This window comes from Sciurus carolinensis, chromosome 3 (genome assembly GCF_902686445.1).
Source record: "Sciurus carolinensis chromosome 3, mSciCar1.2, whole genome shotgun sequence".
In the NCBI taxonomy this organism is placed as follows: domain Eukaryota; kingdom Metazoa; phylum Chordata; class Mammalia; order Rodentia; family Sciuridae; genus Sciurus; species Sciurus carolinensis.
The window spans coordinates 19,330,061-19,473,005 of NC_062215.1; the positions used below are offsets into that span (position 1 = coordinate 19,330,061).

Below are 142,945 nucleotides of genomic sequence, written 5' to 3' on the forward strand. Positions count from 1 at the left end.
CCCGGCCCTATGCTTATTGCATTATTTCCTAAATGTGGAATATGGAGTCATCTATCTGGGTTCAAATCCCAAATTACAACTCTGCTACTAACCAGTCTAATGACAGTGAGCAAGGTTTAGACCTTTTCTGTACCTCTGCTTCCTTAACTGACAACTGGGGATAATAATGGCACTGCCATCAGAAAAGACAGTTCAATTTCTGATGTTCTATAAGGAAAATATGGTGACTGATAATGTGCTACATATTTCACAATAGCTAAGAGAATTTTTAACGTTCCCAACACAAAGAAATAATAAATGTGTGATGTGATGGAGGTGCCAATTACCCTGACCTCATCATTTCATATTGTATAGATGTATTGAAGATGTCACGTAGTACTCCACAAATATGAATGACGACTGTGTCAATTAAAAATAAAAACATGGGGCTGGGGAGATAGCTCAGTCAGTAGAGTGCTTGCCTTGCAAGCACAAAGCCCTGGGTTTGATCCCCAGCACCGCAAAAAAAATAAATAAATAAAATAAAATAAAAATATGTATTTTTAAAATGCCACTTTGCTCTCACAGGTGAGTGAGGCAGACATGCCAATCCATTCTGCCTGGGATTTTCTTCCAGCCAAGAGCAAGTACATGGGATTTAAAAATCAAATGAATAAACCCCACAGGACAGTTTCATGGTTTACTGGACAATGTGAAATGAGAGAGCCAGGGAAGACGACCAGCAGATGGAACTGAGCACAAGGTACACCAGGCAGATGCCTTACAACAAATGACAGTATTCCATGGTGAGGAGAGTGTGATACATGAAATGAACCCCCAACATCCCCGGGGCCCCGGCTGGCTGTCTCTGGTCAATATTTTAGGAGGAACTACTCTGTGCTAAAAACCATGGAGACAGCCACGAATGGGGACATACTCTGTACTGAAGAGGAGCCTGTGGTCTAGCAAGGGCCATAGGTGAGACTAGAGGGGAGGAAAGTCCAGACTGAGCAATGCTGCCAGAGAAGCCAAGTCCAAGGGCCTTCAGGGGCCCAAGAGAGGGTACCTCGCTGAGATTCGGGGCTAGCTGAGGCTAGAAGTCATGTTCAAGTCCACAGAACTGAATGATGGCTACTCACTCACTGTTTTTCAGTCCCTGAGATCCTGAACTGTTTGACTTGGGGCCTTGCTGCGCACCCAGGAGGGGCCCAAAGCTCCCAAGCATGCTCGCCCTCATACCTAGTTAAGCAGGTTGAAGAACCAACTCAGTCACTTCCCCTCTGGGAAGGTGTGACCTGAGCATATCACCTTACCTCTTTCAGCCTGGATTTCCTGGTCAGGACATGTGATGGCATGACACAGTACCTGGCCTATCACAGGAACTCAAAAAAGGGTAATTCCACCCCCTAACTACCACTTTGTACTTTGAAACTTTTTTTTTCCCTTTTTTTTTTTTACTTTATCTTTTGTAGTACTGGATGGCGCTTTACCACTGAGCTATATACCCATGCCTTATTGTTATTATTATCATTATTATTATTTTAAATGTTTGAGACAGGGTCTCAGTTGCTGAATCCAGTCTCAAACTTGCAATCTTCCTGCCTCAACCTCCTAAGTAGCTGGGATCACAGGCATGCACCACCACACCCAGCTAAAAATTGAATCCTATTTTTAAAAAAAAGCTAAGAGCTTGCTATTTAAATAGTTTCTGCCAAGATTGGGTAAGAATTGCATCAATAATCATTCCTGAACTGCAAAGACCTGAAAGTCCAAATGGCAGAAAATCAGAGGCTCTTAGAGTTGGAAGTACACAAATCAATCCAGCCTGCCATCCAAACCAGAACCTTCTCCACCACTTGCCTGACAGGGCGTTAGCTTCTGCTTAAATAAAACCAGTGACAGGGAGCTCACTATCTACCCAGGGAGTCCTTTTCATTATTGGGCAGTTCTAAGGGACATTCCAGCTGAATGGCCTCCCTGCCATTTTCCACACATGCGTTTCCCCTCTGATGCAGCTAGCACACTCTTCAGCATACACCCCTTCTTAATGAAGGGTCAGTCAATGCCCTCTCTTCACCTCCCACCTCAAATGCTCTTCTGCCGGCTGGGGTAGGCAGCCTCTATGAGAGGAGCTCCATCTGCTATGCCCACATCCTTGTATAATCCCTACTCCCTTTGAGTGTGAGCTAAACCTCGGGGATCACTTCTAAAAAATGGAACAGGGCTGCTGGGTACAGGGCAGTCGGTCAGCAGCTGGGGAGGCTGACACAGGAGGACCACAAATTCAAGGCCAGCCTTGGCAACTTAGCAAGACCCTAAGCAACTTAGCGAGACCCTGTCTTAAAATAAAAAATAAAACAGGTTGGGGATGTGGCTCTGGGTTCAATCCGGGGTATGTATATACATACATACATACATACATACATAAATAGAACAGGGCAAAAGTGATGGGATGTCATTTCCATTTTAGCTTTCCAAAAGACAGTGATTTCCATTCATCTCTCACTCTTCCTGTCTCTCTGAGCTCACATCTTGGGAGAAGTCAGTTGTCCTGTTGTGAACTGACCTATGGAGAGGCCCACAGGGCAGGGATCTGATGGCCAACCGCCATGAGAGTGGACTTCAAGGTGGATCCTCCTCCCTGGTCAAGTCGAGATGATCACAGGCTTGTACAACACCACATTGCAGCCCTGGAAGATCCTGAGCAAAGGATCCAGCTAAGCCACACCCAGATTCTAGATCCACAGGAACCAGGAGATAACAAGTGTCTGGGGTTTTATTTAAGCCTAAGTTTGGGGATAATTTGTTACCTACCAATTAATAACTAATATATGGCCCAACATCTTTCTTCTTTCAGCCTCCACTTATCTCCAGACCCTTCCCCCCTTCTCTGTCTATGCTCTAATAGATCAATGTCCCTCCTATAATATGGTGCCTAGAATGGATCATAACCCTCTAGATGTGGTCATGCAACAGAACTATTTCCTCCTGAGTGATGGACACTGCCCATTATTCCCTCTCAAGATGCCATTAGCATTTTAATGGACACATCTCACAGATGATTCATCCTGACCTTGTGTTTGACTAAAACTCTTCTACGTACTATGAACTACAAGGAAAACCTATTTGCCCACTATTGTGGACTTGCGCCAGTGATTTTTAAGTCATATATAGGATTTTAGAGTAGCTCTAGAAAATAGTCTTGGCCAGGTGAGGACCCTGCAGACTTGATTCCTTTATACTCCCAACTCTGGGCCACCTGTGTCCATGGTCAAGCATCCACCCATTCCTGAACCATCTTGTTACACAAAACAATGAACAAATACAGAAGCTGCTGTCAAGAGTCTTGAAAGGAATACAGGAAACCCACATTGATTGAGACTTACATGCTGCTCGCTTTGCCCATTGTTCTTACTAGGATATCTCATCTTGTTCTTAGCACAATCCTACAAAATAGTGACCGCAGATAAAGAAACTGAGGTTCAGAGTGGAGAAATCATTTTGATTTATTCTAAGGGAAATAATGCTTAAAAAGAAAAAAGACATGGAGCTGGGGTTGTGGCTCCATGGTAGAGCACTTGCCTAGCACGTGTGAGGCACTGGGTTCAATTCTCAGCACCACATATAAAAAATAATAAAATAAAGGTCCATCAACATCTAAAATAATATTTTAAAAAGAAAAGAAAAGAAGTAAGACTCCTTGCTTTGTTATTATAATTATAATAACAAACTTTCAGACAAAATCTAAAAGTACATCTGTGACTCCGAACAAATAACTTATGCACTCTGAGCCTCAGTTTCCCTGTCTTTAAAATAATGTCCATCTCACAGAGTTTGGAGAAGCATAATATGTGCACATATTTATACATCTGTAGCATGCCTAGCACAGTACCTGCACATAGTAAGCCAGCAATCAGTAATCAGTGACGGGCATTCTTCAGAAATGGGAATTTAGCTGGGTGGTCAGGCTTAACACCCCACCCTTGAGACCCTGTCACTGACCAAAAAAAAAAAAAAAAAAAAGGTATTTTTAGCAAAGTAAGGAGGCAAGGGATAAAATCAAGTGGAAGGAATATCCCCAAAAAGGTGTAGTCAAAAGACTTCAGGTTCAAAGTCTAGCTCTGCCTCATTTTATAAACTAACCAGCTCCCAGAGTAATTGTGAGGGACAGGAAAGAAAGGTGAAAAGCAGGGCAAATGTTGATTATTCTCATTATTAGACTTCTAGGTTGAGGCTGATCTGTGTCACTATCATACCACAAGACAATGTCTTGCCTGTAATGCTTTTCTTCTTTTGAATTTTTTCCTTGGGACAAATTCAAAATCCTTTCTCCAACTTTCTGTAGTTGTCAGATCCAACAAAAGCAGGTAGCAATAAATCCCGCAGGAGCTGAGGCCTAGGACAGAGCGGGGGCAGCTCCCCCGGCTAGAGCTGCCTGCAGCGGGTGCTCCTTCCAGCGGAGACCCATGTGCCAGAGGTTACATCATTGGGAGGAACATGTCCTCAGGCGTGGAAAGGGAGAGGCGGGGGTGGCAGTAGACTTTTACTCTCTTGGGGCAGCTACCTAGTCCTGAGGGGGACCAGAACTCGTCCAAATGCTGGATGCCAAGCTTACCCCATAGTCAGAACAGCCCAGAAAGTTCCCATGGGAATGTCCGGATCACGTCTCAGAGTGAGCTAGAGGAGCCTGTGTGTTAGGGGTGGGGGCCTCAGTCGTGGAATCTTCTGTGTGAGAAAAAATGACACAAATAAGATTTGGGGGCGGGGGCAGGAGGTGGAAGGAGTGCAAAGCAGAGACAGCTTTAGGCATGGAAGACATAGGGAAGAGATGACCTAAGTCTGGGTCAGGCCAGAGCCAAACACTGGCAGTAGCTGCAGGACAGGGACAGTGAGCCCTTTTCTTATACAGATCACCAACTTAGCATCAAGAGGACCACAATTCTCCCAGTTCTGCTCCCACCTTCATTCCCAGCCCTGGGGCCCATGGTCTCATTGAATCATATTCTCAAGGACGGTTTCTTTCCCAAAAGGGATCCTGATACTCAAATGGTTACATTGTTATAGTATGTACACAAGTGAAGCCTGCCTAATCCAAAAATCTGAAGTCCAAATACTCCAAATCCAAACTTTTTTTTTTTTGGTGTTGGGGATTGAACCCAGGGCCTCGTGCTTGCAAGACAAGCACTCTACCAACTGAGCTATCTCCCCAGCCCCAAATCCAAATTTTTTTAACATACAAGGTATCTGTAAGCACGGGGGCAGGCGGCCGAAGCAAGCTTTATTGGAATTTGGCTCTCAGGCGAAATTCCCAGCCTCCCCTCTCCCCCCCGCCCACCCCACAGGTCAGAGTAGGGAGCCAGAGAAAATCGCACATGGCCCGGGCTGCCCAGGGTGTTTATAGGCCGGAATGGGTGGGAGTCCTGCTGAGTGACAGGTGGAGGTATGGGTCAGTGGAGTTTTCCTGCCCGTGTGATTGGTTGCTGTGTGGTGCGCCACCCTGTGCCTCAGTTGCTCTGCTCTCCCTCATATATGTGCCCCAATTCCGACCTAACAGTATCTATAAACATAAATGCATTCATATTTAGACTTGGGTTCCATTCCCAAGATATCTCGTTCCATATACACAACTATTCCAAAATGGGGAAAAAAATCCAAAACACCTCTGGTCCCAAACATTTCAGATAAGACATACTCAATCACTATATATTTTTTCCTATGTATATTTTCCAAGAAGAGGATTGCTAGCTTCCATCAAATTTTCAAAAGAGTTGCATGACTCAGAAAACAGAATAAAAGCAAAGCGATGGTAGTGGGAGGGGCTGAGGTCCTCCTGCACCAGAGCGAGGCGTGGGCTGCCAGATGGAAGCCAGGGCCAGACGCTAAAGGGCAGATCACAGACTGTTCCAGTCAGAAAGGTCCTCAGAGGCTTCGGGCATTTTCAGCCTCAGCACCCTTTGTTCAAACAAAACCTTACAGGAAAACCCAACTTGTGAAACAGACAAAAGGAAGCAAGGAAGCGGGCAGGAGGAGGGGAACCTTGACCCTCAGAGACCCCTGGGAGGACCTGAGATTCTTAAGACTTCTCAATGTGCACTTAGAAAAATCTCTGACTTAACCTCCTCAACTCATTTTACAGATGGGAAAACTGAGACCCAAAGAAAAGTGAGTTGTTCATGTGGCCGAGCTAGTTGTGACATCATGGGAATCACAATGCAATTGCTCCAAGTCTCCTGTGTGTGCACTGTCTCTCTCTCTCTCTCTCTCTCTTTCTCTCTCTCTCTCTCTCTCTCTCTCTCTCTCGCTCTCTTTCTTCCTGGGAAAAGGTGAAAACTGTACTTTCATCCTCCAAATCCCAGGATACTCAGTTCCTCCCAGAGCCCACATGCAGGGACCTGCCTCCAGTCCCATAAAACGGCCCCCAATCTAGCCCCATGATCCTCCTGGCCTTTCTGAACAGGACCCTGGGGATCTGCTTCACCCCAGAGAGAGTTCACAGAAGTCGGAAGAAGCCTCCTCACTCAGCCATCAGGGACCAAGGAGGAGCCAGTGTGAACCTGGAGCCCCAAAGAGGAAGATCTGCTCGGGGCAGAGTCCCAAGATGTCTCACTTTACAAGGATGGAATTTCACGACTTGTGTATTTTAATTAAATTTTTATTTTTATGGAATCTTAGCAAAAGTTCCCCCCACTCCTACAGCTCGCTCCTTGTTATTAAAAACCATGACAAGATGAGGAAAAAAACGCTGTCCAAGTGGCCAAAATGAGGCCATATTTTAGAAAAGATCTGACCACATTGCACACTGGAAACCCACTCCCTACATTTGGATGCCGATTCCACCCCCGTGACTTTACAGATCAGATTTTAAGTCCATGGCTTATTGCTTTCTGAGCCTCCTGGGGCTTATAGGATTATTCTGGATTTAATCCTTTAATAATTTTTCCTCCCTCCTGTCTGAGGTCTGGGTTTTTAGCTGAAACCAGCCTGGGTGAAATGCATGCTTCCAGCCCTGATGGACTCCCCTTGCAGACTGCTGTCCTGTGTTATTGTCAGAAAATTAGGAGGGGTTCTATGGAGAGCTGACCACTCCTGGAACCTGCAGAGATAGCACAAAGTTCTGATTCTGAAGTTCTAGTTAGAGGAGGAAGCCATGTGCCCGAAGCCTGGCCTATGTTACCCTCTTCCTTCCTCCCCACAGCCTTGGAAGTGAGGGTTACTATCCCCATTTTGCAAAAGAAGAAATCAAGGTTCAATGACAACAAATAACTTGCCCAAGTTGACACAGGTGGTAAGAAGAGAATTGGGCTTTGAACCCTCTCCGACTGGACTCTGGAGTCCCTGCTGTCTAATCTGAGGCAGCTGCCTGGCTCTTCCCTGCTCTTCCCCAGCCTGTTACCCCTTTCAGCTAAGCATGTGGCTAGACAGGGACATCCCAGGAATGGGATGTCAGCTCAGCTCAGCCAAGCAACCCTGGAAGTTAAAGGGTGAGCAAAGCCCCAACCTGATCCCCCTCACCAACATAGTCTCCAAGAAAAATGAGCAGGAGCCATCTAATTCAAGATGCCCTCCCTGAGCCTCGCACTAGAGGCTGGAGAAAGAAATGAACAAGATGTCCCATCTGGTGCAGGAAACAAACCCACGGGAGTGAAGTTGTTTCCACCTAAGAGCCCAAGAAGCAGACAAGCCTCTGTGACCAGCCCAGAGGTGGCCACACGTGAACTTGGTCCTAAATGGATGAGTTGGACCAGCAAAAAAGAACCGGGGGAGCACTAAGCAGAGGAAGCAGAGGAAGCAGAGAGGCATGGAGGCGTGAAAGATGCAGAGACACTATAGGAAGCACTGCTCTCAGTGTGGCAAGGTGGCTACAAAGACAAAGAAGACATGGGGTCAAAGGACAAAATTGCAACAAATTTAGTTGCAAATCGAATTGGCTTTTATTCACGATTCATTAAGAGGATTCACCTCCATTCTACAAAATAGAATGAGTTCTCACTGGACAGCAATGAGTTTGGTAAGATAGGAACAAGGAAAGAGAATGATTTTAAAAAAATGACTAACATCAGCTGACTTCACGTTACTTTTTTGTTAGGGTTAAAGCAGAGGGACTTCCTTATTACATTGACTTAGATATAAACTCATGTTTTCAGCAAAACTGATCTGTTTTGGAATGTCTGCTTCCTTAAAGCTTCAGTTAGCATAAGTGACTCCATTTTGGTCTGTTCTGGTCAGTTGGAGCCCAATGCAGGAGCTCAGCTCAAACAAAAGCCTCCCATACTTTTTGTTTAAAAGATGCATCCTCAGAGCTGGGGCTGGGGCTGGGTGGCAAGAGTGCTCACCTAGTACATGTGAGACCCTGAGTTTGATCCTCAGCACCACATAAAAATAAAATAAAATAAAGGTATTGTGTCTACCTACAACTAAAATATATATATATATATATATATATATATATATATATATATATATACACACACACACACACACACACATAATGCATCCTCAAGGAGTTCACCGTCGGGATAGAGGATAAGTTCTCACCCAACAGTGTGGCTAGAGCATAGGGTGTCAGGAAAGAGGGTTAGAATGCTAATTCAAGGGAAGGGCTGGGTCTCCAGGCTCTTTAATCATCCAGCATTTCTCAGAAGGAGAAAATCAAGCTGAACTCCTGAGTCCCCCTTCCTCCTTCTGGCTTGCAACTGAATTAGTAGCCCTCCTATTTCAGTTTTCTGGGAGACCTGTCCAGAGCAGTTTTACTCTCATTCACCTTGTTTAGGGAGATCCCCACACATTGAATATCAATGGGCAGTCGTAAACACCGGAACCACACTTGGAGGCTAACCCGTAGACATATTAATGAGCACCACTTCAAATGTAAAGCCCTATTTCAAATGTAGAAGACCTTGAGGTTCACCTGTGGGAACACCTCCAGCCAACTCCTTTGTCCCAGAGGTGGAAAACGGAAGGTGGGGGTGAACCCAGATGGAAATTATAGGAAGGAAGATGGGGGTGAACCCACAATAGCCTTGATACTTTTTCAGAGCCTGTTAACATAGCTTTTGCTCCCCACTCTACCCAGAACCATATATATAAGCTGGCACACCATAATGGGTTTTCCTGTGTCAGGCCCCTCCCGCATGTTGGAAGTTCTATCTCTTCTCACTTAGATAAAGCCTACTGTTTACCTTTCCCTTCCGTGATGACGTGTGGATTTTATTCTTCAAAATTTGAGAGATAGGGGAAAATTTTTTTTTTTTTTTTTTTTTTTGTTTTTTGTTTTGAGAGATAGGAACCCAGACGAAATAGGGAAAGTGAGGAATCTAGTCTCAAATCAAAACTCCGGATTTAACACGATTCCAAAACCAGCCCTCCCGCCCAGCAGTCCTGCTCTGGAAGACAGCAATTGCCCTCTTCCCCTGAACTGAGTTCTGTAACCAGTCAGTCTCTTCTAGAAGGTTTCCTGGAGGAGGAAAACCCTGCAGTGGACAAGGAGCCAGATGAAGAGGTAACACCAGGTTTCAGGGAGATGAAGATGTTTGCAAGAAGACACGGAGAGAATTTCAAAGAACTACAGGAATGGGGCTGGAGAGATAGCTTAGTTGGTAGAGTGCTTATCTTGCAAGCACAAGGCCCTGGGTTCCATCCCCAGCACCGCAAAAAAAAAAAAAAAAAAAATACCGAGGTGGTGGGGTGGCCCCTGTCCAGAGAGTGGATTCCAGAGATGAGGAGAAGGACTGGGGAAAGAAAAAGGAACCAAAGGTTGCAGGATTTCTGAGGAAGGAAGGCAAGAGAGTGCAGGTGCGCAGCAGACGCCACTGCAGTAAACACCCCTGCCTGAGCCATGCAGGACAGCTACCCCAGCCTCCCAGGGACCTGGAAGCCCCCAAGTCTCAGCAACTCCTTGGGTTGGTTAACCAAAGCAGCATGACCTCATGTGTTATGGCTGCAAAGGCGCGGGGGAGGCCAAATCCGGTGTTTGTATTGAAATTAATTGGGGGCTCTGCGGATGATGGAGGCTTTGAGGAATGCACAGGCCCCCCATGTGATCCCTCAAACAATGGTGTCACTTACGACCACCATGGCCCCCAGCGGCCCGCATCAGCACGTTCACGGGAACTTCTGGATGAAATAATAATCACAGATACGAATATTTAAAATACGAAACAGATAGCAGCAATGTGGAGGACTCTGGCAAGCCCCCCGCCCCCAGCTATTTTTAGCCCAGGAAGCAGAGCCCCATTTTACCAGGGCAGCAGCTTGTCAATCAAAAAAATCCCACTGCTCACCCCCAGCCCTGATTTATGGTGATTCAGAGGGGAGATGCTGCCAGGAACGGTCCAGGGCCAGGAAAATTTCATCTGTCTGGAATCCGACAGGAAAAAAGAGGCCTGGAAATTTCAGAGGAAGCTGGGATCTGCGCCGGTCACAGCGCCTCTGTTTGTGTTCGCTCAGCTGGCTCCTGTTAGCAGTTAAGGGTCCGCTGAGGAAAAGCGTCAGGCCAGGTTTTTCCATCCCTCCAGAACCTTGAGCTTGATCCCCAGGCAGCAGCTGCTCCTGTGACCTCCGACCCTAAACAACAGGAGCCCTCACCAGGTGTCCCCAACCCCCCAGCCCCGGGTTGTATCTTAAATCAACATCTTTGTTTTTTTTGGTTTTTTTTTTTTCTCTTTTCTCTTACTACGGAAAATGATAGCAAAGTGATTCTTTTTGGTTGTTTGTTTAATCAGACATTTAGCACAGTCAAGAAGCAGAGTTCAATATGAAAACTAATTAATTCAATTTACTTTTAATTTCCTTCCCTGGAATGGCCCAGCTTTCCCAAGGTGGCCTACTCACCCACCCTCCCTGTTGCTGAAGCACCAGGAATCCTTCACCTCCAAACCTGAGGCTGTGAGTTCTGAAATGAGGACAGGGATTAGGGATCTGCTCAAAATTCTGCTGTATGGCAAATCCTGAAGGAGTGTACAAGAGAGTGACAGAGTTCAGGGCCATTACCCCAAAATCTGGCCCCTTGACGCTAAAGAAAATAGTAGAAGCAAGATCTCTCTGCCCGTCTCCTGCCATTCTCCCTTGAAGCTGGTCATAAAAGAATTTTCTGATCATTTTCTCAAGCAGGTCCCGAGACCTTTATTGCAGATGGTTTCTGTACCTGGAGGAGAGGAATAAAGACAGATGCCTGAAGTGACACGCTGCCTCCAGGTTATCACATCTGCTTTCATCACACCCCTTGTCCAGTCTTGCTTCCGCATGACCCTCTTCATCTAGCCTCAGCACAAATATCCAGTTTCCCGTTTCTTTGGGTCTTCATTTCACTTATGAAACCTCCCATGTCATGGAAAACATAGTAACAACACTTACATGCTTTTTTCTTGTGAATCTGTCTTTTGTTATAAGGATCTCAAACCATGAACCTTGCGATGAGCGAGGAAAGGATTGTTTCTTCTCCCCTCCAACGTGTCCTTTCCGGCCCACAAGCCATTCATTCACTCATTCACTCAGTTTCTATTTTGTGCCAGGCCCTCTACTGGGGTGTGGGAATGTGGGGGAAGGGGGTACAAAATGAACATGACCCCTTAAGGAACTCACAGTGTGGTGGGGGACACAGATCTGTAAATAAATAACTATAATTCAGAGAAGCCAGCGAAATCACGTGGGTCAGCAGAGAAGAGTCACAAAGCACAGAGCAGACTCTGAGATGTAAGAGCAGAGAGAGAGAAGCAGAAAAGAAAAACTGCCTCAACCACAAGGGGTCTGGTGAGGCTGCAGCAGAGACTCCAAAGGCTGGGCCGGCTTAGGAAGCCCACTTGTTGTGTTAAAGAAAAAAAGTATTCATAACACTTGTTAAAGATGGTACGGAAGCCCAGGTGCAGTGGCCCATAATCCCAGCGACTTGGGAGACTGAGGCAGGAGGATCACAAGTTCAAAGATCGCCTCAGTAGGAAAGACAGTAGAATGAATTGGACAGAACTTTCCCATGTTCATATACGAACACACAACCAGTGTAAATTCCACGTCTTGTTTAGCCACAAGAATGGGAAGTTATATTCCATGTATGTGTAATGTAAAAATACACTCTACTGTCATGCATCTTTAAAAAGAACAACAACAACAGAAAAGGCCAGGTTCAGCAATTTAGCTAGGTCTTATCTCAAAAAGGGCTGGGGATATGACTCAAAGGTTAAGTACCCCTGGTTCAATCCCTGGTACCAAGAGAAAAAAAAAAAAAAAAAAGATGTAAGGAAGCCTATATTAGAGGGGACTATTCCATCAGGACTTTGCACTGGGGTAAACAGATGGGACTCAACCCAAATGTAAGGATAGAAGAGATTTATAGCAAAGGACCAGGGTGGGGTCAGTGGATGAAAAATTACTAATGCCAAGGGAAGGGGATTCTTGCTGAAGATAGGTCAAGTTAAGATAAAACTGCAGAGGATGAGGAATTGATCAGATATTAAGTGTGTGTGTGGAGTGGGGGGCGGGTTGCTAAATTGGCCTGGCAGGGTTTTTGCTACAACCAGGCTAAATGATCCTAGGACAGAGCCCAAAGTCAAGGTTTCAATAAAGAGAACCTGACGCAAATGTGCACTTTATCCAGGTGCCCTGATTGGGTGCAAAGGGATGAGGCTGGAGGCAGGGAGACCACTCAAAAGAGAGAGCAGGGCTGCTAAGCACAGCAGTGGGGATGGGGAGGAGGACAGGTTCACATGACATTCAGAACCCAGCCTGTTACCTCTGGTGGCCGGCTCATGGCCACCAGTGTGAGAGGGGAGACTTAACTTTCTAATGAAACCAAACTAAAACCTCATGCTACAATCCCTGAAGGACACAATGCCAAGCTAGCAGCTCCTAATCTAGGCTACCTGGGTGGTGGTCAGCCAGGGATCCAGGGAAAGTGGGCCCTAGGGACCTCATCCTGACCTGCAACTGCCCAACTTGGGTTCCCAGGACACTGAGGGCAGGTCCTAAAAGAGCAGTGAGGGGCTTTTCTCAGTTACATAACTTAAGAGTGTGCCCCAAAACTCAGACACCAAGATGGATAATATCTTAATGCAATTGTTTTTAAGAATTCAAAATGAATGCAAAAGACCATGATGAAGCTAGATGTGGTGGCACACCCCTGTATTCCTAGCAGCTCAGAAGGCTGAGGCAGGAGGATTTCGAGTTCCAAGCCAGCCTCAGCAATGGCGAGGCGCTAAGCAACTCAATGAGACCCTGTCTCTAAATAAAATACAAAATAGGCCTGGGGATGCGACTCAGTAGTTGAGTGCCTCTGAGTTTAATCCCTGGTACTCCCCCCGCAAAAAAAAGAGACTACAATGTGTAAAATATCAATCTCAAAGTCAAGATCCTACCCTGCTCTCAATACCCTGCCTCATCCATCTCCCTTTAATCCCAGCACTTGGTCCAATAAAACTTTATTTTTAAAAATAGCCAGCTGGCCCATGAGTAGTTTTACCATTTTTTAAAAATACGTTAAGTTTTTCTGAGTTTTTCAGTGTCCCTTACATTTTAGACCTTTGGAGAGTGACTCACTCCCCTCACCGTTAATCAGGATCTGTCACAGAGGTCCCTTCTTGGAATACAAACTCCAGTGAGGAGGTCAACAGCCTGCCCAGAACAACACGCTCCTAGGAGGTCAGTTGGTGATATGAGGTTCCCATGTATGCTGAACGCTCCATGCTGGTAAGCAACCCCTAACCAAGGGACCCTGCAGAAACTGGTGCCCTGTCCCTTGGAATATCTGATGCACCTGGGAAGAGGTATCTAACCTTTCCAAGCTCAGTTGCTTCATCTGTTACATGAAGAGAGAAATGTTTATTTGATGCTTTTTATTCCAAAGAAATCTAAGTTTGGCCTGCATCCAAGGACCTTTGCACAACCAATTTACCAACACTGAGTTCCTACTATGTGCCAGGCACTATGCTGGGAAAATACTGGTAAACAGGATGTGAGAAGTGTCTATCTACCATTGCAGCTTACACTCACATGAGAAAGAGTTAAGCCCAAGGACCAAAATGTTTCATTCATTTGCATATTCATTTATTCCTCCAATAATAGGGGTCCATTGGCTACCTATACATGCCAGGTACAGCCAGGCATCAGTCAAGTCAGACATGATCCTTGAGCTCAAGATATTTACAGATGTGGAAAAATAATTGCAATATAGAGTGATGTGTGTGTGTTCTTTAGAGATGAAAGAATGCAGGAATTTGGAGAGGACAAACTTTTTTTTTTTTTTGGTACCAGGAATTGAATGCAGGGGCACTCAAACACTGAGTCACATCCCCGGTCCTTTTATATTTTTTATTTAGAGACTGGGTCTCACTGAGTTGCTTAGGGCCTCACTAAGTTGCTGAGGCTGGCTTTGAACTCGAGATCCTCCTGCCTCAGCCTGCAGAGCCACTGGGATTACAGGCGTGTGCACCTGACAAAGTTTCACTGAAACTGGATGGAGGTGTTGCAGAGTAGAGTCTTGAATGCCATGCAAATAGAATTGTGCCAGACAGAGGGACTAGCAGTTTAGATAAGGACCTGGGCGACTAAGGCAGAGTATGAAAGAGAGCAGCTAGAAGAGGCCAGAAGGCTGAGCAAACTGTACAGCAGGAGCAGGAGGGGAGGACGGCTCAGCACGGTCTACCAAAGGCCTCCCTTGGTAAGATAAAAATTTGGATTTTATTCCCTTGGCAATGGTGAGACTCTGGAAACTGTCAGGCAAAAATGCCATGTTTTGATCTGTTTTTAGAAAGACAACACTAGCAGCCATGAAGAGGAGGGGCTGGAGCTGGAAGGGTCTGGGGGTAAAAAGTCAGTTGGGGTATTTTGCAATCATCCCAGAAGAAATGACAAAGACCTGAACCAAAGGACAGAGGGCAGGGATGGAGTTCAAAGAGATTTCTGACAAGAAACTGTACGACCTGGTGATGAGGTACAGATGGAGGGTGAGGGAAATGGAGGAGCCTAGGCTGATGCCCGGGGGTTCAGGTTTGGGCAATTGTGCGTCATGGTAACAGCAAGTCTGTAGGCAAACAGAGGAAGAGGGGAAGTTGGGAGCAGAGGATGTGCTCAACTGGGAACTTGTCGACTCAGGGTGCCTGGAAGATTGTTCAGATGATGTGACCAGATGATAAATGACAGGCTCGGGGCTCAGGAAGGGCTCAGGCTGGAGATAATGAAGCATGAGAGAGGGCACCTGGGCCCCAGGAGCTGTCCGGGCTGGAGAGTGGAGCATGAGAAGAGAGCTGAGGGAGAAAGGCCAGCAGAAGACACAGATGAGGGACCCTGGAGAACAGCCAGGGGATCTGGACAAGGAAGAGCAGAGCAGGTGCCATCCAGGAGGCCCAGAGAGCAGGTATACTAGGGGAGGAAGGGTCAGGCTGGGCAGGAAAGGCTTGAAGACAAGAACCAATTGTAGTTTTTTCTTTTTTTTTGTTCTTTGTTTTCTTTTGGGGCATGTGTGTGTGTGTGTGTGTGTGTGTGTGTGTGTGTGCACGCACGTGCTAGGGATTGAACCCAGGAGTGCTCTACCACTGAGCTATATTCCCAGTCTTTTGTTGGAGGCAGGATCTCCAGAAGTTCCTTAGGGCCTCTGTAAATTGCTGAAGCTGGCCCCGAGCCTGAGATCCTCCTGTCTCAGTCTCTTGAGTTGCTGGATCAGAGATATGTACCACTGCATTCAACTCCCAGTTAGAGTTTAAAGACAAGTTGGCCATTGGTGACTTTAGCAAAAACAATTTCAAAACTGACCCAAATCTACATTTCCATTAAACCACATGCTATGGTTTGAATTTCATGTTGAAATTTAATCCCCATTTGACGTATTAAGAGATGGGACCAGGTGGGACCCTGAAGAGGTAATTAGGTCATGAGGTAGAGGTCTCATGAATGGATTAATCCACTCATGAGTTAATGGGTTTATCTCAAGAATGGGTATGTTTTATTTATTTATTTGGTACTAGGGATTGAACCAAGTTATATTCCCAGCCAGCCCTTCATATTGTTTTATTTTTCTTTATTTTTATATTTTTTTAGATAAATATTTTTGGGTACTGGGGATTCAGCTCAGGGACACTCAACCATTGAGCCACATCCCCAGCCCTATTTTGTATTTTATTTAGAGACAGGGTCTCACTGAGTGGCTTAGTGCCTCACTATCACTGAGGCTGGCTTTAAACTCATGATCCTCCTGCCTCAGCCTCCCGAGCTACTGGGCTTACAGTCATGTGCCACCATGTCTGGCTTGTATTTTTTTTTTTTTTTTTTTTTTTTTTTTTTTTTTTGCGGTACTGGGGATCAGAACTCAGGGCCTTGTGATTGCGAGGCAAGCACTCTACTAGCTGACCTATCTCCCCAGCCCTGTATTTTTATTTTGAGACAAGGACTCAAAAGTTACTGAAGTTCTGCTAAAATGCTGAGACTGGTCTGAACTTGTGATTCTCCTGTCCCAGCGTCCTGTGTCACTGGGATTACAGGCATGCACCACTGTTCCTAGTTCAAGAATGAGTTTGTTTAAAAAGCCAATTTGGGGCTGGGGAAATAGCTCAGTTGGTAGAGTGCTTGCCGTGCAAGCACAAGGCCCTGGGTTCAATCCCCAGCACAGAAAACAACAACAACAACAACAACAAAACAATTTGGTTCTGTCTCTTGTGTGAGCCCCTCTGCCCATGTAATGCCCAGCACTATCAATGCCCAGCACTATCTAGTGACAACACAGAGTCCTGACCAGCAAGAAGATTCGTCCCTTGATCTTGGACTTCCCAGCCTCCAGAACCATGAACTGAATGTCTTATCCTTTGTAAATTGCCCCGTTAGTGGTATCCAGTTATAGCAACAGGAAGCAGACTAAGACAACATGCACTACCACAACCGCTCCCAAGGCATGGTGGGAAGAGAGTCAAGGAGTCCCTGTGAGGGGAGGAAGTAGAGGCAGTGGATGTGAACAGCTCCTTCAGGAAGTTCTGGAGAGGGAGGGAGGTGACAGCATGTGGACCAGGCAGAGGCCAGAGACGGTGAGAAAGATATCAGAGAGAGAGAGACTCGAGTAGGGTTTCACGATGGAAAGAAAAAGACAATGAAGGGGAACTGGAGATTCTAAGTGGGCTCCCCAGAAGCACCAGTTCAGCCCCTGCCCAGAGGGCCTTGGCTCACCAGGTTTCCAATTCAACCAATGCTGCTGAGGTTTCCCAAACAGATTCTAAACCCATGATGCACCCAAAGCATAACACGAATTGTGCATGGGAAATCCATTCCTCCTTCCTTCACAAGGATCTAAAGCTCAGTTCGCCATGCTAAGGGTGGGAACTGGGTCTTGCACTCTGTTTTCTTCAGCTGCCTCCTAACTGGCTTGCATAAGGTTCTTGCTTCTCTCCTCAAACTCACAGAATCCCCTTCCATTACCACCCCATGAACCCAGCCTGTTACCCGTTTGACAGTCTTGGGCTTGAGGGAAGTGCAAATAGGCCACCCCAAGACATACTTCTTTAGAACTGGGCACCATCGAGCTCACCTGGAACCCCAGCAACTCAGGAGGTCGAGGCAATGGATCTCAAGTTTTTTTGTTTTTTGCGGTACTAGGGATTGAACCCAGGGCCTTGTGCTTATGAGGCAAGCATTCTACCAACTGAGCTGGTATCTCAGCCCTGGATCTCAAGTTTGAGGGTAGCTCCAGCAATTTAGTAAGACCCTGTCTCAAAATATAAAAATTAAAATGGCTGGGGATGTAGCTCAGTATCAAAGCACCCTTGAGTTCAATCCACAGTACCGAAAAAAAAAAAGCATATATATATACACACACACACACACATATACACACCCTCTTTTAAAGCATATTTCTAATGTTAGTGCTAATGTTCTAAGGGGCTGCAGACACAGAAGTAGTTGTGAAAATCTGGTTTTCCCTGGGATTTGCACCTACTGTAGATCCATCTACAATAGATGCAAACAGCCTTTCTTTGACGCCTCCCCATCTGTCTGTCTAGGGAAGATCTTGTCACAGGAAAAAGAGACTGGAGGTCTGACACCTGGCCTAGAGAGAACCACAGGTGGTCTAATAACTGCTACCTGGGAGCCTTTGTCTACATAATCAGACAACCTTTGCTTTGGTTACCTACCCCCAAGAGCCTCAAGAGCCCATTTCTTTCCGTAACTTAAAATGCTATTTAAGCCTCAACCCCCTGGCCTGGAGTCTCACAATTTGTGTGTGGCTCCTGGGTTTCTCCTGGTTTTGTGTGTCGAATCTATTGTTCATCCTTCTTTTTTTTTTTTTTTTTTTTTTCTTTTGGTACCTGGGATTGAACTCAGGGACACTCAACTGCTAAGTCACATCCCCACCTATTTTGTATTTTATTTAGAGACAGGGTCTCTCACTGAGTTACTCAGTGCCTCACTTTTGCTGAGGCTGGCTTTTTACTCGAGATCCTCCTGCCTCAGCCTCCCAAGCTGATGGGATTATAGGCATGCACCACCACACCTGGCTCTATTGCCCATTTATTTCACAGACTAACTTTATCAAACCTTCAGAGGAAAAAGTGAAAAATTTTAAATTTCCCTACGAGATCAGGTGCCCACCCTGCTCCCAACATTGGTGTAAGCACAAAAGGTCAGGAAGCAGACCTCAACGGATTCAAAGAAACCTTTATTCCTTCAACCTGGGAGCCCATTTTCCGGATGGGGGGAAATGGTGGTCAGTTACCAAGGGAATTTTGGTTTTATAGGGTACCATGAGGGTGATGTAAAAATTGGAAGCAGCATCCACACAGTTTTGACCTTCCTGGGCTAGTTGTAAAGGTTAAAACCAGACCCCGAGGGATGAGTACTCAAATCTTGTCCATTGTCATTTAGGACTAATTTATCATGGGGGAAGGTCAAGGTTTAGGACCAGGTTTTCGGTATTGGCCCCTTTTCCCCCAGGGTCGATTGTTATCCGAATGCACTGGGAGAGGTTTAATGTTTGGCTAATTTCCCCTCCCTTCTCCTGAGCCACACAGTCCTTCCATTTTTCTTGGGGAGCTGTCTTATAGGAATATTATTTTTCCATGACCCTTCAATTGGGAGCAGTGAGTAGGGACCTAGGAATTCAGGAGAACACCACTACTCTTCGCCCAGCACCTCCTACAGAGGTTGGAATGTGGGTGCTCAGGCAGGTATCCCAAAACTTGTCTACCATGATAAACCTGTGATCCTTTCTAAACCAACTGCCTGATGGATATAGTGTGAATTGGGGGAACAATTGGGGACTTCGAATGATGAGGTTTCAAATACCATTCAAGGGCTCCTGAGGCAGTGACCACCCACTATGGACCTTTGAGATCATCACAATGACCAGGAAGTGAATTTGTACCAGAGAATTATAAAAAGTGATGGTAGGTACCCCAAGCTATTGCTCCCTGATTACAGTGGTTCCTGTGGTCTTTACTGTACCCCATGCCCCCTACTGAGCTGATCTCTGCAGGCCTCTCCCCTGGGGAGAACTGGGCTTGAAAGTCCAGGGTAGGTCCTGGACCTCTGTCCTCAGGTCTACTCAACTGGGCGTCCTGTTCCCAGCAGGGTGGGAAGAGCACATGGGCTCCTCTAATCTCAGTTGGGTCTCCCTCTCTTCCCACCATCAGCCCAGCCCCTCACCCAAACACATAGCCAGCGGAGGACTCTTGCCCAGAAGTCCCTGGCTATCCTTCCAAAAGTAATTCCAAATTCCAAATTCCAAATGCCTTCCCTTCCACATCCCCGCACTGTCCTCCTCCTGCGCCTCCTCCCCACCTCCCCACCTCCTCACCTCCCCACCCGCCCACCACTCAGAGCAGAGAGTTAGAAAGCAACAAGGCTAGAGGATGACATCAGCAGACATTGTTCCAAGACCTGTAAACCAGAAAGGAGCCAAGTCTGCAGAGGTCAAAGAGCAGGGGCCCTAACTGAGCCCTCACCCCACCTGCATTCAGGCTTCTTTCTCCTCCAGTCCTTTCAGCCTCCAAAGACAGCTCCACAGGAGGATCCTGCCTTCCTTAAAGTAGAGTGGGATGTTTGCCTAGATTATTAACAGACACCCGAAAACATTTTAATTGAAAATTCAACTGTATTTCAGTTTACCAGGAATGTGAGCAAAAGATCAACTGTGATGCTGCAAAGAGCTGCATGTGGAAAGATGGAGAGGAGGTAGAGAGGGACAAAGGCGGGATCAATGAATGGGGGAGCCCAGAACATTTATCCCACTCACAGCTCAAACACCATGTCTCTGCCTCCCAGGGACTCCCAGACTTCTACCTGGACCCCCACCCAGGTCTTCCCCAAACACCCTCTCTCTGCTTTTCGAAACCCTCCCCTGACCCAGGGTTCCCTGTTTCTTGCTCACATCGAACTTGCATTCAGCAGATTATATTATAATGCTGGGAATACAGAAGATGACGTTCGACTTTCAGTCCCCAAAAGGCATGGGGGAGTGTGCAAGAGAGTCTGAGAAGCGACAAGAAATAAACATGTAGGGGCTGGGGGGATAGCTCAGTCAGTAGAGTGCTTGCCTTGTAAGCACAAGGCCCTGGGTTCGATCCCCAGCACCAAAAAAAAAAAAAAAGAAAAGAAAGAAACATGTAACTAGATAAACACAGAGACCATATTCGATCAGACTATGAAACCTTTATTCTTACACAAAAATGACTCAGATTGGTTATTTGGGAGAATGTAATGCTAGAATGATTTTTGTTGGTTTGGGGATACAGGTCAGTTGGTAGAGTGCTTGCCTTGCATGCATAAGGCCCTGCGTTCAATCCCCAGCACCAAAAAAAAAAAAAAAAAAAGAATGATTTTTGTTTCCTTTTTGTGGTGCTGGGTATTGAACCCAGGTTCCCATATAGACCAGGCAAGTGCACTACCACTGAGCTGCACTCACAGCTCCATGCATGGATTTTTAAATAAAACACCATCTTGTGCTGGGTGCAGTGGCACACACCTGTAATCCCAGTGACTGGGGAGACTGAGGCCGGAGGATGGCAAGTTCAAAGTCAGCCTCAGCAATTTTGCAAGATACCCTGTCTCAAAATAAAAAGTAAAAAGGACTAGGGATGTGACTCAGTTGTTAAGCGCCCCTGGGTTCAAATGCAGACTGAAGTTTAATTACTAGTAATGTAGAGTTCTCAGTGTAATGTACAAAGCTGCTCCCCCGCCCTTTCCGGTGCAGCCATTTTCCCCGCCTCCCAACCACTTGTCAATCTGTGAACATCCTAGCTAGCTATTGGTTCATCAGTCAGCTTGCAAGTATCCTTCTCCGTTATTGGTCCCCTGTTAGCCCGGCAGGATTCAATTGCTTTACTGTAGCTTCCCCCCATCTTTTCTCATGCTTCTCTCTCTCCTACTCACTTTCTCTATCCTCCTGACTTTCACACTTTCTTGCGCGCGCCCTTTCTGGTTCCCTTTCCTTTCCTCTCATTTTCTCTCTTACCCTGCAGGAGACACTCTATTTGCTTAATAAACTCCCTTATGTGATTTCCCGTGTCTGGCATGGTTTCCGTGGGATTCCTTACACTCAGTTTTGACAAGTACCAAGTAGCATGGTTGTGGAAGGCAGTAATATGGGGAAACTGGGTAAAGGGTACGATGTATTATCATTGCAAGTTTTCTATGCTTATAAACTTATTTCAAAACTAATAGTCATGTGACTGCTTCTGGCTTCCTGGGCCTCGCCCTACCTTTCCACTCCCCTGTGGCACAAGATTTTGATAATCTCCATCAGAATGCCTTAGGTGGGGATCACTGGGAGCCCCACAAAGACAAGCTGGGACCAGAGGCAGGGCGTGTGGTCCTAGGCAGGTGTGAGCCTGCTCAAACACAAGGGAATCAGCCTTCAGAACCACAGACAGCACAGACCAAAGCCCTGGAACGCTAAACCATTCCAGATCTATAGGTCGTTTGTTCCTTTAATAAGCATTTATCATAACACATGCCAAGCAGCATAACCTGAGAAAAGCTATGTTCGAAAGAGCGTTGCAGGTTCAAAGACACACAAGAGGGGCTGGGGTGTGGCTCGGGGGTACAGCACTTGCCTTCCAGGTGCAAGGTCCTGGGTCCCCTCCCCAGCACCGCAAAACACGACAGAGTAAAACCCAACTGGACATGGTAATACACACCTGAAATCCCAGGGGCTCCAGAGGCTGGGACAGGAAGATCGCATGTTCAAGTACAGCCTCAGCAATTTAGCGAGGCCCTGAGCAACTTGGTGAGACCCTGTCTCAAAAGAAAAAAGAAAAAGGGCTGAGGGGGCAGGGGTTGTGGCTCAGTGGTAGAACGCTTGCCTGGCAAGTGTGAGGCCCTGATTCTCAGCACCACGTATAAATAGATGAATAAAATAAAGGTATGTCAATATCTAAAAAAGATATTAAAAAGAAAAGAAAAAGGGCTGGGGATATGGTTAAGGGCCTCTGGGTTCAATCCCCAGTACCCCACTTCCTCCCCGCAAAAAGAAGCATAAGACCCAGAGAAACAGTTCCCTCCCTTAAGGAAGCAATGAGGTGGACACTAATAGTGGTCCACTTCACCTTTTGAATACAGCCATTAATGCTTATTTTTTTGGGCCATGTTTTTCTTTCCCTCTTCTCTCCCCCCCACCCACGTCCCTAACCTGGGGGCGGGTGGGGAACAAGATTACCTTGTGTTATCTGTTCTCCACAGGAAGGAGAGATCACCCAAGAACTAGGAAGTGACTCTCTCCCAAATTAACAAGTGAATTTCAACACACCATGGGGTGGGGGGGCGGACGCACCTGGGACCCCCTGCCAGGACACACCTGGAATGTAGCCTTTGAATAGCTTCTTTAACAGCCCTCTGTTTCCCATGATGGCAGAACCACAGCCTCTGGGACTGGAGCCCCCTGTGCATCTCCTTTGCTAGCGAAGCAATAAACCTTTTTCTCAAAACTGTGTCCTCGTTATTGGATTGGCATCAGGGACAAGGACCGAGCTTTCTGTAACAGACAGATAAAAACCTCTCACATGACAAGACCTGGCAGGGACTGGGGGAAAAGGTCCAGCCAAAGCCTGCCAAGGGTGATCAGGGGAGGCTTCACAGAGGAGGGGGGCATCAGCACCAGCAAAGATAGCCCCGTTGTTCTTTGTGACCCAAAGCTAGCTGCACCTGTGCCTTCCTCTGGCTCAGGAAGTTGACAGAAGGAACAGAAACGAGGAGGGGCATGTGCTCAGCAAATATCAAGTGCAGTAGACACCATAAAATCATCATCGTCACCATGAGATCCAGGTGACCCGGTGGGAGGCAGGGGTCTGGAGGAGCCCAGGGTGAGGGGAGAACAGCCTGCAGAAGGCGATGGCTAGGCCAGCCCGAGGCTGCTTCCTCCTACCTGCAGCCCACAGGCCACTGGGACAGGGGCGTGTTGACACAGCTGGGGAAGAAAGGCTTTGTCCCCGCCTCATTAATCACTGCAGCACAGGAGCTCTCCAAGGGAGGGGCGCCCCAGGGGCACTGGGCCAGCCCTCATGGGGGCACCTGGGGTGGACAGGAATCCTGGCCTCAGGACTAGGAGCCAGCCAAAGGTCTGAAGAGGGCAGGGTGACATGGAGGGAGGCTGCCCAGGCCCTGGGGACCCACAGGCTGGGGGATTTCCCAGCCAGGATGTTTGTCACAGAGCGGCAGCCTTCCTGCCCAGAGGTTAAGACGCTTCCAGTGGCTGCTGGTAACCCCCTAACAGGCAGATCCCAGGAGAGCCATTTTTTCTTTCTTTCTCATTTGACCAAACCAGGGTCAGCTGCTCGCCATGCAGTTCTTGACCCTCCCTAAACCCTGCCCAATGTGTGTGTGTGTGTGTGTCCCAGGAGGATGATCTGAGGGCATCAGGGGTCACCAGTCTTCCCTGAGAAGAACCATTCAAACCAGATGACTTTGTTCTGAAGGGAGGTGAGGAAGCAGCGGTACTGTTTCTTCATCACAGTTCGTCATTCCCGCCACAGACACGGCGCAGTAGGCGCCTACTGCGCATGTGCTTGTAGCGCTCTAGTTGCCTGGGACAGAGTGAAGAGCAAACAGAAAGTCTGCTTTCCTGGAACTCACCTGGGATGGCCGGGCGGGGGGTGCAAAGGAGGGAAAATAATCCATTCCAGAGTGGCCAGGAAGGTCAATGCCCTGAGCCCAGCCGTTTCCGGAACAGCCCTCCCTGGGCGTCCTCTTCCCCTCTGCTGGCCCTCCCAGAGGCCCCTTCTCAAATCTGGAGACCCAAGGGTGGGCAGCAGCTGGGGAAGGCTGAGAGCAGGCAGGCAGTTATGGGCAGCCCATGTCCACTTTGATCTGGAATCCTCTATCCTTGCAGATGGGCACATGCCCCAGGTGTTCTCTGCCCTCTCTATCACCTGGGGAGTGGGACACCCTCTTGCCTTTCCCTCTGATTTTCTCACTCATTTCTCTTTCCCTCTCTTTATTTCTCTTTATTTTTTCTCCTCCTTTCTTCCTTCTCCTCCCTCCTCCCCCTCCCCATCCCCTGTTCTCTCTCCTACTCCCCCCTCCCCTTCTTCCTGTCTCGCATTTTCCTGCCCAAGAATCAGACCCCAGACAGTACCTAGGAAGTCTGCGGCCTTGCCTAATAGAACCGTAATAGTCCTTAGGGAGGCGCGATAATGACATCCTCCTTAAATAAAAGGACTTAATGGAGATTTCCCAAATTTGAAAACCACATTTCCACTAGCAACCTATTCAGTGAGTGACTGCTCTGGAAAGGAACTCATGGGAAGCTGCAGAGAGGAGGGGGCAAGGCGGGAGGAGGCCCTGCGCCTGTGCAAAGAATGTTCTGTTCAGCAGGGACTCTCCTGGAAGGACAAAGGACCTGGTGAGAGGATCCGAACCATAAAGGTGGGCCACCTCAGTCCTCTCCCACCCAACTGGGCCAGCTCCCAAAGAGCAGAAGCTATATTCCCAGTGACTCTGGGAGACTGAGACAGGAGGATCGTAAGTTCGAGACCAACCTGGTCAACTTAGTGAGACCCTGTATCAACAAAATACAAAAAGAACTGGGGATGCAGGTCAATGGCAGAGCGCCTCTGGGTTCACTCCCAGTTGCGGATGGGAGCAGAAGCTTAGTCAGTGAATGTTGGGTGACCCCGGGCAATTCACTTTGTGTTTTAGAGCCTCTGCCTCAACAAATACAGCAAGACAGGAGACTTTCTAATCCTGTGGAAGAGCAACACTGGCCCAGAACAGACTAGCCCAGACTAGGCTAGCCCATCCATTCTCCCTGGATTTAATAAAATACCAGATTATTGCTGAGAGGAGGAGGGAGTTTGTCATGGCTTTCTTATTACCTCTGTGACTAGGATACTAATAAACCATCAGCGAGGTGAAGGATATATAGTTCAGATCTTGGGGACTCTGGGATCACACTATCTTGGGTGATCATATAAAACTTTGTAGGTCCCATAGGCTCCTCTGAAAATAATGATGCTAAAACTGAACCAAGGGGTCTCAAGTCCCCTTGTCATTCCCCAAACCCAACCCCAACCCCAAGCTGAAGGATGAGATGTTGGAACGCACAGGAGGAAATACTGTGTTGCAAGAAGGAACCTGCAGGAGTCTTGGGGAGCAGACCCTAAACACAGCTTGGTCGCCAACTACCTGTGATCTGACTCCATCTCTGAAGTGTCTCCCGAGGTTTAGATTGATTAGATGGTCTTATTCAAAATAGGAATAAGCCTTCGCATTCAAAATAACAATTTAAACTGTAGTTTATTTCTTCAGACTTGGTCTGCTCAGTGGGCGAGGTGCAGTGTGTTTGCCAACACCGCCACCCTGTGGCAGAAACTCGCAACTCCGGACTCAGGGTCCAAAGTCCACTGGGGTCCTCGAGGTTCATTCACTCCATCCACCACACCCATTCTAGAACAGAAAAGCATTCCTATCAGCAGTATGATTCTTTTTAAAAATTCACTCTAGCCGGGCAAGGTGGTGCATACCTGTAATCCCAGAGGCTTGGGAGACTGAGGTAGGAGGATCACAATTTCAAAGCCAGCCTCAGTAACTTAGCTAGGCCCTAAGAAACTTAGCAAGCCCCTGTCTCAAAATGAAAAATAAAAAGGGCTGGGGATGTGGGTCAGGGGTTAAGCGTCCCCGGGTTAAATCTCCAATATAAAAAAATGAAAAAGAAAAAAGAAGTGAAGAGCTACCCCTTCCAAATTCCTTCTTTGGGGCTTGGGAGATAGCTCAGCTGGTAGAGTGCTTGCCTCACAAGCACAAGGCCCTGAGTTCGATTCCTACTTTGTGTCAATTGTTGTGGTAAATACGTTATTTTGTACATTCATTGCTTTGTTTAATCCTAAAAATGACCCTGTAAAGGAGATATTTTTAGGCCTTATTTTATAGATTAGAAGACTATGGCTCAGAGAGGTGAAGTAACTTGCCCAACATCACACAGTTAGAGTGAGGAGATTAATCTGAAACACTGAGCATGCCCCGCCACCCGACTTCAAAGCTCAGGCTGCCTTCCTTGGAATGAGTTCTTCATTTTTCTCAGCCGTGTCGGATTCCATCTTCACAGGTGTTTTGAGTTAAGAAGGGCCACTGAGTTGAAGGGGATGAGAGAAAGAGGGGTCTCTAAGAAACACTCCTGCCCTGCTCCTGGGATGGAACTGGATGGAGCCCTTCCTGGGGCTCTGCCAGATTCACTGCACATTAGAAACTTCCTGAATGTTCCCCTGAAATGCCAAAGAGAAACCACCAGATCCTTAAAAAAGCATGATTCCATGATTCAGAGAAACCAGAAACTTGACTCACATATCCGTGGTGTTTTGTCAATCCATTCTGTCATTACTAACCTCCCAGAAGCCAGGACCAACTGAAAGCGGCAAATGAAGACAGAGGCCCATCCAGCTCTCAGGCTCAGGAGAAGTGATTCTCATCCTCATGAATTTATGTGCCATGGCAACAGGACATGCCCAGATCCCAAAAAGTATATTTTTTATAAAGTTGCCAATATATTACCTCCACAAATGCTGTAGAACATCTTTATTTGGAGGGTGGGGGTGGGGTATGGGAATTGAACTCAGGGGCACCCAACCACTGATCCACATCCCCAGCCCTATTTTGTAATTTTTATTTAGAGACAGGGAGAATCTCACTGAGTTGCTTAGTGCCTCACTTTTGCTGATGCTGGCTTTGAACTCGCGATCCTCCTGCCTCAGCCTCCCAAGATGCTGGGATTACCAGCATGTGTCACTGCGCCTGGCTGTAGAACATCTTTGACAATCCCCGCCAAATTCCACCACTCTCCTGACATCCCATAAGCAATGGGGTTTGTCAGGCAGGAAAAAGAGTGCATTGAGGGGGACCTCCCCCCAGTCTGGGGATATTTGTCCCTGATGATCTCATCCAGTAATCTCATCTCATTCTTTTGGGCTTTTTGGCCTCTTAAGGCATAAACACCCAGCCAGGAGGTCCTGGAAAGGTTCCACAAGAACCAGAAAATTGCCAATATCTCCCCTGTGCCCCCCACCCCCACATGGGGATGGCAAAAATCCTATGACACCATGACTCTATCCATTCCAAAAGGCAACTGTAGCCAGGCACCGTAATGTACAGCTGGGGAGGCTGAGTCAGGAGGATTAAAAGTTCAAAGCCAGCCTCAGCAACTCAGTGAGGCCCTAAGCAATTTAGCAAGATCCTGTCTCTAAATAAAAGAAAAAGAAAAAGAAAAGCTAGGGATGCAGTTCAATTGTTAAGTGCCCCTGGGTTCAATCCCTTGTACCAAAAAAATAAAAAGGTGTAAAACTCAAAGATCAAACAATAGCAATAACAGTAACACGTAAAGGATGCATGTAGTCACTGATGGGGGGTTAACCAGCAAACGATTGTGTCCAGAGGTAAACAGAAGGGGCTGGGTGCAGCTCAGTGGTAGAGCACTTACCTAGCCCTGGGTCCATCCTAAGAGCCGCCTAAAAAAATGCTTTAAAAAAAAGCAAATGAAAGGTGGCCCAGCCCAGGTCTTGTTCCCTGCAGCCCTCTGCCCCAGGCCGGTCCCTGTCTGGCTCACTGATTCCGTGTAAACGTGTCTCCTTTGCAACTTACCCAATGCTTTCGCGTCCTCACAGCAGCACGTCCAAATGTCCTTCACTGAAGACACTGTGGAACATTAGGAGGGTGCCATTCTTTAACTGCAACCTCAACTCTGTGAGGCACCCTCAGCAACAGCTGGCACTCAGATGCCACCCGTGCAACCTGGCAGTGGTGGTGACAGCAGATGTGGCGTGAGGGGCTGATAGTAGGCCGTGCAGCATTCCCAGGATCAGCTCCCAGAGCTGCTCTCTATCCATGTGCTGCTGAATTTTTCTAGGTTCAACGCAGGTTAAATACAGTTTACAAGGAAACCTGCCACCCCACTACGATGTCCCTCATCTGCCAGTTTTACTGAATGACGGTGAGCTTTAAGTGCTGCCAGAGCATGCGCAAGCCAAGTGAGCTGCATGCCATTACTCTTTCCCTTAGCCTCAGTTTCTTGGGGACAGATTTCCTTTCCTATCAACTCCAGCAGAAGGAAGCCCTGCTAGCTGACAAGGTGAAGTCAGGAGGCCTGGTCTAGAGCCAGGCATTGACCTCTGGCTCCCAATTCCCAGGTCAGAGCAGTTGGAAGAGCAGAGACCTCCCGATTCTTTCCCCTGGGCCAGAGGTGTCATCTCTAGGCAGTGCCCCAAGCAGAGCCTCAGAATCCCCACCTGCTGACCACCTAGCAAAGAGCACATGCATCCCAAAATGCCAGTTTGAACTGGTAAACAGCACAAAAGAATCAACACAGTGTGGGCTCCTCACTACCATTTGGGGAGACTTGGGCTGAGCCAAGCTGCAGAGGCTGTAGGCTCCACTGGCATCTGAGTTGGGACAGAGGCGACTCTGGTCCTCGAGAGGGTTAAAAACCGGCTCTTGGTTCCATGGCTCTGTTCCAAAGGGTCTCCGTTAACACCAGAGGTCTCCTGATATCTCACTCTCTTTAATAGATTTTTCCCATTGACGTCTCAGTTTATTGACTATCATTTCCTTTTCTGCAGGGGAGCTATTTTCTGGGTCACTGATCCAACCAACTTAAAAGGGGCTGCATTGATTAAGTTTTATTGGTGGTGACTTGCACAGAGATGGGCCCACTTGCTCCTACCTGCTAACAGCTCCTTTATTTCCCCCTCCCCACCCCAAACCCACTCTGTTGATTTAGGGGAAGGACAAAGTTGGAGCACTTAGGTGGTGGCCTTTTATGGAGTGGTGGGGAACTTCTGGCTGCATTGCCTCAAGCTCTCTGCAGCATTTGGGTAAAGTCAAGGAAAAAAAGAAAAAGAAAGGAAACCAGGAGAATTGATGTCAGCGGAGCTCGAGTAAAGATGTAAGCAATTCCAGAAAGTTTCCCATTTAGTGATCATTTCTTGAGCACCTATTATGTGACATCATCATAAATAACACCTTAGTAATATTTACAAGTAGCAACACTTTTAAATGTTATTATCACCTGGATGCTCACACCTCCAAGTGACAGATATGATGCTTATTATCCCTACTTCATGAACGAGGGAACTGAGGCTAAGAGAAGCCTGCCCTGAAACACACAATTAATTAGTGGCGAACAAAAAAATTAAAAATCCAGAGTCTTCATTTCTTTTATGCTGAGAGCTCAGAGATATGAAGCAAAATTCACTTTTAATGTAAACAGGATTGTTTATGTGTGTGCCATACACGTGCCAAAATAGACAAAGAAAGGAAGCGAAAGAACTGAAGAGACCCCAGAAGCACCTAGATCAGATCCTCCCTCCCCCGGCCATTTGTAGGTGAGAAAAAATGAGTCTCGAAGATGAAAAATATTGTGCCCAAGGTCATGCAGCATTCAAACCCATGGATTCATTCCTTCAACCTGCCAGATACTTGTACTCATTCTCACTAGAGCTTAAATGGGGAGTGTTCAAAATAGCCCGTTGCCTGCAGGAACACTCATCCTTACGTATGGAGATAGCATCTGTCCTAGCAGCTTTGATCCTTCTCTAATCTGGGTCACTGATCTGATTTTTTCCTCCCCCACCCTCCCACCCTAGCCTATGACTACATGCCAAGCCGAGCAGCCCATCTCCAGCCAGAAACCTGAAGTATCAAGCCCTCCCTGCCTCAACTTGGTCCACATTGGAATGGCATCTCCATGGCCAACAAATATACGAAAATAATGTTCAACATCTTTAGCAATTAGGGAAATGTGATCAAACTACACTGAAGGGCTGGGGGTGTGGCTCAGCGGTAGAGCGCTTGCCTGGCACATGTGAGGCACTGGGTTTGATCCTCAGCACACGTAAAAATAATAAGTAAATAAAATAGAGATATTATGTCTGTCTACAACTAAAAAAAAAAAAAAAAAAAAAAAAACTATCCTGAAGTCGGACATAATGGCGCATGCCTGTAACCCAGTGGCTCAGGAGGCTGAAGTAGGAGGATTGCAGGTTCAAAGCCAGCCTCAGCAACAGGGAGGCGCTAAGCAACTCAGTGAGACCCTGTCTCTAAATAAAATACAAAATAGTACTGGGGATGTGGCTCAGTGGTTGAGTGCTCCTGAGTTCGATCCTGGCACCTCCCCCTCAAAAAAAAATCTGGCCAATGAGACCAGCTGTTTTATTTGTTCTGGTATTGGGGATTGAACCTAGGGGTGTTTAACCACTGAGATACACCCCCAGGCCTTATTTTTTATTTTAAAGAAGAGTCTTACTAAATTGCTGAGGCTGGCTTTGATTTTATGATCCTTCTGCCTCAGCCTCCTGAGTTGCTAGGATTACAGACGTGTGCCATTGTACCTGCCTCAAGACCAGCTGTTTTTCACAGATCCCCACAGACAGACCCTTATCCTTTGGGCCTCCAAAACTCTAGACCCAAGTGTAAGATGCACTTGAGAAGCTCCCCCCCCAGCAATAGAGAAATTGCCACACTTCAATCTTCTCCATCCCTCTCTCTCCCTCAGTCTGTCAGGCCCCTGTAATGCAAAATCTGTGTTTTGTGCCCTCTAAATGAGAGAATTAAATCATCCAGATTAAATAAATTAAATGAATGTCTTCTCCTGGACAGGAAGCTTGGCACATTTCAGAGAGAATTCCAGCAAACCCTTCAGAAACAAATAGAGGGTCTAAGATCCACCCAAATGAACAATGGCTAAAAGGGTCGGGCAGTTACCAGAACCCATTTTCTCTGCATAAATCTGCAGCAATCAAGGGAGTTGCACTGAAGAAACACATAAAGGCAAAAAGCGCAGTGAACATCAGCCAGGTCCTGGTGCCAGAGAGACGAGTCCCGGCACTGCCGTACCACACCTCCGCCTGTGTGCCCACTCGGACCTGCAAAGTCCAAATCCAAATTCCAAAGGGAGAGACAGGGGCTGGGGAGATAGCTCAGTAGAGTGCTTGCCTTGTAAGCACAAGGCCCTGGGTTCGATCCCCAGCACCCAAAAAAAAAAAAAAAAAAAAAAAAACCAAGGGAGAGGCAACTCTCTGAGTTTCACACAATCTGGTTCTCACACAATCACAGCCACGTGTACATACACACCTCCGACCTGACACACATACATACACACATACATACCACCACCCACACACAGGCACACATGCACTCACACACACTCACACTTCTCACACTCTCAAACACAATCACAATTGCTCGTACCTACACATATCTCACACACACTCAAAAATACAGCCACGGAACTGGGGGTGTAACTCGGTGGCAGAGTGCCTGCCTAGCACGTATGAAGCCCTGGGTTCCATCCTCAGCACCACATAAAGATAAATAAATAAAATAAAGGTATCGTGCCCAACTACAACTAAAATAAATATTTAAAAAAATACAGTCACACACACACAAATACACCCACTCATACATACACAAGCATCTCTCGCACACACACACATATCTCAAATGCACCACACATACACACTCTCACACACTCACACATATATACTCATACATCTTTTGTACTCCAGGGAAGCAAATTGAGCACCTTCTATGTTAAAGTGAAAGTTCCCATCTCTTCTGTAGGGCTTTTCAGTAGGGTCTGTTTCTGCTCAGCCAAGGAATAGGGATTGGAGTGACATTAGCTTTGCCTTCCTGTCCTAGAAACTGAACTCACCAAAAGTTTATTTTTTCCCAAGAAATTTTCTATTCTTTTTTTCTATCTTGTGTGTGTGTGTACGAGTGTGTGTGTGTATGTGCACACTAAGGATGTAACCCAGGACCTTGAGCATTCTAGGCAAGCACTTTATCACTGAACACTCCCTAGCCTCTGGAACTTTATTAGAAAAATTCAAAAAAAAAAAATATATATATATATATACACACACGTATATGTATGTGTATACCTTTATTTTATTTATTTATTTTTATATGGTGCAGAGGATCAAACCCAGTGCCTCACCCATGCTAGACAAGCGCTCTGCCACTGAGCCACAACCCTAGCCCCGGAGCTATTTTTTTTGTTAACTATATATATATATATATATGTGTGTATATATATATATATATATATATATATATATATACACATATTTTTAGTTATAGATGGACACAATACTTTATTTTATTTATTTATTTATATGTGTTGTGCCAAGGATCAAACCCAGTGTCTCCCACATGCTAGGCAAGTGCTCTACCATTGAGCTACAGCCCCAGTCCCCTGGAGCTATTTTTAATTGGCAGTTTATTGGAATAGAACATGTGTCCAGACTTGTGTACCTTGTAGTTCTGATGTCTTTTCACAGAGACCATTTTCAAATAGAAGCAGAAGTTTTCATCAATCCACCATGTGCCTCCTTCCTGAAATAACCATTTTCCTGGCTTCTAAGTGTAGATTTGTTTTGTCTGGTTTTGAATTTTGTGTAAATAGAACCAGAAGTTCACTCTGATTCCCCATAAAGAAATCCACATCGAGAAATTCATCACACAGAGCCTGACACGGTGGCACATATCTGTAATCCCAGTGACTTAGGAGACAGTATGATTGCAAGCTTGAGGCAAGCCTCAGCAATTTAGCAAGATCTTCTCCCAAAATAAAAAATAAGAAGAGCTCGGTGGCAAAGTGCCCCTGGGTTAAAATCCCCAGTACCAAAAAGGAAAGAGAAAGAGAGAAAGAAAGAAGAAAGAGAGAAAGAAGAGAAAGAAAGAAAGAAAGAAAGAAAGAAAGAAAGAAAGAAAGAAAGAAAGAAAGAAAGAAAGAAAGAAAGGCAGGCTAGGAATATAGCTCAGTTGCTAGAGTGCTTGCCTTACAAGCACCAGACCCTGTGTTCAATCCCCAGCACTGAAAAAAAAAAAAAAAAAAAAAAAAAAGGGAGGAAGGAAGGAAAGAGAGAAAGGAAGAGAAGAAAAAATAAATTTGACTGAGTGCAGTGACTCATGCCTGTAATCCCAACAAATTGGGAGGCTGAGGTAGGAGGATCAAGAGTTCAAAGCCAGCCTCAGCAAAAGCTAGGCGCTAAGCAACTCAGTGAGACTCTGTCTCTAAATAAAATACAAAATAGGGCTAGAAATGTGGCTCAGTGGCCGAGTATCCCTGAGTTCAATCAGTGGTACCAAAAAAGAGAGAGGAAGGAAAGAAAGAAATTAATTCATCACAGCAATGTTGTGGGACAAAAGGAGACTGGAAATCAGTGGTGTAGAGAGGCCTTTGTCACTCTGTATAGACCAAGGATGAGAAAGGGCTTTGAAGAGTAACAATCCACTCCACTGGGGAGAGCAGTTCTCTGATTAATCCCGCAAAATTAATCGCCCAGAGTGAAGCCAGACTTCTTACTGAAGTGTATGGACCCTGGAAAAGGGGACACCATGGACAACCAGTCGCTTCCCTCCCTGTGCATTTGTACTTAGTGCTAAATCCAGACTTGGGAGATCTGGGTTAGAGCCCCAGTTCCGTTGCAAATTGCCCAGTGACCCTGGGTAAGCCACCTCATCACCCCTCTTCACCTGTGCCTCCTCATCTGCACAGTGGGCTTTGAAGGTTATGGAAAATAATACTCCTATAAGACATCCCCCCATGAAAAATGGAGGGACAGCGTGGCTCGGAGGAGGGAGGGAAAACTGGCCAAACATTAAACCTCTCCCAGGGGTCCTTTCCTGATAACAATGAGCCCTGGGGGAAAGGGGCAGATTCGGAATGCTGGACTCTAAACCTTGACCTTCCCCCATGTCAAATTAGTCCCGAATGACAATGGGCAAGATTTGGGTACTCATCCCTCGGGCTCTGGTTTTAACCTGCACAACTAGCCCCAGAGGGTCAAAACTGCAGGAACACGGCTTCCAATGATTACATCATCCTCATTGTACCCTATAAAACCAGAATCCCCTCTGTAACTGCGGGTCATTTTTCCATCCGGAAAGTGGACCCAAATGGCACCCAAGTCCTCGAAGGAATAAAGGCTTCTCTGAATCCGTGGAGGCCTGCTTCCGTCCTTTTGCGCTTACAGGCTTGGGTGATCACAGTACTACCAGACTCGTTTAATTCTCCAGACCAGGGACAGCAAACTCTGGCCCCCACCTGTTTGCACACAGCCTGCAAGCTAAGTATCATTCTTTATTAAAAATATTTTTATTAGTTGTTGATGAACCTTTATTTATTTATTTGTAGGCGGTGCTGAGGATGGAACCCAGTGTCTCACACATGCTAGGCAAGCGCTGTACCCCTGGGCCACAACCCCAGCCCTAAGCATCATTCTTAACACTTTTTAACAGCCTGAAAATATTGGAAGAGTAATGCCTTGTAACACATGAAAATGATCTGAAATTCAAATGTCAGTGTCCATAAATAAAGTTTTGTTGGAATACAGCCATGTTCCTTCACTTATGTCCATGGCAGCTTCTGGAATAGCTGTGACGGAGGCCTGACGGCCCAAAGCCTAAAATATTTACTTCCCAGCCCTTTCCAGAAAGTTTGCCAATCCCTGATCTAAATTGTGCTCTACTACACAACACACACACCCCAGGCACTCGATTGTCCTCACAGTTGGGATGCAGAGAGAATAACAAAACTGCCAGGAAGGAAGACCCAACTAGAAGTGGTAGCAGCAGGCTAGCTCAGGCCCACCCTGGGGAACTGCTCCCCTTGGAAGCTCTTCAGGCAGTGGGCGTGGCATCCATTTGCAAACGCAGGGAAGTTTGCTACTGTGAGCTAGGTTCATCCCTTACCTCCAGGCAGGTATCAGTGACTGAATCTACATTCATCCCTCAGATCAAAATGCCCCAGCTGCCCACACGCACCACACCCAGTCCAAAGACCTCTTGAGGGGATTAGTGATTTTTTTCTATAAACTTCTACCTGGACACAGAGGATGGAGTTGACCAGACTCTCTATTCATGGACTGTTACCATGATTGATAGGTTAGTGCGAGCTCTGCTCTTGATTTTATAGATGTTCATTCATTCCCTTTTATCCCCACACCCTATTTCTATTTGATAATGTCTATTACTTTTGTTTGCTGAATTCTTATAGAATGGGTAATTATTTCACGTACACTGAGGGTTTTATTTCAACAATGGCACTGTGTCCCGTAACTCCTCGTTTCCTATTTTTACCCTCCACCTGTTTTTGGCTCTTTATTTATCCACCAGGGTATGACATGCATACAGAAAAATAACATGCCCTGACCTTCAGGATAAAACGCGATGATTTTTACCTGTATACCTATAAATATGGCCCTTTGTAACTGTGGGTTTCATATCTGAAGATTCAACCAATGGCAGAATGAAAATACTTCAATGGTGTCTGTATTGAACACGTACAGACTTTTTTTTCTTGTCATTATTCCCTGAACAATAACTATCCACATAGAATTTACATTGTACCAGATGTCCAAAGTAATCTAGAGATGCTTTAAAGTATACAGGTTGTGTCTAGGTTCTATGCCAATGTTCTTCCATTTGACATAAGGAACTTGAACATCCATGGATTTCCATATCTTCAGGGGGTCCTGAAGCTAATCCTAAGGGACAACTGTATACACCTGTGTAATCACCACCCAGATAAAAGAGAGCATTTCTAGCACCGCTGTAGGTTCCTTGAGCCCCTTCCTAGTCATTAAACTCCCTGCTTCCGCTGCCAGCAGTAACCACCACTCGGTTTCTGTCACCACCCCTTAGTTGAGTTTGTTCTTGAACTTCATGAACACAGCAAGGTTCTTGTTCATGTCTTGCTTCTTTCACTCAACTTGTCTGGGAGATTCCTCCACGCGCTTGGGAGTAGCAGCAGTTGGCTCTTCTGTGCTGCTGTGATGCACCAAGTTTTTAAGATCTATCTTTGTGGCTCCGCATGCATCCTATTTGACCTAGCCACTTTCCTGGGGAGGGATACCCAGGTGCCTCTTATACTGCAGTGGTCACCCTCATCCGTGACACCATATGGAACTCTCTTTCACTGGGATGAATGCTGGGGCACAGGAGTGGGCAAGTTGACACCCACTAACTCTCTCCCAGGTCTACCAAAACAGAAGGAGTGGGAAGAAGGGAACAGCGCGCTGGGGTGATCTGGCCCTGACCCTGCTCTCCTCTTTGCTTCCCCCTCCTGGAAAACCTTTCAACTCCTCCTCCTGTCCTCTCGCAGGACCCAGCTAAGGCTTAGCTTCCTGAATGTGGCTGCCTCCGTAGCAGCCCCTGCTGCATTATAACAAGAGGATAATCAATGAACTGCTAACTCTATTGCAATAAAGGAGCGAGCCCAACCTTATATAATTCTTTTTAATTGTTTTCTCACATTACAAGGGTTTTTTTTTTTTTTTTTTTTTTTTGCTAAACTTATTCCGCCATAAGTTATGTCGTTTAATTTTTCAAAGTGCTAATAATTTAATTGCTTCCTTCCTGCAGACAAAGTGCCTGTACAGCCCTCCCTCCCGACATGGAGATTATAAAACGGAGTTGGCAAGAATACCTAAGAGGGGTGGCTCTTGGGCGGCATGATTTGATGGGAAGCAGCTTTCTCAGAAGTCAGTATGTGGGACTGGGAACCTAGCTTGGGACTTCAAAGGGGCATGAGGCCCCCCTGAACCTGCCCACTAGCTCAAGGGGGTTTATGGTAATCACAGGGGAAAGGGGGAAGGGAAAAGTTAGATCAGAGAGTCTGGATGAGGTAAGAGAGCCTGGAATATGGAGCTTCCCCTCCTGAAAGGCTGTCAGGGAAGCTGGGATTCATCTGCAGCATGAGGGATTTAGATCAGACTCCAGTCAGAACTCTGAGATGACATCTGATAATAATAACTAGCATTCGTTGAACCCTTACTAACAGTCCGTGCTCCCCTAAAGCATCTCATTTTATCTTCATACCCAACTCTCTGAGGTAGGTACCATTATTGCTATTTTAACAGATGAGGAAACGAGCAAAAAAAGCTTATCTTGTTCAAGTCCAAAGCATGTTGGTGACAGAACAAGAATTTAAGTCTGGGGAGTTAGACTTCAGAGTCCATGTTCTCATCTGCCACACAGTAAATGCCTCTGCCATCTGTCTGGGCTGAATAATGGCATCAAATCTTATGTGGCAACAAGGGGAGAATATAGGGATATGGGACAGGATCAGGGATGGACTATTCTTTTATTTATTCATTCATTCATTTTTTATTCTTTTTGTCCTAGACATTGAACTCAGCTCTACCCCTGAGCTACACTCCAGCCCTTTTGTTTTGTTTTGTTTTGTTTTGTTTTTTGAGACAGGGTCTTGCTAAATTGCTGAGGCTGGCCTTGAATTTATAATCCTCCTGCCTCAGCCTCCACAGTTGCTGAGATTACAGGCCTGCATCACTGTGCCTGGCAGATGAGCTACTCTTGAACTTCCCAAGGCAGTGGCCTGCTCCCTCCTGCCCAGGGACTGATGCCATCAGAACTGCTTTAACAGAACCCCCCGACCCCCACCCAGTGACTCCTCAATGTCTAAAAGAGACAGATCAAGCTCTTAAGCACACTATTCAAAATGCTCATTCTCCCCAGCCCACCCTCCAGCCCCCACAGCCCCCCTCTCACATGGAGTCCCTCTGGCAAATCTCCCAGGACATTCAGCACATGCCTCTCAGAGACAGCAGGGCTTCGGTATGGCTGGAGTATGCTCACTCCTCCTGCTGCTTACTAGCTCTGTGACTTTGGGGAAATTATTTAGCTTCTCTGAATAACACATACAGAACATTGAGCCTGGGATATGGTGAGCGGTGAAAGAAAATTTTGCTGTAGTTTTGGCGATGCTTTCCATCTCCTAACAGCACCTGGCATGTAGAAGTTGCCCGGTAAACGAAATAAATGGATAAAATAGTTAATTACCTCCTACCTCCTTCCCTAATCCCAGTCCCAGGAATGCTGCTGTTGGTCCAAGTTAGGACTTCAGATACAGTGCCTATTGGCTGTTTGCAATACTCTGGTATTTTCTCTGGAAGGCCAGGCCCCACCATTCTATATAAATTAACACCCTATCCCCATTCCTACCTCAACGGAGGGGGCGGAAGCAGAGGGCACTCTGAACCCACAGCTAGCAGGCATGCAGTGCACCTTTGACCCGGATGTCCTGCCTCCAGATACAGAGGAGCAGAACTGGGCCACCAAGTGTGCCTTTCTTCTTCATGGTTCTCTCTCAGGCTCTGGTTACCTTCTTTAATTGGCAACCCAGAGTCCTGAGTAGGACTAGGTGTCCTTCCTTGCCCTGTTCCTCTGGATGGGGGTGTCTGAGAGAGATGTCAGATCTATTCTCAGGCCACAGAGTTGATACAATGACTAGAGCACAAGACAGAGAATCAGGGTGTTCAGGCTGCAAATGCCATTCCTGTCTGTGTGACCTTAGGCGAGTCACTTAACCTTTCTGAGCCTCCAGGTTGTGGTATAATAATAGAGGGGGCTAGAGGAGCCCCCAATGATGTCAAATTGCACACAGACTATTCCGACCGATGGGCTCTCGTCCCTGAGATGGCTGCCTGCCCTAGGATATCTTCTCAGGAGAGGGGCAGGGCAGAGTAGGAACTGAATGTCTTGGGGATTTTAGCATTAGAAATCCTGAGGGGACCAGGAAAGAGAAGTGAACTACAGAGCCACCAGCAGTGGCCTGGCCATGCAAACGTGGAGGCATGGAGGGCGTGAGCACACCCCCTCCTATCCTGGGACAAGGCCCCTTGAGGGTGGCTTGGTGATGCCGAGTTGCACCACACACCGCACACGTAGCTGCCGAAATTGGGTTCAAGCAAAGAACACAACACACTCGTCCAGTCCTGTCTAAGCAGAAAGAGAAAGCTTCATTACTCTGTAGGGGGCCCAGGAGGACCTGAGTCACCAAGACCCCCTCTTTCCACCTCAGGGAAACCCTTAGAGCCAGCAGAACACACACACATCAGTGGCCCCTCTGTGTGAAGCCTTGGTCTGAAGTGTCTGTCCTCACTGGGATCGAGGGAGGGGCTAACACAACTTGAGCTCAGAGCCTCCTCTGAGAGTGGCCTCCCTGTTAACATACACCTCCCCCAGTTTGCCTCTAGTGCCTCAAACTTGAGTTATGAAAAAAGGTATTAATAAACATTATATTGCCACTTCCCACCCACCTCTCCGACTAAACAGGAAGCACCTGGCAGGTAGAGGCCTGTTTTACACCCTGTGAACAACCCCCTCCCCCACACCCACTCTCTTGTTCCTTCATTCACAAATATTTATTAAACACTGATGCAGGTGCCAGGGACCAAGATTGAAGGCCTGAGGCTCATCCCTTTGGGGCATCAGCTACTAAAACCTCCTAATTGAGCCTCTGACTGATCTACTGGGTTCCCAAAGGTGAAATTCCCCTACTGGATCCCAGGAGGGGGTAGCGGGTGCCTGTCCTGGAAAGAAGAAGCCATAAGATGCATATTTAATTCCCCCTTCTTCTTTCCCTCAGTACTCCGGGTGTGTGGAGCCCACGGAAAATTCACAGGCAGGACCAAGAATCTCCACGGAGAAGCCAGCCCAGGCTCCATTCAAGGGAATCCCTGCCACCCAGACTGGACCTGTGGCCTGGGAGACTCATCCAAGGCCACCGATGTGAACAGGACTGGGCAAGCGGAGTTGCCCACCAACTAGAGCCTCTCTCTCTCAGATTGGTCTGGAATGTCTCTCAGCTTTCTGGACAACTGACAAAGACATCAGGCTGGGGCCACAGAGCCAAGATTCCAAAGAGAAAATTCCAAGGCAAGTCTCTCAAGGGTTTCCAAGATTTGTTTCCTCACTTCCCCAACTCCCATCTGCTCTACGCTGGAGTCTTCCCCTTCCTTCAATCTAATTTCATGCTTCCCAGACTCCTGCCTTTGGTCCTGACATCCCCTAGGCCTGGAATACCCTGTTCCCAGCACCTACTCAAATCCTACCCACCCGGTTCCAATGCTGCCTCCTCCAGGAAGTCGTCCCATCTCTCTCTCTCTCTCTTCCTCCCTCCCTCCCTCTCTGTCCCTCCATATATATATCTTTGAACACCCAAGTTCAGATCTTCCCTGGGCTATATTCAGGGCTTTGGCTTCAGAAGCGAGACAAGCCTGGTTGGGTTCATAACTGGCTCTCCCTTTTCCATCTGGAGGACGTTAGGCAGGGTCCCCTCCTGCTTCCTGCTGGACTGCCCTTGCTCCTGCCCTGACCAAAGACTGGACCTTCTCCCTTGGGCAGTCCAAACTTCATATGAATTTCTCTTATCTTAATTAGGTCTCTGCCTATACTTCAGAGGAAGTCTCAGCGAACTTTTTCTGTTAAGGACCAGAGATTAAATATCTTAGAATTATCAGGGAAATGCAAGTTAATACTACATTGAAGTCAGATCAGTGGTATACACCTGTAACCCTAGCTCAGGAGACTGAGGCAGAAGGATCCCAAGTTCAAGGCCAGCCTGGGCAACCCAATGAGACCCCCTTCTCAAAAAACAAAATAGTAACAGCAGCAGCAACAACAAAAAAATACAATAAAAAATATAATCCCACTCCAGGTAAAATGACTTTTTTTCTTCTCCTTCTCTTCTTCCTCTTCTTCTTTTTCTTCCTCTTCCTCCTCTCCCACTCTCTTAGCTTTCTTCTTTTTTTGGTCCTGGGGATTGAACCCAGAGGAGCTTTACTACTGAGCTATGTCCCCAGCCCTTTTTATTTTTTGTTTTGAGACAGGTTCTCACTAAATTGCTCAAGCTGGTCTTGAACTTGGGATCCCACTGCCTCAGCCTCCCAAGCAGCTGGGATTATAAGCATGCACACCACACCCAGCTTAGAATGATTATTATTAAAAAATAAAATAAAATAAAATAAAATAAAATAAGGGCTGGTGATGCAGTGCAGTGATAGAGCACTTGCCTAGTATGTGCAAGACCCAGGGTTGGGTCCCCAGCACTACAAAAGAAAAGCATCATGCTATGTTTATTGGGCCAGAGATGTGGCTCAGTGGGAGAGCACTTGTCCAGTGTGAGGCCCTGGATCTGATCCTCAGCACCACCAAAAAAAAAAATCTAACACATGCTGGCAAAGACATAGAGAAAAAACAACCCTTATACATGGTTGGCAGGAATGTAAATTAGTACTGCCCCTATGGGAAACAGTATGAAGTTTTCTCAAAAAAACTAAAAATAGAGCTATCATCGATTCAGCTATACCTTTTAGGGTGTACATTCAAAGGAAATTAAATCAGCTCATAAAAGAGACACCTGCATACCCATATTTACAGAGGCATTATTCACAATAGCCAAGATATGAAATCTGCCTAGGTGCCCACCAACACCTGAATGAACTTAGAAAATAGGGTATATTCTGTAGCACACATCTGTAATAATCTCAGCCGCTCAGGAGGCTAAGGCAGGAGGATTGCAAGTTCGAGGCTGTCCTCAGCAACTCAGCGAGGCCTGGAGCAACTTAGTGAGATCCTGCATCAAAAGAAAAAAGAAACAAGGGCTAGGGATGTGGCTCAGTGTTTAAGTGCTTCTGGGTTCAGTCCCCAGGACTAAAAAGAAAAAGAAAAGAAAATATGGTATATATACACAATGGAGTATTATTCAGCCATAAAAGAAGAATGAAATTCTGTCATTTGCAGGAAAATGGATAGAACTGAAGGACATGATTTGAGTGAAGTAAGTCAGACCCAGAACAACACAAACATGGCATGTTTTCTCTCAGATGCGGAAACTAAAAAAAATATTAAAAAGATAACCTGAAAGCAGAAGAGGGAGTGGGAAGGAGGTCAGAGGACCTGTGGGGAGAGAGGGGAGAAGGGAGAGTGGACATGATCAACACACAGTATGTACATATGTAGAAATGTCACAATGAAACCCATTAATTTGTACAATTAATATCTTTAATAAAAATAATCACACAAAAAGAATTTTAAGACTTTTTGGGCCAAACCGTCTTTTTTACAACTACTCAACTCTGCCATTATAGCACAGAGCAAGCAAATACAACAGAGAAGCATGGCTTGCATCCCAGTTAAACTATTTTGGGACACTAAAATTGAACGCAGGAGCACTCTACTACTGAGAAACATCCCCAACCCTTTTTTATTTTCACACAGGGTCTTGCTAAGTGACTTGGGCTGACCTCGAACTTTTTTATCCCCCAGAGTAACAAGCATGAGTTTATTAGAAAGGATAGGAAAGGGGTAAAGGGTTCACTCTCAACAGAGAGAGAGAGAGAGTGGATCCTCTCTAGAGAGGAGAAGAACCTGGCCTCTAACTTTGGATCCTCCTGCCTCAGACTCCTGAGTAGCTGGGATTACAGGTGTGTGCCACAACATCCAGCACTATTCTTATTTTGATATTTTTTTTCTCAATCATGGAAAAATATGAGAACCCTCCATAGTTTACTGACCATGGGATAACAGGCACTCGACTAGGCTAGGCCCATGGGCCACAGTTTCCTGAGTCTCACTTTCGAGACCTGTCCAGTCCTTCCATGTCTTCCCCAAGAGCATCCTCTGGCCTAAACTTGGTTCTGGGGCCTGTGATTCAGCCTCAGCAGTCAGTTTGCAAAGCCCCGATGGTTCCAGGGGTCAACCTGGGTGCCAGGGGTACAGAAAGGAGTGACACAGCCAGCCTGCTCTCAAGGAATTTCTAATCCACTGGGAAGATGGGGGATTCTAGTAAAGGTTGAGGAAGATCAGCCTCGTGAGATAGACCTTACCTTTCCCAATGAATAAACAGTTTCTGTACGATTTGCCTTGAGAATGTTGAAGGAGAACAGTGGCACCCTAGGAGAAGAAAGGTGCTGGAAAAGATTTCAGGGAAGAAATGGCATTAAAGGTGGACTTAAAGGAATAGGAGGGGCTGGGGAGATAGCTCAGTCGGTAGAGTGCTTGCCTTGTAAGCACAAGGCCCTGGGTTCGATCCCCAGCACCCAAAAAAAAAAAAAAAAAAAAAAAAAATAGGAACTTCAGAACTGAACTTGTGTCCTTCATTGTTTCTTCCAGTGAAAGGGGCCCCTCTGGCTTTGGTACAAAAACCTTGAGGGGTCAGGCATCCTGGCACATGCCTATAATCCCAGTGGCTGGGGAGGCTGAGGAAGGAGGATTGTGAGTTCAAAGCTAAGGGGCTGGGGAGATAGCTCAGTTGGTAGAGTGCTTGCCTGTCAAGCACAAGGCCCAGGGTTCAATCCCCAGCACCGAGTGGGGGCAGAGAAAAGAGCTAGCCTCAGCAATTTAGTGAGGCCCAAAGCAACTCAGCAAGACCCTGTAAATAAAAAATAAAATATATAAAAGGGAATGTGGCTTAGTAGTTAAGTGCCCTTGGGTTCAATCCCCATAACCAAAAAAAAAAAACCTTGAGGACTGACTGAGGCTGGGGGTGTGGGCGTGTGGCGGTGTGGCTCAGTGGTAGAGTGCTTGCCTAGCATTCATGAGACCCTGGGTCCCATCCCCAGCACCACAAAAAGAAAAGAAAAAAGAAAAAAAATCACCAAAACCTTAAAGTCTGATAGCTCTACCCCACCCCCACACACCCAAGATGGTGAGCTCCTGGGGACAGGGACAGATCCTTAGCACACAAATTGTATTTTGATAATTGCTTGCAGAGACTAAATTGAAGATGGGATCAGGGAAGAGGATGACAAAAACTTCTGAAGGAAATTGATCCACATAGATCAGGTAGTTCCTTCTTTTTTATCCAGCTCCTCTGGCCGCAGAACACTTCCCAAGGGGTGTGCCGGCCTCTTGGGCAGCCCTTCAGAGGGGAGGCCTCATTCTGGAGGAATGTTGCTGCCTTCTGACTTCCTGGAAATGGTAAAGCAGGGACTATTATAACAGGCCACTGAGCGCGTGGGCGCGCACAATCCTCCCTCCTTTGACAGTTACTTCCTGCCTCTTCACTGGGTCCCTCACTTCCCTGCTGAGAAAGATGGGGGGCCCCTTGCACTTGGAAGCTGGGCATCCCAAGAGCCACTGCCTCTAAGCGGGCACACTCAGAACCTTGGCTAAGCAGTCACTGATGCTTCCCTAAGACAGCCTCATGCAGAAGTGGGAGAGGGTGTTGGTACAGTCAGGATGGCTGGAAGGGGCTCCCCACCTCACCCCACCCCACCTGCTTTGTCCTTCTGTCTCCAGCAGTCAGGCCAGACTGGTCTACCTGAGGGGAGTTCCCAGCTTACTGGAGCTCAGCCCCGCCCTCCTCCTCCCATCAACAGCCTTCCTTGTTGAATGTGGATGTCTTTGACCCTGAAGATGGCCCAGCACTGCCCAGCACACCCAACTCACATCCAAACCTCAGCCCATATACTGGGAGCCAGAGGTCGCAAGTGAAAGAGGTAAGACAAGGAGGGTGTGGGGGGATGTCCAGTCACAAAGGCCTTGCACCAGCCCGTGAGGATACACACAGAGACCCAAAAGGCACTGGATAAGCCAGGTGCAGTGGCACAGACCAGACCTGTAGCTACTCAGAAAGCTGATGTGGAAGGATCACTTGATCTGAGGAGTTCAAGGTCAGTCTGGGCAACATAGAAAGGAGCTTGTGCCTGTTAACTCAGCATTTAGTACACATTAGTCCCAATCCCCTCGTTCCTTCAAGGTAGATTATTATCCCCATTGTACCAATGAGGAAGCTGAGACTTAGACTTAGATTAACTGATTTACTCAGGTCCAAAGCCAGTCAGGAGCACAAACAGAATTTGAACCTGGGATCTGTCTGTGTACAAACCCATCCCAGGTGATCCAAGAGTTAGACTTAGGTTATGTCAGGGCTTTATTAACAATTTCTTTGAAATACCAGGATAAAAGTCAAATCTTGCCTAAACCTCCTCTTATTTATGTAGTGTATGTTCTTTTGACTTTTAATTGTATGAGGGATGAACACAATAATCTAACAATACATAGAACAACCTCTAGAAATTCTAATGCAGGGCTGGAAACAACTCAGTGGTAAAGTATTTCCCCAGTATACACAAGGGCCCAAGTGCCCTGGGTTCAGTCCCCAGATCCCCGGTACCACAGGGAGAGAGAGAGAGAGAGAGAGAGAGAGAGAGAGAGAGAGGTTCTAAGCCAATTTCATACATTGCTTCTTTTTTTCCTTTTAACTCTTTATCTTTGTTATATATACTACACACACATACACAATCATATACCTCTAGTATATTTTGCAACAAAATTTTGAACCAAACATTTACAATTCTGCAATGTGAATATACCTGGATGTCTTTGATTGTTTATAAACACCATACATTGTTTTTTTTGTGTGTGTGTGCAGTGCTGGGGGATTGAACCCAGGGCCTTGTGCTTGCAAGGCAAGCACTCTATCAACTGAGCTATATCTCCAGCCCCCATATACTTTTTTTGTGTTTTCTTTTTTGTGTGTGTGCTGGGAATCAAACCCAGGGCCTTGTGCTTGTAGGGCAAGCACTCTACTGCCTGAGCTATCTCCCCAGCCATACACTGTTTCTTAAAGTGCTTGTTCTCTGGGACATGCCAGGATGAAGTTTCTTTGGGTCTTGATATATTCAGTGCTCATATTTGTGTAAACAAATGTGAAGGAATTAATGTACATGCAGAAGGGCTGTAGTAGCCTGTCTATATGAATACGTACTATCTCACCCAGGATGCACAAGAAACAACATCTTGGCTTTCCCCAGGAAGGCACAATGTTTTCCAGGGGACAGAGATATGAGAGAGATCATAAAATATCACTGGGGCTAGGGATGTAGCTCAGTCTTAGAGCACTTGCCTAGCAAGCCTGAGGCCCCACATTCCATCCCCAGAACCAGAAAGGAAAAAAGAAAAGAAAAAATCCCCAAATCCCCAGCATTGCAGATTAAAAAATAAAAAATTAATAAAATTTCATTATAGAGCATTATGACTGTGTTTGTTTATCTGGGGCTTTTGGTACTGGGGATTGAACCCAGGGGTGCTTTATCACTGAGTTGTATCCCCAGTCCTTTCTATTTTTATTGTTTTTATTTTGAAACAGGGCCTCCCTAAGTTGCCCAGGCTGGCCGTGAACTGGTGATCCTTCTACTGCAACTCCTGAGTAGCTGGAATTCCAGAAGTGCACCACCAAGCCAAGTTGATGTTTGAATTTAGTACCACGTGGATACCCATTCAATAAACAAATAAACGTTTTATATTCCCAACCTGGTTTTAAGTCGAAGTGATATAAAACATGAATTTAATAGCTTTTATTTTCAACTCTGCAGACCAAGCTCAGACAAGAAAAACAAAGGTCTGGTTACCAGAAGGACGGTGAAAAAACAAAAGACCCAAATACAGTGTGGTCACCAAATGACCACAGAATAAGGATGAAGCCTGCAAAGCCACAAGGGATCAGAAAAGCTGGGGATGGAACTGAGAGAAAGTAATAGATACACTGGGGTGGTGAGGGATAGGGGCCCCCAGAGACCCAGGCCCCTCCACAGGAGTTGCTTGACTGGGCCAGGATATCTAAAAGGAGAGGAGGGGAGTCTGGGATTCCCTGCCCTGTGAGGCACCAAGAAGTCAAAAGAGAAGAGAGAAGGTGGCACAATGGAGAACAATCTCCACCCGCCTCTGACTGGGCCTCAGTACTCACAATCCCTATTATGTTAGGGTCACCTCCCCAACCTGATCCTGTTTCTTGGTCTATAAAATGAAGGGTTTGGCCCAGACAGATCTATAAGTGCCTCACAGTTCAATTTTCTTGGATTTGATGGCGGCAGCCTTCTGAAAACATGCATAAAATAGATTAGTTTTAGTAGTAGTAAAAACCAAACTGAAAATCAGATTTATCATTTTAATTAAATATACTTTACATTCTCAATTTCTAGGGAGCAAAATGCTTCCCCCACCCCATCAGTTTTCTCTTTGTGGGAGACATTCATGTCTGATGAGCAATTTAAGAAAATGTGGAACCACCCCCTAAGAAGATACACAATTAACAAGACCTTAACAGGTACTTCCTAACAGAAGAGTGAGACTGACTCATAGGAGGTAAAGAGAAACATAGAGAGGAAATATCAAGGAGGAGAGGGTGGGATGGGGTCAGAAAATTTGAGGACTGGGAATCAGGTTGATAAGAACAACTGGTAACCAGGTGGATTGTGCCTGCCCTGCCTGTAGTCCCAGCTACTTGGGAGGCTGAACTTGACCCCAGGAGTTCAAGCCAGCCTAGGCAACATAGCAAGACTCTGTCTCTAAACATATTCAAAATACATTAATTTATTTTAATACATTTAATAATTTAAAAATTTTATTTAAAAAATAAATTTATTTTTAAAACAAATTATTTATTTTAAGAATAAACACTTTAAAAAATAAGATAAAAATAAAAGATAGAAGAAAATAAAAGAACAATTTGCTACTGTCTCTCTACTCACCTCAGAAGCCGCTACCCCTGGAGCTGGTAGAAACTTGGACTCGGAATCTAGAAGTGGGAGCTTGGTGTCCTTATGACTTGGGCTGTCATAAAGCTAACTGCTCTCTGAACTCTACAGTGCTCAACTATAAAGTGGAACTACCCATGCCCACTTTGGGGAATGCTGGGGATATGCAGTAAGATAAGGTATCTGAAAAGGCTTAGGGAAACAATGAATTATAAGCTCCTGTGCAAACATCGTGTTTTGGAATCTCAAATTGGGATTCAGAATGCCTGGTCCCCTTCCGATTAGGTATTGTATCCTCCCAGCATGTGTCCCTGTAATGAGCTTCCTTTCTGCCACCTTCTTCTCCCCCCAGGTCCCTATGGACCAGGAGCATCATTTTCTGGGCTCTGGGCTCTGTGGCCCCAGATTGTAAATTAAACAGTGACTGTACACTTGAGGTTGCCAGCAGGATACATGGGAATGAACAGAAGAAATAAATCTATAAGAGCAATTCTAAATTACAGGAATGTCCCAAGTCTCTGGGGCAACCAGGGGCTAGAATGATAGAAAAAAGAGTGAAAGAGTTCTGGGTTGTTTCGTTGAAGGTGGGGGAACCTCAGAAACAAAACCAGGAATCGCCCAACATCACCACCATTTCTCCAAAAAGATTCCGGAAAGAGTCAAGTCCCCAGGCTCCTGCCAGCCGTAGGGTTCCCTGTCTTTGCCTGAGCAAGCTGAGTGTCCACTAGGTTGCTCATTATTTCTGATGACAAGAGCAAATATAGACACTCTCGAAGAGCTTAGGAGAGACTAAGTGGAATAAATGACATTTAATCTTTAAAGAGAGAAATTGCCTTCCCTCCACAGAGCCCCGCCCAGCAGGAACTGCAGCCCTTCATAATTCAAGTCCGCACTTAATTAAAAAGGGGAGCATCCTGGACTCTGCCCAACTGGCTCAGACTCCATTCTAATTCTTCAAACTGTTGACATTTGTCTGTTTGTCTCTCTTTGACAGAAAGGGAAAAAAATCAAAAGGAAAAAAATTCTTATATCCTGCAGCTTTCAAAGAAGGCCTGTCTTTGAGCTGTGGTACTTCTTCTAGAAGAGAGGGCTGAAATCTAAACTAACAGAGAGACGCAAAAGGACAAAAAAAGGCTTTGCATTTTCAGGGGAGTCCTTAGCTACTGCAGGCAGTAAATGTGAAAAGCTAAAGTCACTGGCACCTTCTAAAAATAAAAACTGCTTTCTGCAGGGCACCCATGGCCTCTGGCCTCCCAGAGTTAGGCTTACCCTTTCCTCTTGAGATAATATTCCAGATGAAAGGAGGACACATTTATTCAGCCTTGTTTAAAAATATTAACGTGTATCACATTAGGTGGGTGTCTTTTTTTTGGTGGAGGGTACTGGGGATTGAACTTAGGAGTACTCAGTCACTGAGTCACATCCCAGTCCTATTTTGTATTTTATTTATAGACGGGGTCTCATTGAGTTGCTTAGCGCCTAACTTTTGCTGAGGCCGGCTTTGAACTTGAGATCCTCCTGCCTCAGCCTCCCGAGCCGCTGGGTTTACAGGCCTGCACCACCACACCTGGTTCCACATTAGGTTTTTAACAAGTTTCAATTATAGCTCCCCAAAAGGTTACACTACCTCCCCCTGAAGAAAAGAATCCTAAAATCAGCCCTTCCGAGGCTGGGGATATAGCTCAATTAGTAGAGTGCATACCTCACGTGCACAAGGCCCTGGGTTCAATCCCAGGCACTGCAAAAAAAAAAAAAAAAAAATCAGCCATTCCCAGGAATTGGCTTGGCCCTACAGAAGTCATTGTGTTCATCATTCTACCCCTGGGAATGTCAAACTGTCACACACAGTTGGAGGGCTCTCAAGGGAACCAGGACCTCTGATTTCAGATTTCGGATTGCTGACCACCAGGAAGATCCCTCAGGAGTTGGGCTCCTCCTGTTTCTCCCAAAGCTCTTGGGGACACCTCACCACTGCACCACCCAAGGGAAAGAGAATCCTCATCTGTCGTTTTGTTCTGTTTTATTTTTAGTACTGGATATTGAACCCAGGGGCATTTTACCACTAAGCTACATTCTTCTCCCTTTTCAAAAAAACAAAAAACAAAAAAAAAACATTTTTTTTTTTTGATACCAGGGATTGAACCCAGGGGTGTTTAACCAGTGAACCACATCCCCAACCCTTTTTTGTAATTTATTTAGAGAGAAGGTCTCACTGAGTTGCTTAGGGCCTTGATAAATTGCTGAGGCTGACTTTGAACTTGCCATCCTCCCACCTCAGCCTCCCGAGCTGTTGGAACTACAGGTATGCACCACTTTGCCAGGCAATTTTTTTTTTTTTTTTTTTTTTTTTTGAGACAAGTTCTCCCTGAGTTGCTGAGGTTGGCCTCGAATTTGTGATCCTCCTGCCTCCACCTCCTGAGTAGCTGAGACTATAGGCATGGGCCATGGCACACAGCCGAGAGCCCTCATCTTTAGGAATTTTCTCCAGAGATTGATCTCCTCTACCAGGGTGCGCTGGTGAACTGACCAAGATATTAGCTCTACCTGTATTCTTCTGTGGCTCAATATGTTCCCTGCTGATGGGCTGGAGGGAGGGTCCCCTGTTCTGTGAGGTCTCAAGAGATCTCTGGCTAATTGGAAGGTGAAACAGAACAAGAGAAGCAATTTCTTTACCTCCCTCCCAAGAGAATTCTCCCATGGTACTACTTTTCCCACAATGTTTAAAGCCATATACTTTGGCAAGATATTTATAAAGACATCTGTGTTAAAAGATACTAGGGCAGTGATTTCTAGCCTGGGAGATGGGGTGGTGGTTTACAGATGACCTGACAAGAACCTATGAACCTTCTGTTCAGAAAAAATGAATACACACACACACACACACACACACACACACACACACACACGAGTAAGGCAGGGGTTAGTTTCAGGGTGTGCACATCCCAAGTTCAGAACCCCTGTACTTTAGAGGGTACAATGTAAAAGTGGGATACTAAGAAAAGGACAAAAGGAAATTCGAGTGACTTTTTTTTTTTTTTTTTTTTTTTTCAGATGGTCCTAACCCACTGGTCCATGGGAAGGACATAAAGCTTCCCCACCCCCACCATCAGACCCTGATGTTTGGTTCATCCCCCTCATGACAGTTTCAGTCTGGGAGACACAAAAGGGACATCATTCTCTGATGCTTGCCTAGGAACAGATGGCTTCTCTGATGGCTCCTAAGTCACCTTATTGTTTGATCCAAATGCCTAAAGGGGCTGGCTTCTTCTTCTTTGTCTTCTTTTGTGGTACAGGGGATTGAACCCAGGAGTGCTCTACTCCTGAGATATATCCCCTACATTTTATATTTTGTTTTGAGACGGGGTCTTGCCAAGTTTCTGGAGCTGGATTTGAACTTGGAATCCTCTTACCTCCAGAGTAGCTGGGATTACAAACAGCCTCCACAGACCTGGTTTCCTCTCCCTTCTCATTCCTGTACTGATATCTCAGCTTCTGGAAGCAAGCCACAGGCTGCCTTTGTGTGGACATTTGCTTATGTATAGCCCACATTTACATTTTATAACAGATTCCAGGGAAACAAGTCAGAGCCCAACCCCCAATCTACCAGAGGGAAGAAAGCATTTACCTGTGTGACTCCTGCCAAAGGTAGATTGGAGAGCTTCAGGGAGTGTGTTGTGTCCAGGAGGGGACTGTGAACATCCTGCACCTGGGTGTATCCGCGTGTAGGCTTGGGCTCAGGCATGTCCTCTGTCTGGTCTGCATGCCTATGCTTCTGTTTGGGGTGGGGGTGGCGTGGTCCTCAGTCTATTGTGTGGGCCTTGGGGTGTGTAGTTGCAGCGTCTCTGTCTACTTATTTGTAAAATGAGGATGGCAGTCAGCACTTAACCTCACAGGATCACTGGAAGGTTGTGAGTCAATGCAGGTCTTGCACTTACAGCAGAGCATGGCATTTAAGGCTCCCTGGGTAAATGTCAGTCACTGTGACATGATTCCCAAATCTCTATTCTTTCCTCTACCCAACTACCTTGGGCCATGGAAGAGACTTGAAAGCTCCCCTTGGAGAGGTCATGGCTCCAAGTCCGGGTGTATTCTCTCACTCAATCTGCATGCTAAGCCAGAGACTTGGGGAACTGGGTCCTTCAGCCTCTACCAGGCCTGGGGAGGATGGGGAATGGGGGGGGGGGGCTGTGGGGGCACTCTCCAGGACACCAGGCCCTCCAGAGAAATGAAAGAACTCGAAATTAGAGGGGCACCCCTAAAGAGACCCCAGCTGGTGTACTCAATGCCTACTCAGGGACTCATTGAAATCTTCATTGTCATGGAGACCACATCGAGCTGATTTCCTGGAAGAACCCTCTGTCCTCCTCCCCCACTCCTCTTGGCCTCAGGACTAACTACTCCCTAAACTGGTTCCATCCAGCCCAAAGCTGGGATTTGCTTGGGCTTGTCTCTCTTTCCTTAGGAAGGGTTCCTGCTAAGCTCCATTAGTTTGGGCTTTATTGAACACGTTCACCAAACAAGCATTTCATGCAAACCGCATGAATGCAAAGAAGGGTCAGAGGACTTAAGAAACAAATAAGCTCTGCTCTCCTCCAGGCCCTGGAGAACTCTCCATGCACAGGGATGTCTGCACCACGAAGCAGAAAAGAAGACAGCCACACCAGAGTTATAGGTGAGAATGCTTACAGAACTGATTCAGGCTTTCATGAAAGGCTTATTGGAGGGAAGGGACAGCAGACATGGGCCTTAAAGAACATTTCAGCAGAGAAGAGAGGGGAATTTATTTTTATATGCCGAAGGTGATCTTGTAGCCCTAAATGTAGTCTCGGTTTTAATCCAGATGGACAGGAAGAGCTTGCCTGTATCATTTTTCCCCCTGATAAAGTGGTGCATGCCTGTAATCCCAGCAACGCGGGAGGCTGAGGCAGGAGGATCACAGATTTGAGGTTAGCCTCAGCAATTTAGTGAGAGAGCCTCAACGATTTAGTGAGAAATTGTCTGTAACTTAGAGTAACCCAGTCTCAAAAAATAAATAAATAAATAGATACATAGATGAGTAATAAAAGGACTTGGAGATGAGCTCAGTGATAAAGCATCCCTGTGCTCAATCCCCAGTACAAAAAAAAAAAAAAAAAAAAGAAAGAAAAAAAAAGAAAAGAAAAGAAAAAAGAAAGAAAAGGAAAGGAAAAAAATCCTTCTGGGACCTCATTGCCTCATGGGGAAGCAATATCAACCTTTCCTCAAAGTAGTGCATAGACTGAAGACCCAGAGAATGTCTCAGAGAAAGCCTGGGAGGCTTTGTGTTCTGTGTGCATCAATGGCTGCAGCCAGAGCAGTCCAGGGCCCATCAGATTTTTGTCTCGGTCACTGCTGACTGCCACTCGGCACTGTGTTTGACACAATAAATACTTATTGGATGGAGTGATGAATGAATGAAGTGACAGATTATTATCAGATCTTCTTGGTCAAAACTGAGACCTATCCCGCCCCTAAGTCATCAGATCACTTGGGGCTTTTGCTCCACAGTAGTCCATGTTTTGCTTTCTTTCAGAAATCACCTATTCTAACTCTACATCATGTACAACCAGACAAATGAAAAATTATACTCCATTCACGTATGATGTGTCAAAATGCATTCCACTGTCATGTGTAACTAATTAGAACAAATAAAAATAGACTAAAAAAAGAAATCAACTATCCTGAGCTTTTGGTTTTTATAGTAATGAAAGTAAGTTGCAAAACAGATCTGCCTATTTCAGACCCTTGAAGAAAAATCTGGATTCAATGAGTTTACATTCATTGAGCACCTACTGTAAAATTCATTGTTGAAATATAACCAGAGTCACTAAGTCGTGGTCTCAGAAGGCTTCACTGGAGAGCGTGGGGGTGGGAGCGTTGAGGCTGTTAAACCCTCATGCTGAGTGACCTCAGGCGAATCACGGTCCCCCTCTGAGCTTTTATGTTCAATGTTTGTAAAATGGAAACAATAGATTGACTACAACAGCTTATGTGAACGAAATGAACACGTGGAAGCAGAGTGTTTCATAAATGCTAGTTATTATTGTTCCTTCGGGCACACAAGGCACTCGCCTCCGCCACAGGGTACAGACACAGACGTTTTCACACTCCCATGTATATCGAGATGCATAGAGACGAGTGCGGACGCCGGCCGGAGAAGCTCGCGGCGCCTCAAACCCGGGCTCAACCAGGAGCCCCACAGAGAAGCTACCCGATCCTGGGCTTCCCTCCTTTTCTCTCATTTCTTTATGAATGAACTCCGGCCGCGAGGTTTTTTTTTTTTTTTTTTTTTTATGAATGGGAGCCCAGGAGGTGAATGAATCCGGGAGCCAGCCCCTATATTCTGATTGGTCCCCATGGCTGGGAAACTCCGCCCCTCGGCTCCGCTGGGCGAGTCTCCGGATTGGCGGGCGTGCCCGACCCTAGGGTTTCATTCACAAAAGTCAATGAAACAAAGGGAACGGGTTGGGGGGGAAAGAACCGAGGCTGAGGCAAAGGAAATGCACCAATCAGCTGCTCCCCCGGGCTCACAACTGTCTGCGGCGCCCGGAAAACAAGCCGGTGCGCAGGGGACCTGGGGCAGGGGCCGCCTTGCTCCGGCCTAGCCCCACGGTCCTCGGTGTGGTCCCTGGCTCCAGCACCGACGCCCCGGCCTCAGGTGAGGCTGAAGGAGGGGGAGGAAGGGAGTGTGTCTGTGATTCCCCTCTTGGCCTCCAACACACCACGCTCGTCTCACCGCCTGCCTCCGCAGATATCAGGGGCGTTTGGTGGGAGGCGCTGGGATTCCGGGTTGGAGCGGGCACCCGAGTTGTGGGCGTGCGAATTGTGTGCGCTTTGCTCGCTCCTGAGCGCGCGCGCGCGCATACACACACACACACACACACACACACACACACACACGCACACACACAAAGTCTTATGTAACCGAGTCCGGGCAGAGCAGGGCTGCAGAAAGCAGAAACAGATCCCGGCACCCGGGAGCAGGTGGGACCTCCTTTGGCGGGAGGAGAGTGGTGACTGCTCACCGCCCCGCTGGCAGAAACCTCCGCATCGTCCCAGTAAGTCGGAGAAGTTTCACCATTGAACCCTGAGCCTCGGGAATGCCCCTTCCCCGCCACCCCGACCCCCTCTCACTGTAGCTCTCCCAAGACCTTGTGCGAATGCAGCCCCCTCCCCCCCCCTCCCCAGGTCTCTTCCCCCGCGCGGGGCCCTGGCCGTGTGGCCGGAGGGAGCGGCCGGATGGAGCGGAGGATGAAAGGCGGATACTTGGACCAGCAAGTGCCCTACACCTTCTGCAGCGTGAGCGCCGCGCCGGCCTCCACGCCCGCCCCCGCCCTGCACCCCGCCCCTGCTCGCCCCACAGCCTCCTCCCGGCGGTCCCAGCGGGGTCCTGGGTGGCCCGGTCCCTGAGTCACCCTGGGACCCCAACCCCACCGCCCAAGGTAGGCGCCTCAGGGTGACTTGGGAGTACTCTCCCCCTTCTCGCAGAAATCGCCCGGAAATGGGAGCTTGCGCGAAGCGCTGATGATCCCGCAGGGGAAGCTCATGGACCCGGGCTCCCTACCGCCTCCCGACTCCGAAGGTAAAGAGCCAGAGAGACAAATCGCGACCCTTTCCCCACTCCCCACACCCACATACAAGGACTGATCTTGGAAATACCCCTCACCCCGTTTTCCAAAAAGACTCTTACTCTGAAGGACTCTGGTCATTCTTCTCGGCCCCTACCTCCAAGGAAGAGGGGGACACTGCAGTTCACTAAGGACTCCCTTTTCTCACCCTTCCCTCCACCTCACCACCAATTTCATTTTTCATCCTTCAGATCTCTTCCAGGATCTAAGTCACTTCCAGGAGACGTGGCTTGCTGAAGGTGAGTAGTTCTGTGGCCTTTTCTATTATTGGGGTGGGGGGCGGGGCCCTAGTAGTCCAATCTCACCTATTTCCTCTGTCCCTTGTCCTTCTTCAAGGAGTTCTCTAAGGCCCCCTCCCCAGGGCCCTGGCCACTCCGCTCTCCCCAGAGCCCAGTATGGACACTTATATTGATATTTATTTTCTCTGCCCTGAACCAGGCTTGTGTAACTAGGACCAGGGATGAATCAGACCATTGTGTGGGGTATTTGCTTATTTGAATGGAACTTGGCTCCAGGCCCATTTTCCTGGTTGAAATTTTCATTTGCAAAGTTTGTTTGGCAGGAACCGCCAGGCCTAGGTGCATGTTGGGGTGCTGGAGAGGGGACAGTGAGGGACAGGAGGATGAGAAGTAATTAATTTGTTACCTATCTTCAGGAGTTGCCAAAACATTGATCCTTATCCCTTTGGTTTCTCTTCCAAACTCCTAGAACCAATGTAGTGTCCAAGCCAAAAAAACAACAAAAGTTTCAATAATTCTTTTCTTTGCACTTTGGCAAAGAGGATCTGAGGCTGACTCCCCAAATAGCCTTGATTGTATTTTTAATGACAGGGGGCTTTGCCTCCTGAATGTCTCCACCCCCAGGCAAATTCCCCCCTTTCTGTATGCTGGGGGGTTATTTGCAAGCTGGCCAGGGTGGGGTCATGGGTGGGGCAATCTGTTCTGGGTGGATTCTTTGGTGTGTTTTGGTGGGGCCTGAGGGTGTCACTGGTGGGGTTGTAGGTGGGATATATCATGGTTGTTTAGACAGTCTCTGAGAGGGTTAACACCCCCATCTTAGAGAACATCCCCTTTATTTTAACACTCAGAAAACCAAGACACCTAAAACACTAGAATCCCTTTTTGAGGGCTTTTTCTCTTCCTTAGAATCTCCACATTTCTCCACCATGGGTATCCTTTGGACATTGTTTAAGCTCAAACCCAGTTCCCCCAGAATCCTTCACAGAAGCTTGGGATAGAAGGAAAAGATCTCTGGCTAGCTCTAGAGGGAGACTAGGTCTGTCTTGGCTGGTATGTTATCTCAAAAATATATATGTTGATAGAATGACTATTTAGCATAAACCATGCCCCTGAGACATTTTGTGGGATTAAGGCTGACTGGCTGTGTGGGTGCTGGAGAAATCTGGGTTCTGGGGTATTGTGTGCATCTTCGACTCTGCATCTCCTGTGTGGCCAGCTCCCAGTTATAGGCAGAGCTTTGCCCGGTTGGCCCACCCCCCTCCAGGTTCCGGAGCTGGGCTGGAGCTGAAGAACGCGGAGGTGTCAGTTTCCACGGACTCTCAAACACTTCCTTTCCCAGAGCCTGATTTCAGTCTGGCTCCCTAAGCTCCTTCCCTTGTCTGTCAGCTGAGGGTCCCCACAGTGGGCAGCCCGAGGACTGTGAGCTAGGGGTGGACTCGGAGGTTGGCATTTTGGCAGCAGTTGGTCCATTTGTGTCTGGATTTGGGATGGAAGGGGGAGGAAAAATGTTCTCATCTCTCAACCTTGGAAGCCCCACCCCTTGGTGGTGGGTCTAGAGATGGTGCGCATATCTGTCTGCATGTGTCAGTATGACAGTGAGTGTGCTTGTGTGTGTGCGCACTTTGTGTGTGTGTGTGTGCGCACTTTGTGTGTGTGTGTGTGTGTGTGTGTGCGCACTTGTGTGTGTGTGTATGTGTGTGTGTGTGTGTTACATGCTGCTGCCTTAGGAGTCCCTGTACATTTAAATCCAGTGGGTGGGAGGGTGGGGGTGGGGAATGCAAGGCGGAGGGGGGGCTGGGATCTCCTTGGTTCCCTCTCCTTCCTTCTGAGGGAGCAGCTCAGGTTCCCAGCTGGCGATGGATGGCCAGGCCTGAGGGGGGGATGCTGAGGCCACTCGCTCCTTCTCATTCTCTCTGCGGAGACAGATGCAGCTGCCGGGGCCCTGTCCCCCTGCACCATCCCAGCACCACCCCAGCCTCCTCTCCTGCCTCTTTCCACCAGGTCAGTGTCCTCTGCAGCCCAGGGGGAGCTTTGGGGTGGCAGGGAGGGACTAATTCCTTTGGAAACTTGCCAGTGGTGGGGTGCATCAGGAGAAATGGGTGCCAGAGCCCAACCCCCCACCACCACTGCCCCGCCAGCTTGGTTTCTCCCTAAAGCTCCAATTTGGAGAGAAGCAGCAGATCCTTGAAGTGTGGGTGGGGCTGTGGAGATTTGGGGTGGTGATCAGGGTGGACCTGAGCAGGTATAGAAAGACGTTGATGTGCTTGCCCGTTCAGCAGCTGGTGTCCGGGCACTGGGGACGAACGTTGGTGGGACTCTTTAGATATCTTTGGGGTTGGGATTTTTCTAGTCAGAGGGGGATGAAGTGAGGTTCGGAGGATGAGTCTGATTTCTGGAGAAATCTGTTGAGATGCTGGAAAAAGGATCAGGCTGTCACAGGGAAACTCAGGCTCAGGCAGGCTGAGCCCAAGATACATCTGGTTATGGTAAAAGATGTGCTGGTTCTAGTCCTGGGTTCTTTTCTGGGCTTGTCAGGAGTCTTTAGGAATCTTTGGGAACAATGACTTTGTGGTCTATTTGGTAGCAAGAAACATTGACTCTGAGCCATGTATATCCTTTTTATGAGGCTGGGGTCTGTGAATTCCCAGAAGCCTTGTGGATGGGTTCCAGGGGTCCTTCATGCCTCTGATAATGCATGTAAAATTGTCGGGCATGCACCATACACAACAGTATATGGATTTTTCTAGGAAGAAAGTGATCCCTAGCTTTTTATCAGATTCTCATGGGATGGGTTTGTGCTCCGCTTTTACAAAAATCACTACTCCCGACCCCTCCTCCAAGGGCTTCCATTCCCTTGCCCTTTGGTTCTCCCCCACCATATCTGTAGGTCCAAAAAGAGTCCCCATGTGTGGAGGGTGTGTGTAGAGGACACGTTGGTTTCACCCATACGCTGCCATGTCGCTGCAAGAGCAGAGTACAGCAGTTGGGGTGTGGGCATCCCCCGATGTGTGAGTCTCTGGGCCTGTATGCGGGGGCCTCGGCATGTTTGTGGGGAGAGATGGGGTTAACCCCCTCCTCAGTCTTCCCTAGGTCAATCCCTCCTTCACCTTCTCTTTTCCTTCCCTTCCAGAAGTCTTCTGGAGATAGAGAACTGGTATCAAGGCTGGCTGGGTGGGGGCAGGGTAGGGGTGAGAGCAGAGGCCAGTGGTGACACAGTGGAGCAGAAGCCCCTTCACCCTAAGACTGATCCCTGTGAAGGTGACGGGGCGTCCATGTGTAGATGGGTAGCTTGTCTATGGTGGGTTTCACTGCTTAACTATTTTAATTCCCAATTTTTTTGGAGCCCTTTTGGAAGCCCTCAAATCTTTTACTGATTCCTTGTTGGAAGGACAACCCCTAAAATTTCTCTCTCTCTCTCTGGGCATTTTGCTGGTTTGACACTTTTCCTTCCCCCTTTTTAATCATCCGCCATGTCCCCAGGCAGATCATCCCCACCTTACTGCCAAGATGGAGTGAGGGGTAGACCCTGGCACATTGGCTCAACAGCCAGAATTCAGCCAAGTCAACAAATAAATAGAGTGGTGTTTAAAAAAGAAAGAAAAAAGAAAAATAAATAGAGTGGTGTACACTCAGGACCAAACCTGGTAATTAAAAATTCTCCTGCTCTCCAGGAACGCAAGGCTCTGTTACTGTTCCTATTTCTATCCTGGTAATGATGTCTGGGTGACTGAGGGTTCTGGTCTACCCCTTTGGGAGAAGGCCAGTGTTTTGGGGAAGGGCTAAGCAGGAACTGCGGTTCACCCCTGGCTCTGGGGAGAGAATGGCGTGCCACCTTTTTTGGGATGGGAGCTGTATATTGGGGGAAGCCGCCTCTGAGGGGTTCTGCTTCAACTTTCAAGCTCGAGGCAAGATGGCCTCCAGGGCTCTGTGCTCTCTAGCCCAGTGACGTCATCAGGAGATGCCCCCAGCCCATTACCTCAATGGAAACTGACCATTAATGAGGCCCCATGAGGGGCCCCAGACTACGTCAGCCACCCCAAACTTCTGTACCTCCCTTGCCCTTGGGACCCTCCTTGCCTAAGTATCAAGGAGGGAACTGTTGCTCCCCCTTCCCACTTCCTGACACCTTTGGGGTGTGACCTATGAAAGGGCCAGAAGGCACTGCAGGGGTGAATTTAAGCCTTGAGCAGCTGAGCAGACCTGCAACCTTTCCGTTATTCCTGTGCTTTCCAAATGAGCCTGTCCTTAAGGCTAGGGTCCGGTTGTCAAATATGCAGGTACTTGGCTGGAGATGTGGTTCAGTGGTAGAGAACTTGCCTGGCATGCACAAAGCCCTGGGTTCAATCCCCAGCACACCCACACAGAAAAAAAATTTTTTTAATTAAAATAAAAAATGCAGGTGCCTGAGCTACCTTGTCCCAAAGAAAGAGCCTTTCCAGAGGAAAAGGCTAGGAATCAGTGTTTTATAATAAAGTCCTGGAGATTCTTGAAGCAGGCCAGCAGGGGAATGGCTGCCACCTTTGTGCTGTAGTTGGGCTCCAAAAAAGATGTGTGTGAGCTGGGTGTTTTTGTGTGTGTATGCCGAGGTATTTCATGTCCCTCTGATTTATTTAATCACTTTAGGATTGTATTATATTGACTATCACAAATTCTTCTTTAACTGATGTGACTCCTGATTCTTAAATTTCCTCACTTCCAACTCTGTCAAGAAATCAAGTACCTATAAACCTATATTTAAAAGCACTGGGTCCCTCTGATATTTAAAGCAAATTGGTGAAGAACCCTTCTGCCAAACAGCTTAGCACAAACACCCTTGTAAGATGTGCTTTTTGGGATTGGTCCTGCCTCTTGTGTCACTTGGTGTGTGGAGAAGGGGAGCCTCAGGGTGAGGGAAGGCCTGGCTTAGTTCGATCTTTCCCCATCTTACTCCCAGGCCCCGAATGCTGGATTCTTCCAGCCTGAGGAAAGGGGTCAGGGAATAAAGCTTTGGGTGTCTGCTCTGAGCCAGACCCTGCTCTGTGTGCTGGTGAATCAGATGAACAAGACAGATTAAGCCCTTGCCTTCATGGAGCTTAACTTTCTGGTGGAGGAAAATGGATTATAAACACATGAATAGTCATTAAGAAGGTAAGTTTAGGTAGCTATAGGTGTTGGGGAGAAAATAAAACAGATGTGAGCTGGAGGGTCACAAGTTCAAAGCCCACCTCAGCAACTTAGCAAAGCCTTAAGCAACTTAGCGAGATCCTGTGTCTAAAATTTTTTTAAAAGGGGTTGGGGATGTGGCTTAGTGGTTTAGTGACCCTGGGTTCATTTCCTGGTACAAAAAAAAAAAAAAAAAAGAAAACCCCAAACAAACAAACAAACAACAACAACAAAAAAAAACAAGATGTGGTGGAAAACCAGGAGGGACCACTTTGATTTGGGTGGTCAGCAAAGACCTCTGAAAAGGTATCAATGTGAGTTAAGACCTTGTTGACCAGAAAAATAAAAGCAGGCAAGGATCTGGGGAGGAGGGACTGAGTTTAACAGGGCTGAAGGCTAGAAAGGAGGCCAGGATGCTAAAGAGTGACAGGCAGGACCATGCTGGGCCTTGGAGGCCCAGGGCAAGAGTTTGGATTTTGCACTTTGAGCAAGAGAGAACATTCAATTTCTTTTGTAAAAAGATCACTCTAACAGCGTGTAGAGAACATCATGCCTTAGGAGGTGAGAATGGGAACAGGGCGTTCTCATAAGAGGCTGTGGTTTGAAATTCAAGTCAGAGCCTATGGAGCCTTGACCTGGGGGACACTGAAAAGATGGGGTGTGTGTTTGTATAGGTTGGGGACACAGAGGTGTTCTCTAGCCATTTCCTTGTACTCCTCACCAGCCATTCTGACTCTGAGTTGTTTTATCCATCAGTTTGCACATGGTCCAATTGGAGAGCAGCCTCCAGGGATTGAGAGTTCAGTCTCTTTGGGCTATAGGTTCTGTTGCCTCACCTTAGACCAAGTGTCTTCCTGGACTATCAGAAAGTTCTTCTAAGTGTCTACCCTTCTTCCCCTTCCTGCTGTAATTCTTTTTTTTTTTTTTTTTTTTTTTTTCCTTGAGAGAGCAAAAGTGGCCAAAACTCTAGGGCCCAGGGAGGTACCCCACTGTACATCCACCGGAGAAGCCCACCCTGTTGAGGCCAAGATAAGAACTACAATTTAGAGTCCGGACGTGCCAGGATGAGCTGCTGTTCTATTTTGGTTTTCCTGACTATTTTCAAACCCAGCCCCACCCACCTGGCAGTGTAGGAGTGCTTCTTAGACCTTCAGGCTTGGGAGCCCTGCCTTCCCCTACCTGCACATCAAAGGGACAAAAACAGAGTTTCTCCAGCCTCCTGCTCTCCCATCCTCATCTTCATTTCACCTTTCTTGATCCTTCCTTTTTCCTCCATTTGATCTCCTTTCCTGGTATCTAGAACTTTTGGGCATCTCAAAGTCATCTGGAAAGTTCTTTAAAATGCAGATTCCTGGAACTTCCCATAATGCTGGCCGAATCTCCCATTTGATTCCGGATCCACAGGATCCCACTCCTTGTAACCCTTATCCATCCAGGTGGGTCTCTGCTATGGGCTCTGAGGGAGCTGGTGAACTCTGAAGGGCAGGCCTGTCTGCACTTCAGAAAAGTGAAAGGGAATAAAGACAGAGCATCCAGGAGAAGATTGGAATCTGTTCAGACAGGTTCTGGGAACATGCAGTCTTTCCTCCAGGGTCTCAGTGGAGTCCAGAGATGGCGGCACTAAAACCTGAGGTGGAGTTGTCCTCAGCCTAAGGCAGGCTGTTGTACCCTCCAGGGCTGGTACTAATCTGCAGGGTTGCAGTAATGACGTCTGCCAGGGGCTGCCACCCAGGGTTCCAACATCAGACTCACTCTGACTTCTGACCTTTCTCTGCAGCTCAGGTACCAGACAGTGATGAGCAGTTTGTTCCTGATTTCCATTCAGAAAACTGTGAGTAGAGGGCCTTGGGTAGAGGGCGTTGGGGGAGGGGGAGGACAGGAAATGAGTCATAGGGATAATCACCTGAGACCAGCTTACTTTCTCCTAAAGAAAGAGTGAAGGTCAGAGCTCCCCATTCTTGGGTTTGGACTCAAAGACCAAGGAAATAACTGGGAGATACAGCCCTTGGTTCAAATGTGGGACTTGCCTCCTCCTAGCTGCGTGACCTTGGAGCAGGACACTTTTCTCTCTCTGACCCTCCATTTCCTTATGTCTGAAGCGAGGGTCTCAGGACTATTCAGCAGGACCCAGTTCTGTTGTCCTCTAAGTTTTTATGTAATTCAGGTGATTTTGCCCCTCGGGAGACATTTAGGAATGTAGACATTTTTTGTTTGGATGTTAGCGGGTAGAGACCAACAGTGCTGCTTTAAAAAACAAAACAAAACAAAAAAACCTATGATACTCAGGACAGTCACCCACACAAACAAACAAACAAATAAATAAATAAATATGTTGTGTCCATCTACAACTAAAAAAAATGTTTAACAAAAAATGCTGCTTTGTTTGTGGTTGTGGCTCAGTGGTAGAGTGCTTGCCTAGTATGTGGGAGGCACTGGGTTCAATCCTTAGCACCACATAAAAATAAATAAAATAAAGGTATTGTCTTCATCTACAACTAAAATAAATAGATAAATAAATAAAATAGAAAGAAAAATGCTGCTTTGCCGGGTGTAGTGGCACACACCCATAATCCCAGCAACTGGGGAGGTAGGAGGATCACAAGTTCAAGACCAGCCTCAGCAACTTAGCAAGGTTCTAACTTAGCAAGACTCTGTCTCAAAATAAAAAAATAAAATAAAAAGGACTTGGGTTGTGGCTCAGTGGTTAAGCACCCCTGGGTTCAATTGCCAGTACGAAAGAAAGAAAGGAAGAAAAAAAGAAAAAAGAAAGAAAGAGAACAAAAGAAAGAAAGGAAGAAAAGAAAGACCAGAAAAATGCTACTTTAATGTTAGATACTTTGCTCCCAACTATCTTTACCAATGAAATGATACAGGGTGCTAAGAATGGAAAACAAGTAACAGAAGCATTGATGACAGGGCCTTTGACTGGACGGCAGTAAGCCAGGATGTCATGTACACTGGCAGCTGGGCCTGGTGGCTAGACTTAGAGAACCCAGTAAGGGCCACAGGAAAGGCCAAGGTTCTTCACAGATAATTAGGAGCATGTGTATAATGTTTCTCAGCTGACGTTCAAGTCGGCTAACATCCAACCTTAACCAGAAAGGTTCCTTATAGCACCAAATAAGAAAACATGTCTCTCCCTTGAAATTTTCCAGGGCACTCAAGGAAAACCAAAGGCTCTAGGTTTGAGGTGCTCCTTCCTACTAAGCATTTTCTAGGGTCAGGGCTTGCATTTATTATGTTGACCTTGGTTAATATTGGACATTAGGCTGACATATAAAACTAGATATAATGTAAATAGCCAAAATGTTCTTAAAGTGTCTGACTACAGAAAACTGAGACCCAGAGAGGAGAGGAAGAAGTACCACCAGTGACCCAGCTAGTCCTGGACTGAAAATAGATGTTAGAAGCCCTGTCTGCCTCTTGTGTGACATACTCTGCCCTTGCTCTGCCCTCACCCCTACCCATGCAGTAGCTTTCCATAGCCCCACCACCAGGATCAAGAAGGAGCCCCAGAGTCCCCGCACAGATCCGGCCCTGTCCTGCAGCAGAAAGCCGCCACTTCCCTACCACCATGGCGAGCAGTGCCTTTATTCCAGGTGAGCCCCATCCTGGGCATGATGAAGGGTAGGGTCAAGATGTCAGGAGGGAGGAGCTCTGACTCGGGGTGGAGGGCATCAGGGAAGCCACACCCCATGAACAGAGGCAGCAGTAGAGATACAAGTGACAACAGAGAATTTCTGGTAAGGAGCAGCCCAGGTAAGGATTTCCTCTAGGTAGGCAGGATGGACATCTGTGAAGGGTAGCTTCGGGGATGCGTGTTAAGACCAGTGCAGACCATTTCCACTGAGAGACCTGCTGTCAAAAAAGCCAGTTGCTGTGGGCTGAGGAGAGGTGTTCTCAAGATCAGGCCTTGGTTCAGAATTGAGAAGAGAAAGAGTTCCTTTGGGGCTGAGTTCCACCCAGTCCCTTTGTGCCTTTGCATCCCTGTGGTTTCACTTCCCTGTGGATTTCACTTCCCTATGAATGAAGGACTCAGAGATGCTCACCATCCGGCTTCTTTTTCTTCTCATCCTGGTTTCCCCTTAGCTCCAGTGCCTATGACCCCCCCAGACAAGTCACCATCAAGTCTCCCGCCCCTGGTGCCCCTGGACAATCGCCTCTGCAACCCTTTCCCAGGGCAGAACAACGGAGTTTCCTGAGATCCTCTGGCACCTCCCAGCCCCACCCTGGCCATGGGTACCTCGGGGAGCATAGGTAAGGAGACAGACCCACTGCACCTGGGGGCCCAGGCCTCACCAGTCTGTCCTCAATCCCTGACTCTCCATCAAGACCTGGCATGGGGGGAGAGAGGGAAGAAGGGATACTCCAGAGCTCACGGGTCAAGCCCGGGAGTGACAAACTCGAGGAGGAGTTAACATAAGATTCTCTTTTCTTCCTTCTACATCCAACCACATGCAGCTCCGTCTTCCAGCAGCCCCTGGATATGTGCCACTCCTTCACATCTTCTCAGGGAGGGGGCCGGGAACCCCTCCCAGCCCCCTACCAACACCAGCTGTCGGAGCCCTGCCCACCCTACCCCCAACAGAGCTTCAAGCAGGAATACCATGACCCTCTGTATGAACAGGCGGGCCAGCAGGCCATAGGCCAGGGTGGGGTCAGTGGGCACAGGTACCCAGGGGCGGGGGTGGTGATCAAACAGGAGCGGACAGACTTCACCTATGACTCAGGTAAGAGTCTCTCCTGGGGAGGGCTCAGAGGAGCTTTTGTGGGACTGCTAGGTGGGGTGGCATGTGCTCAATGGATAGTACAGTTATGCCCAGGTGTTCCCACAAAGTTTTTCTATTAACCAGCTCATAAGTTCAACCCACCCATTCATTTTTTTTTTTCATGGATTCAAAGAATCATCATTTTCCAGTCAGCAAACATTCACATAAAAAGATAAGGGGTATATAGATCTTTGCCCTCAGGTAGCTTATAACAATAGGAAAGTTAAGGGATTTGTTTCTATTTATTATCCTATTTGGGTTTTAATAATCTACTTTAAAAGTATTGTATCTGGAACATGAGTGTACAAAGTTGAGGATGCAAAGTTGAATAGAATGTGTCACCCCTGGTCCCTGTCTCCAGCAAAAGTTTAAGGATACAGAGTGATTTGAATGAAAAGAAACATGAATTAGAAACTAGTCAGACTCATAGTTCCCGGTAGGAATGCAGAGCTAATATGTGGGTTCCACATCCCACCATCCTCCCCTCAACAGCGGTACCGGAAGCAGGGACTGCTCTAAATTCTAGTTCTACCTGGCTGTTGACAGGAGTGAGATGTACTCAGCCATGTTCATAAATAGACATAGTTCAAAGCTCCAACCGCAGAGGGAAGGCCATTCTCTCAAGAAGGGCACAGAAAACTGCCATCTCTTTCCTCCTGGCTTCTGTACTAAATTGAAGTCTATCAACAATTTTACATTAGAAAAAGAAATCCAGAGGGTAGAGTCTGCGCAGAGCTGACTACAGCTTCAGAAATCTCTTTTCCTGGTACCCAGTCTTTCAGAGGCAGGGAGAGGAACCACAAACCCCCCAGCTGCCTGAGTGGGAACCGGATGGGTGCTCTCGTCCTCAAACCCAGGGCACAGCCAGGCCTGGCTGTGAGGTAGCGGGAGGAGGAGGAGGAGGGAGATGCTCTTGCCGCTGACCTTCAAAGGCTGTAGACCGGAGGGGATCGTGTTACATGCCCTTGAACTCCTGCCCCTCCCCCGTCAGCTTCCCTGAATGGAGTCAGGAATTCCATTCACAAAATGGAGGCATGAATGAAGCTGCCCTCCCGCCTCCTCCCGGAGGTGTCGGGTTTCAGCCTCATTCATAGGTGGGAGTGGAGGGGGAGGGCGGGAAGGGGTTGGAACTGGAAAGGGTGGCTTCACACAGCGGGGTTCCCGAGGTGGAGTGGGGAGGTTTCCATCCTATGGAAGGGAATGAGGCGGAATGTGCTCTTAGACCTGAAATAGCAGCCCGGTGCCCACTGCTGCTCTCCAGATGCATGCACGCTGTCTCACAGGCGCGCACGCGCACAGGCACAGGGCTGAGAACCTGACCTGCTGACCGGACGTTTGCCCATTCCGAGGGAGTCTTAGGCGTGGACACCGAACCCTTTCTCCCCCGGAGGTTCATCTCTCACCCCCTCCTCCCCCTGAACTCACAGGAAACAGCTGCTCCCTGGAATCTTGGGCCTTGTGGAACAGCTTGCCCAGCCCCAGCTGCTGCCATCTATGCCCTCTGCCCTGGCCCTCAAGCTGAGGGGCTCAAGCCTCGTACTCCCTCTGGGTGAACTTCCCCTGGGATTTGGTGGTGGGCAGGCAACTGGGAAAGGAACAGTCACCGGAAAGCAGGCTGGCAGGAAGAACTTGAATGTGTGTAGGACTTCCTCATCCCCTCTCCCCACAGCCCCACGCCAGCCACCTGTAACATCACCCTTTCTCCACCCCTCACAGATGTCCCTGGGTGTGCATCAATGTACCTCCACACAGAGGGCTTCTCTGGGCCCTCTCCAGGTGATGGGGCCATGGGTAAGGCAGCTCCCTCCTTCCCCTGTCAAGTCCTCCAATTTGGGGGAGGGGGCTTTGCTGGGAGGGAAGGTCTCCCTAGCCAGGAGTCCCCGTGGACTATCAGTGAACTCTCAGATCTCAGCAGCCCCCAACTTCCTCCACAAGGCTATGGCTATGAGAAACCTCTGCGATCATTCCCAGATGATGTCTGCGTTGTCCCTGAAAAATATGAAGGTCAGAAGTGATTTCTTGGGAGGGTCAGGGTCTTATCTGTGCCCCCTCCTGACTGTGATTTCCCTGCAGAAATCACACTTCATGGATGCAAGCTGGGGGACACATGGGAAAGGGTCTGGAGAGGCCCCTTGGGGAAACCCCCTGGGAGAGGGGGAGGAAGTTGGCTAGGGCACCAGAAGACACAAAGCCCCCATACCTCCTATTTCCACATTCCCCAGGAGACATCAAGCAGGAAGGAATTGGGGCATTCCGAGAGGGCCCACCCTACCAGCGCCGGGGTGCCTTGCAGCTGTGGCAGTTTCTGGTGGCCCTACTGGATGACCCAACGAATGCCCATTTCATTGCCTGGACAGGCCGGGGGATGGAGTTCAAACTAATTGAACCTGAGGAGGTGGGTATCTCAGATGTCCCCACCCCTCCTCACCAACATCTTTGGAGTTGGGAGATGAGAGAACCTAGGGAATAGAGGCATGTACCTTCACCATTATCCTTGTTCTACCTAACCTGAGTTCTCGTCAAGCCTGAGTTTGTGAGCTGGTGCTAGTTGTGTGGCTAGCTGAACACTCGGCACCAAGAATATCAAGTTTTGCCTGGCACAGTAGCACATGACTATAATCTCAGCAACTCAGGAGGTTGAGGCCAGACTGGGCAACTTGGCAAAAAATAAAAAGTGGAGAGTATATCTCAGTGCCTTTGGGTGCCTCTGGGTTCAACTCCCAGTATCACACACACAAAAATGAAAATTATCTCAAGTGCTCTTTCTGACAACTCCCACCATATTTTTTCCCAGATAGCGTCTCCACCCTAAAACTTGTCTCTTTTGTTCCCAGGTCGCCAGGCTCTGGGGCATCCAGAAGAACCGGCCAGCCATGAATTACGACAAGCTGAGCCGCTCACTGCGATACTATTATGAGAAGGGCATCATGCAGAAGGTGAGGAAGAGGGCTGAGAGTCCAAGGACGAGGGGTAGGGGCAGTGACTGTGGGGAGGTGACAGGAAAGGATCAAGGACAGCATTTCTCAGCAAGTCTGTAAGAGGAGAAAGTGGACTTCTGAAGGGAATCTGCATGGGCGGGAAAGGTTCCCACACTTCTACCTGGACATGGAGAAGGGCTGTCCCCTAGCCCTATCCTGAAGTGGGGTATACCTGGCTGACCTAGCTCCTCTCTCCCCATAGGTGGCTGGCGAGCGATATGTATACAAATTTGTGTGTGAGCCTGAGGCCCTATTCTCTCTGGCCTTCCCGGACAATCAACGACCAGCTCTGAAGGCCGAATTTGACCGGCCAGTCAGTGAAGAGGACACAGTCCCTTTGTCCCACTTGGACGAGAGCCCTGCCTACCTCCCAGAGCTGGCTGGCCCTGCCCAGTCCTTTGGCCCCAAGGGTGGTTACTCTTATTAGCCACCCGCAGCTTCTCCCTCCACCAGGGGTGGGTGCTGCCCTGTGTACATATCAGTGAATTTGGTGAAGGCCTCATTCTAAAACCCACAGATGTCTCTGGGATAGACCCCTGCTGTCCCATCAGTTGCCCTGGCCCAGACTCAAGAGTTGCTCACCAGAGTCTTTGGGAAGCAAAAATGGGAAAAGGGCAAATCTAAAGGTGGAATCTCAGAAGCTCCCTGCTGGGAGGGGGGTCACCTCAGCCCTCAGGAGTTCAGGTCAGCCTCTTCCTAGGTCCTGCTTAGAGGCTAAACCCCACTTCCCTTCCCTACCAGAGAACAAGTGATTGTTCTGTTTCGGGGGACAGAGAAGGAGCTTCCCAACTTTATCCTGGCAGGGTAGCCAGGAATTTCACTGAGCTCCCCAGTTCTTCCATCATGGGGAGACAGAAGTCTAGACCCTAATTGCCTCAAGCTGTGTCCCTGGAGAATTTGGGATGCCTGTTCTTTGGTGCTCTCTTCTCTCATAGGAAGGAACTTGGGGTGGGGATGCTGGACAGAGGCAGTGGGGATGGGTTCCCAGGGGCCCCTTGCCTCTCCTCTGCCTTTTCCTAGGCCCACCCAGGCTTGGGATTCCACTTCCACCTCACCTGCCAGACCTTAATAAAGGCCCCTGCTGTTAGTTCTGTCTTCTCTTTGCTGCCTTGGGCATGGACCTGGAATTGAAAGCTCTGGCCTTGGGGGCAGATGACTGAAGTTCGAGGCTTGGCCCAGATACTTAACTTCCTATGCTGATTAGGAAAAAAAGCAGTTCACTTCTGACTTTGGCTTTCCTCTGAAAACAGGCTTCATGATACCTGCCTTTTCCTCTCCCAGAATTATTATGCAAGGACGCAGAAACAATTGACAAAAGGTACTTTGTAATCTAGGTAGGGGTCCCTTGGCCATCCCAGCATGGTTTCTGCAGTAGTATTTATGCTCCTGGGGAAGTGTCAGGTGGGCTCCTGAGCTGCAAGGCCTTCCGTCTGGGGGCTTAGACAAAGACAAGTCTGTAGTTTCTGTGATCATAGTTGCTCCTATGATCAGCCTGTCCCACGTGTACCCCAAATTGTATGTCCTGCCTCAGCTCCAAATTGTTGTTTTTGCTAGAGTTGGAGACAAGTGCTTGTCTGGAAAATGAACCAAAGGAGAAAAGCACCTAGACAAGCGAGTCCTGGGGGAGGCTAGCACAGGCCAGTTAAGGGGAAGCTGCTGTGGGATACAGCAGATTCTCCTTGTCCAAATTTGGGAGAGACAAGAGTCCTGGGGGTGGGCAGAAAAGTAACACAGAAGCATGTGACTGAGGAGGTACAGCAGGAGGATTAGCTGAGACAGTGTAGGGCAGAATGGATGTTTCTAGAGTCAGCCCCTGTAATAAAGAGCTTCCCGGGAAAGGAGCCTCCTATTTAATCAGAACCACTGCTATATGCTGAGGTGGGCCAGCCCAGCTCTGCTAATGCCTGCGCTGCTTCTGCCAGCAGCCTCCAGCCAACACAACCCAAGACCACGGAGTGCTGGCAGGAAGGAACATCTCTCAACCACTACCCACAGATAAAAAGCAGTATTTTTCCTAGAAACACAAAACGTCAACTTAAAATTTAGAGCAAGAAAATCAATTTTAAATAAGTTAAAAAATATACACATAGGGCTGGGGATATAGCTCAGTTGGTAGAGTGCTTGCCTTGGCCCTGGGTTCAATCCCCAGCACCACAAACAAAACAAAACAACAACAACAACAACAACAAAAACACATATATTTAATTCCACATTAAAGTCAGGCTATTATGGTGGAAAGAAGATATAAAAATCAGGTGGAAACCCTGAGGGCTGGATATGTGCACTTGAGAGTATTTAGATAAGAAGCAGTTTCTAGGGACAGGTCTCTGCAGGCCAAGACACTGCCCCTGCCCTCTGAACTGTTCATTAACAAGCTGCTCTTCAGAGCTTTGTTCTGATCATCAAATGTGGAGGGGAACTGCTCCAATGAGACAGCAACGCATCCACTGGGAGGAAATTCTTTGGGTTGCAGGAGGGAGAGCCCAAACCAAACCATGCTCCAGATTGAGTGAAGCAAATAGAGACCAGCGGCAGAACTTACCAGTGCTCCTTGGGGATAGTCCCACATACACAAACACAAGCTGAGACTCAGCACATGTGCAGGACCAGGAAACTCCTGAGCTAGGCCGAGTTGGGGTGAACTATACATATAAATGGTGGAGAAGGTTCTAGCTTTCTGCCCGAGACCCACATTCCTCCCGTGGGCTGTCACTCAATCTCGGGAAATACTGGTTCAAGGAAGAGAAATAAGGATTCCATTGTAGAGCAGTAGGCCAGCTCTACTTCCGAATCTGGACAGGAGTCCCCTTCACCCTTGGAGCAGCCTCGACTCTAATGTTAACATGACTATTCTGATGGACAGTCTAAAAGTCAGACCAGGGCTGGGGATATAGCTCAGTTGGTAGACTGCCTGCCTCCCATGCACAAGCCCTGGCTGGGTTCAGTCCCCACTACCACACACACACAAAGGTCAGACCCCGGCCTCACTGTCAAAGCAGAGAATTCCAAGTTAGAATTGATAATTGATCAAAGTACACCCACACACTTGGACTCCTTGGAGAAGGCAGGATGACCAGCCCTGCCATCCCTTACCTTGGTCTGTTAAACATCCCTTTTCAATCTCAACTTAAAACCCAGACCTCTCTCCTTAGGCACCAATAATATCAGTGCCAGCAGGCCCAGGAGTTGCTCCGGAATGGGAGATCTTGGCTAGAATCAAGCCTGGGGAACCAGCCCTGGGCCCCTGCTTCCCTTTAGGTTGCATCTGTTGATTCCTGCACTCTCTCCTATAAGGCTTTACAGGATCTCACACAATGCCTTGTTCCTTGATTACTGGCCTGGGCTCACTAAGGAGCACACTCCAACAGAACTGGGAAGTGCTCACTCAGCTTAATGAAGGGGCAGGGACCTGCAGTCAGCACCCTCCCTGGCCTATATTCTTCTCCCTCGAAATCTCTGTGAATGATGTCCTTAGAGTAGTTTCTTTGCCTCCCAGTGACAACACACATTCCTTTATATCCTAGAATGTCATATAGTCTCTTTCAGTGTTTCCACTTGATTTTTATACCATACATTTCTGGAGTCCTCGTATTTACCTAATTTCAGAATTTACTAATACGGGGTTGTGGGAGGTAGTGGGAGCAATGCCATGACATCCTACTCCAGCAGGACCTGCCTGCTATCCCTCCAGGTAAAGAGCCTCCTGAGTTGCTGTAGGGGGCTCTATGAGGTGGCTACTTCCCAACCAGTTCTAAGCAAAAACCACTAAGAACTAAGAACAAGCCATGGGCACAGATGCTGGGCTCTGAGAGATGGTATTTGTTTTCTGCTTGGGGTGGAGGAGGGGAGGCTATAACCATAAAATCCCTTTGTTAAAGACCATCAAGGACCTCAGGGCAAAAAATAAAAACAAAATAAAATACAAGTTGTGTCAGTACTTGGCATGTTTTAAAAGTAAACAGGACACACTGTGCATTGTTTGAGTGTGGCAGAGGAGGGAAGGAGGGAGGGAGGGAAGGAGAGCCTTCTACGTTCAGTATGAGGCATCTGTAACCACTCAGGCGCCAGATTCAAGTGCTCTGCAGAGTGGATGGGGTTAATCACGGGGCAATCCACTGGCAAAGCCAGGCTAGCACCCGTGCTGAAAAACGAAGCTGGAGGTCTGGGCTGTGCATTAGGTTCAAAAGAGGCCCTGGGCTTTAGTTTTAGATTCTCCATCATGTACACCTGAGCCACAGAAATTAAATCTCCCTACCCTGAGCACAGGCCAATTTCCTAACCTTTCAGCTAAAAGAAACAATCTAGAAAACCATTCTTATTTCTGTAAGAAAATAAATATTTCCAGGAGGTTAAGCCAGAGTACAGGGGCTGGGAGGAGGCAGGCAGTGAGAGCGACGCTGTAGATGAGCATCATGGCTCCCTCCTCCAGGGAGCATCAGCTGGGCCATCAGGGTCCTCTGTTGCTGTAGCATGTGTCAGACATTCACTCACTTCCTTTTCCCATCTCAAGGCTGCAAGAGTTGTCCCTTTCTTGAAGATGATGCACTGTGTCCCTGTGTTGGCTATGAGCCCCTGACTGGCCCCAAGACTTGGGAGTGATGGGGGCTGAAGGCTTCAGCCAACACCAGACTTAAATCCTGGTTTCTATCTTACTACCAGGAAAGAAATGAAAGTCAAGTTTAGCAAATGCAGTCACAGGACAGTTGTACATTCAGGACCAGTTTTTCATCAGTAAGAGGAAGTTCAAGTCCTGGGCCATTGCAGAAGGAGAGGCAAATAGACAAGCTTGCATGTCAGCGCCGCCGGAAGGCCCGGGATATTCTCCAGGCATTGGGTTCCTCATAGCGGTTGTACAAAGGTTCAAGACGCTGCTGCTTCTTCTGCTTGCTTAGTTTGGTTGGGTCAGAGACCTTGAAGAAGGCTGGGGCAAACTCCACAAGCCACCGGGGATCAATGGTGGTGACCTCACGCATGTACTCCTTTGTGGTCAGCACCAGTTCATGGTACACCACCCTGCAGGTAACAGAGTCAAGACTCAATCTTAAGATTTGGTGTCACTGAACAGGCAACCTGGTCAGCGGAGCTGGAATTTTGTCATATGATCCCTCCTGCCTGACCCTTAGAAGAATGCAGTCTGTTTATGAGAGCCACAACCCAATACTAGGAGCCTGCATCTCTCTAACACAAGAAAGTTTACAGGATAATGTGTTGTGGTCCTGGTTCTGGCTCGAACTAGTTAAGTACCTGGAACCCGTCGTGTCCCTTCTCTGTATCTGCTCTTGCTCAGAAAATGGGAGTGTGGTTTCTCAGACTGTTTCCACTGAATTCTAGGGTACTGACAAGGCACCTCATAAACTACCATAAGGATGTGAAAGACCAAGCAGGCAAGGTTCTAGCTCTTCCTTCTTCTACTATGGTAGCATAGTATCATACCAGTTCCATACAGTGGGTTTTTGTTTTCTTTTTTTGAAATGGGGATTGAACCCAGGGGTGCTTTACCACTTAGCTACATCCCTAGCCCTCTTCCAAGTTGTTTAGGGTCTCATTAAATTGCTGAGGCTGGTCTTGAACTTGCAATCCTCCTGCCTTAGCTTCCAAGTCACCAGAATTACAGACATGCACCACTGTACTGGGCAGCATGATGGTTTTAAATCAGTTTTATATTAAGCGTTCTGGATAAGAGTTCAATTTTTTAAGTTGGGCACAGTGGCTCACGTGGGTAATCCCAGCAACTCAGGAGGCTGAGGCAGGAAGATCTGAGAGTTCGAAAACAGCCTCAGAAATATAGTGAGAAAGAGCCCTTAGAAACGTGCCCACCTACCATTCTGGCTGTCTATTGAAAAGAGCACTGGAAGGGTGGATATAGACCACCTGCTGGTCGATCAGTGTCCTGTAACCCTCCTGTGGGTCTTTCTTGGCAGCATTACGGAAGAAACCACTGCAAATGGCCTTCTGCACCCGGACTGTAGACTTGCCACAGGAAACCACATCCAATTTGTGTCTGTCAAGAGAATAAGTAAGGAGTGGATAAAGAAAGCACCCAAAGCTCCCATCTTGGGATCCCAAATAGTCACCAGGATCTTCCTTCCTGCCCTAAGTATACTACAAGGGCAGCTCTATGCAGCAAGCAAGATGGAGGCACTAAAGGCGATACTCCATTTAGGCAAGAATTCAAATTTGGACTAATAATGTTCTACGGGCTTGTAAGCAAAGTATTTTCCATCAACTAATAAATCATCTTCTTAGGAATTTTCTGATGGGTATCTCAGCTGCATCTTGCCTGGGAAAAAGCAGTATAATAAAGATGGAAATGTTGGAAGAAAGGGTTCTATGAGGACAGGTTCCTATAACTTTATAGATCGTTCAGAGATAAACAGACATGATACTCATGGAGATTCAATCCAAACACAGGGAAGTCACCAGATTCCTGGCTTACCTATCCATTATGCCTAACATCTGCTTTCGAATGTCTTGGGCCCGGCGCAGGGAACGAGCCTGGATAAAGTTCTCATAGCACCAAGGGTTGGAGAATTTGTTGTTCTTCCAGGAGTTGTACACAGCCAACAGGGTGAGATGGTCCCCTTCGGTCTGGTGGAATTTGGCTTTCTTTTGATCTGCGAGGGCTTGCTTATCCTGCCAATGAGTGGGAGAGAATATCATTTCCCCCTAATAGCTATTAACTAAGAATCCAGCAGTTATAGGGACCTTACAAGGCCCTGTCAAAAGTGTCCCTATCAGGAATGATTGTGGCAACAGGCTAATGTTACTGAATTTCACCACACTCCTATATGAAACATGGGGTTTAACTCCTTACCTTGGGCCTGTAGAAGACATTCTGCACAGAGAGCATGGACACGATGGTCAGCATTTCCTCACTGCACCCCAGATGCACAGACATGATGAGCATTTTGCACAGCATTGGTTCCAAGGGGAACTCTGCCATCTAGAGGGAGAAGAAGGAACTACAACTGCTTTCCTGTGGAAGACATGTAGACTGACCAGGATCAGACATCCGTCAAACTGGTCATTGGGATGACATGGGTATCTGTCTCCATCAGAAAAACACTTCCCCACCCACCCACCCCCGCTCAAATAAACCCCAATAGAATGTAGGTAACCAAGAACATAAAAACTATTAGGGTAAAAAGGAATATTGCAGACATCTTTTAAAATTAAGACTAGTTTAAGTAATATATCCTGAGATAAGTTTAACTATGAATAGAAATCTCTTTTTCTATAAAGAAGAAACAGTTTAAAGAGATGATAGAAGGAGGAGTGGTGGCATATGCCTTAATCCCAGGGACTTGGGAGGCTGAAGAAGGAGGATCTCAAGTTCAAGGCCAGCATCAGCAATTTTGCAAGACTCTCAACAACTTAGTGAGACCCTGTCTCAAAATAAAAAAATAAAAAGGACTGGGGATGTAGCTCTGTGATAAACCTGGGTTTAATTCCCAATACTCAAGGAAAAAAAAAAAAGTGACAGTGGAAAATTAAGGTTAAAAATAAACATCTAGAATTCTCAAAGCTTTTCCAGGGCATCAATGCTTACTTTTACAAGACCCAAGATGGAAGGTTGGCCAGGGAGACTTCCCAAAAGCACAGGAAGCTGTCTGTCCCTTACTTACCCTGCGGCCTAGACGAGTAAGCAGGCCCTCGTCGTCCAGGGCCCCCAGCGTGTATAGCTGCTCCATGGCTGTGATCAAGGTTTCCATTGGTGGGGCATCCATGAAGTCAAAGGACAGCAGGTCATTAATGCCCATGGCCTAGAACAGAAGGAAGCAAGTGATGGGAGGATTGGCTTCCCCAGTCTTTACAGGAGGGAGGCTATTTGTCACTTTCTTTCCTATTTCTTCAAATGCCATTAAGAAGCCACCAGTTGAGAGTAACAATGAACTCAAAATAACAATATGTAAAACTCAAAAACAAAAGGACAAATAACCCAATTAAAAAGCAGACAAGGACTTAAACAGACATTTCTCTATAGAAGATATGCAAATGAAAAACAAGCACTAGTAATTAGGGAAATGCAAATCCAAACCACAATAAGGGGCTGGGTATGGAGCTCAGTGGCAGAGCACTGGGTTTGGGAGGCTCTGGGTTTCATCCCCACTAACAGCAAAAAAAAAAAAAAAAACTACAGTAAGATACTACTTTATACCCACTAGGTATGACTAATCAAAAGCAAAAGGAAACACAAATAGAAAATAAGTGTTGGCAGGGATAGGAGAAATATGAAAACTTATACCACTGCGTTTGGTGATTCCTTTTTTTTTTTCTTTTGCAGTGCTGGGGATCGAACCCAGGGCCTTGTGCTTACAAGGCACTCTACCAACTGAGCTCTCTCTTCAGCCCAGTTTGGTGATTCTTTAAACAGTTAAACACAAAGCCAGGTGCAGTGGAGCACACCTGTAATCAAAGGCTGAGGCAGGAGGATCATGAGTTCAAAGCCAGCCTCAACAGATTAGTGAGGCACTAAGCAACTCAGCAAGACCCTGTCTCTAAAATAAAATATAAAAAAGGGCTGGGGATGTGGCCCAGTGGTTAAGGGCCCTTGGGTATGAAAAACAAACCCCCCCAAAAAAAAAAAAAAAAAAAAAAAAAAAAAACAAAGAAAAGAAAGAAAAGTTAAACATAATTACCATATGATCTGACAATTATATCTCTAGATATAAACCTAAGTGTAGTTAGTGACTCAAATATTTGTATGCTAATGTTCATAGTAACATTAGTCACAATAATCAAATGATTATCAACAGATAAATGGGAAAAAAATGAGGTATACACATGCAGTGAAATATCACTCGTTCTTAGCTGGGCATGGTGGTACATGCCTATAATCCCAGTCAATTTAGGAGAATGAGTTAGGAGGATTACAAGTTTAAGGCTAGCCTCAGCAACTTAGCAAGACCCAGTCTCAATATAAAAAAAATAAAAAGGGGATGTGGTGTAGTGATAAAGCAACCTGGGTTCAACCTGGGTTCAACTGTCCTCCCTCCAAAAAAAAAAAAAGAAATATTATTCACCCTTAAAAAGGAATGAAATTTTGGTACATGCTACAACATATATAAACCTTGAAAACATTCTGCTAAGTGAAATAAGCCAGATACTCAAAGACAAATATTATATGCTTGCACTTACATGTGCTTCATAAAACAGGCAAATTCATAGATACAGAAAATAGAATAGTGATTACCAAAGGTTAGGAGGGGACAAAGGGGAACTGTTAATGAGTTCTCTTTGAGATGATGAAAAGTTCTGAACATGGTCAGTGATGACAGTTGTACAGCACTGTGAATGTACTTAATGCCAATTATATATTAAAAAGATTACAATGGGGCTAGGGGTTGGTTTAGATCAGTGGTATAGCGCTTGCCTAGTGTGCATGAGGCCATGGGTTCAAACCCCAGAACTAAAAAAAAAAGGGTTACAATGGCTGGCAGCATAGATCAGTGGCAGAGTAAGTGCTTAGCATGTGCAAGGCCCTGGGTTCAATACTCAACACCAAAACCAAAACCAAAAAAAAAAAAAAAAAAAAAAAAACCAAAACACCACAAAAAGGTTACGGTAGTAAATTTTACATCATAGGTATTTTATAACAACAGTAAGATGGTATACCAGTTTGTCTTATCTCTGCCTACATCATTTCTACTGTATATCTGTAAAGAACCATTTTAGGGGGCTGGGGAGATAGCTCAGTCAGTAGAGTGCTTGCCTTGTAAGCACAAGGCCCTGGGTTCGATCCCCAGTACCCCCCCCCAAAAAAAAAAAAAAGAACCATTTTAGGCAGTGGGGACAGAAAGATAACTAAGATATGCTCCCTGTTCTCAGAGTTCACAATGGGTGAGAATCACATTCACAAAACTACCACAAGGTGCAATCTACATGTGTGCCTGGCACAGAAGTTGTTCAATACACTTGTTAGCTAATCTGATGACTAAAAGTGACTGAGTGATGCACTATATTCGATGGGTATACAGGGTGATGTGGTAGGACTGAAGTTTTCCATTTCTTTCTCATAAAGTGATAATGACCATAAACACAGCAGGTGTTCAATAAATGCTTAATTGTGTGAATAATAACTATGAGAAATTATGTTAGCAATTATTAAGCACTGTGTGCCAAGTGCCTTTACCTGCAATATTCCACTAATCTTTACAACAGATACTATTAACAGCTCCCTGTTTGAGACAAGACTACAGAGCAGAGGGCCTAGCAGATAAACTTGCCCAAGGTCACACAGCTTGGAGCAGAAGTCTGAGACACAGATGGCTCTCTGCTGGCACTCCAGAGACTGGAGCAGGTTTTTTCTGAAGCTGTTTTAGCCTCTCTTACAGGGAATGAATAATAAATGACAAGAGAGCACTCTGCACTAGTAAAGTGCCAGGGCTCCAGGGTAGCACTGGTGTCGGGGGAAATGCCATCAGCTGGGAAATTACTTTTGTAGCTCCTCCTGCCAAAAGAGAATGAAGGTCCTCGCTGGGGACCAAGAGAGGAAGAGCGATGATTTAGAACAAAAACCAAGCCCCCAGGGGAACAGTTTAAAATCTCTGATAGTTCCCTTGCAAAGTTTTCGGACAAGGGTTCCCCCCATTGTAAAAGAACAGAATCACATTGGAAATCTAAAGTGGTTGAGGTTAAGTGTGTTTGTCCACAATTTAGCACTGATTATATTTTTCTAATTTCATTTTAGAAAATGCTTCTAACTAAAATATATTACAATCAAATATCCTGCTAGCTATTATGATGAGGAAAAAAAAATGTGTGTTCACAGCAGACATACCAACTTCACCCGCTGACCTGCCATGGGGAAGCTATTATCACAGCCATTTGTATTTCACTCAAAGGCACAGATTTCATGAGATTAGTCAAGTATTTAACAAGGTTCATAAAGCCAAGCTTCATTTATGAAGGCCATGGAATGGACTGCCCACCAACCCTTTCTACTAAGACAGTGATTTCTACCTTGAGGGACAGCACTGTGCTCGCTAAGTTGGTTCTCTGGATTTCCGGCACATTGGTGGTCAGCATTTCATCTCGGTAGGCACGTTCTGTGTACAGCCTATAACACTTCCCTGGGCCAGTTCTCCCAGCTCTGCCAGCTCGTTGTTTTGCCTGAGCCTAGGGGGATGGGCATATAAAAAAAAGCAACATATTTGTTAAAACACTACTTACCATCTTTACCCAAGAAATCTGTTGGTGGGAGGTGCTTAGCAACTGGCAAAATCAGAAATGGATTTATTTTTCACTTCCTTTAGGATCATTCCAAGACTATCAATGCTCTTACCATCCCCTCTCGACACTCAGCACTTTAGGGAGGCAAAGATGAGAAGGGTGAATGGAAGAAATGGAGAAAGCTAGAACGATGATAAAACACCATCTCCTCAGTTGTGACCAACATAGAAGAGAACTAAATAAAGTATATTAATCATACCAATGATGATTCTACAGTCATCTCAAAATCAGGTCTGCAATGTTCAATGACAGAAGGAAATAATAACTCACATTAAGTGAAAGAAGTAAGTTATAAAATTATAATACTAATTTTGTAGAAAGTCTTTATCTGTACATATAAACTACTGAACTGAAATGGCTGGGGGAAAAATACCCTAAGATATTAATAGTGGCTAACTCTGAGGGAGGTGTGAAGATGAGCTCTATTTTCTTTAGACTTTACCAAATATAGAATATGTATTCTGTTAATAATCAGAAAAATTAAATACTTAAAAAATACACAAAACTGCATACTTACTTAACTACTAGAATTGCAACCATGAAAAAAAGAAATACAAAGAGGGTCATAGGGTCATTTTCTTTCTTTCTTTCCCTCCCTCCTCCCCTCCCTCCCTCCCTCTCTCTCCCTTCCTTTCTTCATTTCTTTCTTTCCTTTTTTTCTTTTTTTGATACTGGGATTTAATCCAGGGACACTCTACCACTGAGCCACATCCCTAGCCCATTTTATTTTTTATTTTGAGACAGGGTCTTACTAAGTTGCTAAGGCTGGTCTCAAAACTTCTGCCTCCACTTCCTGAATTGTTGGGATTACAGGTGTGTGCCCCAGCACCTGGCTAAGAGGGCCATTTTCTGACAAAACCATCTGTAGTTACACACAGTACCAGACTGCTGGGCATGGTAGCGCATGCCTGTAATCCCAGTGGCTCAGGAGACTGAGACAGGAGGATTGCAAGTTCAAGCAATTTAGCAAGGTCCTCAGCAACTTAGTAAGACCCTGTCTCAAAATAAAAAATAAAAAGGGTTGGGGATGTGGCTCAGTGGTTTAAGCACCCCTGGTTCACTCCCCAGTACAAAAAAGAAAGAAAAAAAGAAAAGAAAAAAACAAACAGTACCAGGATTTACAAATTGTTACACCAGCTCCAAACCAGAGAATGATGTATAAAAGGTCAAGAAACAGAAATTCAAGCAGCAATCACACACAGTGGCGGCACTCCATAGCATCCACAGATGCCTCTCTCCAAAAAAGGAAAGGCATGTGTAACAATTTTTTTGGTCACTGTGAGGGTTACACAAAATCTTGAGAAGCTGTACAGAGCACACCAGCTCAAGCCAGGCTGGTCAGGTTCAAATCCTAGCTCCACCAACTATGTGATATTAGGCAAGTCCCTTAACCCCTCTGTGCCCAGTCTTCTCATCTGTGAAATAAGGATAATGTATCTAAAACTGGGGTAAGAATGTACCAAGTAGCCAGGAGCAGTGGTGCATGCCTGTAATCCCAGCAGCTCGGGAGGCTGAGGCAGGAGGATTGAGAGTTCAAAGCCAGCCTCAGCAAAAGCGAGGTGCTAAGCAACTCAGTGAGACCCTGTCTCTAAATAAAATACAAAACAGAGCTGGGGATGTGGCTCAGTGGTTGAGTGCCTCTGAGTTCAAAGTTCAATCCCCAGTACCAAAAAAAAAAAAAAAAAAAAAAAAAGTACCAAGTCAATGTATGTTAAACTACCCATGAGGTTGGGGATACAGCTCAGTGGCAAAATGCACGTTTAACATGTACAAGGCCCTGGGATTGATCCCAAGCACTAGAAAAGAAATAAAATAGTGCCAGACACTTGATGAATGCCCTGTAAGCATTAGCTACCACAGTTATTTAAGTCTCAAAATGAAAATAACCTTATGGCTTTTGTAGGTTACAAAAGTAACACATGCCTGTTGTAAAAGATTAAGAAAATACATAAAAGTATAAAGAAAAAAAATGCATACCACCTATCAGCAGAGAAACCAATAGCACCACCCAGAAAAAAACCTCAGCTAATATTTAGCTGACATGCATTCAGTCTCGGCCAGGCCTCAGTCATATCTACTCTGCAGAAATGCACACCATGTATTTTTAAATAAAAATTAAATTATACCATTCACGCTATTTTATAGCTTGCTTTTTCCAAATAATTTATCACAGTTACAAGTTTATGTCATTAAATATAGATACACAGTAGCAGTTAACATCACATAACATTCTGTGGCACGGATATACCATATATTATTAAATTACTTCCCTTTTGGAGCTCTTTAAGCAATTTTTCCAGATTTTCCCTAATATAAAACTGTTTTAATTAAACATCGTTTTCCACTATCTTTGGATATGTATTTGATAACTTCTAACTTTTAAGTATATTTCTAAGAGCAGAACAGTTAGGTTAAAGAGATGAACTTTTAGGGCTGGGGATACAGCTCAGCTGGTAGAGTGCTTGCCTTGCATGCACAAGGCCCTGGGTTCAATCCCCAGCACCACAAAAAAAAAGAGCGAGCGAGAGAGATGAACTTTTAAATTTTGGGTATTCTATTATCAAACTGCCCTCAAAAAGGTGACCAGAGGGCTGGGGAGATAGCTCAGCTGGTAGAGTGCTTGCCTCGCAAGCACAAGGCCCTGAGTTCGATCCCCAGTACCACAAAAAAAAAAAAAAAAAAAAGGTGACCAGGTAATTCATTTTAGAATGTAATTTAGGAGGCTGAGGCTGTAGCTCAGTGGTAGAGCGCATGCCTAGCATGTGTGAGGCACTGGGTTCGATCCTTAGCACTACACAAAAATAAATAAAATAAAGGCATTCGGTCCATCTACAACTACCAAAAAAAAAAAAGGGTAATTTAGGCAGGAAATCATTCCATAGTTACTAAAGAACTATGTCTCACAAATCATTACTATCTTACATATGTAAGGCTAAGTATAGAACTTTTAAAAATATGCTCTTTCCAACAAAATTGGGTAACATAGGACACTAGAATTCAAACTGTCTTTAAGTTCCGGTTTCCTGGGTCATTTTAACGTTGAAACACTAACGATGATAAACATGAAACTTTCTCTTGTTCCACTGAGTTCATCTTTGAAAACAATTAAAAATATGAAACCATAAAACATTTCAGGCCTTAACCAGGATTTTCAAGAAAGTCAATGGTTAAGCCACCATACCTGAGAAATAGGTGTCACCACAAGTTGATCAATCCCTGTCTTGGAATTGTAAACTTTCTGCTTCACAAATCCAGGGTCCACAACATAGTAGATGCCATCGATAGTCAGTGATGTCTCTGCAATGTTGGTGGCAATCACAACCTGCAGGAGGGAGAAGCAGAGCTGGAGTGAGTCAAGGTATGCAACAGGACTTCTGAACTCAGACATCTTCCCTAGGGAGTGTGCAGCTATCTCCCTTTCAAGTGAGTTAAGATGACATTTAAGCTGGGTGCATGTAAGCACAAGGCCCTGGGTTCGATCCCCAGCACCCAAAAAATAAATAAATAAAATAAAATAAGCTGGGTGCACACATCTGTAATCCTAGTGGCTCAGGAGGGTGAGGTAGGAGGATCAAGAGTTCAAAACCAAACTGGGTGATATAGCAGATCATCAAATAAAAAAATAAAACTTGTTACTGAATAAAAAAAAAAAAAAAAAAGAGTTCAAAACCAGCCTCAGCAAAAGGGAGATGCTAAGCAACTCAGTGAGACCCTGTCTCTAAATAAAATGCAAAATAGGACTGGGTATGTGCCTCAGTGGTCGAGTGCTCCTGAGTTCAATCCCTAGTACCCTCCCTCAAAACAAAAAACAAAAAACATTTAATCCAAGCTCAGCCTCCAATGGGCAGAGAGGAGGTTCCATCACCTGGTGGGTTGTGTTGGAGATGGGGTGGTAACTGAGAGAATAGCAAAGAGCTAAAGCTGATCGAAGCCAATTTCATTTAGTGTAAATGGCTGCATATCTCATTGTCTAGATCCAATGTTGATTACTACAATTTAATTTTCTAGCACCCTGGGAAAGCAGAGATTTCCTGGCATCACATGTGCCAGTGCAAAATGAGATTTTTCTTCCCCCCACCGAGACATCTGGACTACAAAATGGGCTGTTCATATGTGTGGAACAAGAGGGAGATTGTTTTTTTTCCCTCTGATCATAAAATGAACCACAAGGCAACAAAGGAATTTCATGGTTTGTGTGTGCAGCAGTCTATGTGATCTAGATTATTATAATCAGCTTGGCTCTGCCACTGTTCTTCCACCCAGAGATTCAGCTCATAAAATACAATTGCTTAGAAAAATCACTGCTAGGAGGACCTAAAAATCTCTTATCATTCCAGCATCTTACTGGCCCTAAAAAGCTTCTACCTGCCACAGAGCTGTAGAAGCCCCATTTAAAAATAAGTCCAACCACCAGGAATAGAATAGAGGAAAAACCCACCATTTTTCCCCTTAAACCTGCTTTCCCTCCTGTGTTCATCTCCTCAGCACCATCTTCCCAAGTCAGAAACCTGGGAGTCATGCCTGACTTTTCCTTCACCTTCTCCCCTCCACCTCCCAGAAGCCACCAGGTCTCATTTATTTGAGCTCTTTAGTGTTATCAAAAGTCATCTGTTTACACTCCTAAGTATATATCCAAGAGAAATGAAAACCTATGTCCACATAAAAATGTGTAAACAGGTGGTACATGCTTGTAAGCTCAGCTACTTGGGAGGCTGAGGCATGAGAATAGCCAATTCAAGCCCAGCCTAGGCAATTTAGCAAGACAGTCTCAAAAAAAAAAAGGGGGGGGGGGGCGGGGACATAGATTAAACATTAGAGTGCTTACTTGGCATGCACAAGGTCCTGGGTTCAATCCCCCATGCATACATACATAACACTTGTAAACAAGTATGCACAGCAGCATAAATCATGATAAGCCCCAAAGCAGACAGTCCAAATGTCCATCAACCGACAAATAGTAAACAAAATGTAGTACATTCATACAATAGAACAGTATTCAGCAATAAAAAGAAATTTAGTACTGACATATGCTACAATATGGACGAATCCTGGAAATATGAGAAGTGAACGAAGCCAATTACTAAGGATCACATACTATATGATTTCATTTACATGAAATGTCCAGAATAGGCAAATCCACAGAGATGGAAAGTATAGATTAGTTGTTCCCAGGGGCTAAGAACAGGGGTGAATGTTTGGTGGGGAGGATGACTGCTAAGTTGTAGAGTTTCTTTTTCTTTTTTTTTTTTGCAGTACTGGGGATTGAACCCAGGTCCCTGTGCTTACAAGGCAAGCACCTTACCTACTGAGCTATCTCCCCAGCCCCTACAGTTTCTTTTTGAGATGACAAAACTGTTCTAAGGGCTGGGGCTGTAACTCAGTGGCAGAGTACCTGCCTAGCATGGGTGAGGCACTGCGTTCCATCCTCAGCGCCACATAAAAATAAATAAATAAATAAATGGTATTGTGTCCATTTACACCTAAATATACATAAAACTGTTCTAAAATTTTGTTGCAAAGGTACATAATCCTGTAAACATACCAAAAGAAACTGAACTGTGTACCTCAAAGAGTAAATCATATGATGCTATGATTTTTTTTTTTGGTACTGAGGATTGAACTCAGGGGCACTTGACCACTGAGTCACATCCTCAGCTCTATTTTGTATTTTACTTAGAGACAGGGTCTCACTGAGTTGCTTAGCACCTCACCATTGCTGAGGTTGGTTTTGAACTCTTGATCCTCCTGTCTCAGCCTCCAGAGCCCAAGGGAATACAGGCATGCACCACCACGCCCAGCTGGTGCTATTTGATTGAATGTATCCTCCAAAGTTCATGTGCTGGAAACTTAATCCCTAATGCAACAATACTGAGAGGTGGGACCTTTAAAAGGTGACTGGGTCTGTCTGGAAGGCTCTGTGCCCCCATGAATAAATTAAAACCATTACCATGGGAGTAAGTTATCTCAAGACTGGGATCCTAATAAAAGGAAGAGTTCAGCTCCTTCCCTACTTATGTGTGTGTTCCTGCTTTCTTGCCCTTCTGCTCTCCACCATGGGAAAACACAGCAAGAAGGCAATTGCCAGATGTGGCCTCTTGATTTTGGACTTCTCAGCCTCCAGAACTGTAAGAAATAATCTTCTGCTCTTTATAAATGACCCAGTCTCAGATATTTTGTTATAACAGCACAAAACTGATAAGTATGTAAATTATATTCCATTGAAACTGTTATTTTTTGAAAAATCTTTTCCTGTTGTCTTACAAGCATAGTCAGCTACTGGAACTACACAGTTTTGAACTGGCCCCTTCTGCTAGTCTCCACATCATCACATGAGGTTCCATCTCCTGAGAATGCAGGTTCCCCTGCCCTTTACCAATTCTATAGGACTAGCTTAGATCCTTACTTCCTCTAAGAAGACAGGGTTAGGTGCTACCAATCTGGGTATCTGAGCACCAGCAGCACTTTCACAATAATACACTGAAGGCCTATTTACTGGTGGATGCCTCTAAGCAGACAGAGGCCTTTCCTCAAATTGCTGCCCAAATATCTACCTCACAGTCTGGTAGATGCTCAAAATATATTCATCAAATGTGTCTGAGATAATAGCTATGTTGATTACCCTGATTTGACCATTACACATTGAATATTTCTATCAAAATATTACGTTGTATCCCATTAATATGTATAATTACATATTAATTAAAAATAAAAAAATATCAAATGAAGGCAGAGAAGAGGAGTAGAAGTCATACATTAAGATCCTTGTTCCTAGGGTCCTGGGAACAGTGCTTGCCTGTCACATGGGAGGCACTGGGTTTGATCCTCAGCGCCATATAAAAAAATAAAGTTACTGTGTCTATCTACAACTAAAAAATACTTAAAAAAAAAAAAAAAAAAAAAAAAAAAACCCTTGTTCCTAAATATATTGGTAGGACAAGTCTCTAAAATATAACATTAAAGCCTGAAGTGGTGGTGCATGCATATAATCTCAGAGGCTTGGGAGGCTGAGGCAAGTTCAAAGCCAGCCTTAGCAACTTAGAGAGGCCTTAAGCAACTCAGCAAGACTCTCTTTTTGAACCCAGGACCTTGTGTTTGGGAGGCAATCACTCAACCAACTGAGCTATATCCCTAGCCCTAGACTCTCTCTAAATAAAACATAAAAAATGGGCTGGGGATGTGGCTCAGTGGTTAAGAGCCCCTGGGTTCAATCCCCAGTACCCCCTCCTAAAAACAACAACAACAAAAACCATAACATACATACAAGACTCACAAACACTTTAAGCAATTCTCTCTACAGTTAGCTGATAGACCACATGATTTCAGGGCACAAAGGAGCAGCTTATTTAGCTCGATGTTACCTTTCTGCTGCCAGGAGGAGCTGGGTCAAAGATTCGGGTCTGCATCTCACTGGGAAGAGCAGAGTACACAGGGAGGATAATTAACTCTGGAACATCAGGTCCCAAGGATTTCATTCTTTCATACAGGATCTCACAAGCAGTATCAATCTCTTCCTGACCAGTCAAGAAGACCAAGATATCACCTGTGAAGAGAACAGAGCATTAATTTACTCTGTGTGTGTGCATATTGTTGTTGTTATTGTTTTTAAAACGACAGTCTTGCTAAATTGCCCAGGTAGGCTCCAAACTTTCAGGCTCAAGCGATCCTCCTGCTTCAGCCTCCTGAGTATCTGGAGTCCCAGATATTATAGTGCCTGGCTTATATATATTTTACACAAAGGTTATGACAAGGCTAACAGACCTTCAATAACACAAAATACACATTCGTATTCTGACCTCTAACTAAACCAAGAAATCATCACCTATCCATATTTAAACAGGTGCATCTAAACCCCACACACCACTTTTTATACTTTCACCACATCATTTCTTTCTTTTTTCCCAGTACTAGAAATTGAACTCAAGGTCTACACACACTAGGCAAGCAATGACTCATGCCCCCAGACCTTTATATTTTGAAACAGGTCCTCACCAAGTTGACCAGGCTGGCCTCAAGCTTATGATCCTTTTGCCTCAGCCTCCTGTGCAGCTGAGATTACAGGTGTGCCATCACTGTGTCTGCCTATCGCCATGTTTTAAATAAATAATCTTGAGACTTACAGAATTTCAAGAGACCAGGATTAAAAAATATACATATATATTTTGTAGTTGTAAATGGGCACAATACCTTTATTTACTTATCTTTATGTGGTGCTGAGGATCCCAGTGCCTCACACGTGCTAGGCAAGCACTCTACCACTGAACCATAATCCCTGCCCCAAGAGACCAGGATTTAAAAGGTATACCCACATTAGAATTTTTGATCATAGAGGGAAAAAAATATTCTTTTTCTCACCTGGTGGCTCTGTTAAGTGGATCTGCATGACAGTGATCAGGCTCGCATCCAAATAATCTGTTTCAGGTTCCTTTGTGTACAATATTTCCACTGGGTATGTTCGACCTGGGATGGTGAAGATAGGTGCTTCATAGAAGTACTGAGAAAATTTCACTGCATCCAAGGTAGCTGAGGTGACAATCAGCTTCATGTCCTGCCGTTTTTGAACTGTCTAAAGGGAAATGCAATGTGGCTTACTAAAAAAACTACCCAAAAGGATACAGGTACTCACAGCCTATTCCCAGAAAACAGTTTTCAATAAGTAAAAGGGTGAGTAAAGACTACCTTTTTCAACAATCCAAAGAGCACATCCGTGTGAATTGTCCTCTCATGTGCCTCGTCCAACATGATGATTGCATACTGAGTTAGGTCAGGGTCGATCAGGCACTCTCTGAGCAACATACCGTCTGTCATGTATTTGATGACTGTTTCAGGACTGGTACAGTCCTCAAACCGAATGGTGTAGCCCACCTAAAGCAGAACACAAGTGAAAAACCTAAGGCATAAACCTCTCCCTTTTGCAATTATCAGGCAAGATTTCAAACCAGTCAGACTAGTGCTCATAACTACTACTACTATTTCCTCCAGTACAGTCTGCCTTGCACTAGACCCTGAATAGATCGATGATAACAATGAAAACTCTCCCTCAGGAGAAATCTGAAACAAAAGATAGTATTAGCCTCATTTTATAGATAAAGGGTATGGGCTTTATATTTTAATTCTGGCATTTGCAGAGCAGCTTCACTAACCACCTACCTCTTGACCTAAGCAACAACCAAACTCCTCGGACACTCTTTTAGCCACAGACATGGCTGCCACTCTTCTGGGCTGGGTACACCCAATCTTGCCCCTGGAAGTGTAGCCTGCCTCTGCCAGGTACTGGGTGATCTGTGTTGTCTTTCCAGATCCTGTCTCTCCAATAACAATCAGGATCTGATTGTCATGTACAGCCTGAAAGCAGCAGAATAAAAATCAGATCATTAGAGTTTGTCACACACTCACTGGAGTAAAATAATGAATGCTTATGTTCCAACATTAAATGAAGGAAAGGGATATACGTATATAGTTGAAGAATTCAACAGCAAATTTAAAAGATATTAATAAAAAGCGTTCTTCCCACCACCACTCCCAAATCTCCAATACCTCTCCTCCCGAAATTATCTATTTCATATTTTTACACTATTTGTAAAAGCAAAGGATTTTAATCAACCTATGTGTTTAAAAATACAGAAGTAGTTAATAAGCATATCCGCACAAAAAAGCACTAAAATAGTTTTAAAAAGGATCAATCTATGAGCTGGGCATGGTGGTGCATGCCTATAATCCCAGTTACATGGGATGCTGAGACCGGAGCACTAAGGCCAGGTTGGATAACTTAGCAAGATCCTGTCTCAAAAAAATAAAAAGGGCTGAGCTATAGCTTAGAGAAAGAGTGCTTGCCTAGCATGTATATAGGGCCTGGGTTCAATCAATTCCCAGCACCACCAGAAAAAAAAAGTGTGTGCACGAACACATATATTTATACTTGCTTATACACATGAGATACTATCGAAAGAATTCACTGATAGTGAACTTGGTTACCTCAAGGAAGGTTTGATGATCTTAAAATCAGAACTCCAGAAGATGGAAATAAATATCTAAAGCAAGATTCTTGCCTATGGTTTACTGACTGAGTATCCCTATTTTTCATTACTCCCAGGGCTATTGTTCCATTCACCACAATACTCCACCCACCGAAACTGATTCAGGGTCCCCTATTCAAACATTTATCTACTCATAGGAAAAAAAAGTAGAGATTAATAAACATTTCTTTAAAAACTATTTGGAAATGTTTTATTTTTTCCTAATCCCTTTTGAAAGAGGCACTTCAAATATGCACATACCTGTTCAATTACTTTGAATTTTAAAATGCTCTCCCTCTTAGAAAGAACCTCTCTCCCCACACCACCAATACATCATAAAACACTTCCCACCTGAACTAGTTGCTCCTTCAGTTTGTAGATGGGCAGGCTCTCCCTCTGCTCAAGGATTGACATCTGGGTCTTTTTTCCATAGGAAGCTTTGTTGCCCCCAAAGGCATGCTTCTTCCACTCTGGAATGTCATTGGGCATCATCCCAATCCCCCTCATATTGGCAGCAATCTGCCTGCCTTCCGCTGTAAAGGAAAACAGGCAAGTGAGTAGTGTCCTCAAGTTACCTCAAGATAAACCAGGGGAATCAACAAAATGGTGTGCACCACATGTGTTCAGCCTGATTCTTGATCAACAGTACTTAGAGAAACAAATAAATATGAAGAAAAGTACAGGGAAAGGGAAAGAGGGGACAGGCAAGGGAAAGAGACCCTAATAAGTGGTGCTACAACCTTTTGATACCTCCTACCAGAAAAAAAGGAGGTTAGTTGAGAGAGGTCAAGACTTGATTGTTTGATCCTGGAACTTATTTTTTAAGTGCTTTATTGAGATATAGTTTACATATGATATCTTTTTTTTTTTTTTTGGTACCAGGGATTGGACCCAGGGGTGCTTAACCACTGAACCACATCCCCAGTTCTTTGTTATATTTTATTTAGAACAGGGTCTTGCTGAGTTGCTTAGGGCCTCACTAAGTTGCTGAGATTGGCTTTGAACTCTCCAACCTCCTGCCTCAGTCTCCTGAACTGCTGGGATTCCAAGCATGCACCGCTGCACCTGGTTGATAACATTCTTTTCAAGTGACAACTTTGGCTAACTGTGTATTCACAAAGTTGTACAACCATTACCACCATCTAATTTTAGAACATTTTTATCACCCCCAAAAGAAAACTCTTTCCCCTCCTTTTCCCTTCCCTTGGCAACCAACTAGTCTACCTTCTATCTCTTTGGGTTGACCTATTTTGGACATTTCATTGAAACACGTGGTGTTTTGTGTCTAGTTTCTTTTATCTGGCTTAATGTTTTCAAGGTTAACCCTGGAATTTGTGACTTGAATAAGGAGCAAAAGAATGAACAGAATTTTAGTGGCTCTTCAGAATAAGCAAATATATTTTTACGACTTTGATGACAAAACCTGCTATAAAAATATACTTCAGTCTGGGGTGGTGTGCATGACTGTAATCCCAGCAATTTAGAGGGCTGAAGCAGGAGGATCGCAAGTTCCAGGTCAGTCTTAGCAACTGAACAAGGTCCTATCTCAAAAAAAAAAAAAAAAGAGCTGAGGATGTAGCTCAGTGCTGAAGGACCTGAGTTCAATCCCCAGTTATAGGGACACACACACAAACTTCAGTCTACTACGCAAATAAATGAGCTTTGAAAAAGGACAAAGGAGAGTCATGGAAATGGGGCTTATTCTAAGAAAATGGAGGATTTTTTTTTTTTTTTTTTTTTGGTGGAGCTAGGATTTGAACCCAGGGCCTTATGCATGCAAGGCAAGCACCCTACCAACTGAGCTATGTGCCCAGCCCCAGGATTATTTTCTTAAACAATGAATTAATATTTCCAACCTTCTAATGTTTTTTTTAGTTGTCAATGGGCCTTTACTTCCTTTACTTATTAATTTATATGTGGTGCTGAGAATGGAACCCAGTGCCTCACACATGCTAGGCAAGCACTCTACCACTGAGCCACAACTCCAGCCCAACCTTCTAATGTTAACATAATATATTTTGAATATCTATTACTTGCATCCACACTGTTATCCAAATCCACTTCCCCAAACTCTGCCTCCAGTCCAGATACCTCAACTAAGATATCCTCTAGTTACCTTAGGTACAAGTCTAAAACTGAATTCATAATCTTTCCCCACAAACTTGTTTTTCCTCTGGAGTCCCCTATCTCAGAAATGCTATCACTCACCCTGGTACTCACACCAGAAACCTGGAAGTCATCTTTGCCCACTCCTACTTCCCTTTTCCTCAGTCAACAAATCACATTTTTCAAGCACATCCTACCTGTCTGCTACCTCTGTGTTCAAGCCACTATCATCTTTCCTCTTAAAGCCTCCTGATTCACCTCACGTGTTTACTTTTACCCCATCTGAGTCTTCAGGGCACCCTGAATGACCCTCTGATCATGCCATTGCCCTACTTAGAACATTTTCATGCTAAACACTTTTCAACACCTCCCAGTGCACTTAGAATTAAACTTAGATTCTGAATGTCCACAAAGCCCTGGCCTGCCAATCCTGCCTCATCCCCTGCCCCTCACTCACTACTCTCCAGCTATACAGGCTTCCTGTAAGGTCTTCTTTCTAACCCCATAGTGCTAGCACAGGCTATTCCTCTACCTCAAACACATTCCCATCACCCTCTGATAAACTAGGTCCTAATTATCCTTCATATCTCAACTTCCCCAGGGACACAACATCCCCCCACACCAGCCAATTATACTACCCGTACTTCAGAGAACACTGACCAGAATATCATTAATTACTCAGTTATTTGGTTAATGTCCACCTCCCCTGCTAAGTTGTACACCTCCAAGAGCAAGGATCATGTCTATATAATTCACAGTTGTATCCCCAGTTGCCTAATGCAAATTAATAAGTATCTGCTATGACTATGTCCAGTAGTTAGCTTATACTTACTGCACAAAGAAGTATATAGTATAAAATAAATCAAACGCATTCTGTTGTCATGTATAACTAAATAGAACAAACAATTAAAAAAAAAGAGTATATGGAACTGGGGAGTGAACCCAGGGGTACTCTATCATTGAGCTGAATTCCCAGTTCCTTTTATTTTTCATTTGAGACAGGATCTCACTAAGTTACCTGGGCTGGCCTAAAACTTGTTATCCTCCTGCCTCAGTCTCCCAAGTAGCTAGGATTATAGGCATACCACTGCAAAAAGGAAGGCTGAAAGTTGGATCATCACTAGGCATGGTGGCACATTCCTGTAATCCCAGCAACTTGGGAGGCTGAGGCAGGAGGATCTCAAATTTAAGGCCAGTCTCAGCAACTTAGCAAGGCCCTAAGCAACTTAGTGACTTAAAAAAATAAAAAGGGCTGGAAATGTGGCTCACTGGTTAAGTGCTCCTGAGTTCAATCCTAATACTAAAATAAATAAATAAATAATAAAGTTGTATTATCTCTAGAACAAAACTTAGGAGAATCACAAGCTTGAGGCCAGCCTCAGCAACTTAGCAAGGCCCTATCTTAAAATAAAAAGGGATGGCGATGTAGCTCAGGGGTAAAATGCCCCTGGGTTCAATTCCCAGAACTGGGGAAAAATATAAAGCCAAGCAAACAAATATGCTCTAATGGAAGGGGTAAAATGAGACTAAATATTCAATGTGTGCTGGCAGTGCATTCTATGTATATGTGTAAAGGTTCAGATTTTTTAAAAAGGTCCCTCCAAGGGTCTTACCATCAGGCAGAGGATCAACCCAGTGTTTATTGAGTCCCATGGGAATAGAATCCATCTCAGCTTCACGCTGGGCCTGCTTGAGTTCCCGCCTTTCCTTGGCCAAGGCACTCTGCATCATGGCTGCTTGGGAGAGGGAGCCATCTGGGTTCTAGAGCAAAACAGGAAAAAGCAACATGCATTAAATGAATAAAATAAAATGCAGATGTTAAGATACTACTCTAAAACATGAGACCACAGCTAAAATAAAATTCCAGACAACATAAAATGAATAGATAAACTGCAGCACATGGAGATAAAATGAAAAATCGCTTACCATGAGAACCCCCAAAGAGTTAGGAATAGTGCTACCTTTAAATGTATGCAGGATATAAGAAAGGGACAAGAAAGAATTCTGTATGACCATAAGAACAAAAGAAGTGATGATCAGATCCATCTAAAGATGGAATACATTTCCTTAAGGGATGGTCAATTCCCTGTCACTAATGTCAAGCAAATATGAGATGACCACATGGGAAGAACAATACAGCAGGGTTACATAAGTGGATTATAAGCATTATATGGGTGTTTTTTCCCAAACCTAAAATTTTATAACAGTTCTATGGATTCTGATTTGCAGTCTCCTCTCAGTTCTGCCCTCTATAACACCCAGTGCTGTAACTTTTTATGGAGACAAAACAAAACTGATCAAATGAACCCTTGAAAATTACCTTTGAATCTGCAAGATAATGATGCCCCTAAGGAATCTAGGCAAAGGCAATGAGAGTAGGTCCATACTCCTATTTATCTCTGCTTCTTTCCAAAACACACAAATGAGCTCAAACAAAAACTAAACAAGACAAAGCAACAGAGTCCAGACAATCTTCATTTAAAATAAAAATTATCTAGACCCTGCCTAACAGTAAATGCTACCTTAAGTGGTTTGAGTTCTACTTACACAGATTTGATAATCTGACCTATTCCTTTAAGAAAACAAGTCCATGGGACATTTTCAGATTAAAGTCCCAGCACTTATTACCTTAACAATTTTAATGGGGCTCATATCCATGCTTTGCTTGGTGTGTCCTCTCAGAAATGGAGGCTCTTCCTCAACCAGTTCGATCTCCAGGTCCTCATCTAAAAGTGACCAGAAAGGAATTAGTCATAAACAAATGAAAGGAACAATCATTTTTCATCCAAATAGTCAATTTCTATTAGCACCAATAATCAAAAATAGCTTCCAGGGCTGGGGTTGTAGCTTAGTAGTAGAGCACTTGCCTAGCATGTGTGAGGCACTGGGTTCGATTCTCAGCATCACATAAAATAAAGGTATTGTGTCCATATACAACTAAAAAAAATAAATAAATAAATTTTTTTTTTTAAAAAAGTAGCTTCCAAGGTCAAAAAGACAGCAATGCAAGTGAAACTCTAGCCCAAGTGTCTATTCCTCCCTGTGATAACCCCCACCCCAGTCATTTCTAAGGTATTTGTGCTCCAGCCCAAGAACTCATCAGAGCTGCTTTCAAAAGAAGCTAGGCAGCCAGGTGCCATAGCACATGACTGTTATCCCAGCAGCTCCGAGCCTGAGGCAGGAGGATCCCAAATTCAATGCCAGCCTCAGACGCAGATGCTGATCCATAGTTGGGGGGTGGGTAGGGAAGAATGAAGGAATGTTTTGGATTATGCAGAAGGGAGTGAGGGGAGGGCTGGGGAGGTGGGGATGGGAAGGACGGTGCAATGAGACCAACATTATTACCCTATATACATGTATGAAAAAATATTTTTTTAAATAAAATAAAATACATACATGCAAAAAAAAAAAAAAAAAAAAAAAAAAGCCAGCCTCAGCAAAAGTGAGGAACTAAGCACCTCAGTGAGACCCGTCTCTAAATAAAATACAAATTAGGGCAGGGGATGTGGCTCGGTGGTTGGGTGCCCCTGACTTCAAACCCTGGTACCCGCCTCTAAACAAAAAGGAAGCTAGGCCATATTGGTTGTGGTGGCCACGCCTGTAATTCTGGTGACTGGGCAGAAGGATCACAGGTTTGAGGCCAGCCTCAGGAATTTAACAAGACTCTGCCGCAAAAGAAAAAAATACAAAGGGATGGGGATGTAGTTCAACAGTAGAGCATCCTGGGTTCAATCCCCAGTACCACATAAAAAAAACAAAACAAAAAAAAATAAAATAAGAAAAAACAACACAAAGCTAAGCCTACACAAATATACTGGTTTGCTATTCTTAAATCGTATTAAAAGTGGTAGGGGGTATAGCTCAGTTATAAAGTGCCTCTGGGCTCAATCCCCAGTTAAAAAAAAAAGAAAAAGGAAAATGGATAAATTATAGTAAATTTATAAACACTCTACAGCAATGAAAACATGAAATACAATATAAATAGAAATAAGGATAAATATTATTGAAGTGTGAGAGTTAGCCAAAGAAAGAAAAAGAAAAAAAAAAAAAGGAACCAAGGGGTGTATGAAGCTCGGTGGTAGAGTGCATGCCTAGTATACACAAGCACACAAGGCCCTGGTTTTAAACCTCGGCATTGCAAAAAAAAAAACCCCAGAAAACAAAAACAAACAACAAAAAAGCACAAAATGAATTAAGTTTAAAAACAGACTAAACAACATTTAGGGATAGACATTTAGATGATACAACAGTAAAGAAAAGTAAGTGAATGACTAACCCAAAATTTAGGATGGTGGGGGTGGGAAAATAGCTCAGTTGGTAGAGTGCTGGCCTTGCAAGCACAAGGCCCTGGGTTCAATCCCCAGACCACAAAAAAATAAAATAAATTTAGGATGGTGGTTACCCAACTAGGAGGAAAGAGGAAGATTTAATCAGAGGAGAGCATGTAAGGGCTTCAAAGATGCAGGTAAAGTTCTACTTCTTAGCTGGGTAGCGGGTACAAAAGTGCTCAACTATTATTGTTATACTAATTTAATATGCTCCATTATAGGATTTATTTCATAATTTTAAAAAATTACTAATAGGTTGAATTAATAGTTGTTACTCAGAATAATCTAGGTAGATTCAGGGTTTTCAGAATAATTACTAAGACTATGAGATCAAATTTATTCCCCAAAATATAACTTTTTATAATCCTGAAAACTTATTAGAAGCAACAAGTATAATAAATAGATACTTTTTTTTTTTTTTGTAGTGCTAGGGATTGAATTCCCTCAGGCATGCAAGGCAAGTGCTTCACCACTAAGCTACATCCCCAGCGCAAAAACATGAACACCTGACAACTGAATGACCTTGCTTCTATCAAAAGATGAGTAGTGAGAACCAAGGAACAAATGACTTACAGCCACTGGGTTAAACTACGGACAGTCTAGTCCAATGACTCCACCTGCAAATTCTCTCCTCCCAATCTAATATCCTGCTCAATCCAAGTGCTAGTTACCTTCTTCATCATCCACCTTAGGGAGAATGCCAGTCTCTTCATCAAAGTCTGGAAACTCTTCTTTGGAAAGGACATTGGCAGCAATCATCTAGCCAAAGGACAAAGGCAGCATTTATAATCTGTAAGAATCAAAACTCTTTTCCAGGAATTAATTACAGAGGTTTTATGCAGGAAACCAAGGTTTTTTCCTCCTCTGACCCACGATGTCAGAGCCTCTAATGTCACATATCCCATCCCTGGGGAGCGCTAGGACATGGTGCTGAAAAGAATGAGCTCCAAGGTGTCATTCCAAGGAAGAGTTCCCTATTCCTTCCCTTATTTCCACAGTACTCTTTATACATCTTATTATATGACATGTAACCCTTCACAATTACTTGTTTAGCTGTCTCCTCTACCAGACTTTGAGTTTCTCAAGGGTAGGAACCATGAAATATTTGTCTTGGTAGCCCTAACAGAGGTTGACATATCATAGTTCTAATGTTTCCTGAAGAATGATGGAAACAATAACAAAGACTTAAAAAGTAATTACCATATGCCAGCCACTAACCTAAGAGTTTCAACTCTATTCATTTGTTTAATCCCCACACCACCATCATTAGGCCTGTTTTACAAATGAGGGCACTAAGTCACAAAGAGACACAATAACTTGACTCAGGCTCACACACAAACTAGTAAGTGGCCAGAAGTCACCCCAGGCCACCACACTCCAGGGCCCCCACTACTAACCACCACTCTATATGACTGTGGCCATGAAAGTTCATGGTACCAACCTGTTTGATCTCCCACTTCTCTGGATCAGAGATGCGAGTGAGGCGCTTGCGCTCCAGTGAGTCATCCTCTACTTCAGGGGCACTAACAAGGGAGAGGTGAGTCGGTCTATCTGGATTCCGCATTGAGGTCTCCTCATTGGTCTCTCCAACCAAATTTCGTCGTCGATTTGGGTTTAGATCTTCTCCAGTCTCTTGATCTACATCCTAGGGCAGAGAAACAAGGCAGATAGTTCACTTGCTGTCTCACCCTCCCTTAGTCATCAAATGTAGAAATAGGCTGGACATCTCACCTACCTTCATGCTCAGGCTGGTCTTGGTCCCGGTGAAGGACAGCACTTTGACCTTAACCCTCTGGCCTTTGCTCACCACATCAGCCACATTGGCCACACGGCCTTCCCGCCGGAGTTCAGAGATGTGCACCAGGCCTTCCCACCGCTTCCTAAGAGAGAGTCAGACTCATCTGAAGCATGCCTTAAAATACCTTTTCCCCAAGCAATTCCAACTTTTACTGGAGATGAACAAACAAAATGGTCTTAAGCTCATGAAGTAAGTACTAAGAAGGTGGTATAACTACCCTTCCAAAGAAGACACTGGATAATGGGGAAGAAAGAGGTCTCATCTGTCCTAACAAGAAAAAGACAGATCTCCTGAATACAGTGGGACACACCTATAATCCCAGTGGCTCAGGAGGCTGAGACAGGAGAAGAGATCAAGGCCAGCCTCAGCAACTTAGTGAGGCCCTAAGCATTCAGTGAAACCCTGTCTCAAAATAAAAAAATAAAAAGGGCTGGGGATATAGCTCAGTGGTAGAGTACCTGCCTAAGATTCATGAGGTTCTGGCTTCAATCCCCAGCACCACAAAACAAACAGAAAAGTTAATTTCTAAGAATCTTGAATGCTGATTTTTTAACGTACCATTGATCATAACTTTTTAGAATGTAAAAATGCCAGTAATAAAAGACATTCTGTCATCATTCTAAAAGAACACCAACATTACCTTAGTCCCTCCAGTTGCACAAAGCATCCAAACTGCATGATGCTGGTAACTTTGCCATTGTATATGTCCCCAATGGCAGGTTCTTCAGGAGGAGGGCGGTCCACGTGTTTATCCCGCCACCTGTCCAGATTTCTCTCCCCATACTTGTCACGGTCCTTCCTGTCTTTGGGGGGACTCAGACTTCTACTCCTGGACCGATATCTAGACTTCCCTTTATTTCTCTCCCGGGTCCTGGAATGTGATCGAGAACGGGATCGGTGTCTCCGTTTATGGTCTCTGTCTCTGTCTCGCTCTCTATCTCGTTCTCTGTCCCGATCACGATCACGGTCTCGGTCTCGGTCTCGGTCTCGGTCTCGGCTTCGACTCCGCTTCTTCTTTTTTGTCCTGTCCCTAATAAATCAACAAGTACCTGTTTGAAAAAGAAATCAGCCCAATTTCATCTTTGCCTCCCTAAGCACCCAATACAGTACCCACACATGGTAAACACTTACTAAGAGATAAGAGTTTCAATGACTATGACATCCCTGCAGGCCAATAATGAATCATGCCACAAACATTTAGTCTTTCACCCCGATTTCTATCTTCTGAACATCTTAGCATTTAATGCACAAATATAGTTGGTAGTGAGCAATGAAAAGATATCCAAGACTATGATACATGACCAGGTCAGATTCTGTAAATTTGTCTTAATTTTGCTTGACCATTCCACAAAATACAACTATCATAGTATTCTAAACTTCCAAAGAACAGGACACAAAGGACAAACCGGTGCTCAGTGTCTCTTTGCTTCTCCTGGCCTGCTGCACTGGGCATTAAAGCTTCCAGTTCTTTCAAGACATCCACAGCGACTTTTACATCATCCTCATCCAGCATGGTCTGCAGGGGCAAAGGCAAGCAAAGTTAGGATGACAGGGAAAACAAACTATTCAAGAATCAGTATGTTTTTCAGCTATATCTAGAAATCTGACCCACATCACTAACAACTTATATGAAGGAAGCAGAAGAGACACAGATTTCTAATGCAAATGGAGACAACAAGGAGGAATGGACAAAGATTCGTGAGAGTCATTTCTACATGAACCAAATCCCACTTGTTCTTTTTTTTGCAGTGCTGGGGATTGAACCCAGGGCCTTGTGCTTGCAAGGCAAGCACTCTACCAACTGAGTTATATCCCCAGCCCCTCCCCTTGTTCTTAATACAATCCTGGTGAAGGCAATTATATATTAATCATCTCTCCCATGAGTAGAACTCAGATATTAAAATTTATAAAAAGCAACTTTCCCAAAGCACTCCCCTACTTCCTCCCACTTTATTATTTTCCATAACTGTCTCAAAAAAAGAAAAAAAGGGGGGGGCCATTGGGGATATGGTAGAGAACTCCTGGGTTCAAATGCCAGCACACACACAAAAAAGTAGTAACAATTTACGTAGCATTTACATTATATTAGGTAATAGAGAAAAGATTTAAAGTATATAGAAGGCCAGGCTTAGTGACACATGCCTGTAATCCCATAGACTCAGGAGGCTAAGGCAGGAGAATCACAATTTGAGTACAGCCTCAGCAACTTAGTGAGGCTGTCTCAAAATTTAAAAACATTAAATGGATTGGGGATGTAGTTCAGTGGTAAAAACACCCCTGGATTCAAAACAAAAACAAAAACAAAAAATAAACCATAAAATAAATGGAAGGATGTAAGCTATATGCAAATACTACACATTTATTTATCTATCTCTTTTGTGGGACAACTATGCTTATTTGTTTGTTATCTGTCTCTTCCCCACAGATTACTTATATGTTTATTTCTAGCTCTTCACCCAACACTAGGGTATAATCTGCAAAAGGTAGAAACTCTTATCTGTTCTCTTCATTGTACTTAGAACAGTGCTTGGCATAGAGTAAGTACTCAAAAATACTTGGCTAAAATGAAATTTTAAAACCAAATCACCTAAAGAAAAAAAAAAGAGCTCTTCTAACAAGTAATGGAGCAAAAATCTAATTTCACACATCAGAACCTTGTTATTTCATATGTACTTTATATTCCTAATCACTGCTTCCCACAATTCCTAAGCTCACTTTCTTTAAATATCATCCTCTGAACCCTTTAACACTATTCTATACATAGCACATGTTCGGGGAGTGATTTCATTTTGACAAACATAGAACAACAAAGGCAAAAAGAATTATTAAAATTACTAAAAAAAATTATTAAAATTACTAGTGAGACAAAGAAAAGGAGCAGAAGACACTGATAGTAGACATTTTCAAAATGTTATAAGTACCCGAACGGAAGGGTTGTCTGGCTGGCAAAGAACTGGGAAGAGTTCCTTCAGCTTTTCTTTTTCGGTTTTTGGTTTAACAACTGGATCTTAATTCATTAAAAAGAAGAAAGAGTTAAAAAGAAAAAAATATATATTTAATGCTATTAATGGATTACAAAATTAATTCAATATTAAATTTGAATCAATCTGAAAAGGAACATAGAACTTTGCTACATATAACCATAAAGTTAGTTACTATAGATATAATTTATTTTTCTAAACACATCAACTTGAAAACCCTTAACAAACTTTGGGCATGTAGAAAGGAGGGGTGCATCAATCAGTACTGATTTGATTATGTCTTGTAATTTTAATTTTGTCTTAAGTCATTTGAAAGATTCTTATTAGAACATTTACTTGCTCAGCAGCTATACACAAAAAAATAAAAACAATTTAGAAGGTGCTCACAATCTAAACCATTCTGGAGGCTAAGTTCAGTTGGAAGCTCTGCTCACCTTTGCTAGTAGAAGGCTTTGCTGGAGGTCGCATGGTTTGTATGAGACGCAGAAGGTTACTAATAAGAGAATCCTTTGAAAAGAAACAAAAACAAAAATTGTCAAACCCTGAATCAGTGATTAAATATACTTAGAAAAGTAAGAGATCTGGTATGGCTCATCTACTCAGGGGGTTGAGTCAAGAAGAACAGAAGTTCAAGACCCTCAACTTAGTGAAACCCTGTATCAAAATAAAAAATCAACAGAACTGAGGATATAGGTCAGTAGTGCAGCATCCCTGGGTTCAATCCCCAGGAAAGAATGGGAGGAAGGAAGGATCAAAGGAGGGAAGGAAAGAAAAGGAAGGGGAAGGTGTAGGAGAGGGGGGAAGGGATAGATATGCACTTGAATTTAGCTAACTGGAACAAATGAAGCACAACCTGGTACAGCATGAAGCTAGTAGCTTTAAAGAATGCTGATGTTTGAAAATCCTTAGGGGAAAAGTTATTTAGTTCCCTTCAACCATTTTATTTCCCATTCTTTAGAATCACCTCTAAAACCTAGATTCTTGTTTCAGACTTCCTGATTCACAGAACAAGAATGTAAACATCCACAAATACGTAATGAAAATCTTAATGGCAATTTTCTATAAAGGAGTCACAGGAAATCCAGCTCCTTCACTACTGCTTCATGGAATGAAAACACTGCACATTAAGTGGTTTGCTTAATAGGTACGTACACACTGCCTCCCTCCTACATCCAAATCCTACATTAAAGCCTCCCCAAAATTAAATTCAATAATGACATTAAAACAAAAAAGTCTTCAAATATACATACTGTGAATTCTGCACCATTTTTGACCAACGAAGTCTTAAAAGTATCAAAAGTGGTATTTTTCTCAGCAAGACTGATCACGAATTCAGCTGCAAATGAAAAAAGAAAGTAAGAATGGAAACTTGAGCAAGAAATGAGTTTCAAGAATGGCGAAAAAAGGGGCTGGGGAGATAGCTCAGTCGGTAGAGTGCTTGCGTTGCAAGCACAAGGCCCTGGGTTCGATCCCCAGCACCAAAAAAAAAAAAAAAAAAAAGAAAGAATGGCGAAAAAACGAATCAGGTTTTCCAACAGTCATAAAAGTCAAAGACCATCATCTACTGAAGGTAAAGAAAGAAAATTTAGATGGTTGATATTATCCATGTATGTTCTAGTCAATTTTTATAAATGAAAAGAAAACATTACTAAAAATGGCTCATTCAAGTCCTTCAGTGGATTTAAACTAGGAAGACCTATTTGCCTAGATTGTTATACCCTCTTCTCACAAAATTATCAGCTATGGCATGGTGCAGTGGTGCATGCCTATAATCCAGCAACTCAGGAGGCTGAGACAGGAGGCTCAAGAATTCAAGGCCAGTCTCTACAACTTAGTGAGATCTTGTCTCAAAAAAAAGGGGAGGGGGGTTGGTAATATAGGTCAGTGGTAGAGTGCTCCTAAATTCAATCCCCAGTACCACAAAAACAAAACAAAACTATCAGCTATGCACACTGCCAAATAGACTTTAAAAGTGACAATGTACAAAAGCATGAGTCCATGCATATATACACAGATACATAGACACACACACAGTAGAATGCTTTCTATTGTTTCTGGAAGGTCCGACCCGAACTATATGTAAAAGTTAGGCAGGTACTGGGTGGTATAATCTCCAAGTTGATGAAAGACTTAATTGCCCCCCCAAATTTCTCCCCAAACCTGCTTAATTTTTAGAACTTTTTAAATTAGCCAGGTATAGTGGCACAAGTCTGTAACCCCAGTGACTCCAGAGGCTGAGGCAGGACAGCAAGTTCAAAGCCAGCCTCACTCTGCAAGGCAGGCCCTCAGCATTTTAGTGAGTTCTTATCTCAAAATAAAAAGTAAAAAGGGGGGCTGGGGAGATAGCTCAGTCAGTAAAGTGCTTGCCTTGCAAGCACAAGACCATGGGTTTGATTTCCAGCACCACAAAAAAAAAAAAAAAAAAAAAGTAAAAAGGGCTAGGGATGTAGCTCAGTGTTAAGCACCCCTGGGTTCAATCCCCAGTACGGAAAAAATAAAAACACTTCTAATATTAGAGCAATTTATTAATAAAGAGACTTTCAGAAAAGATGCACATTGGGCTGGGGTTGTGGCTCAGTGCTAGAGCACTTGCCTAGCATGTGTGAGGCACTGGGTTCAATTCTCAGCACCACATATAAATAAATAAAATAAAGGTCCATCGACAACTAAAAAAATATCTAAACAATATCATTTGCGGATGACATGATTATATATTTAGAGGATCCAAAAACCTCCTCCAGAAAACTTCTAGACCTCATCAATGAATTCAGCAAAATAGCAGGCTATAAAATCAACACGCATAAATCTAAAGCATTTTTATACACAAGCAACGAAACAGTTGAAAGGGAAATGAGGAAAACAACTCCATTTGCAATAGCCTCAAAAAAATAAAATAAAACACTTGGGCATCAATCTAACCAAAGAGGTAAAAGATCTCTACAATGAAAACTACAAAACACTGAAGAAATAAATTAAGGAAGACCTTAGAAGATGGAAAGATCTCCCATGTTCTTGGATAGGCAGAATTAACATTGTCAAAATGGCCATACTACCAAAAGTGCTATACAGATTCAATGCAATTCCAATTAAAATCCCAATGACATACCTTACAGAAATAGAGCAAGCAATCCATGAAATTCATCTGGAAGAATAAGAAACCCAGAATAGCTACAGCAATCCTTAGCAGGAAGAATGAAACAGGGGGTATCGCAATACCAGAACTTCAACTATACTACAAAGCAATAGTAACAAAAACAGCATGGTATTGGCACCAAAATAGACAGGTAGATCAATGGTACAGAATAGAGGACACAGACACAAACCCAAATAAATACAATTTTCTAATACTAGACAAAGGGGTCAAAAATATGCAATGGAGAAAAGATAGCCTCTTCAACAAATGGTGCTGGGAAAACTGGAAATACATATGCAACAGAATGAAACTAAACCCCTATCTCTCACCCTGCAAGACCAGAGACCCTGCATCTTATAGAAGAAAAAGTAGGTCCAAATCTTCACCTTGTTGGCTTAGGATCAGACTTCCTTAACAGGACTCCCATAGCACAAGAAATAAAAGCAAGAATCAATAACTGGGATAGATTCAAATTAAATAGCTTTCTCTCAGCAAAGGAAACTATCAGCAATGTGAAGAGAGAGCCTACAGAGTGGGAGAATATCTTTGCCACTCATACTTCAGGTAGAGCACTAATTTCCAAAATATATAAAGAACTCAAAAAACTCTACACCAAGAATACAAATAATCCAATCGACAAATGGGCTAAGGATATGAACAGACACTTCACAGAAGAAGATCTACAAGCAATCAACAAACATATGAAAAAATGTTCACCATCCTTAATAATAAGAGAAATGCAAATCAAAACTACACTAAGATTCCATCTCACCCCAATTAGAATAGTGATAATCAAGAATACAAGCAACAATAGGTGTTGGAGAGGATGGGAAAAAGGTACACTCATACATTGCTGGTGGGGCTGCAAATCAGTGCAGCCACTCTGGAAAGCAGTGTGGAGATTCCTTAGAAAACTTGGAATGAACCTACCATTTGACCCAGCTATTCCACTCCTCGGCCTATACCTAAACGACTTAAAATCAGCATACTGCAGAGATACAGCCACATCAATGTTCATAGCTGCTCAATTCACAATAGCCAGAGTGTGGAACCAACCTAGATGCCCTTCAATGGATGAATGGATAAAGAAACTGTGGTATATATAAACAATGGAATATTACTCAGCAATAAAGAATAATAAAACTATGGCATTTGCAGGCAAATGGATGAAATTGGAGAATATCATGTTAAGTGAGATAAGCCAATCTCAAAAATCCAAAAGATGAATGATCTCACTGATAAGTGGATGATGACATGTGATAGGGGGTGGGAGGGGGGCAAGAATGGAGGAAGGAGAGACTGTATAGAGGGAAAAGAGGGGTGAGGGGGTGGGGGGAAGGAAAAAAATAATGGAATGAATCAAACATCATTACTCTATGTAAACGTATGAATATTCAAATGGTATGCTGTTACTCCATGTACAAACAGAAACATGTATCCCATTTGTTTACAATAAAAATAAATTAAAAAAAAAGATAAAAAGCACATTTACCATAGACTGAGATAATAAACCTCATACTGTGAGTCTATAAGAAATAATTAATAATTTCACTTGGATGCTAACCCTAAAACAAACAAATAAACAACATGGAAGAGCTGGATGACTGATATTACCACACCATTTCTATGCTGGAATTTGCCTTTATCACTGTGATGATACTAAGCATTATTCATAATGCTTATGCATAAAAACAAGTTAAAAGCATAGGATGGCACATGCATATAATCCCCACTACTTGGCAGGCTGAGGGAGAAATTTGAGGTCAGCCTGTGCATCTTAGTGTGAGATTCTGTCTCAAAAATAGAAAAGAGTTGGGGGCGCAGCTCAGTAGTAGAGCATTTGCCTAGCATGTGTGAGCCCCTGGATTCAATTCCCAGTACCCTCAATACACACAAACTTAATAACAACAATGTCAATGGTTAATCCTTTTTGAACATTACTATCTGCAAAGCACTACACTAAGGGTTTTACATGGGTTATCCCCAAGATCCTCACAACAACCCTCACTAGTGGGTGCTATTATTGTCCTATTTTATAGTGTTTGAGACACTATCTTTCCTAATAATAATTGATGGAACAGGGACAGGAACCCAGGCAATCTGATTTCAGTCACATTCTTTAGAGAAAGGAGGAGGGAAAATTAAGCCACTTAGTGCCTAGCACACTATACTCAAGGGATCCCAAAGTAAGCAGCAAAATATTCACACTGCCAACATTGTGCTAATACTCAAAAAGTGTCTGATTTCAGGTTTTGGGGTTAGGGATTCTTGATTTGTACAAGATAGGCATATCTTAACTGAAAAGCAAGAGAAAAATAAACTAAAACATACTGGCTTCAGGACATCTTCCAAGGTGCAATATAGTAACCCTATGAAGAAGATATTATCATCCCACTTCACAATTGAGAAAAATGGCTTCAGAGAAACTAAGTGTCTTACCCAAGGGCACAAATCTGAGTCCATGACTCCCCACACTTTCTTGATAAAACCCAGGGCCTCAGACATACACACACACACACACACACACACACACACACACACCCCAATGTATCTCAAACCCTCTTATCACATGCCCCTTCCCACCATTCCTCCATTTGATAACTTCACTACATTTTCATTTTGAAAAAAACATATAGTCAGTTGGCACTCTCTCTCTAACCTTCCTAATATCAATCTCTAAACTTATAATATCTACGGTCATATTCTGTTACAATGGCTTAAGCATCCTTGTACCTACCAAAAGCAATTCCCTCACTTATACTCTTGATTTCCACCCATCCCTTTTCACCTCCTAAGTACTTCACCTGCCTAGCTGTAGGTCGGTTGCCTTTTCTAATTTCTCAGTTTGGATGTAATTTGAACCAAAACGTCTAATGACTGGTATTTGAGACATCGTCAAGCACAGACCTCAAAGAATAGATACTACTGAGAAGAGTTGCGAGAACCAGAGGCTCGGAAGGTTGAGGCAGGAGTATACCCAAAGCTAGCCTCAGAAATTTAGAGGCCCTGAGAAACAAAATGAAAAATAAAAAGTGCTGCGGATGTGACTCAGTGGTTAAGAGCCTTTGGGTTCAATCCCGGGTACCCCAACCACAAAAAAAAAAGTGACGTGAAGATCAAATAGGATAAGTAAAGAAAGAGCTGACCATAATATCTGACACACAGTGAGCACCCGGCAAATGTCACCCTTAATTATCAGCATCGTGGCTACAGCTCCTGTTGTTGTTCAACAACTTGGGGCGGTAGTGTCAAGAAGAGATGGCCACCCCAAGCTTCACTGACAGCTTTGAAAAATGATTTCTAATAGGTCGACCGGGGGGAGCTCTCAAGCAGAGGCCACCGCCGCAGAATTTCTGGCTCCAAATCTATGACAGATTCACACGAACAAACACAGCCGGCCCATCAATCACCTTTCTCCTTCTGCCTTCCTTAACCTCAACTCTAAGGCCACTGGGACCTCCTCGAGCTTACCTACCTAGATCCTTGTCGTTGATCCCCAAGTGGTTGTCCAACTCTGTGCAAACTTTCGACACCAAAGACAGATACTCGAGTTTGGCGAGTTCTTCCGCCGGGCCTGGCTCCGGGCCGGCAAAGATTCCTGCCGTGGCCACAGCCACAGCCATGGCTTCAGCTTCCTTTCTGCCTCCTTCCGGTCGGCTGGCGCTGGAAGCCACTCAGGTCAGGCTCCAGCTTTCACTTCCGGGTTGGAGCAGGTCTCTTGTTTACCGTAAATCGAAAACTAGGAACTTAGCCAGTCGGAACTAGATGGATCATAGAGATGACACAGGAAGTTCTTACGGAAGGAACTCCAAGAGTAGGTTACTCCGAGCACCGAAGGGCGCCCTCTATAGGCAAGATAAATCCCACCCTCTGGCCCGGAAACGTTCACTCTCAACACGTTGCCGCACTACGTCAGCAGAGGGCGATCGTGGACTGCGCAAGGGACGCCGGAAGGCGAGCGCTAACCTCCTGCGCCTGCGCCTTAGAAACCTTAAAAAAGGAACCCCAAAGTCTGGAAAAACCAAGTTCACTTGTCGGCGGATCAGAATATTCCAGGTCTTCGCCGCTTCGCGTATCTTGATGTTCGATTTCAAACAATCCAAACCTGTAGACAATGGATTCTGGTTCTGTTACTAGCTCCTCTCATTTTACAGATGAGGAGAGTGGAACTATCCAGCTGGGTGGCCTTGACCAAAGTAACTGTCTGGGGCCTTAGTTTTCTCATGTGCAAACTGGGATAGTGTTGCTCTAACTGGGTTTAGGTGAAGGCTAAATAAGATGACTATCTAAGGAGCCTGACACACAGTAGGCGACTACTACACATAGCAATTACCATTGTATCCCAGGACAAAGACAAGGGTCCAATTGAAACTGGTCTGTCAACACATATCCTTCCCGGAGTCTGAGACCCCACAGAACCACCTCCCTCCTTTCTTGTGAAACTTAACCCTCAGCTTTCTAGTTGTCAATAAACTCAGTCCCCTCAGAACTTGTTCCCCAAAATATAAGCTGTGCTGTGAACCTGTTGTCATACACTTAGGTCTCGCAACTTCAGTTTTCTTTTTCCCTCTGGCAGCCCTAAGGTGGGGTGAGTATTTTCTGTGTGACAAATAGGAAGATGGGAGCATTTCAAAGTTGAACAGTCCACCTATTAGGGAAGAAAACCAGCCCCTTCTACTTTTTTGCTTTGGCTACGTTACACCAAGAAAAAAAAAAATGTTTCTAAGTGTGTGACTAAGTTATTCTAAGTTATTGTCACTAATGCAGAGAAACTTGAGAAAAAATATCCCAAACACAAATGAAAGCCTAGGAACTATCCTCAAGACACTTCTGAGAATGACCAGAGCCTTGCATCTGAGGCCCTTGGTTGTTGGAAAAAGACTTCAAAGAAAGTGAACAGCCCCTCATTTTTCACTCTTTGACCCCCCTCCAAAATTCCTCTCCAATTTTGAATCCATGTATCAAATTTTTATTGATGGAGCATGTGGTAATCCCAAGCTACTTGGGGGAAGCAGGAGGATCATAAGTCAAGTTTGAGACTACCCTTGGCAATTTAGCAAGACCCTGTTTCAACATAAAAATGGCTGGGGATGTAGCTCAGTGGTTGAGCAACCCTGGTTCAATCCCCAGTACAAAATAAATTTTTTTGTATTGAACATCTACTTTGTGCCTAGACACTGTATTAGGTCCTGGAAAGGAAAGGCTCATAAGAAGTCTGAAAGATAGTGGGAAACACCAAAAAAGAACGAGAATACTCTAAATATTACACTCAGCCAAGGAAGCTCATGGCAGAACTGTGTTTATAATTCAAATCTCTCTGCTAATGAAACATGAGGGCAGGTGACTGGAAGACAAAAAACAAAGTAGGTCTGTTTCCTGTCATCTGAGGGCAGCAAGGCTAGGAGGAGGCAGGGGCAGGCAGGAACAGGCCATCTTACTGGGCAATTTATCCTGTTGCAATCCAATATTTGTCTGTCTTATCTTCCAGTGGTCAAGCACAGCCTCAATGTTGCGCAAAACATTCCCAACCTAAAATTCACTCTCAGGACATCAACCTGCCATCAGTAATAAGGATGCTTTAAATCCACCAAGCTTTCAAAGCATTAGATAAAAAACATTCCCTTCTCAGCAGGCTTTTTTGCTTTTGTTACAATCAGGTGTCCTCATTCTCTCTCACTTTTAAACTGTCTTTTTTAAGCCTGGCAAAGTCAGACACATACCTGTAATCCTAGAGGTTTGGGATACTGAGGCTGAAGGATGGCAAGTTCAAAGTCAGTCTCGGCAACTTAATGAGGCTCTAAGTAACTTACAGGGAGACCCTGTTAAAAATAAAGAAATAAAAAGGTTTGGGGATGTAGCTCAGTGGTAAAGCTCCTCTGGGTTCAATCCCCAGTACTCCAAAAATAAAATAATGCAAAACCAAAACAAAAATGAAAACAAAAACAGACACTCAAGCACCATTATGATGTGAACTTTGCAACAAAGTGTGTTATGGGCCTCCTCATCTTATGTAGGAATGGTAAAGAATTTTCACATATTTACAAGATTTCTCTCTTTTTTCTTCTTTTCCTTCAGTGCTGGGGATCAAACTGAGGGCCTCCCACCTGCTAGGCAAGCACTCTACCACTAATCTCCATCTTCAGTCATGCATTTTTTTTTTTTTTTTTTTTTTTTTTTTTTTTTTTTTGCGGTGCTGGGGATCGAACCCAGGGCCTTCACTCTACCAACTGAGCTATTTCCCCAGCCCCATTTTCATCTTTTAAGTGACCCTGATTCAAGATCTAGTTGGCATTTCTTAGACTTCATTTAGGTTTCTTTTTTCTTTTCTTTTTTTTTTTTTAAATGAGTGTTACAAGTATAGATGTCAAAGTGGCAAGTTACACTGAACTTTCTTTTTTCCTCTCTGATATATAGCCTCCACTTCTGGGGAATGGGTATTTTGTAGCTTCTAGTTTTCATTTGAGATAATTCTTTGGAACTTTCAAAGCTTTCCTCAGGAGCATGCAAAAACCAAACCACACTAAGGATTGAGTTCATGGGAAGAGGGGAAAGTGTTATGGTTTGGACGTGAGGTGTTCCCCCAAAAGCTCACATGTGAGACAATACAGAAAGGTTCTCTCTCTCTCTCTCTCTCTCTCTCTCTCTCTCTCTCTCTCTCTCTCTCTCTCTCTTTCTCTCCTTTCTCTCCTCTCTCTCTCTCTCTCTCTCTCTCTCTCTCTCTCTCTCTCTCTCCTTCCTGATGATGTAAGCTGCTTCCCTCTGCCACATTCTTCCACCATGATGTTCTGCCTCACCTTGAGCCCGAGGAATGGAGCCCTCTTTGTGGACTAAGACCTCTGAAAACCATGAGTCCTTAAATAATCCTTTTCTCCTCTACAATTGTGCTGGGTGGGTCATTAAGTCACAGCAGCAAAAAAGCTGACTAAAACAGAAAGAAAAGAGGACTGAAGTTCTGTTGACTTCTGTTTCTGTGCCAGCATGTAAACAGCTGTCCAGGGCCAAGGGCCTTTTTTATTTTTTAATTTTTATTCTTTTCCTCTTTGGTGCTGGGAATTGAACCAAAGTTCTCACACATGCTAAGCACAAACTCTACCACTGAGATACACTTGAGCCCCAAAGTTCTGTCTTAAACTGCCCATCCTTGCTGCTAGTTCAGAAGAAGCTACTTCTCCAAGGTAAAGGAAAATAGTTGCCCAGCAAGCCCTCCATTCCAAGTTCCAGAGTGTTTTCGGGGCCGGCTAGACACTCCCCAAGCCCTGAGCCCCAGGTAGAACAGCTTTGGTGGTAGCAATAGCAATAGCTGCTACCCTCATGCCAGAATAACTGCCTTTCTGTTTGCGGATTACAGTAATTATGGTGATTTATGCCGCCAGAGTGAAAATTATCAATCTGGTGAGGTAACTAAAAATGAATGCGTCTCTTCCCAAAGTTCACTCCACCCAGTTGAGCCACCAAATAAAACCACCATATGGGGCAATTAGGAGGCCAAACTCTTGCTCTCAGAACACAGCAGAAAAAGAGTTCAGGGGCCCAGGTTCCACTGCCTGAATCACAAATAATGATCACAAACCCCTGACAAGCATCCTGTTAGCCTCACAATGGTGTGTGAGTCTGAGCCCTCCCATAAACACCAACCTGTTGTTTAAGCCTTTCAAACAAAGTAATTTGTTCTAGGATATCACCATTTTACTTTTTTTTTTTTTAATTGCAAATTGGCCTAAGGCAGGGAAAGGGAAAAGTGAGATTAGCCTCTACTGCATGAGCATGTGTGAGTCAGATATTTTTTCCTTCTTTGTCAAATATTTACTTTTATGTGACCCAGAAAGACTCTCATCATTATGTGACCCAGAAAGACTCTCATCATTCCTAACTTCCACTCTTAAATTTTAGTGTCAGTTGAATTTATATAAAAATTTTTGAAAGACATTGAGGCCCAATACTGTTTGATCATCCTCACCACTGAGCTCATGCAGAAATCCCCCCAGATAGTCCGTCCCCATGGACACAGACAACATGGAACTTCACATGTAAAAAAGGACGATGGAATGAGATGGACATTATTATCCCATATACATATATAATTACACTACTGGTGTGACTCTGTACCATGTATAGTCAGAGGAATGAAAAGTTGTGCTCCATTTGGGTAAAATATATCAAAATGTGTCTGTCACGTATAATTATTTAGATATATTTTTTAAAAAGATTGATTAGGGTCATACTCTCATCTCAGAAATTAGGATGTAGGGCTGGGTTGTGCTCAGTGATAGAGCGCTTGCCTAGCATGTGTAAGGTACTGGGTTCAATTCTCAGCACCACATATAAATAAATAAAATAAATGTCTATCCACAACTGAAAAAATATTAAAAGAAAAAAAAAGAAAAGAAATTAGGATGTAAATGCAGAATTCAACCCCTCGCATTTCTCATAGACTTTTTTTTAAAAAAAAGAACTTTAAGAGATAATATAATCAAACCTGCACATTAATTCTATCATTACTTGAAATTATTCTACTCCCAGATCTTAATCAATGAAGTTCTCTCTGGACCCAAATTCATCTTTTTCTCTACCATTGAACCTCCTTTTAATTTTTCAGACATCTCTGAATCTTCACTACCACCTTTTCTCCAATCCTTCAGCACTATTTTAATTTCACTCATATTTCTTCCTGACCTAGATCTCATGTTCAGTCATCTTGGAATTTGATCACAAATGCCAAAGAATTCTTCCTTCCTTTTTTTTTTTTTTTAATTTCATTTTGGTGCTGAACATTGAATTCAGGGGCTTTGCACATGCTATGCCCTAGTTCTCTAACACAGCCCCAATCCCAGCCCTCTCCACTGGTTTTCTACTGTTCCTGCTTTACCAGCCCCAAATGGCTCCTTTTGACTAATTTTGTCCCTTCCACATTGCGGGTAAAAGGAACAAGGTCACTCTGACTTCACCTAGTATAGATTCACTATCTCAAACTTTAAAAAATTCTCCCCCGCCCACCCACCCAGTACTAGGGATTGAAGCCAGAGACGCTCTACCACTCAGCTACATCCCCAGCCCTTTTTATTTTATTTTGAGACCCTGTAAATTACCAAGAGTGGCCTCAAACTTGTGATTCTCCTGCCTCACCCTTCCCAGTAGCTGGGATTACAAGCATGTGCCATTGTACCCAGCTCTGGGCTCTTCTTAATAATGGCTTTTCAAACAGTGTGACCCAAGACGTCTCCACATTCCTCAAGTTCATAATGCGCCCCCACCACATTTATTTTCAGAAGATCCCTCACATCCTACTTACAGGGAAGATGGAGGCCATTCAAGATGAACATGCCTGTTAGCCCAGTGGCTCCGGAGGCTGAGGCAGGAGGATCGCAAATTCAAGATCAACCTAGGCAATTTAGCCAGATCTTGTCTCAAAATTTAAAAAGGGATACAGATGTTACTCAGTGGTAAAGTGACCACTGGGTTCAATCCTCAGTACCAAGAAAAGAAAAGGGAAAAAAAGAAAAAGAAAAAGATGAGGCTCCACTTACCTCTCTCAGAATTAGTCTATATCTTCACCTGAGTTCTTCTGTCTCTAAGAACATGTCTCTTCTCAATTTCATGCCTCCATTAGTTCTTTTATCTCAAACCCTCTACTGATGTCTCCTATTATGTCTCATATCCTTGCCCCTTTTCTCTTTCCTTATTCCTTACCCTCTTCCTACAACCAAAAAACAGAAAATCTTTTCTCTGTCAGCCTACTACCCCTCCTGTTTCCCAGTATAGCCAGAGTTCTAATAATCTATCAGCAAAACTCCCCCTCTACCCCTACTTCCAATCTACCCCCTTAACCCCTGACCCTTTGCTTCTACCCCCATGATGTTATCACTTACATATTTGCTCATTTCTCAGATGTTTATTGAGAACCCACCATGTGCCAGTAATCATTGAAACTCCTCTTAGAATTTACCCGTTCTTGAACCTTGCTGCATTTTGGAATCACCTGGGGTTATTTGAAAATACTGATGCCTGAATCTCACCATGAGATTTATTGGCCTGGGTCTGACTTGGGTATCAGGATTTCTAAACACTCCCCAGGTGATCCGCTTGTGCAACAAAGTTTGGGAACCACTGTCCTCATCTTCTAATGCAGGGTTTCTCAACCTCAGCACTACTGACACTTGGGGTCAGGATCATTCTTTGTGACTGGGGGTTTTCCTATGCATTATAAACTGTTCCGCAGCATCCCTGGCCTCTACTTGCTACAAGCCTGTAGCACACACAAACCCCAGTTGTGACAACCAGAAGTATCTCCAGAGAGCCAAATGTTCCCTTGGGACCAGGTTGGGGAGTGCAAAATCGCCCCTGGTTGAGGACCCCTGCTCCCATGCCTCAGTTCTCATCCTCCTTTACCTGTCTGTGGCACCCTGAAGTCCTTCCCTCAGAAGACTCCTTTCATAATGCTATGCTCTGTGACAGTATTTGAGAATATATTGATATCAAAGTATGGGCTGGGGTTGTGGCTCAGTGGTAGAGCGCTTGCCTAGCACATATGAGGCACTGGGTTCGATCCTCAGCACCACATAAAAATAAGTAAATAAAATAAAGGGATTGTGCCCATCTACAACTAAAAAAATTTTTGAATAAAAAACACGTTTGGGGGGCTGGGGATATAGCTCAGTCGGTAGAGTGCTTGCCTTGCAAGCACAAGGCCCTGGGTTCAATCCCCAGCACCCAAAAAAAAAAAAAAAAAAAAAAAAAAAACCACGTTTGTAGGATACTCAGTTTGTAGGATACTCACGTGTCTTTTGCTCACCTCTCATTGGCCACTTATCTGCAAAGGAGACTAGAAACCGAGTGTTTGTTGTGGGCAACCACAGGCTGGAAGAACAGATTTGGTAGTGTTGAGTCATCTTGGTCCATGTGACCTGACCCTGGATTTGATAGGGCAAAAAGACAATGCCTGCATCTCTGACCTTCCAGAGTACTATGCTATCCTTTGGCTGCTTACCCCTGAATTCTGTGAGAAAGAAAAACACTTCTACATGGTTTGAACCACAATTATTTGGGTATCACTATTTTAGCAGTGGAAACTACATCCTAATCAGTGGTTCAGCTACCACTTTAAGCAACTCTCAAGTTTATTATCTTTTTAAAAATATTTTTATTAGTTGTTGATGAATATTTATTTATTTATTTGTATGCAGTGCTGAGAATCAAACCCAGTGCCTCGTACCTGCTAGGGAAGTACTCTACCCCTGACCCACAACCCCAGCCCCTCAAGTTCATTAACTTCAGCCTCTGCAACTCTTCCAACATGAATGTTCACCTAACCAACTAGGATTGTTGGTGATGCTAGGGACTGAACACAGGGCATTGTGCATGCTAGACAAGCATGCTACCACTGAACTACATCCATAGCCCAGTTCAATATATTTAAAATTAAAGTCATTATTCTTTCCATACTCACTCTTCCTGCTATTTTCCCTAATACTGCTTAAAAAGTTACTTAGGGTCCATATCTATAACACCTCCCTCCCTTCTGACCCCTATATCCAGTTAATAACTCCTCAACACCTTAGCTCCCTGCACACTCTTCATGTCTTATCACTTCAGTCAAGTCAGACCATTTGCTAGTCCCAACTCCTATATATGCCCTATGCTTCTAGAACATTACAGATTCTGTTCTTACTTCTATTTGAAAGTCTATCCAACAGGCCCTTCTCTTTAAAGGCATGTCTGAATCATCTCCCAGATTCCATTTCAAAACTCCACACGTGTTAGGCACACGAATGTTTTTCAAACTGAAAATACCAAGTGGTTGACCCAAAGCCCCTTGGCTAGTTACAGATGTTCTGCAATGTGATTGAGACTGCACATTCACATAATATAAACCCTATTTTTTTCTTTTTGATTGTGCTGACAATGTCATAAGGACATGGACTTCTTAGGAAAAAAGTAGTGATTTGAGAAATTCTAAACTATAATTTACATAACTGTTCCACTATTTTGAGCCTGTGGCATACTAAACACTATAATTATATCCATGTGTCTGCATAATACAAGGTAAATAATATATATGTATATACATATGTGTGTATATATATATAATATTATTTATACATACACACACAATATATATATATATATTGTGTGTGTGCCGAGTGGGGGACTAGATGTGGTTCTTCGTATACTCTGATCTGCTGAATTCCTTATAGGTATGCATTTAGAAATACTAAAATAGCTGAGCATGGTGGCAGGCGCCTGTAATCCAGTGACTTGGGAGGCTGAGGCAGGAGGATCACAAGTTCAAGCCCAGCCTTGGCAATTTAATGAGACTGTGTTTCAAAATTAAAAAAATAAAAAGGGCCAAAGATGTGACTCAATGGTTAACTGCCTCTGGGTTCAATCCCCAGGGCTAAAGAGAAAAAAGACAAAAAGAAAATACTGAGATAGATTTCAAATTGAATTTTCTCAGGCAAAAATTGAGAATCATGGTAGGATCTCTCTAGGCGAATTTTAAATAAATCAGAGGGCACCACACTCAGTGTTTGAGCCATGTACCTGTTTCTAAAATGTAATGTCTATAACCAATCTTGTTTGTGTGCTTATAATTTATTTATTTATTTATTTATTTATTTATTTATTTTTGTTTTTTTTTTTTTAGTCAGGCGTGAGAATGGGAGTCTTGCTATGTTGCCCAGGCTGGTCTTGACCTCCTATGCTCAAGCAATCCTCTTGCCTCCCAGGTACCTGGAGCTACAGTTAAATACCACTGCACCCTGTTCCTCATGAAATTTTTTGAAAAGTTCTTGAGACATGGGGAAAAGAAAGTGAATCAGTATTTACTGAGTATCTTTGTAGGCTGTGACTAGATACTTTCAGCCATTTTTACTACAACCCTGGAAAGTAGGAAGAAACCACAGGAAGATACAGGGAGATAGGGAGACAAGCAGCGGGGCCATTTGGTCAGACCTCAAATGATGGGCCTCAATTTGGGTTGCTTTTCAGAAGGAAATTTGAGCAGGGTTAGTTTAAACCTTAAACTATATCCTCCAACACTTTCTAAGACCTGTATTGCCCCCAATTGTCATGGCCTTGATTAGTCATTCATAGCTATTTGTAAAAGTCAGCTGGGTTTTTGATCAAGAAACCATCCTCTTGACTACTTAGGAGACAGTGCTCAATTTATTATCACTTCTGCTCACAATAAGACCATTCTTCCTCCGAAACACACACACAAAAAAGCAACTGGCCACACTTGCCCACACCTATATTCCCAGCTACTTGGGAGACTGAAACAGAAGGACATGAGTTCGAAGTCAGCCTCAGTAACTTAGTGGGGCCCTAAGCAACTTAGCAAAACCTTATCTCAAAATAAAAAGGGCTGAGGATGTAGCTCAGAGGTAAAAGCACCCCTGGGTTCAATCCCCAGTACTAAAAACAAAAACAAAAAACAGGGAAACATACTCTTTGGGTGTCCATCCAGGATTTTTGCAAATATAAAAGAAAGACAGATTAATTGCATATACTCTTGTGTATTACAAATACACATATACCAATACCTACTTTATTTTATTTTTATTAATTAATAAATTAATTTTTCTGGTCCTGTGGATCAAATCTATGGATGCTTTACCCCTGAGATACATCCCCAGCCCTTTTTAATTTTTTACTTTGCGACAGGGTCTCTCTAAGTTGCCAAGGCTGGCTTCAAACTTACTATCCTCCTGTCTCAGCTTCCCAAGTAGAACAATATTTACTTTCAATCTATTTGTTTATTGTAAGCTTAAAATTCTTGATTTATTAAAAAAAAAATTCTTTTTGGGGCTGGGGATATAGCTTAGTTCATAGAGTGCTTGCTTGTGAAGCACAAGGTCTTGGGTTCAATCTCCAGCACCACAAAAAAAAAAAAAATCTTTTTAATTGTTTACATTGTACCTTTACCTTTAGCAGTTTTAAACCTGGATTACATAAAACAGAAACATTTCATATTCACTTATGGGTTTTTTGTTGGTGGTGGTATTTTTTGATAATGGGGATTAAACCAAGGGGTGTTCTACCACTGAACTACATTTGCTGTCTTTTTTATTTTTTATTTTGAAATGGTCTCGATAAGTTGCTTAGGGCCTCACTGAGTTGCTGAAGCTGACCTCAAACCTGTGATCCTTCTGCCTCAGCCTCCCAAGTAGCTGGGATTACAAGGGAGCACCACCACATCCAGCTTCAATGATGTTTTTGTACACCTACCCTGGTGTTTTCTCCTATTTTTGTCAGTTCTGTCATGATAATCTTCAGATAAGTTTTCATTTTAAAATATTCAAACATTTTCATTTACCATTTTTAAAAGTAGCATTTAATTAGACACTGAATTCCAGACTTTATACACTTTTGGTGTGTAAAAATAGATACTACATGTCACCAAATCTCTTTTACTGACAAAATAAAAGTTTTCTAGTCAGGTACAGTTGCACCCACCTATAATCCCAGCACTCAGGAGGCTGAGGCAGGAGGATCGCTTGATCCCAGGAGTTTGAGACCATACTGGGCAATATGGTGAGACCCCATCTTAAAAAAACAAACAAAAAAAAAATCTAGTTTGTGTCATCATTTTTCAGTCCCAAGTAAAACTAAGGGCAAGAGGAAAATGAAAGCTAGCCACCTCATTGTGGTGTAGGACCGTATTACTAGTCCCATTTTACATGTGAGAAAACAGGCTCAGGGAGGTAAAGTAACTGCCTAAGTGCCAGCACATGAGGCTCCAGTGTGCTTCGGAATCTCTGGAAGTGGCACCAGAGGTCTTGCCTCTACTACATGACCCCGCCTCCACCTTGCCACAGTTGATTGGTCTAGGATCATGCTACTGATCCAAGTTATGCCAATTAGAGTTCCACTCCAGGATTTTTTAAATTTGAGGGATTGAGGGAAGAGGCCAGGCCTTTTCTGATAATAAAGCTATGATCCATGAGACATGAGAGCTGTCAAAGTCATGATCCCCTATCTAGGGAGAAAGTTTGACTGAAAGAATAACATAGAAAAAGAAGAAGGAACAGAGCAAAGCTTATCCTGGAGGCATTTAAGTCCTTCCTAGCAATTATGCCTGATTGTAGAGGCCCTGGAATCCTTGCACTAGATTTCCCTTTTTTCCCAAGCTGGATCAAGTCATTGATCAGTTTATATGATTAGTAACTGGCAGGGAAAGGAGGCCTAGATGGGATGGTCTGACTTCTGGTCCATGCTCTTTTTGCTGCAGGTGACCAAATTCACCTGGTCACTCAGATCTTGTCTTTGATAATGTGGGAATGAGAAGTGCAAAAGCTCCCAAACCAGCCCTTCCACTTCACGTGACTCACATACATTTTAGCCACAATCTCCTACAATGTGTGGGAAGCTGATGTTCCCACTGATGCTGTACATTTCAAGATGACATGTGTACACCTAGGGGCATGAGATCAGGAGGAAATGCTACCCTCCCAGCTGTGTGCCTGCACTGGCCTTGGATGGGGGGGCAAGGTGAATAATCAGTCCCATGAAGCCACACCCAGCCAACTTGTACAGATATAGAAGGATGAAAAGGGAAAAGAGTAGAATGTAGAAAATCTGAATTAAAGGCAAAGGCACCAGGCTTGGTGGCACACATCTGTAATCCCAACAGCTCAGGAGGCTGAGGCAGGAGGATTCCAGGTTCAAAACCAGCCTCAGTAATTTAGCAAGGCCCCAAGCAATTTAGTGAGACTCTGTCTCAAAGTAAAAAATAAGAAAGGTTGGGGTTGCGGCTCAGTAATCAAGTGTCCCTGAGCTTAATCCCCAGTACCAAAAAAATAAAAATAAAAAGGGTTGGGGATGTGGCTCAGTGGTTAAGCACCCCTGGGTTCAATCCCCAGAATCAAAAAAAAAAAAAAAAAGGAAAAGAAAAAAGAAAAAGGTAACCAGCCTTATACATGGTTATAGCCTTACTCCTTCCCACATTATCTTGTTTTGTCTCATGAAAACACTGCAGGGACAGAAAGCAGGTATTGTATTATTAACTATATTTTACAGAAACAAAAACTGTGAAAAGAAACCACAGTGCCAGAGGCATAACAGGTGCTCAGTACTATTTGTTCATTCATTCCACGTGCTACCAATGCTCAGTGACCATTTCAAGTGTGGCTCAGGAGCATGAAGTCTCATTCAACGTGACATGTAATCAGAGCTAGAGGAGGGTTTTCTTGGGCCATGCCACACTATAGGAAGCTATATCTCAAACTGTGAGCATTTCTAACCCTGTCATGACTTCATGTACTGCAAGTTCGGGGATCTTAATTCCCCACTGCATGAGAGAGACACTTGTGCCTGCCAGCCCTGCAAATAAATGCTTGCTGACCCTAGAAATTATTAAATCTTCCAGCATAGTAAGGTCTTGCTTCTCAAGCAAGCTATACGAGAAACCTATGACTCAAGCACAAAAAATGTTCAAGAAAAAAAAAATGATCATAGCAGGAGCTAGCAAATGATTTTGGATTGGACATGCAACCTGGATCCCCTTTGGCTACTCTCAATGGCATGAGACACTAATTCAAGGAGACAGCAGGATATCCCACTGCTTAAATCCATGGAGGTAAAAACACTGCCCTTCTACTATCAGGCAATCTCAGGCAATCAGTAGAAAACGTGATTTTTTTTTTTTTTTCCTGTCGTGCACATGACAATGATTCAGGCCTGTCATTGCTTTAGTTCTTTGTCACCAGAAAAATATCAGTTCTGAAATCACATGCAGAAATTAGATCAAAATGTAAATGTGGGCAGAGGCATTGCTGTCATTTGGGGAATCTCTACCAGCTGAAGTTGCAGAATTACTTCCTGCACTCAGAGAGGCATCTGTCACTGACTCCCTGGCACCTGACAGATGGTTCTGCTCTCTGGTGTTTTGAGAGCCCCTAGCTAAATTGGGGTTCTAGTACCAGAGCAACTAGCAACCAAGCTCTAACAGGAAAAGGAAGAAGAGCTGGAGGTGGATGTTTGCAGTGTGCGTTTCATGGTATACTTCTTTTACCTGGAGGACAATTTAATGCCTGTTGCCCAACCCACAACCAGGGGATTCCTCACATGGGAAACCTGTTTATATTGGCAGATACCACCGTGACTCTTGTCCAGTACATGTCCTATTTATGCCTGCAAGTCCAACCTTAGGAATCCCTACTCTCTGGTGTCCTAGGGAAAATCCAGTCTGGGTAGCCCCTGGATCTTCAGAAGGAAGATACAAATTCAACACACCATCACAAATGGAAATGAGTTCAAAGATTTCGACTCGACTCAACGACCCTGGGCAGGGAAGCATGATATGAGTCAAGAGGGCATCCTCCATCCTGGGTCATTTGAGGCAGAACTGAAGAGTCAGAGAGAAAGCAAGCAATATATATCAGGCAGTAGGATTTGGGTCACTTGAAGCTCAAGGGAAATTCTGAATAGTCTATTAAAAAGGCGGTAGAAAAATCAGAGAACCCAGTCTGCTTGACTGGAGAGATGTCTGAGAGTTCTTACCACTGACCACTGACTTGACACTTTGGGTGTGGTGTTCCATTTTCAAAACCTAGACAGCAATCTTTGATGTGTCCTTCGAGGATACCTGGGTAGGTTGATTGGTTGGGTATGAATCTCTAACTCAAATCCATATTGGACAATCTGAGGTCCTGGTTAATTCTAACCACCTAATCCTAAGAAAATAAATAGAATAATCCCCAGGAAGAGATGATTTGATCCTTTGAACAGACTCCCCCAGGACAGCCAAGACTAACCAGGAGCCCCTTGGACTTTGGACAAAATGAGAATTCAAACTCATTCCAGGTTTCATTATGGCTTCAGGCATACAATTGTTCAAGCCAACAATCGATTAAACAAAGCAACTCAGCACTGAATATGGACTGAGTGCTGTGGGAGATCCCTGAGTGGGTAAAAAGCTCCTGTCCATAAAGAATTTATAACCCACAGATGGGATAAATCATATTATACTTATTTTTAAATTTATCTATTTTTTGATTCCAGGGATTAAACCCAAGGGCACTTAGCCACTGAGCCATATCCCCAACCCTTTTTATTTTTCATTTTTCTTGCTAAGTTAATCAGGCCTCAGTAAATTACTGAGGCTGACCTCAAACTTACTATCCTCCTACCTCAGCCTCCCAAGTTGCTGGGATTCCAGGTATATGCCCCTGTGTCCAGCTTGAGTAGACATTCTTAAGACATCCACCAAGGATAGGTACTGGAAAAGACAGGAAAAAACTAGTAAGGTTTTCAAGCAGTCTTTAAGGACAGTAAAGTGACTGGATTGTAGATCATATTGATCACCCTTAATTGACAGTATCTAGAGAATGTAGTAATACTCACCAAAATCATCAAGAGACTGATTCAGAAATCAGAAGACTAAGATGATCATATATAATGAGGGCAAAGCTTCTTAGTGCTACAGAGATTCCAGTCTGAAATGATGTAGGTGCCAGGACCACATAACACTTTCTTCAGTTGCGTGGTCCTTACTGACTGGGTGAGGATCTCTTTAGCCTATAACTACTTACGAAGTCATGAGCAGCCTTCTCAGATCAGCTGCTGCCTTAAAATTTTAACCTTCAGTATTTGGAAATATCCATCCCCCCACCCAAATTTTTTTTTCTCTTGGTTCCAGTGGTGGAACACAGGGCCTTATGCAAACTAAACATGTGCTCTAACACTGAACCATCCCCCAAGCCCTCCATCCCACTTTTAAATCTTATTCTAAGAATTGATCCTATAGTTATGTATACACGATTATGCAAAACTATGTACAAATGCATAAGGAAGTTTATTGCCACATTGTTCTTAACAGTGAAAAACTACAAACACTCCAAATACCTATCACCAGGAAAATGGCTAAATGACCCATGGCACATGGAGGAAATGAACATAAGGTGGCCCTTGAAGGGTCAGAGTGGTATGAACAGTAAGATTCCATTGTTATAGTTTCTTTTTATAAAAGAATAGAGGAACCAGAGGCCATAGCACACACCTGTAATTCCAGTGACTCGGGAGGTTGAGGTAGGAATATTGCAAGTTCGAGACGGGCTTTGGCAATTTAGTGAGACCCTGTCCCAAATGAAAAAATAAAAAATAAAAGAAAGGGCTGAGGATGTAGCTCGGTGGTAAAGTGCCCCTGGACCCTGGATTCCACCCTGAGAACTAAAATAATGAAAAAAAAAGGGGGGGGGGAGGGTTGGGGCTGGGCATGTGGGCGCAGGCCTGTAATCCCAGCGGCTCAGGAGGCTGAGGCAAGAGGATCCCAAGTTCAAAGCCAGCCTCAGCAAAAGCAAGGTGCTAAGTAACTCAGTGAGACCCTGTCTCTAACTAAAATACAAAATAGGGCTGGGATGTGGCTCAGTGGCAGAGTGCCCCTGAGTTCAATCCCCGTACCCAAAAAGAAAAGCGGGTGGCTGGGGAGAGTCTCAGTGGCTAAGCACCCCGGTTCAAGACAGGATACCAAAAAATAAATAAAAATTAAAAAGGAGGGAAGACAATGAGGAGTCATTGTTTAATGGTTACAGAGTTTCAGTTTTGCAAGATGAGAAGAGTTCTGTGGCTGAATGGTGCTGATGGTAGCACAATAATGTGAATGTACTTAATGTCATTGAACTATTCTCTGAAAAACAGTTAAGGAGGTACATTTCAGGTTTACATGTAGTTTACCACAATTTTTTAGAGGCATTCAGGTAGTACACTTTGAAACAAAATTATTTACTAAATCACACTTCACATATTCATTAAATCAGAGTGTACTTTTTAAAAGTAGGTAGGCTAGGGGTGTAGCTCAGTGGTAGTTGCATGCTTAGCATGGATTAACTGTGGGTTCAATCCCCAGCACCAAACAAAGTAAGAAAGAAAGCCTTTAAGAAAAAAGGAGGGGGCAAATAGTAATAACAAAATAAAGCAAAAATAAAAGCCATACCCCCATCCTTTTTTTAAAAACATACTCTAGCCAACCACAGTGTCTCACACCTGTAATTCCAGCTACTCAGGAGGCTGAGGCAGAAGGACTACAAATTCAAGGCCAGCCTCAGCAATTTAGCAAGATCCTATTTCAGAATAAAAGGACTGGGGATATAGCTCAGGCTTAAAGTGCCCCTGGGTGGATCCCCAGTACTGAAAAGAAAAAAAAAAAAAAAAAAAAAAAAAAATCCACATTCTGTCTGAAAGCAGAACCAAGGATAGATATTGGGATTATGACAAATCAGGCCCAGTCCCTCAGAGCAAAACAAAGTCCTACATTTATTTATCCAGCTCTAAAGAGATCTCTTCTACCTATTACAGGAGACTATGTTAAAAAGAGATTTCTGTACAACACTAGGAAGGCAGCCATTCACAACCCACTTGTGAAAGAACCAGGACAAATGAAAATTAATTGCAAGCCCTTGAGGGTGACAGATGAATAATTTGCCAAGGTGCATAAAATGAAACTGGCTGTTCCAGAGGGGCCTGGGCGTCTCCAGTAGCAATGGGACATCTAACAGGGGCAATCATTACCATGTTTTCTCATCAGTCATTCATTAACATCCAGTTGTCCAGCCAAGTCACATAGGAGATGGCTGACCTGCCAGCTGTCAAACACCAGGTCACGTGGCAAGCTCTGCTCATAAAAGCAGTTTACTGATTGCAGCACTGTAATGTCTTTGGTGAGTGAAAGGGCCAGGCTGGCTCTTAGTCCTTATCCTGATTTCAAGTTCAAATGTGGGCAAACTGCTGGAACTGGAAAAAATGTTTCTGTCCTCAGGGAGTCTGGAAACAGTATAAGTAGGAAACATTTTGAAACAATCATTCAAGTCAGGAATTGGCCTAAGCCTCCCTCCTTTTTCACAGGGGCTTGCTTTCTCAAGAAATCGTCTCCTGGGGCAGGCTGCTTCCTCTGATGCAGCAAGGATTCACCCAGCTTAACTTCTCTGAGCCTCAATTTTGTCATCTGTAAAGTGAATAATAGTGCTTCCTCACATGGCTGTCTGAGCATTAAATGAATTAACCCTGGTAAGGTGATTAGAAAGAACCTAGCACCAGGCGCCATGGCATGTGGGTGCAAGCCTATAATCCCAGCAGCTCAGGAGGCTGAGGCAGGAGGATTACAAGTTCAAAGCCAGCCTCAGCAACTTAGTGAGGACCTAAGCAACTCAGTGAGACCCTGTCTCTAAATAAAATATAAAAAATGACTGGGGACGTGGCTCAATGGTTAAGTGCCTGTGGGTTCAATCCCCAGTACTGCCCCCCACAGAAAAAAAAGAAAAAGAAAGAAAGAACTGGCACATGATGTTCAACTATCACCATCATCACCTTCATTGTCTCAGGTATTTCCAACTTTCTTTGCCTCCACTGCAGCCAGCCCTTTGCCCAACCCATTCTTTCTCGGTCATTATTTTTCAATTGGGACTGTTTTCCTTGGCTTCTGTTTCTGTCCTCTCCACAGATCTTTCCGTATATTATCTAGTTTACTTTAATAGCAAGAGCCTAACAAGGTCATTTTCACAACTCCCCTATCTTCTTAGCAATCAGCACACTGGAAGCTGCACAATCTGGATGTAATTATGGCTTTATTGACAAAAATTGCTGACCGAAATAGGGAAGTCCTGGGCAAACCAGGACAAGTTGGTTGGCTACCAGAACACATCATGTAAGCACAGGAGCCTGGATTCATATTCCTTCTCTGCCATTTCCTGTCTGTGTAACTTTGGACATGTCAACTCTGTGTCTCCATTTTCTTATTTATAAAATGGAGATAATAAAAATACCTAGAAAGGATTGTTAGAAGAATTAAATGAGTTAATAAAAGTAAACTGCCCAGGAGACTACATGCACAATATACATTACTTACTGGTTTTGGTTCAAAGCTTTGTAACATCAAAGCACAGTTCACATGTACAATAAAATCCCTGATGACCAGACACTATCCTACCTAGGTCTTTAACTGATTTTTGTTTGTTACAGTACTTCCCTTGTAACTGGAAATACAAAAGCAAAAGGCAATATTTTGTTGCCTAAGTTCAGGTTCAATCTTGTGTGTTGCTGTTGTTTTAGTCCAAATTACCTACATACCTGTGCCATTAAGTGTGTCAACCATGCCCCTTGATCCTGAATCAAGAAACATCCAGTTGAGCATGGTGGCCTGTACTTGTAATCCCAGCTACTCAGGAGGCTGAGGCAGGAAGATTGCAAGTTCAAGGCCAGCCTCGGCAATGTTGTGAGACCCTGTCTTAAAATAAATAAAAAATAAATAAAGGGCTGGGGCTGCAGCTCAGATGGAGCACTCACCTGACATGCACAAGACCCTAAGTTTGATTCCCAGCACCCACACAAGAAAAAAGAAATGAAACAAAGAAAAATGCAAAAGTTCAAATGATATTACCTGTTGAAGAGAATTTCTCTGTTGAGGTATAACATATATGAAAATTCCTAGTACAGTGCTTAGCACATAGTAGTTGATCAAAAGGTATATAAGATAATTTCTAAAAATATTACAAAAAGAAAACCTCTATTCATGCTTTAGTGCAGGAAAATGATTCTGGATTAATGGAACTAGTTCTACCATAGCACCAATCTATCTGTGTGTCAGAATTTTCCTCTAAAACCTGGAGATATAATCCACACTCCTGTAATCCCAGACACTTGGGAGGCTGAGGCGGGATGCTGAGGTAGGAGGCTCACAGTTTTGAGGTCAGCCTCAGCAACTTAGTAAGGTCCTAAGCAATTTAGCAAGGCCCTGCCTCAAAATAAAAAATCAAAAAGGCTGTAGATGTGACTCAGTGGTTAAGCACCCCTGGGTTTAATCCCAGTACCAAAAATAAATAGAATTTTCCTCTAAAGAGGGCATTCTTTTTAACTGGACACATTTGTGACAAACGTGGTCCCTGTTCATTCATCTGAGCATCACTTGGTACTCTTCTCATGGGTGCTGATTATAGACATGAAAAGAACAAGAGAGAAATGTCTCGGCTCCTGTGAAGACAGATGACAAAAAACAGGAGGTTTTTTGAACCCAGGGGTGCTTAACCACTGAGTCACATCCCAGCCCTTTTCACTTTTTATTTTGAGACACAGTCTCCTTAAGTCACCTAGGTCCTCACTGAGTTACTTCGAACTTGCAATTCCCCTGCCTCAGCCTCCTGAGCCTCTGAGATTATAGGCATGAGCCACCACGCCCAGCATCCTTTTAGTTTTTTGTGATACTGGGGATTGAACCAGGGAGAGGTCTGCCTCTGAGCTACATTCCCAGCTCTTTCTCTAAATTTTATTTTGAGACGGGGTCTCACTAAGTTGCCCAAGTTGGCCTCTAACTTGTGATGTCTAAGACCATGGACAGAGTGCAGCAGATTGAAAGGCCCTGCTAAGACAAGATGGCAGTTTCCAAAATAAAAAGGCCAGTGGAGCTGAAGCAAAGCTGAAGGGAAGGGCATTTTACGGAAAAATCTACAGGTTCCAAAGTTCCAATCTTTTAATTGACTGGCGGGGGGGGGGGGTGTTTCCTGGGGCACTGGGAGTAGGACTGGGGAGTAGTGTGGTTCATACCTCCTTCCACTTACCCTCTCCTAAGCCAAGGCAGAACCACAAAAGGGAGATGTCCTCCTTTCTAATCCCAAACTCCCCAAGAAGGAGAGTACAGATGAGGAAATGCTGGCATGCTGCCACCAGGCCAGAAACTGGACACCCCTCTTCAGAGGCTCCCTCAGCTGCGTACATTACCTTTTGGAGGGGGTACAGGCACCCACACTGTGCTACAATGGTTATAGTCCTAATTTTTTTTTCTTGCTGTGCTGGAGATAGAACCAGGGCCTCCTGTATGCTAGGAAAGAGTTCTACCACCAGCTACATCCCCAGCCCATGACACCAAGTTTTTCCAGCATCAAGTTGGAGCCACGTCTCACTTCCGTCTCACTTCCCGGCTTTGCTAAAGTTCAGAATTCATTTCTACCCTCAGGTGAGGAATGTGAAATAAACTGGGGTTTGATGTGCTTTGGCTAGGTCCATTTGATTTCTCCACCTAGGGAATTCCTTCCACTCCTGTGCAGGCAGACAAACTTATTTTCATTCCTGTGTATTTCCCACCTCAGAGTGTGAAGCTGTTAGGTCCAACAATTGGCTGCACAGCTGGCAGCCTCTCCAAAAAGGTGCAACATGAGACTTTTTGGAGGTAATTTACAATGGAAGTAGAGGTTGGGAAGTTATTCTCAATTTGCAGTTCCCAGCAAAACTCACGAGTCCTCACAGTAAGGGGGCCCCTCTAGACCAGGTCAGCAATATCCTGGCGCCCCCATCTCAGCATGTGCGTGCGTGCCCACACATGCCACACAAAATGTGATTTGCCACCTTCCCATCTACCTCAGAGTCACACACCCAGAGCTGGCAGGCTGGGACAGGGTGGGTCAGGACCTTCACTTCAACACTCACATCCTGCTCTACCAAGTGTGAGAATGAGCCTCCCTCCCTCGCCCCAGGCCAGGCTTAGCCCTTCCTCTGCTTCCCAGCTTCTTCAGGGAAGGCTCTTCCTCCTCAGGAGTGTTGAGAAATTGGCTTCTTTCCTTAAACTGCAAGAACACCCATCCTCGAAGGTTTGCTAGGTGCCAAGGTGAGAATTTGGGGGAAATTCCATCTTAAATTAGCTTGAACAACCACCTCCTTGGCAGGTTTCTAGATGCTAAGGGAGTCAATTTTGTCTGTCTCCAGTTTTAGGAGAGTTCTCTACATAGAGAAACACAGAAACTCTGAGCCCAGAGGAACAGAGACCCCATTTTCCAGTTCTGGGAAGGGACGTGGGGTCACCAAGGAGTGGGACGTGGGGTCACCAAGGGGTGGTTTAGTGAGGATTCCTCAACCCCTGTAACCAGCTAGCCCAGCCCCCTGGCATTGGTGGGCACTTTGGTTAAGATTGACTGTTTCTCAATCTTTTGAAAAGAGCAAGTTACACCTCTCAATGTCCATATTGCTGCCTTTTAAGCATTCTTTTTTTTTTTTTCCCTCGGTGCTGGGGATTGAACCCAGGACCTTGTGCTTTCGAGGCAAGCACTCTACCAACTGAGCTATCTCCCCAGCCCCTTTTAAGCATTCTTGGATGGAAATTTTGAGGCCACCATAGTCAAAAAATAATAATAATACAAGCTAGGTGCAGTGGCACACACTTGTAATCCCAGCAACTTGGGAGGCTGAGGTAAGAAGATGGCAAGTTTGAGGCCCGTCTCAGCAACTTAGCGAGACCCTGTCTCAAAATAAAACATAAATAAAAAATGGAAAGGGCTGGGGATGTAGCTCAGTGGTTGAGCACTTGCCTGATATGTTCTAGGCCCTGGTTTCAATCCTCAGTACCACAAAAAATAATCCAGAAATCACTCAAGAGCTTCTGCCATCCATATTCTACACACAAAATATTTTACACTTATAGAACACTTCACAATGTACAAACTCTTTCCCCATATATTGAATTTTATGGTGTACCCATGAAGTAATAGTTACGGGTTATTAGCCCCATCCATTTTACTGCAGAGGAAACTGATGTTCCAAGAGGTTATGTAACTTGTCCAAAGCTATCCAGTTAGTATGGAACTGATGAAAGAGAGGCCCAAATCCAAGCACCCTAATTCCTAGTTCAAAAGGCTTAATACTGTGTTCCCTCTGTGGCTGGCAAATGGAGATGATGTGTGTCTAGCTCAGTTGGGACAAGGAACTACCTCTCCGGAGGTAGCAGAGTGTGCTCTCAATGACAGCCTCATTATAATGATTAAATCATCCTGTGCTGGTGACAGATTGGAAGAGTGGGAGGCAGGTGGACGATGAACTCAAGGGTGCCTCTGGGACAGCCCAGCCAATGTGAACCATCCATCACCAGGAGCTGGCAGGGCGCTCTGGGCTCCTTGGGCATCTCTGGGGATAAGACAGTGGGGGAGGGAGGGGGTCCTGATGGACCAGATGTTATCTCCAACCATTTGCATCTAAAATTCCTTATTTTCTGGCACAAATTGATGGAGGAGACAAGAAGAGCTGGTATAACGGGATTGGCACTTTCAGTTCCTTTCTGATCCCCATTTAGAGCAGCCTCAAGGGGAAAATCCCCCAAAGGTTAACTGACTTAGGTAACAGAGGAATATAATTAGACAACCTGGCCAAGAAGTCTTGGAGGCCTATGGAGGGCGATTTGGCAGAATCTAACAGACGTTTAAACAAATGAGTTTATTCCACAAATAATTCTCTCATGGGCCAAATGAAACATTCACGAAGACTTTCATTATAGCATTTATCATGTTGAACAAACACATCTTTTAAATACCAAGGATCTGATAGGGAACCTGTCCAAATAACATCCCTTATAAGCTTTCATTCTAGAGAAGGACATTTATCAATTTATTCAATAAATCTTTACTGAGCCCCTACTATGTGCTAGGCTTTGTTCTAAGATGGAGTTGCCAGATAAAATATAGAATACCACATTAAATTTGAATTTCAGATAATGACATTTTTTGCAGTATAATTATGTCCCAAATATCCTACTTTTTTGGGACAAAAGTATGGGACACACTTGTACTAAGAAATTATTCATGGTTTATCTGAAATTCAAATTTAATTGGACAGCCTGTATTTTAATTCGCTAAATCTGGCCATCCTTTTCTAAGAGCACTATTTATAGGAACAAAAGTTTGGAAATAACCTTAAGTATCCATCAATAGGGAAACTTGTGAAGTTAATTATGGTAAACTCAAACAATGGGAAATTGTTAGTGAAGAAATAATGAGGTTAATTTCTATGATGGATTGGAATCATTTCTAAGATGCATAGTTGGGTTAAAAAAAAAAAAAGGAAGGTTCAAAAGAGTGTGCAAGTTAGGCAGGCATGGTGGTGTATGCCTGCAATCCCAGCTATGTGGGAAGCTGAGGCAAGAGGATCGATCTCAAGTTCAAGGCCAGTCTAAGCAATTTAGCATAACACTATTAAAAAAAAAAAAAAAAAAAAAAAAAAAAAGGTTAGGGATGTAGCTCTGTGGTAAAGTGCCCCTGGGTTTAACATTCAGAATCTCAAAAAAAAAAAAAAAAAAAGGAGTATATAAATTATCCCACCATGTGGTAAAGAAAAAAAATATGGAAATATGTACATAGATCTTATTAAAGCATAGATTCTGTCTGGAGGGAGCCCAGAGATGGGTAGCAGTGCTTGCTTTGCAGAAGGGGAACAAGGAAAATAAAAAGTTAGCTGGGCCTGGTGGCACATGTCTGAAATCCTAGAGGCTCAGGAGGATGAGACAAAAGATCACAAGTTGACGGCCAGTCTCAGCAACTTAGTGAGGCCTTAAGCAACTTAGAGTGATCCTATCTCAAAATAAAATGTAGAAAGTACTGTGGATGTGACTCAGGGGTTAAGCACCCCTGGTACCAAAAATAAATAAATAAGTAGGGAGTTAAGCTCCATAGCTTCATGTGGTGCACACACACACCTTAGTCCCAGCTAAGGTGGAGTCTGAGTCAGGAGGATCCTTGAACCCAGGAGTTTAGGGTCAGCCTGGGCAACATAGGAGGACCCAGGTCTTTCCAAAAAAAAAAAAAAAAAAAGCCAGGCATGGTATAGCACATCTGTATCCCAGCAATTTAGGAGGCTGAAGCAGGAAGATCACAAGTTTTGAAGCCAACCTGGGCAATATATCAAGATCCTGTCCTGAAATAAACAATTAAAAGTGCTGGGGAACCAATTCAAAGCCAGCCTCAGCAAAATCGAGGCACTAAGCAATTAGTGAGACCGTCTTTAAATAAAATACAAAATAGGGCTGGGGATGTGGCTCAGTGGTCAAGTGCCCCTGAGTTCAATCCCTGGTACCAAAAATAAATAAATAAAATGCTGGGGAAAGGGGAGGAAAAGGGGTGGGCATCACAAAATCAAATTCCATACATGTATGATTTTGTCAGGATGAACTCAATTACTATGTATAACTATAAAGCTCTTTTTAAAAAAGTCCTGGGGATATAGCCAGTGGTAGAGTATATCTGGGTTCAATCCCCAGTACAGGAAAAAAAAACTGGGGGGTCACAGGGGAGCCCTAATGTGTACCCTTCTATAACTTTTAAATTTTGAAATATAGCCATACATTATTTATTTTTAAATAAATTATTTATCTCCATGTATTTTTTGTTTAGATACCTTGGTTGGTGGGGTTATGAGACTCCTGTACAGAGTTCCCATAGCCTTTTAGAGGTCATCACTCAGGATTTCAGGATGGCCTTGGAGCAGGAGAAAGAACAGAATTACCTTGCAGGATCACCTAACCTCAACATAAAGAACTGGGAATGTGAAATATGCACACACTCAGAAATGGTTACAGAATTTTTAGGGCCCTATTATGGTTTGGATCTGGAATGTCCCCCAGAGGCTCATGTGTTGAAGATGTGGACCCCAGTGCAGCACAGGGCTTTTGGGAAGTGATTGGATGGTAAGGGCTCTGATCTCATTGATGGATTAATCCATTGATGGATTCATAGCTAACTGGTCTATTGGGAGGTGGTGGAACTAGTAGGAGGTGGGGTCTAGTTAAGGAGAGTAGGTCCCTTGAGGCTTGCCCTTCGGGACTATCTCCTGTCCCTGGCCAGGCCAGCCCCAGCCCCTTCCTTTCTTCTGGTCACCTTGAGATAAGAAGCTTTGCTCTACCACACCCTCCCTGCCATGATGTTCTGCTTCACAGATCCACAGCAATGGAGCCATGCTACGAACTGAAACCTCTTAAACTATGAACCAAACTAAATCTTTCCTCCTTTAAGTTGTTTTTTCTCAGGTATTTTGTCTCAGCAATGAAAAGCTGTACTAACATAGGCCTAGTACAAAACGTGTGACTCCTTAGTCATAAAGTATTAAGGTTCTTCCAGTCTCTTCCAGGCTCTTGGCAGCAGAAGCAAGAAGATGAAGGGGAAGTCATCATTTGGACAGCATCATAAGATGCACACATTGTGCCACCGCGATGGCTGTAAGGCCTGCCACCTTCAGATGTCAATCTGGGGCAAATGTGACTACCTTGCCAAGTGCAAGAGAAAGTATCACTGAAGTGCCAAGGCTAAAATGCCAAATACAGCTGGAGCAGGGGCACACGCCTATAATCCCAGTGACTCAGGAGGCTGAGGCAGGAGGATGGAAAGTTCCAGGACAGCCTCAGCAACTTAGTGAGGCCCTAAGCAACTTAGCAACTTAGTGAGACCTGTCTCAAAAAAAATTAAAAAGTAGGGCTTGGGCTATATAGCTCAGTAGTAGAATACTTGTCTAGCATGGGTGAGTCACTGTGTCAATCCTCCACACCACATAATAAATAAATTAATTAATTAAAAATCAAATAAAAGTACTGCTTCCATCTAAAAAAAATCTTTAAAAAAATTAAAAAGGGTTCCCCAGTGCCAATAAATTAATTGGTTAAATTAAATTGAAATACCACCTTGACTGATCAAATAAAGCACCTAATAATTGGATACTGCCAGGCATGGTGGTGCACACCTGTACTTCCAGAAACCTGGGAGGCTGAGGCAGAAGGATCACAAGTTCAAAACCGGTCTCGGCAACTTAGTGAGGCTCTGAGCAACTCGGGGAGAGCCTGTCTCTAAATAAAATATAAAAAAAAGGGCTGAGGATGTGAGTCAGTGGTTAAATGCCCCTGAATTCATAAAAATAAACAAATAAATCATAATACTAATAATCACATACCACAGATTCCAGCATGACTTCTGTGAAGGAACAGTTCCTAAACCCAAGAGGGCAGCTGTTTCAGTGTCCAGTTTGTCTTGAGAATTTCAGTGATTAACCACCCAATAAATGTTCTGGTTTTAAAAAAATGGGGAAAAAAAATAAAGTACTGATAATGTCAAAATGGTAGCAGCAGAACATTAAATCAAACATAGGGTTTGTCCTTCTAGACAAGGGGCCCTTCACACATGCGGTGAGCAACCTGGCAGAAAGGGACAATTTTTCACAAGACATCCCAGCTATACAAAGCAAAGAAAACCCATGGCTGCTGGTGAACGTCCTCAGGCGGCAACCCAAGAACCTCATTCCTCACAGAGCCATTTTCCGGGTTCACTACTGCTCTGGTCACGAGTTCAGCAGAGAAATCAGAACAATAAACATAAATCAAAGCCAACCATGGTAATAAAATGGACCCAAAAGGTCAGTGTGGCAGGTGGGACATTAGAATTCAGACAGCTTTAAGGTCTGCCTGGACAAATTACACAAATTGCTGTCAGAGGTACCCCAAAGTTCACACAAAATATGCCTCCTGGCTCATTTTGCTCCCATTTCCCCAGCAGTAAATTATTAACTGAACAAGTCTGAGCTGGGAGAGCTGTTGTCCTAACGTGAGCCTCATGTCCACACAGAAAACCATTCAATAATTTGTAATGGAAGTGACCCAGTGCTAAATCCATTTCCCCCAGAGCTCTGGCACCAGGCTGCAGGGGATGAACTTTTGACAGAATCCTGCTTCCATTTGGATCCAGATACCAAGTCCCCATGGAGGGGCCAAAGGTGGACATGCAGATCAGAGCAGCCGTCCATTACCCAGAGGTCAGTGACTTCATAAAGTCAAGGACACCAGAGGGAATGTAGAAGCCTCCAGTGGGTGAGAAGGAAAAGAGAGAGAGGTAGGGAAAGGAAAGAGACTACATGAGAAGAGAGCAAGAAATGAAGAGGAAGGGAATGGAAATAAGGAAGAGAGAAGAAATACTTTTCTTTTTGGACAGAATATATGGTTTGGGATAAAATATGTTTGTTCGTTTGTATTTTGGTACTGGGAATTGAACCCAGAGGCTCTTTACCATTGAACCACATCCCCAGCCCTTTTTTTTTTTAATTATTTTTTTGAGTCAGAATCTCATTAAGTTGCATAGAGCCTTCCTTAGTTGCTGAGGCTGGCCTCAAACTTGGGATCCTCCTGCGTCAGCCTCCTGAGTCATTGGGATCACAGGCGTGCACCACCATGAAAATAAACGGCTTTAAAGAGCAGCTTCCACCCCTTCAATGCTTCCATCTCAGCTTCTGGAAGTCCTTCTAGACCTTGAGGCTCAGTTCAAAAAACACCTCTTGGACTAGGGGGGTAGCTCAGAGGTAGAGCACTTACCTGGCATGCACAAGGCCCTGGGTTCCATTCCCAGCACCATATTAAAAACAAAAATCACCTCTTCCTGACTGCCACAGAACAATGTTTGTTACAAAAACAATTAACAATAACTAACACCCATGGAGAGTTTGCTGTGTGCCACCTGTATCATCTCATTTAATCCTCACCAATACTTCAGTGGGTGTTACTACTGCCCCAATTTTGCAAATTAGGAAATTGAGGTACAAAGAGATTTATGACCTGCCCAAGGTCCCATGGATGGTAAGGGTGCAGCTAGAACTAGATAATCTGACTCAGAAGTCTTGACTTTTAACCACTCAGCTCTCACTTGTAGATATGTAGACAAGAGAATGACAATATATGTTCAAACAGAAATGTGGATGCAAATTTTTTTGTGTGTGTGGTGCTCCACCAGGCCTAGCAACATGAGTGAATCTTGAAAACATCATGCTAAGTGAAATAAGCCCAACACAAAGGGCCACAGGCTGTGTGACTCCATTTACAAGTAGGATCAACAATAGGCAACTCCAGGAACCAAGATGGCGGACTAGAGGGAGGCTGCATTCCTTGTCGCTCTGTAACTCTGGTTTCAAGCAGAGGATATCTGTTTCTCGGTGAGGCAGTTTTTGCTGCTTATTGATCCCCTGCTGTTTACCCCATTTGTCTGCTGTGATAACCTACAGTCTGCCAGCATATCGACACCTTTTTTAAGTGCAGATTGCTCACTGTCAGGCGTCTATCATCCGCCATTTGCCTGCCTCTGGCTGGTCCATCGCCTCCCTTACACCTATCCATCACCCAACGCACGAGGTTCACCTCCTGATCGTCCGACAACAGTCAGCAAACTGATCAGCCGACCGCCAATGGAGCACCAGCTGCCTGCTGTTGCCTGGAAGTTCACTGTCACAGTACCTGCAGATTTGATTACATGTGGCTGCCGCCATTTTGAGATGACAGCCAGGCCCCGTAGGACCCCTGGCCGGATTGACTGAGCCCCATCTCCAGGATCCCTCAGCCCGACCAATCATTCCCCGCCTCTTGGCCCTCACATCGACTGACTGCTCCCTGCCGCCAGGACCCGCAGACCAACTGACTGCGCCCTATCACTGGGACCCCAGACCGACTGATTGCACCCAGCATTCAGGATCCCACAATCACACCAAACACACCGGACCTCCAGGACCCCTGCCAGACCAACCGCATCCTGCCTCCAGGACCTCCAGCTGACCACGTCCACCCCTGAGCTGCAGCTCCCCATTTGCCAACACATTTCGAAGCCAGAGCAGCCATCCTGGATAATCCTGGAAGCCGTAGCTCCGATCTTTAAGTGGGGCAAATCCCATCCTGAGATGCCTGCTGGAGGCTTGAAGCTCACAGTCAGGTACCTCTCATGCATGGGGCTACTGAACACTGGGAGGTTTCATTAGTATATGAATGTTACACTGTAGATTTTCTTTTTTCTCCTTTTTAAAAAATTTAAGTTTTTATTTCTTTACTTTTCTTGCTCTCTTTTCCTTTTGTTTACCTGTACCCTCAGAGTCTCTTTCTCCCTTTTTTTTTTTTTTTTTTTTTTTTTTTGCGGTGCTGGGGATCGAACCCAGGGCCTTGTGCTTGCAAGGCAAGCACTTTACCGACTGAGCTATCTCCCTAGCCCTCTCCCTTTTTTGCTTGCTAATATCCAATTTCTTTTGATTACACTCTCACCCTTTCTATTTTCTAGAACTTCTGTATATTCTTTTCTCATCCCATTAACAGCCACATTCTACATCCCTCTGCATCCTCTTTGTCCTCCATTAGAAACTGCAGACCTTATTGCAAACCTGTTTGTTTTACTGAAGATAATATTTGAACTCATTCTGTTTACTATGACAATTTTGTTATTGTCCTCATAGGGGCTATTTGGTCTAGGATTGCATAGTGTCTAATTTGGGCACTGCTAATATTGATCTCCCCTTAAAGAAAGGGTTTTGCAAACCAATAGGACCACTATAAGCCTATAGGGGGAATCTGCAATACCCCAGATCTGCACTGCTAGAGGGGAAGATACATGAACAACATGAAAAAACAAGGGAAGAAAATGATCCAAACAAATCTAGATTCTATATTAATAGAATCCAATGACAGTATGTTAAAAGAAATGTCAGAAAAGGACTTCAGATTATACATGATTAAGATGATTCATGAAGCAAAGGATGAGATAAGAGAGCAAATGCAGGCAATGAATGATAATACCAATAAGCTGAAAGAGCACCTGCAGGAAGCAAAAGATCATTTCAACAAAGAGATAGAGATTCTCAAAAAAAACCAAACAGAAATCCTTGAAATGAAGGAAACAATAAACCAAATAAAAAACTCAATGGAAAGCATTACCAAAAGACTAGACCACTTGGAAGACAGAACCTCAGACAAGGAAGACAAAATATTTAATCTTGAATTTAAAGTTGCCCAAACAGAGAAGATGGTAAGAAATCATGAACAGAATCTCCAAGAACTATGGGACATCATGAAAAGACCAAATTTAAGAATTATTGGGATTGAGGAAGGCACAGAGATACAAACCAAAGGAATGAACAACCTATTCAATGAAATAATATCTGAAATTTTCCCAAACCTGAAGAATGAAATGGAAAATCAAGGGGGCTGGGGAGATAGCTCAGTCAGTAGAGTGCTTGCCTTGCAAGCACAAGGGCCTGGGTTCGATCCCCAGCACCCAAAAAAAAAAAGAAATGGAAAATCAAATACAAGAGGCTTACAGAACACCAAATGTACAAAATCACAACAGATCCACACCAAGGCACATTATAATGAAAATGCCTAACATTCAAAATAAAGATAGGATTTTGAAAGCCACGAAAGAAAAGCATCAGATTACATATAGGGGGAGACCAATATGGATAGCAGCCGACTTCTCAACCCAGACTCTAGAAGGGCCTGGACCAACATATTTCAAGCTCTGAAAGAACATGGTTGCCAACCAAGAATCCTATACCCAGCAAAACTAACCTTCAGATTTGAAGATGAAATAAAATCCTTCCATGATAAACAAAAGTTAAAAGAATTTACAAATAGAAAGTCTGCGCTACAGAATGTTCTCAACAAAATATTCCATGAGGAGGAAATGAAAAACAACAATGGAGGTCAGCAAAGGGAGGAACTACCTTAGAGAAAAACCACTCAAAGGAGAAACCAAGCCAACTTAAAAACCAAAAATAAGCCAAATGACTGGGAATACAAATCATATCTCAATAATAACCCTGAACGTTAATGGCCTAAACTCATCAATCAAAAGACATAGACTGGCAGAATGGATTAAAAAGAAAGACCCAACAATATGCTGCCTGCAAGAGACTCATCTCACAGAAAAAGACATCCACAGACTAAAGGTGAAAGGATGGGAAAAAACCTACCACACACATGGACTCAGTAAAAAAACGGGGGTTTCCATCCTTATATCAGATAAAGTGGACTTCAAGCCAAAGTTAGTCAGAAGGAATAAAGAAGGACATTTCACACTGCTTAAGGGAAGCATAAATCAGGAAGACATAACGATAGTAAATATTTATGCCCCAAACAATGGTACATCCCCTTACATAAAACAAATCCTTCTCAATTTCAGGAATCACATAGACCACAACACAATAATTCTGGGTGACTTTAATGCACCACTGTCACCACTAGATAGATCTTCCAAACAAAATTCAACCAAAGAAACCATAGAACTCAATAATACAATCAATAACCTAGACTTAATAGACATATATAGAATATTCCATCCATCAATGAGTGGTTTCACTTTCTTCTCAGCAGCACATGGAACCTTCTTGAAAATAGACCATATGTTATGCCACAAAGCAGCCCTTAGGAAATGCAAAAAAATAGAGATACTGCCTTGTGTTCTATCAGATCATAATGGACTGAGTAGAAAGCAATGACAAAATAAAAAACAGAAATTACTCCAACACCTGAAGACTAAATAATATGCTATTGAATGAAACATGGATAACAAAAAACATCAGAGAGGAGATAAAAAAATTCTTAGAGGTCAATGAGAATGATGATACAACATATCAAAATCTCTGGGACACTATGAAAGCAGTACTTAGAGGAAAATTTATTTCATGGAGCGCATTTAATAAAAGAAGTAAAACTCAACAAATAAACAACCTAACACTACAGCTCAAAGCCCTAGAAAAAGAAGAACAGACCAAGACCAAAAGTAGTAGAAGACAGGAAATAATTAAAATCAGAGCTGAAATCAATGAAATTGAAACAAAAGAAACAATTCAAAAAATTGACAAAACAAAAAGTTGGTTCTTTGAGAAAGTAAACAAAATAAACCCTTAGCCACACTAACAAAGAGAAGGAGAGAGAAGACTCAAATTACTAAAATACATGATGCAAAAGGAAATATCATGACAGACAACACTGAGATACAGAACATAATGAGAAGCTACTTTGAAAATCTGTATTCCAACAAAATAGAAACTACTGAGGCATTGACAAATTTCTAGAGACATATACTCCTCCCAAACTGAACCAGGAGGACATACACAATTTAAACAGATCAATATCAAGCAATGAAATAGAAGAAGCCATTAAAAATCTACCATCCAAGAAAAGTCCAGGACCAGACGGATTCTCAGTCAAATTCTAGAAGACCTTCAAAGAAGAACTCATTCCAATACTTCTCAAAGTATTCCAGGAAATAGAAAAGGGGGGTACCCTACCAAACTCATTCTATGAAGCTAATATCACCCTCATACCCAAAACAGGAAAAGACACATCAAGGAAAGAAAATTTTAGACCAATATCCTTGATGAATATAGATGCAAAGATCCTTAACAAAATATTGGCAAACCATATCCAAAAACATATTAAGAAAATTGTGCACCACGATCAAGTGGGGTTCATCCCTGGAATGCAAGGAGGGTTTAACATCTGTAAATCAATAAATGTAATCCATCATGTCAATAGACTTAAGGATAAGACTCATATGGTTATTTCAATTGATGCAGAAAAAGTGTTCGACAAAATACACACCCCTTCATGCTCAAAACACTAGAAAAAACAGGGATAGTAGGAACATACCTGAACATTGTAAAGGCTATTTATGCTAAGCCCATGGCCAGCATCATTCTTAATGGACAAAAACTGAAACCATTCCCTTTAAAAACAGGAACAAGACAGGGATGTCCTCTTCACCACTCCTATTCAACATTGTCCTCGAAACTCTAGCCAGAGCAATTAGGCAGACCAAAGAAATTAAAGGGATACAAATAGAAAAAGAGGAACTTAAGCTGTCACTATTTGCAGATGACATGATTCTATATTTAGAGGATCCAAAAACCTCCTCCAGAAAACTTCTAGACCTCATCAATGAATTCAGCAAAATAGCAGGCTATAAAATCAACACGCATAAAACTAAAGTATTTTTATATGCAAGCGACGAAACAGCTGAAAGGGAAATGAGGAAAACAACTCCATTTGCAATAGCCTCAAAAAAAATAAAATACTTGGGAATCAATCTAACCAAAGAGGTAAAAGATCTCTACAATGAAAACTACAAAACACTGAAGAAATAAATTAAGGAAGACCTTAGAAGATGGAAAGATCTCCCATGTTCTTGGATAGGCAAAATTAATATTGTCAAAATGGCCATACTACCAAAAGTGCTATACAGATTCAATGCAATTCCAATTAAAATCCCAATGACGTACCTTACAGAAATAGAGCAAGCAATCATGAAATTCATCTGGAAGAATAAGAAACCCAGAATAGCTACAGCAATCCTTAGCAGGAAGAATGAAACAGGGGGTATCGCAATACCAGAACTTCAACTATACTACAAAGCAATAGTAACAAAAACAGCATGGTATTGGCACCAAAATAGACAGGTAGATCAATGATACAGAATAGAGGACACGGACACAAACCCAAATAAATACAATTTTCTAATACTAGACAAAGGGGTCAAAAATATGCAAGGGAGAAAAGATAGCCTCTTCAACAAATGGTGCTGGGAAAACTAGAAATCCATATGCAACAGAATGAAACTAACCCCCTATCTCTCACCCTGCACAAAACTCAACTCACAATGGATCAAGGACCTTGAAATCAGACCAGAGACCCTGCATCTTATAGAAGAAAAAGTAGGTCCAAATCTTCACCTTGTTGGCTTAGGATCAGACTTCCTTAACAGGACTCCCATAGCACAAGAAATAAAAGCAAGAATCAATAACTAGGATAGATTCAAATTAAATAGCTTTCTCTCAGCAAAAGAAACTATCAGCAATGTGAAGAGAGAGCCTACAGAGTGGGAGAATATCTTTGCCACTCATACTTCAGATAGAGCACTAATTTCCAGAATATATAAAGAACTCAAAAAACTCTACACCAAGAATACAAATAACCCAATCAACAAATGGGCTAAGGATATGAACAGACACTTCACAGAAGAAGATCTACAAGTAATCAACAAACATATGAAAAAATGTTCATCCTCTTTAGTAATAAGAGAAATGCAAATCAAAACTACACTAAGATTCCATCTCACCCCAATTAGAATGGCAATTATCAAGAATACAAGCAAAAATAGGTGTTGGAGAGGATGTGGGGAGAAAGGTACACTCATACATTGCTGGTGGGGCTGCAAATTAGTGCAGCCACTCTGGAAAGCAGTGTGGAGATTCCTTAGAAAACTTGGAATGAACCTACCATTTGACCCAGCTATTCCACTCCTCGGCCTATACCCAAAGGACTTAAAATCAGCATACTACAGAGATACAGCCACATCAATGTTCATAGCTGCTCAATTCACAATAGCCAGGCTGTGGAACCAACCTAGATGTCCTTCAATTGATGAATGGATAAAGAAACTGTGAGATATATATATATATATATATACAATGGAATATTATTCAGCTATAAAGAATAATAAAATTATGGCATTTGCAGGCAAATGGATGAAATTGGAGAATATCATGTTAAGTGAGATAAGCCAAACTCAAAAATCCAAAAGATGAATGATCTCACTGATAAGCAGATGATGACACATAATTGAGGGGGAGGGGGGCAAGAATGGAGGAAGGAGGGACTGTGTAGAGGGAAAAGAGAGGTGGGAGGGGTGGGGGATGGGAAAAATAACAGAATGAATCAAACATCATTACCCTATGTAAATGTATGATTATGCAAATGGTATGCTGTTATTCCATGTACAAACAGAAACAACATGTATCCCATTTGTTTACAATAAAAAAAAAAAAAAACAATAGGCAACTCCATAAAGACAGAGAGTAAATTCATATTTGCTAGGGACCAGGGAGAGGAGGAAAAGAGGAATACTTCTAATAAGTATAGAGTATTTGGGGAAAATGATGAAAATGTCCTAGAAAGCAGGGCATCATGGTGCACATCTGTAAACCCAGTGACTTGGGGAGACTGAGACAAGAGGATCTGAAATTCTAGGTTAGCCTGGGTTAACTTAGTAAGACTCAGTCAAAAAGAAAATAAAGGATGCTGGAGATGTAGCTCGGTGGTAAAGTGTCCCTGGGTTCAATTCCCAGTATTAGTAAAAAGAAAAATAAAGTGTCCTGGAATTAGATAGTGTCGATGGCTGTACAAGTTTGTGAATACAATAAAAACCACTGAATTATATACTTTAAAAGGGTGAATTTTATGGTATGTAAATTTTATCATCACAAAAAAAAATTATAAAACAGATCGGAGTGAGGTGATGCATGCCTGTAATCCCAGCGACTTGGGAGGCTGAGGTAGGAGGATCGCAAGTTTAAA

At 44.2% G+C, this 142,945-nt stretch overlaps 2 protein-coding genes and 1 long non-coding RNA gene across 8 annotated transcripts in view; 2 read left to right on the top strand and 1 right to left on the bottom strand.

Annotated features, from left to right (window-relative positions):
• The window catches only part of LOC124979193 (uncharacterized), a 3,372-nt gene extending 2,639 nt beyond the window's left edge, over positions 1-733 (top strand). Inside the window, exon 3 of the long non-coding RNA XR_007107638.1 lies at positions 568-733. This is a non-coding gene — a long non-coding RNA (uncharacterized LOC124979193). The remainder of the gene's footprint in view (positions 1-567) is intronic.
• Positions 734-54,206: 53,473 nt separating this feature from the next.
• Etv4 (ETS variant transcription factor 4) lies at positions 54,207-69,553 on the top strand. Of its 6 annotated transcripts, XM_047543587.1 has the most exons (14): positions 54,207-54,384; positions 54,711-54,784; positions 54,915-55,025; positions 55,215-55,308; positions 55,546-55,593; positions 62,513-62,566; positions 64,208-64,334; positions 64,825-64,992; positions 65,197-65,465; positions 67,221-67,280; positions 67,410-67,508; positions 67,727-67,899; positions 68,339-68,440; positions 68,685-69,553. In XM_047543587.1, exons 3-14 carry the CDS (start codon positions 54,966-54,968, stop codon positions 68,907-68,909), a joined length of 1,479 nt encoding a protein of 492 aa, XP_047399543.1. In that variant the 5' UTR covers positions 54,207-54,384; positions 54,711-54,784; positions 54,915-54,965; the 3' UTR covers positions 68,910-69,553. The 6 variants fall into 6 exon arrangements, with proteins under 6 accessions (XP_047399543.1, XP_047399541.1, XP_047399540.1 ...); XM_047543585.1 differs by lacking the exon at positions 54,711-54,784 and having other exon boundaries at positions 67,221-67,295; positions 67,440-67,508; XM_047543584.1 differs by lacking the exon at positions 54,711-54,784.
• Positions 69,554-70,663: 1,110 nt separating this feature from the next.
• Positions 70,664-107,717, bottom strand: Dhx8 (DEAH-box helicase 8). Its single transcript, XM_047543562.1, has 23 exons — positions 107,549-107,717; positions 102,191-102,276; positions 101,375-101,447; positions 100,881-100,966; positions 99,366-99,475; positions 98,600-98,989; positions 97,897-98,041; positions 97,603-97,806; positions 96,833-96,920; positions 94,462-94,559; positions 93,447-93,594; positions 90,079-90,260; positions 88,862-89,056; positions 88,391-88,576; positions 88,067-88,277; positions 87,073-87,254; positions 82,896-83,036; positions 79,445-79,600; positions 76,108-76,245; positions 75,297-75,425; positions 74,919-75,115; positions 74,304-74,483; positions 70,664-73,495 (listed from the first exon to the last, which is right to left on the bottom strand). Exons 1-23 carry the CDS (start codon positions 107,694-107,696, stop codon positions 73,276-73,278), a joined length of 3,693 nt encoding a protein of 1,230 aa, XP_047399518.1. The 5' UTR covers positions 107,697-107,717; the 3' UTR covers positions 70,664-73,275.
• Between the last annotated feature and the right edge of the window lie 35,228 nt (positions 107,718-142,945).

What these genes read in the sequence shown, in the direction of transcription:
- Etv4 (XM_047543587.1), top strand. Translation starts at nt 54,966, where the DNA reads ATGGAGCGGAGGATGAAAGGCGGATACTTGGACCAGCAAGTGCCCTAC. An exon ending in ACCGCCTCCCGACTCCGAAG is followed by an intron (nt 55,309 to 55,545) that starts GTAAAGAGCCAG and finishes TTCATCCTTCAG; the next exon opens with ATCTCTTCCAGGATCTAAGT. An exon ending in GGGTACCTCGGGGAGCATAG is followed by an intron (nt 64,993 to 65,196) that starts GTAAGGAGACAG and finishes AACCACATGCAG; the next exon opens with CTCCGTCTTCCAGCAGCCCC.
- Dhx8 (XM_047543562.1), bottom strand. Translation starts at nt 107,696, where the DNA reads ATGGCTGTGGCTGTGGCCACGGCAGGAATCTTTGCCGGCCCGGAGCCA. An exon ending in AGACCAGCCTGAGCATGAAG is followed by an intron (nt 97,807 to 97,896) that starts GTAGGTGAGATG and finishes TCTCTGCCCTAG; the next exon opens with GATGTAGATCAAGAGACTGG. An exon ending in CTCCTCCTGGCAGCAGAAAG is followed by an intron (nt 83,037 to 87,072) that starts GTAACATCGAGC and finishes TCCCTCCTGCAG; the next exon opens with GTTGTGATTGCCACCAACAT.